This window comes from Seriola dumerili, unplaced genomic scaffold (genome assembly GCF_002260705.1).
Source record: "Seriola dumerili isolate Sdu_G_001 unplaced genomic scaffold, Sdu_1.0 BDQW01000167.1, whole genome shotgun sequence".
In the NCBI taxonomy this organism is placed as follows: Eukaryota; Metazoa; Chordata; class Actinopteri; order Carangiformes; family Carangidae; genus Seriola; species Seriola dumerili.
In genome coordinates, this window is record NW_019174422.1 from 662,452 (window position 1) to 766,345 (window position 103,894).

At 39.3% G+C, this 103,894-nt stretch overlaps 7 protein-coding genes across 9 annotated transcripts; 3 read left to right on the plus strand and 4 right to left on the minus strand.

Moving 5' to 3' along the window:
- Positions 1-6,049: 6,049 nt before the first annotated feature.
- On the minus strand, positions 6,050-7,161 carry s100p (S100 calcium binding protein P). The gene is made up of 2 exons (XM_022752302.1): positions 6,899-7,161; positions 6,050-6,299 (listed from the first exon to the last, which is right to left on the minus strand). The coding sequence occupies exons 1-2, from the start codon at positions 7,034-7,036 to the stop codon at positions 6,159-6,161; spliced, it is 279 nt and encodes a 92-aa protein (XP_022608023.1). The 5' UTR covers positions 7,037-7,161; the 3' UTR covers positions 6,050-6,158.
- Positions 7,162-7,791: 630 nt separating this feature from the next.
- On the minus strand, positions 7,792-14,235 carry LOC111226878. The gene is made up of 5 exons (XM_022752175.1): positions 14,133-14,235; positions 13,300-13,647; positions 12,871-12,981; positions 10,801-10,901; positions 7,792-10,114 (listed from the first exon to the last, which is right to left on the minus strand). The coding sequence occupies exons 1-5, from the start codon at positions 14,188-14,190 to the stop codon at positions 10,049-10,051; spliced, it is 684 nt and encodes a 227-aa protein (XP_022607896.1). The 5' UTR covers positions 14,191-14,235; the 3' UTR covers positions 7,792-10,048.
- A 15,671-nt stretch (positions 14,236-29,906) lies between these two features.
- slc29a2 (solute carrier family 29 member 2) lies at positions 29,907-44,857 on the plus strand. The gene is made up of 13 exons (XM_022752203.1): positions 29,907-30,144; positions 33,824-33,880; positions 34,110-34,191; positions 37,034-37,179; positions 37,292-37,431; positions 37,529-37,663; positions 37,885-37,982; positions 38,829-38,898; positions 39,389-39,564; positions 39,660-39,762; positions 39,939-40,024; positions 42,069-42,268; positions 44,466-44,857. The coding sequence occupies exons 2-13, from the start codon at positions 33,849-33,851 to the stop codon at positions 44,575-44,577; spliced, it is 1,380 nt and encodes a 459-aa protein (XP_022607924.1). The 5' UTR covers positions 29,907-30,144; positions 33,824-33,848; the 3' UTR covers positions 44,578-44,857.
- Positions 44,858-49,898: 5,041 nt separating this feature from the next.
- On the minus strand, positions 49,899-78,996 carry LOC111226896 (serine/threonine-protein phosphatase PP1-beta catalytic subunit). Its single transcript, XM_022752204.1, has 9 exons — positions 78,892-78,996; positions 76,112-76,318; positions 58,298-58,429; positions 57,957-58,187; positions 55,765-55,869; positions 54,799-54,870; positions 52,204-52,355; positions 51,008-51,142; positions 49,899-50,485 (listed from the first exon to the last, which is right to left on the minus strand). Exons 2-9 carry the CDS (start codon positions 76,161-76,163, stop codon positions 50,381-50,383), a joined length of 984 nt encoding a protein of 327 aa, XP_022607925.1. The 5' UTR covers positions 76,164-76,318; positions 78,892-78,996; the 3' UTR covers positions 49,899-50,380.
- A 16-nt stretch (positions 78,997-79,012) lies between these two features.
- rela (RELA proto-oncogene, NF-kB subunit) lies at positions 79,013-90,696 on the plus strand. 2 transcript variants are annotated; one of them, XM_022752201.1, is made up of 11 exons: positions 79,013-79,097; positions 80,864-80,899; positions 81,192-81,337; positions 82,313-82,458; positions 84,134-84,225; positions 85,451-85,585; positions 86,590-86,694; positions 88,876-89,091; positions 89,192-89,272; positions 89,377-89,460; positions 89,803-90,696. In XM_022752201.1, exons 1-11 carry the CDS (start codon positions 79,091-79,093, stop codon positions 90,651-90,653), a joined length of 1,899 nt encoding a protein of 632 aa, XP_022607922.1. In that variant the 5' UTR covers positions 79,013-79,090; the 3' UTR covers positions 90,654-90,696. The 2 variants fall into 2 exon arrangements, with proteins under 2 accessions (XP_022607922.1, XP_022607923.1); XM_022752202.1 differs by having other exon boundaries at positions 89,806-90,696.
- Positions 90,697-91,783: 1,087 nt separating this feature from the next.
- On the minus strand, positions 91,784-94,429 carry cunh11orf68 (chromosome unknown C11orf68 homolog). 2 transcript variants are annotated; one of them, XM_022752206.1, is made up of 3 exons: positions 94,411-94,429; positions 93,497-93,569; positions 91,784-93,026 (listed from the first exon to the last, which is right to left on the minus strand). In XM_022752206.1, the coding sequence occupies exon 3, from the start codon at positions 92,983-92,985 to the stop codon at positions 92,242-92,244; it is 744 nt and encodes a 247-aa protein (XP_022607927.1). In that variant the 5' UTR covers positions 92,986-93,026; positions 93,497-93,569; positions 94,411-94,429; the 3' UTR covers positions 91,784-92,241. The 2 variants fall into 2 exon arrangements, with proteins under 2 accessions (XP_022607927.1, XP_022607926.1); XM_022752205.1 differs by lacking the exon at positions 94,411-94,429 and adding an exon at positions 93,822-93,932.
- Positions 94,036-101,439, plus strand: drap1 (DR1 associated protein 1). Its single transcript, XM_022752207.1, has 7 exons — positions 94,036-94,211; positions 94,841-94,913; positions 95,563-95,656; positions 96,159-96,284; positions 98,184-98,274; positions 98,372-98,460; positions 99,924-101,439. Exons 1-7 carry the CDS (start codon positions 94,170-94,172, stop codon positions 100,108-100,110), a joined length of 702 nt encoding a protein of 233 aa, XP_022607928.1. The 5' UTR covers positions 94,036-94,169; the 3' UTR covers positions 100,111-101,439.
- The last annotated feature ends 2,455 nt before the right edge of the window (positions 101,440-103,894 follow it).

The window sequence follows — 103,894 nt, forward strand, 5'->3', positions numbered from 1 at the left end:
CATTTATTCTCAGAGGGTGGGGTTGGTACCAACATGCATTGCCATGTGTCTTCACTGATAATGCATGATAAGACACATTATGACAGCCAGCAGACACACGGAGCAACATTAGCATTCATTTGGAGTTGTTTTTCTAACCACCTGATAATGTTTATCTGACTGAATCTCTGGCTCTAGCTGCTATATGTTGCACTATATTAACTAGTCGCTAACTTTGTCTGCTATTTGGTGCTGAACATGTTGTATACTATGAGGTTTTTCAGAGCTTTCTTAGCTTCCTGATTTTACTTGTACAGCTGAGGGGAACTGCAGAGTTGGTGATGATGCTCTTCGCGTTCGTCACTTTGAGTGCTCCCTGTCACATTACACACAGTTATTTGATTCAGTGTTAACATAATAACTAATGATTAGACAGAGCAGCTGTCCAATCGAAACAAAATTCACATTAGAATCAGTGTGAATAGAAAAATACTGCTAGGTAACACATTTCTAACAAACAATAATCTATTAACCTAAGACTTGTTTGGATTTGTCAGTACAGTAATGACAATTAAGTCCTACATGACTTATCCAAATTTTTGCAAAACCTTGTTTGACTGAGTCGGCGTTAGCATGAAAGAAGACGCAGTTATTGAAATATGGCTGACTTCAATGGAATTTTGGATCAGCATATACACAATGAAGTGTTGTAACAAGTAGATACAGAATATGAAATTGTTTTCCCCACAAGCGACAGGTCAGGCTTTCCCTCTACAGACACCCCTCCTAAGTATGTTCCCCTCCGGAGGATGGTGTTCTCCAGAGAGGGAGGTGGGTAGAGAGGCCATTCACCAGGGGCGGCCAGGGCGTCATCAGAAACAATGAGAACAGAGAGGTCACCCCACTTCCTTTCAGGCAGTCATACCAGGACGGTGAGGAATGCTGGCATCTTCGTTTGGAGTATATCTAGATATAGATTGGGGCAGCCTTTGACTCTAGCACTCTAGTACTGCATCATTTCCCTCAATGACGTGTTGCTAACTGGCCTGGATTTGAATAACACCGTAATTGAGATCCTTCTCCACTTCCGGAAAGAGAAGGTAACAGCCCTTCATCCGCTGTGGCGCTCTACGGCTCGATATCTGTACCCACCGACCATAAAGCAATCCGGCAAACACAGGAGAATCAAACCTTCCTCTCCACAAGCTTGCTTTGAACAGCCAAACCATGTTGAAGAACTTTCCCCCCCTGAGGACTCTGCAGATTCCCATACATGCTTGGAAAGATAGGGGTGAGTGAACTGGTCCTTTAATATAGAAATATCGATTAAAGCAGCTTTAACAGCTATTTTGTGCATTTAGTATTTCCCTTTTTGGTTTTCCTGTCGCTCACAAGCTGAAGTCGTATTTTACGGCATCGCACGTTGAAAGTTGACATAATCAGTTATCAAACAACCCAGGAGTCAGACAGTCATGTGTCAAGTAGCCTTTCAGTAGTCCCAGACGTACTGCGGTCCCTCGGTGAAACCCAGTGACGCCGCATGACGGCTACAAGGACGGGAAAACACACTCGGTTAAAGTTTAGAGACAAAGAGCAGCAGTGTGTTTAGCTTGTTTCGACTGCTGAAAGTCAGGCCACGAGATGAGCTAGACACCCTGGCAGCTCATATGACCTGAGATGTGTGGCTTTAAAACAGAATGAGGTATTCATAACTGCTCTACCTCCTCACATGTATGGAGCTGAGCTGAGCTGAGCAGTGTGTGTGTGTGTGTGTGTGTGTGTGTGTGTGTGTGTGTGTGTGAGAGAGTGTTGGGGTAAACCTCTGTCCACAAATATCCTGCATCGACACACGCTTTTCAGATTGTAGCCTGTGGGGAGACCTTTGTTCCAAAATTAGACAGAAATAATATGAAAGCGTTTTTTAAAAATAAATTATATGAATATGAATACACTCAGCTACTCAGTGTCTGCCTTTCTGATCACACCTCTGTCCTATCGGGTCTATTTATTAAGTGACTGAAAACATTGGATGCTTGATTTTTCTATCTGAATAAATATCTGGGAAAAAAAAAACTTTTTCTGAATATCTAAAACTTTAAATTACCTTCGTGAAATTTTAGAGATGGTTAGACTGATGGCTTTAGATGGTATTTAGTAGCGGGTACATTTAGTACAGAGTTACTAATGAACATCTTTTTTGGCCTTGTTTTAATGAAGGTGAACATTAGTTCAATCAGGAAGACTATCTTTAAGCCTTTTCCATTCACTATTCTCTCTCTCACCCACTTCTTGTAATCAGCTGACTCCAGGTGTTTTCGGTAACCAATCAGATCCCACCACGATCTCAACCGGCCAATCGCGTTGTCCCTGTCAAACTCTCTCACATCTCTCACCTTTCCTCTCTTGTTTTGCACATGGTAATAAAAGTTTATTCGTTAACTCAGAATTAAGTCTCTCCTGATTGAACTTACACGTACGTACAACCTATTAATAAGACTAATGTCTGGGCTGCCAGATTGTTAAGCATGTACACTAGGTTAATGACAGAAAGTCAGAGAGAAAGGCTAACGGCCTCTCACTTTCTCACAAGTCATTATTAGAAATGTTAATAAATTGTTCATGGATTTTGGTGTAGGTGCTCTGCACTGAGGTTTTTCATTAATAGCTTATAAATGATTTATAAAACATCATTAAACAAATTATAAAAAGTTAATAAGGACATTTGCTATTACTAACAAAGGCTTTATAAAGGCTTGAGCATGTTTACTCATTCTTGATCTGTGGTAACTACTCTAAACCCATGATCCATTTACTTTCCTGGGGCTTTCGACCATATCCCATGACCTGCTTCAGAGAGAATAAGTCTTGCTTATTGACATGGTAGAAAGTGCTAATAAAACTATAAGAGCATATGATGAGACAAATAAAAAATAGAGCAGAACACACATACACACACACACACACACACACACACACACCCCCCCACCACCTTTACCTCTCGACTGCAGCCACATCCTCCTCCACTTGGGACACCTCCCCATAATCCCCCATAAGCCTTTATAATGCCCCGGACAGAGAGACAGGGAGAGAGAGAGAGAGAGAGAGTGAGAGAGGAAGTGGAGAGTGGAGAGTGGAGAGTGGAGAGTCTCAGCTTAATGGCCTCGCAAGCCGATTACAGGCCAGCCACGTTTCACCAATGGCACAGTAAGGCCTCAGGATCAACTCACACTGTCAAATCAGCTGCAGGCACATAGAGAAGGGAGGTCATGCATACAGCAGCAGCAATTATTTGCAATAGGGATGGTGATGAGTCTCTGCTGTGCATTGTTTAAGTGCCGGTCAGAAATACAGTACCAGTACAATACCTTTTTAATACTGCTTTTTGAAAAGGAGAGTTTATCTGCCACTAGAGGGCAGCATCGGCGTTCAGGTATTACACAACTGCCCTGACTGGAGAAAGTGTGTTACTTGGCCGGTGCATCATGATAGAGTGATGACCTGACCTAAAGACAGAAAGTATCACAGAAGTGGATTAAGACGCAGCATGACGCCTCTGATCGGAGGATTAACAAACTAGCTGGTCCAAAAGTTTTGCCCTCCATGTGTCTTTGAATCTCTAAATCAGTGTGTTGGCGTTGTGATGTCTGGCACCTCAGAGTCATACAGTGTAAACTCAATGCGTGTCAGATATCAACTCCACTCAGGCTCAGTTTACAATCCCCTCATTTCCTTTTTATAAAGATCTTGTCGTTAGAAATGTCACTGCAAGGGAAGAAATGACAAAACAGCCAGATATGAACAATTAATGTTTAAATTGAACGTATATTGGAAAATACGGAGCCTCTACATGAATACAATATTCACTGGCTAACCAGGGAGAAGTAGACAGTGTCAATGATGTGATTTCAACATTTGTGAGGGACGGCCTGGATCATATGTCAAAATGTAAGATGATGTCCCTTGCCCAATAAGGTGGTAAGGTGGTCAGTATATAGGCAAGATGGCCATACTTATTTAGACAGGAATGACAGCAATGTAATGTGAAGTTTGCCCTTATTTGTTATTAGTATTGTAGGTGTGAGTAGCAGCAGTACTATCTGTTACTGTCATTTAGATAATTTTATTTACCTATGATCACTGAAAAACAGACTATATACACTATATACATATATATATATAAACACACTGTTGCTCATAAAGTTGGAATAAAATATTTCTTTCCTTTTTCCATGAAATGATTGTGACAATGTGATTTATTTCATTTCACCTGGGTAATTGGGAAACATAATGTAATCATTACACCTGGTCAAAAGTGATTACTGATGCATTTAAATAGGAATAAACAGAGGATTGTGTCTGAAAACAAAATTATTCCAACTTTATGGGCGACAGTATATATATATATTAGTATATATATATATGTATATATGTATAAGTATATATATATATATATATTATATATATATATATACTATATATATAATATTACCCTATTTATATATATAATAGGTAATACAATAAATACAATTATGCAAAATTGGATATTAAATATATATATAGATATATATCTATATCTTATATCTATATTATATATATATATATATAATAGGTAAATAAAATTATCAAAATGACAGTAACAGATAGTATAACTCAGCACATGGCTGCTACTCACATCTACATATATATATATACACTATATACTGTATATAGTGGAGGAGAATGTGGCTGTGGACTCAAGAGGTCATCAAGAGGTAAGTATATATATATATAAATGTAAAAATGTATATATATATTTTTTTCAAATGTATTTTTTTTTTGTCTTGAGTTTTCTTAGTTTCATTATTTTAATTGATATTATTGTTACCTCTTCTATTGGTCTGTGTGACATGAGTTACAAGAAATGTCCCATGCCCCTGCATGTGACCACTAAGGTGTTTGCAAGATGCTGTTTGTGAAGCGACAACATACCTAGTCTGTGGTTATTGTGTGTACCTCTAGCTCACATGCATGTCCCCTTGTCCTAGTTAGACAGGAAGCTTTGTTTGAGTGTGACTCTCTGACCACCTGCTGCAACACTTTCAAAATAATTTCCTACTATATACAATCTCCCATCATCATTCATTTTGTGCTTCATCCACCATACAAATACCTGAATTTATGTTATTTTGCTGCCATAGTAGGATCCAAAAGTAAACTGCTGTGTATTTTGTTTCATATTTGTACCTTTTGTACCTTAATTCTTTAAGTTGGATGTTTTACTTTTAGAATTGCCTTGCTGCTGTTAATGTTCATGCCTTGCATATGTATATGTATATCCGTCATTTTGTCACTGGTGGGAAAAACCTATGAGAAATTTTCCAGATGTTTTAAGGAACCACATTTTAGGGAACAAAAACCATTTAATCTTGCTGTACGTTTTTCAGTGATCATGCAATGGATTTTGAAAGAATTTCATCATCCAGGGTGTTTCAAAATGTCATCCAAAGTGGAGCAATTGTACGTTTTTGGACTCTGTGGTAGCATCAGCCGCCAGTTCAATTCTGGCATGGCCCCTTGACCCGGTGGAGGTGGTGGGAGAAAGGATAATGAAGGTGAAGCTATCATCCCAGATAAAGAGCATGTCCCGCCTCATGCAGGACACTCTGACATCACAGGGCAACTCCAACACTGACGGGCTGCTGCACCCGCTGTGTGTGAAGGAGAGATACTGCAGGTCCTTATTTCCCTCAGCTAACTTATGTAATATGTATATAATAATGTGACTTAAACGGTTATGTCTGTTTACTCATTTATTTTGCTTATTTTGTATTTATTTTACTTTTGATATTTATTTTACATATTTTTGTATTTAATTTACTTATTTTGTATTTATCAGATTTTGTTAATTACCTCTGTTTACTTATATTTTTATTTTACTGATACTTGTGTTCCTGCACTTTCCCCTCTGCCACTAACTCTGCAAATCTCCCCGCTGTGGGATTAACAAAGCATTGTCTTGTCTTGTCTTGTCGTATTAATATAGAAAGTTTCTGTCTATAGTCAAATAACACTCGACAACCATGTACAGGTAGATAATTGACTTTATTCAGCTGCTAAAAAAAATAAAATAATAACTACAGTACAGATTTTCTGATGCAGTTGCCGCCATTTGGCCCCACCCAAGGGTGCGGTGGACTTGCTCACTTCTTGGGACATCGGTTGTGGCAGGCGCAGGTCAGAGCAGCTACCATCACCACAAATTCGCTGAAGTCGATATCGGAGTCTCCATTAAAATCCAGACTATTCAGCAGCTTGTCCACCTCAGCTTGGTTCTTCGCTCCCTGTACAGAGCAACAAAACACCATCAGTGTTGCCAGATGACACTAGATCAAAATGTTTTTTTTTAACATGTCCCTCCTCTCTCCTCATCAAACTCTTTTCACAGCCAAATTTTAGTATCACGAGTGTTCTATTTATAAAGTACGAGATAGATCTTAGGTCAGAGAAATGGCATTAAGTTGAAACGTATTGCTGCGGCAGAATGTAACAATGAGATTTACTCTTCAAAAAGTGTCTGCGTTAACAATAAATCCAAAGATACAAAGCTGTAGAAGCCATCATCTTTAAGTGACATGGCTTGTTCAAAAATTTCTAGGCCAGGAAGGAAATAAAAGTTGGCGTAAAAACCTGAAAATAAAAACATCTTTTACCATTAGTTCAAACAGGAAGATTGGTACTATGATGTGTCAAAGTATATTTTAAACATGATTCTTTATTCTTTGGTGTTTATTCACTTTCCTACTTTCCTGAGACCACAAGTCAATGCATATTTTCAATAAATATTTGAACTGTGAGCGTATGTGCCTGAGCTTCATTAGGTAGGTCTCAGTGCTGTCACTACCCTGAACCACAGATATCCTCCCCCACAGGTGTACGGTACCTTGAGCAGTCCAGGAAGCTCCTTCTCCAGCAAAGTCTTGGCCTCAGCTTTGGTGAGGGTGTCTGGTTTTCCCTGATCAGCAGCGTAAGTATCGAAGGTCTTCATCATGATGGCCATGGCTGTCTCTAGCTGGGTCATGGTTGCTTCTTGAGAGGTGGTTCGTAAAAGTACAGAGGACAGTCGAAGGACAACGCTGGTTAACAGAGCAGTCGATGTGTCAGGGGTGGGAGAGGAGAGAGGCGACTCTTTCTTATACCTTTTGAAAAATGGGTTTGGTGCCAGTGCACAAAAGGTTAGATAATACTGGTTTAAGTGTTTGATGAAGGTGGTGGCTTCAACTTTACCTCAGTCCTACTCCGCCCAATGTGCACATTACCTCACCAACCATACAGAGATTTAGTCATTTATTTATTGATTTAAAGGGAGGGATTTCCATTAAACAGACAACAAAGGCGCTTTTCTCTGTGATATGGTTCATTTGAGGCAAAGTAAATCATAATTATTCTATTATACAAGGTATAAAGTGTGTGTTGGTTGTCACTTTGGGAATCATCACTTGATAATTTTGAAACACCACTGTCATTGCATCCACTGTGGTCGAGTGGTTGTCTGTGCTGCTGCGTAGGGGTGGACATGAACCACGAGAGGAAACTTGAAATTGAAAAGCTTGAGTTGTGTAAAAGTACATGAGTGTGTTTGTCTGCTTTCTGTTCTCTCTGGTATCCTGGTTTCCTAGAAACAGTGCTCTTACAGTAAACTGTACATATGAAATACTGTGTATCGTCTACAAGCTTTTATCTGGTCACACAACCAATATCTCAGCTGCAGCACTAGTCTGGCTGCGACAGAGTACGTCAAACACAATGAGAAAGACACATTATATGAAGCCCAATATTTGGTATACAGTTTATTACTGCAGGATGCATTTAAGAAGCTGGCCTCAATGACATATCAGTTTGAATGAAATATTACAGGCACATTATAGCATTATTTACAGTATCATTTATATCCCACTGAGGTGGCGAATTAGTATGTACAGAGTGCATCTTTGCAAACAAAACAAAAATGGCGAAAGTGTGAGAAAGCTTCAGTCACAGCAAATGGTGGTTAACACCTTTTGCAAGTCATATGGGAAGGCATGCAGGTACGCGGAAGTATAAAGTAACGTGTGTAAAGGAGCGTCTCTTTGTAACCTCCCCCATTCTTTATCAAAATGAAACTGACTGACTCACTGGGACGAGTGTCTCTGTATTGAGAAAGGTCTTGGCAATCAATAGGCATCAATCAGACCAGTATTTATCAACTTATTAATCATTGCTTTCACATTATGACTTTGTCATAAACACAAATAAATAAAGCTGAATAAGTGTGACACCAAAATCATCTGTGTTGTAGGTTATAGTACCATCCAGTGTACATTAGGGCTGAACAATCAATTGAAATATTCTCAAAAATCGCAATGCCGCCAAGTGCAGTATTCAAATCACAGAAGGTGTAACTTTTTGATAAAGGTAAAATGTGTCACAATAGACCATAAATACAGCATTGTGGTGCTATAGAAATGCCCCAGCCTACAAATCACATTATCAAGATGTAAGGGAATATATGCTTGTTTGGTACAGCCCCCAGCAAAAATCACATTATCATCAATTTTATATTTTTGTTTCGGAGAAACTGACATGCAAAAATTAACATTCCCCACTATAATTGGGAATATTTGTTTTTGCATATTACATGCTAGCAATTTAGCATACAATACATTAAAGAACTGTAGGTAAGACAATTAGTATCACTGAAAACAAACTAAAGTCACACTTAAAGTTGGCAGAAGAAAGATATCATGTTGAAAGTCTTTAATAGCTCCATTTGTGAACTCAGCACTCTGTATGTTACTCCATGATTTGGTCACATTATGCAAACCTTAAGGTCAACTGACTCCCTGTAATAATAAAATGTTTGCGTGGGTTCAAAACTAACATTTAAAGCCAATGTTTGCATAGACTACACCAGCCACTGCCTACCCTACTAGCTACTGAAGAGAACAGAAAGCAAAGTCAGTGGAAATGTTCAACTTAAGCACTGGTTTTCCACAGACTAATATTTTTATCTTTCTGAGCAGCTGGAGGAACAAAATAAATAAATTAAAAAAACAGAAACTTACCCCTTACAGTTTATGATATGAAGTGCTCAGTCACCAGTTGGGCTAATTTCAAATCTATCCAGTATAACCTACATGTCTGATCGTTGGTAACTAACTATCTTAGAGCAGCTACAGCTTCACATTTTCAGTGCTTAAGGATGCTAGTTGAGTACAGTTACTTCACAAACAGCATGCTAATGCATTAGCATCTTGAGCGCACACAGCTATTTAGTTTAGACAGAGATCAAAAGCTTAACCTCAGACTGTACATATTCTTTGAGTTTGAGTACAAAAAAAAATGAATGAGCTCTCTTTGTTTTTATGTATAGGCCTACAATGAGCATGTGTGCATTTTCTAAGCATGTTTTGATGGCTAGCAACTTCTGGCTAACACTGAGTGTAATTCTGTCTTCAGTAATGCTACAGTCCTCTACCAACATGGTCTCTGGACATTTTAGAAAAGGAAACACACAACCTCAAATGTAGATCACATGTTTATGACTGCAGATGTTCTGTATCAGTTTCTTGTGCCTTTGTGTGATGAATATAAACAGAACAAGGCCGGGGAGAAACCATTTCGACCGTCACAGGCACCGTTTCCACTTCCTGTCAATGACCTATTACAGAGCAACCCCATAACACCACAGTTTCCACTCAGTGTCCTTATCATGATCTGAAGTCATTGTGAAACCGACATGTTCGCTATAGAATCAATACCACTCACTAATGTGGACCACTGACTAGCTTATAGTATGATCAAGTCAAAACAGAAGCAACTACTTTTCTCCTTTTAGTCTGCTACAAGTAAGCCAGATATTGAGATGAACTGAGACCATGAAGATGAATAAGACTTAGTTCATAGAAAAATATTAAATATTTTTACTGATATAAAATCTTTCACATAATTCCAATCTGGGAAAGTGGTTTCAGACTTTTGGACCCCGCTGTACATGCAGAAAAGTTAAGGGCACAAAATACCAGAGGATGAAGAAAGTCCACTGAGCAGATCCTCATCCACTTTCTTTGGTCTGCACGCGTTCAAAGTAATCGAAGGATTCATACACAGGTACCTGACACTGAAAGAGACAGAAAAATAAAAAAACTCACATACTGCATCAGTAGAGTATAGCAGTATATAAACATTTGTCAGATAAGCTTGAGGGTTTGTGGTGCTCAAAGGTCAAGACCTTTGCTAAGGTGCATAACATAAAACTGAGCAGGCGTGATCAACAGGCACAGTTAGTCAGAGACAGGATATCAGTCAATCCAGTATAACAGTCCCGATTAAATCCTATCACAGTGTATTAAGCCTGTTATTTGTGGGATTGTTGTACGGCTTTGCATTATACTGCTCCTACAAAAAAAATGTTACTCTAAATAGTCAGTTAGTTTTTTATTCAGTCACTATAATACAATAAGTATAAACAATATATATATATATATATATGTTAAATAATTTAATTTCATTATATATCTAAATAAATCTAAAATAAATCTAATTTGGTTTTGGTGCAGCCTCAGAGAGTAGATCTATAGGAGCAAAGTTCACACCATTCACCACATGTCATCCGCATTTTCTCACATCTCAGCTGAAACACATATGGACATTTTTAATAGGTCTGCTAAACGCCATTTAAAGAATAAGACAAATAATATATAAATGAATTTGAATGGGTTAAAGAAGCACAATGCTATCACTAAAACGTGGAACAAACACCCTGTTTTGCCTCCCCCTCCTCTCCCTCGTCACCATTAGACTCACCCACTGAGAAGAGCCTCTGGAGGAGCTGGTGCTGTCTTTGTCCATCTCTGCCACCTCAGAGTCAACGTGGGGAACCTCATAGATCACCCTGGCTGCTTGTGCTGAACCCATGGGCCACACACACACACACACACACACACACACACACACACACACACACACACACACACACACACAGAAATGATTAGCAGGACTCTTCCATAAGATATTATGAAAATATACAGAAGTGGTACGTTTAAGCTTTGTTTTAAATTGGATGGACATTGCAGTCACTACTGCATTGGACTGTACCAGGAAACCAAGGGTGGCAGTGGTTTCCTGGTACAGTCCAATGCACCCTTTCTAAGTCGCACCAAGTAGCCTTATATCATATACATCCTGTAGTGCTAACCCTGTTGCACCAACCAATTCCTCATTATTCTCAGTGGCCCGTGGTGTACCACAGGCTTCAATTCTTGGTCCCATACATTTCACACTGAGCCCAAGTCATATCCAGTGTTAAAAACTATACCTACATAAAGATGCCCTAGAATTGTGCTTGCGGAAATTAGGTGTATTGACATACTACACATAAAAATGTCTTTTTTTTAAACCTGAGCTGGTTATGTGTTGCGCATGTAAACATCTAACATGCTAGCAGTAGGACTCCAATAGATACTAGGACACTGTGGCACATGCACAGCTTTTTCAGGGTTGTTTCATCTTTTCCATCAGATGCGCATGAGACAGACAACTGAAAAACATGGCTGCGTATACATGCCATTAAAATTACTACAGCACACTGATATTTATGATTTCATCCAGTATACAGTGTCGTCTCAATGTTCTCTTCTTTTATAGCTTTCTTTTATAGCTGTTTGTTTTTGCTACTTGTAATTTCTGTTTTTCACTAAGAGTTGAAGCAACCAACCTTCGAGTCACCTTTCTCTAAGCTCTAAAGTAAATCAAGGACTCTCTGTGCAAATCTGTGTCTCAATCTAAATTTATAGAATTTCTCATCTGCAATATCCATCTACTACTACCAACCTTGTTTTTATTTTAGAAGTACTCTCATTGGTGTCTTTATTAGGTACACTGCAAAAGACAATCCAATACAACGGCTCAGCAATAATAATATTCTACCTTTATCAAGATCTAATAATCAATTTTGATTGATTGAATTTTGATTTATCGGGTCCAGCTGCCATCAGCTGTGATGTGAACATGTTAAGTTTCTGCCCCTTTCCCTGCTGTGACATCCTTCAAAGCACACAAACACTGTAGACAGACCTGTCACCTGCCCAGCACAGTGCTATTAAACCAGAATGGCCACGAGTAGACCTTCCACTGAGAGTGAGCTCTGAAATAAGTTTGAAAAACACACAATCACCGCTCAAAGCGTCTACATAGTGTCCTCCCAGTCCAAACAGAAAGGCAAACTCATCTGCAAAGTTGCCTTTTTAAATAGCATGTTTACATTTAAAACCCCACTTATATGTGCTAATTTTGGTGCAAAAAGTGGATTATTGATGTTAGAGTTTGAATTATGTTTACACTGTTTACACCAAAAATAGCATGTATAAGTGGGTTTTTGAAAAGCGGTTAAACCCGCTAAAAAGCCAATTAATTCAGTTCACACTGCCATATCTGTAATTTACTGAATTGTGATATTTTTAGGTTTTATTTTCCCAGCTTTTGAGATGTCTATCTTTGGCATTTCTGGTATCCCAGTAAATCGGAAAATGAAGGAAATTTTGTTTGAGAAGTTCATTGAAAAAATACATTAAATTAATTACATAAATTACATTTCTAAATCAAGAGCAGCATCTCTTAAGAAACAATGTACCAGTTATTTTCAATAATTCACAGACTTTACAACTACTTTCTACTGAAGAAATCATTCCTATGAAAACTTTTGATGTTGGGTGGAGACAGATGACTCAGGGAAATTGTGCGTAAACTACCTGCATGGCTAGATACCACTATAGGTTAGAAATTTGTAAAATTGGATGGACCCGTTATTTAATCTTACAGGACATTACATCAATTGAGCTTCTGATGAGTAACAAGACTGAATTTTTTTATTTGTACCTTGTCTCCTTCGCAGAGAACAGAAATAGATGAGAGTGATGAGGAGCAATGGAACCACTACAGCCACAGCAATTATGATGGAGAATGGTATGGATTTATGTGGGTCTTGGCCTGGGTGTTGTGAGAAAAAAACACAGACATTACAATAATAATTACGGGACTGTAAGTGAAGTTTTTTTGTTTGTCTTTTTTTATAAAATATTATTGGCATGTGATATCACAAAAGTTGCAAGATGAGGAAACACATTTTTTTTTTTAATCTTGCAATAGTAGATTATATTAATAAACAAGCAAGATTTGACTGATCTAAGATTTACAAAGTGATATAAAGTCTCTCTTCAGTTTTGAATACATGTCATTATTCACTTTATCCACTGGCAAACCAGGATATTAGTCAAACCTTTAAAGCCTTGGTGTTTTGTCACCTACCATCATCTGTGTCATCTCCTCTGTTCTCTCTGGTCTTAACTGTGATGACTGTGCCCTTTCCTTCACCCTGAACATAAACTGGTATCTCCACACTCAGTTTGCAGGTGTATTTCCCTGAATACTTTGTTGTGATGTTAGAAAAGGTCAAAGTTGAACAGGAATTTGATTCTTCAGACTGTGGTGTTGAGTTGTATTGGTCAGTCTTAATAATTGTTTGATTTCTCCCCCAGTTAAATGTCATTCTTTCAAACGTCCCTTTCCAGCAGCAGGTGATGTTTACAGTCTCTCCCTCCAGGACAGAAACATCAGGAGTCTGGGTCACAACTAACACGCCTGTAGATGAAGCAGCTAAAGAGACAGAGAAACAAATGATTTTGAGGTCCATATTGAGACTGCGTACACTGCATCATTAGCTAAACACATCAGGTTTTTGGCATTTTACAACAAAATCAGAGGATACGTGCTACATAGACATAAAATGCTTCATAGTGATTTAACAAAAAAATAGAATAATAAAGAAATAATGGTCATTTTTTTTTAAACTTCTGTTTCTTTTACAGTGAAACTAATGCTCTGAAATGTAAAATAATAAAATATTCCAAATGCTAATGTTAGCATGTACTTAAATCATTATGAACAAGATACTGTATATCCACGCACTCTACAAACATTCATGTGTTATCTGTGTGAACAACGTACACCTACAACGATAATCTCTGACACTACCAATAATTTCAATAATTAGGAGTTTTGGTCACAGTTTTGACATATATAGCACAAATTCTAACCAGACACAGATGTGATATTTAAGGTTAAGTTGAGTTTCTACTTACTCCAAGATGAGATGGCACAGAGTGAGGCCAGCAGCAGGCTGCTCAGTATGAGCTTCATCTTCTCACACTGCTTCACCTCTGACTACTGACACTCATCACTTCACAACTGCTCTTAGTCCCTCCTACAACATACTCACACACACACACACACACACACACACACACACACACACCCATACACACAAAAGAAACACACTGGGCATCATCTTTTATCCACGGTTTGAGAGAAGTGTGAGAAACCACAACATGAGTTCCTTTTTCCTTTAGATGAAGCAGCAGGCAGCTATAGATTCTCTGCAAGAAACTGTAGCTGAGATTGTTTCGCTCTTTTCTGTTCTCATGAGTTTGAATGCGGAAGTGCCCTTTTACTTTACTATGACAGAGAAATACTGAAGTGGGTTACCAACAAGATAAGCATGGGTATTTTGACACATGCCGTACACTGTCTCTGTGTCGCAATAAAGTCCATTTCTCAATACTCTCTGACATCTCCAAAATGAAAATGCAACATAGGAGGGAAGTCACAGGGTGGTATTTCACAAATCTGAATAGCAGATGTTCTAAGATCACACTTTTGGATGTGTTCATTAGAAATGAACAATAAAAAGGAGAAACTGATACTCTGTTTGTATCTGACATGCGGATATTTAAATACACCACATGAGCCTTTGGTTCTACATAGAGTACCGTGCATCAAAGATAAGACAGTTACATGATCCATCTCAGTCAGTTGGAGTACATAGTAACTGACTTTTAATTGAGATGTTGCGTCTTGAAAGTTACCAGCATTTGGAGACAGGTTGTGGGTAGGACTTAGAGGAAGATTATTAGTATTGTGGTCGAGTGGCTGGAGCACCTGAGGCAACATTTTGCTTCAGGTTACAATGATAGACGTCTGATAGAATCCTAACATTTTATTCCAGTGGATGCCTAAGGAGGCATTGACAGCTCAACGCACTGCAACTTCAGAAAACGAATGCAAATAAAACAAGCATAATCAGAAAACACTGTCATCCATTTTTACAACACATGTGCTGCACATACTCACAACACAAGCAACAACAGAAACGCGCTGCAAATAACTCACAATACAAGCAAATACAGAAATGTGCTGTGAGTAGCACAGATGGCAACAGAAATGTTTCCAGGGGATTCCAAAAAGTAATTAACCTGGCTGTGACACACTTGTTCAATGCTTTTAAGTTGAAAAGTCACAAAGCATTGAACAAGTGCAACCCAGGCGGCATCCATTCTTTGTTTTTTTGTTTGACCAGTTTATGCCAACAGAACAAGCTGTAAACACAACAATGACAGGTTATCACTTAATTCTAAAGACACAACATAAAAAAAAAGATTTAAAAATCCAGACTTATTTATTGGGAGTTGTTTTCTTGCCACCTGATTAATTTAAGTCCAATATTCACTCTACTCTCAGCTATGTTTTGGTGTCTTGGTGTCCACCAACCCCCCAAAAAAAAAAATCTAAGTACTGTATTTAAAATAAACAGAGCAACAGTCAGTGTGTTGATAATGTCGAAATAACTGACGTTATTTATAGAGGATTTTTCAAAACACAGTAACAGGAAAGGGTTACAGTTGTCAGAAAAAACGTGAGTTTCCAAGATCTTCATAATTGAAGATGGGGGTTTTCTCCCCAGTCTTCATCTCTTTCTTCTTCTTTCCGAACTTTCTCTCCTCTTTGGACTGCAGCGGATGTATTTTCAGGAGCAGCTGAAACATGAATAAACTGACTGATGAGCTCCATCCATGGTAATGTAGTACGTACGCTGTTAATGCATGATTTAACAAGACTAAAGGCCAAGTCATGGTTTCCACGTCCCCATGTCTGCAAGGGTCCTGACGTAAATTTCATCACCTGCCCAAGTCAGCGGGGGTCCACATGGACACTGTGTGGATGTCAAAAATTTGAGTCGCATTATGAGCATATCAACTGGCCATACACCAGCTCTTTTCCTGCACTGTGTTGTACACTGTACAGCTTAGTTCCCTTCCTTGGCCCTATTCGTATTAAAGGATCTGTAAATGATGGTCCCTGCCCTTAGATGTTGCAATAGACCACCAGCATCTCAGACCAAAACAAATGCTACGTCGGCCACACCTCCTGGCCTCTATTTGCCCAACCCCCTTGACGTTCATCCCCTTTAACGTTATCAGTCAGAAAGGTGTTATGAAGCCCAGTGTAAATGGCCACTAAACACACAACAAGAAGTACAACTGAATGAAGTTGTGTACCCTGCGTATACAACAGGTCCATGGTCGGACAGGGAAATAAATTCAGCCCTGGACTTATCCGCTTGGACCGGCCACATTAGTGACACTAACAGAGTCAATAAAGACACTGATGGAGCAGGTAAAAACTTGAAAAACTTATTGGATGCTTTGCAGGTATGTCAAATTTTATTAATAGAAGCAATCTGACAGCAAGTGGAAAACCACGACTTGACCTTAAGAGTTTAACATTTGGTAATTAGCACAAACACAAAGTGCAGGCGATCCTGATGGGAATGTCATGAGTTGGATAGATGTTTGGTCATAATTAAAATATCAGACAAGTTAAAATTTTCACTTGATGATGGCATTAGATGAAAACTTATGGGATAAACAAAGTTATTACAATTTATCTTCATCTAGTTTATGTTTATCAAAAACCTTATGGTGGTACTAGCGGAAAAGTCAGGATATCACTGAAGTCATTAGAATTCATCTTCTTGAGGTCATGAATGTTTGTTCAAAATTTCATGGCAATATTTCCAATAGTAGTTGAGTTATTTCAGTCTGAACCAAAGAGATCCCACAGAGCTATGCCATTAGCACAGCTGACAACCTTTTATATAATGGAGTTTGAGTGAGTAAGTGAATATTGTATTGTACCTGCTTTGTGTTGTTGAGGCTTAGTCCGTCTGTTGTTGAAATAGAAGAAGGTCACAAGAAGAACAAGGAAGGGCAGACACCTCAGACAGTAGATTAACACAGATCCTGAAATTGATTGACAGGGACAGCTGCTCAGTTACACCTTCTTTGCCATCACCTGTCACATGAACTTCTGCTTTAAAATGAGAAAAATCTTGTATGTGTTATCATTATTGTGTCCACATTCTATACACATTGTCATCACATTTTTCTGAGCTCGCTGAGCTTTCCTTTCACACTTCAGTAGATGCTCAACCATTTTAGGGTAAGAGAGAAGAAGGAAAAGGGGGGGGGGGTTTACCCAGAATTAAAAAGTTTGTTTATTTTATATCAAATATGTTGCAATCCATAAACAATATTTAATTATATAAATAATTAATTTTGTTTCTTTCTGTGGCTATGTCAATCTATGAACCAGTACAGCCCCTCGGTCCTCTGGCATAAGTCTTTTAGTTGTTCCAAAGTATGAAAAAAAAAGAAAAAAAACTTTTAGTGAATCAGCTTTTTTATTTATTTATTTTTGTCATTTCCAATTTTATCAGGTTTTTATTTCATTATATTTCATTTTTAAATCTGTTTTTTGATTTTATTAGAACAATATCTGTTACAATACTTTGTGTGTTTGATGTTTAAATCACTCAACACCATCTGTATTGTCATTTGTAATCTCCGTCTGTGATGACTGTACCATCGACTTCAGCCAAAGCATAGACACAGGTTGCAGGTGTATCTGTCTGAATCCTCGTTTGTGATAGTTGAAACGGTCAAGTTTGAATAAGATATATGACCCTGGGTCTTAAAGCTGATAAAGTCATTTTGAATTTATGTTAGATTTTTCAACCTGTGAAATATCACACTTTCAAACACCCCTGTCCAGCAGCAGATGTTTACTTTATATCCCCCTCCGTCACCGAGACACCGGGAGACTGGGTCACAACAAATGAAAATGTACACATATTTACCTGATGTACCTGATGGAGCACCTGTAAAAAGACAGAGATAAATTATGTGTGTGATGGCTCTGGACCATATGACAGCAGTTTGTGTTTTGGCTTGTCTCTGTCTCTTTTAATCTTATATTAGTGGCTTTTACAGTATATTTAAAACAAGCAAGATTTGACTGATCTAAACTTTACAAAGTGACATAAAGCCTATATTTTCTAAACAGACCAGGTTCCAGTTTTGAATACATGTCATTATTCACTTTATCCACTGACAAACAAGGATATTAGTCAAACCTTTAAAGCCTTGGTGTTTTGTCACCTACCATCATCTGTGTCATCTCCTCTGTTCTCTCTGGTCTTAACTGTGATGACTGTGCCCTTTCCTTCACCCTGAACATAAACTGGTATCTCCACACTCAGTTTGCAGGTGTATTTCCCTGAATACTTTGTTGTGATGTTAGAAAAGGTCAAAGTTGAACAGGAATTTGATTCTTCAGACTGTGGTGTTGAGTTGTATTGGTCAGTCTTAATAATTGTTTGATTTCTCCCCCAGTTAAATGTCATTCTTTCAAACGTCCCTTTCCAGCAGCAGGTGATGTTTACAGTCTCTCCCTCCAGGACAGAAACATCAGGAGTCTGGGTCACAACTAACACGCCTGTAGATGAAGCAGCTAAAGAGACAGAGAAACAAATGATTTTGAGGTCCATATTGAGACTGCGTACACTGCATCATTAGCTAAACACATCAGGTTTTTGGCATTTTACAACAAAATCAGAGGATACGTGCTACATAGACATAAAATGCTTCATAGTGATCTATGAAAGAAACAGAGTAATACAGAAATATTGGTCCGTTTTTTGTTATGTTTCTTTTTCAATTAAACAAATGCTCTGAAATGCACTGTGCAAAAATCATACTGATCAGTTCAAAACATTCAAACTGTTGAAAACTACTGATCCAGATCCAGATATTCTAAATGCTAATGTTAGCATGCACTTGAATTATGATGAACAAGATACTGTACATCCAAGCTCTCTACGAACGTTCATGTGTTCCCTTTTTGAACAAAGGAGACCTAAAACATTACAACATCCTGACACAACCAATAATTGGTAATATAATAATTAGCACAAACTCTAACCAGACACAGATGTGATATTTAAGGTTAAGTTGAGTAGTTTCTACTTACTCCAAGATGAGATGGCACAGAGTGAGGCCAGCAGCAGGCTGCTCAGTACGAGCTTCATCTTCTCACACTGCTTCACCTCTGACTACTGACACTCATCACTTCACAGCTTCACAGTCCTTCCCACAACGTACGCGCGCGCGCGCACACACACACACACACACACACACACACACACACACACACACACACACACACACACACACCATCTTTTATCCACTTTATATTAAAGAATATTCATCAGTTGAATAGTTGAATGAATGGTGAATGATGGCAGGGTTTTCTTCTTTCTTCTTTCTGTGTTTCAACTATGAGGTGGCATATCTGACCTGACTGGTGAGCTGACACGTGTCCATGCTGGAAATTAGCCGGCTTACATTGCCATACACTGTTCGTCTCTGTCAATACTTTCTGTCTTATACACGTCCATGTAAATGAAAATCTTTTTTTATCGTTTTATCTGCTAAACACTTCACTAGGTTCACTGGCTAGTTGCTGACTTAACAACTTTGATGTTAGACTGGTGCGTATTGTATGTTTACCGCAGCTTTTTTTTTGTTTGCTTCCTGCTGCTGCTGGAAACGAGACTGATGAGAGCGAAGCAGCTGAATTATACGATAAATGTGCCATAAAAATATGGAAGCCTTGTTTTCTGGGAAAGAGAATAAATGAAGTTGTTTTATTGTTATGTCTAAAAGCAGATCATTTTTGTAGAAACTCTGAATCTTACAGGTACACTCCACCTGCATCAGGTTGCATTCTTCTCTTATGTCTACTAAACATGGCGGCGCGCTTTGCTTTGGACTGTGACGAGAGAGAACAACAGGAAGACCCCAACCACAAAATAATCTCCTGATGTCTTCAAACCCATAACTGAAATAGCCTTTTAGCAGCCCTGAGCACTTCTGTGTGGCATGCAGTGTCTGCACGGATATACATATATGTTATTGTATATGTTAAACAAAAACATTTCGGAGAAGTTTTTGCAGAAGTGCACAAAACCGCAAATTCCGTTCTTTCTCTTCGGATGTCAGTTAACATCCTGGCAGGCAAATTTTAAATGAGCTTTAACAAAAGAGATTCAAAAGCAACATGATATCACTGATGACATCCAGTGGCGAACCTAGACTAGGCCAGATGTCCCCTAAACGCCTCACATGCAGACTCTCGGTAGACACTACATTTTACAGATGTCTCCTAAACGCCTCACATACAGACTATTGGCACCACAATTAACAGATTTTCCCTAAACAACTCACACGCAGACTATCGGTAGACACTACAACATACTGAATGCCTCACATGCAGGCAATTGGTAGATGATAGCTACTAATTTGGTGCCAATATGTGGAGTCATCAACAGTGGGCCTCTGATGACACAGTTTATTGAAGGGTTAGGGTCTCAATGCTCATGAAAAAAACTGCACTTGTCATCAGTTTCCCAAACTGATTAGTAAGACGTCAGACGAAAAACAGCATTTATCAGTGTATTTCATGGTTTACTTCATCTGATTTCTCCTGCTGCTGCCCTTTCATCTTTCCTCTTCTTGTTGGGTTTCCTCTCCTCTTTGAGCAAAAGTGGGTTGATTTGCAGGGACAGCTGAAAGATGAATGCACTGATCAGTGAGTCACAATATACTTCAGCAGAAATGCCACTAAAGCAATGGTCAAGACGTTGTAGCATCATAGTGGCGAGAAGGGAAAGTTATATTGTACCTGGTGTTTGTTGATTAGCTTTAATCCCTAAACTGTGGAGACAGAATAAGGTTATGACAAGGGCAAGGATGGGCAGGCACCTCAGGACTCTAACACTTCTTCACGGGGAGTATCTGAAATTCCCCCACAGAGACAGCTGCTCAGTTACACATAAACTATCATTTCAAGTGATGATTTATCAAAACACCTGACCTGAACTACAACCTTGAAATGAAAACAAGATTACAAGTCTATAGCAGGCACAGTAGCAAGCTGTAATGATCACTAGTGCGCTGATCCCTGGTATTCTGTTCTGACAAACCCTGTATGTAGACAAAGCCCTTAGTGAACGCCAGGCCAGTGGTGTTCTGTCACCTACCGTCAGCTATGGGGTGATCTGTGTTGTCATCTACGTTCTCCGAGGCCGTAACTGTGATGACTGTACCACTTCCTCCACTGACACCTTGCAGCTGTATCTCCCTCAATCCTCTCGTGATTCTTGAAAAGGTCAAGGTTGAACATTTACATTTGCTCACTTTGCTAAGATCCTTGACAAGTGGTCTTTGAGCTAATACTCACAAACTTCATTTCTCTTTGATTTTTTTTTTTTTTTATCCAGTTAACTGTCGTTCTTCCAAACTCCTCCATGACAACAACGTCAGGAGTCTGGGTCACAACAAATATACCTAATGAAACACCTGTAAAAAGACAGAGAGATCAATGATTTTGTAATTCATCTCAAGTGTGGCAGTCCTGGGCCGTATGACAGTAGTTTGTGTGTTGGCCTGTCTCTGCTTCCCTCTACCAGGTTCCTCCTGATTGCCAATACTCAGCAAAGTGAGTTGATATGTGTTATATGGACACATATTTAAAATTAATCGGAGCGTCTTCATCAGATTTTTGGGAAAACTCATTGAAGTAGGACAATGTCAACATAATAAAGGAAAATTAGTTTGTTACAGGCTGACCTCAGAAGAGTTGTTTTTAGAAATTTAAAGCTGCTTGACCTGCTGTCACCATGACCCGACCTCAGATTAGCAGAAGAAAATGGATGGATGGATGAAGCTGCATTAATCATTTAAGGGCAAACATGGCGGGGATAAACAACAAACAGGTACGCACATTAGCTATATCTTTGTTCAGGTCCTGATCTTGCAGTAGAATGAACCTTCAAACAACTAGTCTGACTTCCTTTGTCAATTGTCTTTTTCTCACCATCATGACATCAATACACAGTAGTACTTCCTGCAGTGATATCCTATGTGTGTCAGAGGGTGTTGTAACACAGTCTGTTCTAACACGGCCATTGTACAGACAGATGGTTTGTTAGTAATCAACAGAAGCTGAGGCACCCGTAGGAACTGTTTGCACTAATTTCCAAGGCTTCATTTACCCATTGCTGCAGAAAAGCTGTAAAATCGCCCAATTTCTTAATCCCTGAAAAAGGTCTGTTTTATATAAAATATACATTATTCAGTTTTTGGCAACCTAAACTAAAAATGTTTTATTTTTGGCACTTATTTTTGTTCCATTTAAGGTTATTCACTGGACTTGAACTGCTCAAAATATAAGAGTTAAGAGATAAAAGTTCAAAAACTTCAGATACCGTCACTTTTTGCTCATTTTCATTGTGTTGTAAATTTAATTTTAAGTGGATACAAAACATTGCTCATCAATCTACACTCAATAATCTATCCTGACAAAGTGAAAACATGGTTTTTGCTAAATTTCTTAAAAATCAAAAAACAGAAATCACTCATTTACAAAAGCATTCAGACTCTTTGTTGTAGCACTTGTTGCATCCTGTTCGCTGGTTTGTCTTGAGCAGCTTCTAGAACTTCACTTGAGTCGCGTGACAAACTGATTTAACCGACACTGAACAGCATTTCAAGTAGAGAAAGATTCTGTGGTCTTATGAAACAAAAACTGAACACCAGGCACTGTTTATCACCTGCCTAATACCATCCCCATATGGTGAAGCATGGTGGTGGCAGCACCATGGTATGAGGCAGCTTTCTCAGCAGTAGAGGAGAAAGGGACTGGTCGGAATTGAGGGAAGAATGAATACAGAGTAATACAGAGAGGAAAACTTGTTCCAGAGTAGATGGGACCTGAAACTGGGATGGCGGTTAACCTTTCGACCCAACAACAGAATGGAATGAACTGCCCAAGTCCAAACATGCAAAGCTTGTAAAGACTTTCCCAATAGTTTTCTCAATGAGTGATTTCAGTTTGTGATTTTTTAAAAAAAAAACAGTGCAACATTTGAAGTGCATCACAAGCCAACCTGTACTTTGATTTCTTCAAAACCCAAACTTCAAAAACTTCAACCTCACTTTGAGAGACTGTCCTCCTGTGAAAAACGAGCCCACAGATTGTGCAGTAGGTTATTATGACTCATAGTTACATTTTTTTGCTAGGCGATATCTAGTGGCCGAAGCCGTTGCAACAGGAGCAAAGGGAAAAATACAGAATCTGACACAGGAGAGTGGTGTTTGATTCCCATGTGAAACCAGTAGTTTATATTGTTTCTACATACACACACACACACACACACACACACACACACACACACACACATATATGTATATATATATATATATATATATATATAGACACGAGCTCCTTCCTTTCACAGATCAATATCATCTTCATTTTGAGGTCTTTCTTTTGAAGAGAAATGTTTTAAACCGCAACTTCTCTTCCTTCACCTTCACACCAGTTGAAGGCAGCTACAGGTTCTATTAAAAGAACCTTCTCTGTGAAGCTGTAAGAAATTTTCTACGTCTTGCTTGAGCTGGCAGTATTCCCTTTTATTACTGAAATATGTCCAAAATGAAAGATAAATGCCATGTAAATTGACATACAGTTGCAAAAGCAGTCTGTCTATCAAAAATGTTTTTAAACATATTTCACACAGATATCTTAGAACAGGATACACCAGTGTTAGTTTTGACTCTAAATCCAACCTTCAACTACACGCTGACACTCAATTTCTATGAACTGTCTTCACTGTCACACTTTAATACCACACATTAAACCATTCTGCACACCCACACCCACGTGTTGGTCATACCTGTCACAATTTATTTTTGCCACTCTCTGCCACCATGTCCTCAGACTTTCCTTCCAGTCTCAGTGGCCTGACTTCTCGAGCCCACCTGCTCACCTACTCACCTGTCTTTCATTCACTGATCCCCCAGTCCTGAGTCACCCGGCAACCTCACCTGTTTCCCATTCCCCTGGTTTTGTCTGATTTGTTCCAGTTACCTGTTCCTGTACCAATCATCAGTGTTGTTCGATCTATGTTTAAGGCACTCCACCTCAGCACATATGTTCAATTACTCTGGCTGCTTAGACAAGAAAATTGCCTGGAGCTATGCTGGGAATTAAGTGAGTCTACACTAGATACGATGTACTGCTATGACTTACAGTAGTTTAGGTTGTCCAACACTAACAGGAACTTAGGGAAGATATCATCAAGTGCAGTTTGTAAACCCTCAAACCCACACACAGTCCTGAAGAAGAGGCCTCATCAGGCAGCATTAGTGTGGGTGGACTTTGGGTGTGTAAGTATTTAACCAATGGATCAAATGACCAAGTGTAATGTGAAAAGTTGTGACTCATAGTGACACACCACATGAAATTGTCACCAGCTCTGAAGCTCAACAGAGTATTTCAGCATCTTTCATTTCAGACAGGTTGCACCAAGTACAACATCCACTGTTCAAACATGAGCATTATAACCTGCACCGACTCTACTGGCTGCCATCTAGAGAAGTACAGCAACACAGAGCTAGTCCACCACAGCAAAACAGGCAGGCACCACCTTGTAGTGCACTTTGGTATTACAGGAGAATCAGAACACAGACCTACACCTGGTGGATTATTCAGCAGCTACAGAGGCAGACATTTCCCTCTGAAGTTGGAAGTTAGCTGCCCTCAAGTGGCCAAAAAAAAAAAAAAAATCAGTTAATTAAGTTTACTGCTCACGGTGACGAGCCATGCAGATAGTCTTGGTTTTACGTGCCCATTCTGAGCTACAGTATGTCTCTTTGCCATGAGACGTATCTCATGGCATCTTGTTCCCAGAGACATTTTTTATTACCAATTGCAATCAGGGACAATCTCTGGGTTACATGCATTAGGTAGGTTATTTCCATCCAGCATGTAACAGATGTGTATAGACAAGGCAATGAATCATGAGTGTATATTGATGCCCTTGCTCAGGAGCAGGACATTAGTACACTGAACCATCTTGGGGCGTGAACTGGCAACCTTTGAACAGTATGGGAGCCTTCTTTTTTTGGCACAGAGGACAATGGAAGTTTATTTTCCTGTTATATCTGCAATGGTACACTCTGCCTGCATCAGGTTGCATTTTTCTGTAAGGTCTGCTTAGAGGAAGTGGCTTCATGAACTGCTTTTGACTGTCAGTGCATTGACAGAGAAAAACAGGAAGACAACAACCACAAATTCTCTGACGAAGGTCTTCTTGTTTGTGGCATGCAGTGTCCACACATGTGAACAAATATTCTTCAGACTAACTTTGTTGTGTTCACACTGGTTGCTCCCTTTGACCTCACTCTGTTGTCACTCTGGGTTTTAAAGTTACTCTGAAGTCAAAGTTAAAAACTGTTGAAACTTTGATGTACTCGTTGTCTTGTACCTTTAGCATGGTCTGTATTTATTGTAACCTTTGTGCGGTTGCGTTGACACTTACAATATAGTAATGTCTCACATATCATTATTATTGTTTCTTGCCTTTTCTTGCATTCCTGTCATTTGAAAACCATTCATGCTTCAAATTATGCGTACAATCTTTTGTAGCTTCCTGCATTTGTATACAATTAGCATAAAACTGCATATTCAACCAGCTAGGAGGCCTCTTCCTTATTTTCTCTTTAAAGGTCCCATACTATATGAAGTGAGATTTCAATGTCTTTTTTGATTATAAAGCAGGTCTAGGTTTTATATTATTACTGTGAAAGTATCAAAGCGCTCAGTCCACAGAGAAATGCACACAGCCTGTATTCAGAAACTGAGCCTTAAAACTAGCTGTCAGGACTTCTGGAACTTTGTGATGTCACAACAAAGCAGTCATCGCTCTCAGCCACGACCCAGGCCCTGCCCACCTGGACCCACAATCTGACCTTGCAGGATTTGGTTTCTCTGAGTGTTTACCTGAAATCTGCTATATTTTTATTTGATCACTCAAAACAGTCAGCCAATCAGATTGGCTCACCGACCTGTTGTTACTAGAGCTCCAGAGAGAAGCCTGAGAGAGGAGATGTAAAAGTACACTGAGATGGTTTTTGGTTTTTATAACCACAAATATATCTTGTGGATCAACACTTGAAATACAACACTGGAGAAGCGTAAAATGAGACCTTTAATACTAACAAGATGATTGCTATGTAAACCAAGTGTTGAATGACTCCATTCATGTTTCAACTGCTCAGGACTGAACACTGATGAACTGTATTAAGCTCATTATGATTACATTTACAGTTATTCACTCATGAGTTACATAATGCATTAAAATCCATGGCAGCCCATTCAGTCCCAAAGTAATCACAACTAGACATCTGTAAACAATGTAAACTATAACTAGTTCAATCTCTTCTTGTGAATATATTTTTCATTATATTTTTATAATGTTTGCTACTTTAATCATTTAATGCTCTTGTTTCTTATTTTTTCTATTTTCCAGCACAAACAGCATGTGATTATGTCACATGCATTATTTGACAGTGCTAAAGATATGTTTATGTAGCGACAGGAAGAATTAGATATGACCTTTTCACTGGAAAAAATAATAAGTGTTGAGATTAGGCACTGGAAAGGATTGTTCGGCCTTTTTATTTCTTAAATGAGTGAGTCAGGGCACAGGGTAAATGTTCACACCTTCCTCTGCTTTCCTCTGTGTTCTGGCAAAGTCAGATTACATCTGCTTTAAGTTTTCTTACATGTTGGTTCTCTGGTGTAAAAAAGTACATTTTCCATTGGCTTGTTTCATTCTAAATAGACAGTTGTTATTTTCCAGAATGTGTGGTGTCTTCATTAGGATTACTATTTCTCAAAGTTACTTTTTTTTAAAGAACGCAACAGTGCCATCCATAGCCGTGTAATAGAGACGTCATCTTTCACCGTAACTCTACAAACATGGTGTCCAGGAGAGTGCCAGAAGCATGTGTTCAAATTTTCATCCGTGCACACACATATGACCATGTACACTGCATTGTGATATTTTAGTACCATATTGTTATGCTCCTATTATTTATATGGTTGGAATGAAAAAACAATTTTCTGTCATTTTTGTCATTTGTCATTAGTCATTTTACTGAAGAAAGTGAGAAATCAGAGTAGGGATTTGTGGCACAACTCAGAGCACAAAAGCCGTTATTTGGGTCATTCAAGAGCTGAAATTTGTTGCTTTTACAGCAAAGTTCTTATTACTACAAGTGTTGCTGGAACTCTGTCCTTTTCAGAAAAGGTTGAAAATCCAGCTTTTGCTGCCACCTAGTGACTGAAGTTTTCACCTCACCCTTTCAAAAATTTTAAAATGCAGGTACGCAGTGGTTCCATTTGTAGAAAATACCATGAAATATAAAAATATTTACGACTGAAATGCATTTGCACTTGCACAACCCCTGTATATAATTATTCTTACATCAACTAATTACACAAGTCAAATCCTTGGTAATCAACAGCCACAAATATCACCATAACTAACAATACCATAATTATAGTAGTGCTGTCTGTTTCACCACAGTCATGACAGCATGTATAATATCCACATTCATGTCATCATACAGTCTTAATATTACGACTGTATGTATGTATGTATGTATGTATGTATGTATGTATATGTATTGTATGTACATTGCTTACAGTATTATCACTTGATTTTCATGATCTGGAACATGGCTGACAATAACACAGAAATGTGATGCCACTGGGTTAATCACCCAGCTTCATAAATTACGCTCCTAAATGCATCAAATCCATAGATACACATTATCGAATGTGCACAATGCACGCTGTGTGATACTGAGTTCAGTTCCCAGATGTTACCAGCAGAGGGCACAGGACACCCACTAGTTTATTTGTAGCATCAGGAAACAGTGGCTTTTCAGTGAAACTGAAAGACCCACACTGTGACCCATCTCTGTTCAGTTTCTTACATAACTTCTCATGGTGAAATCTGCAGTCACATCAGGCTGTTTGATAGGTTCATGCAGCTCTTCAAGACATTTAAAAGGTTTTGTGATTCCTTTTTTTTGTGTGAATGCACCACCATGATCAATAATGTGAAAACTTTTTTTTTTAAAAACAGATAATAAAAAATATACTAAACTATATAGAGGTGATAAGCCTTCAGTAGACGCTTGAGAGTCAAGGTTAACCCGTCAGAGGAAATGCAAAAGGTTACACTGCCCCACCTTACTTCCTAGAAGTAGCTGCACTAGAAGTTGCTTCTAGTTTTTGCCAATAAGCCCGCCCTCCACATGAAGAACTTTAAAGGAATATAACAAGTATTTTACCATTTTTAGACTACATGAATAGTGTAATAAATGTCCTCTGACATGATGGTCGCCACACCCATCGCTAAGTCTTTGTGTTGTGGCTTTCTTTTGTTGAGGTCGAGGTTACCAGGCAACTCAGTTGAAGGCCACTTATAATGTGTGTCAACTGGTCTGAGCTGATTTCATTGAAAATCTATTAGTTAATATGCTGCACTTGAAGGCCTTCAGATGGGTCTTGTTTATCTTGAGGTATTGAAGAGGTTTGCTGTGTCAGACTTCAGCACAGAAAAGTCCCAGAAGAGGGGAATCGGAGGTTAATGAGGCTAATTTTCACTCAGATGCCTCCTAAAGTTAATCCGGCCATATTTGAAATGTAGCTGATAAGCTATTTAATTTACAAAATACTGTTTTTACAAATCAAGTCACAAATTACTGAAACCTTCCTGTTTATACGTTGTCAAATATTATATATTTTTCCATAAGCAACTGGTAAACAGGTTGTGAAATTATATACATATGATCATACAATAAAGCACATTTTATAAACTGTATAAAATGGTGTGAACAACTTGACCCATTAGAGCTTGTCCTTCCAATCAACCAATCAGACTGTTACCATTTATAGACCTCACTGGTGACAAATGCCCACAATAAACATTTAAGTACAGGGATACCAAATTTATCACGACACTGGAAGTGCTTGCTTTGTAGCTTTGCACCTATGATGACTCTGCAGCCCTACATAGGAAACTACAGTAAACTGTATTAAATGATTGTCATTCCAAAATGAGCTTTGCTTTCTCAGTATCTGTTTGGTCTCTTATATTGTATCATTACCAGTACAATCCTACATATTTAATTTGATCAGATTTATTCATGCAGAAATACACCACACACACAAAAAAAAAATTATGCCAAAAGTATGAGTTGGGATAATGCGGTGTATCTCTTCAGCCTACTCCTCTTCTAAAACAAAATGAATAAATAAAATAAAATGAACAAGATTATATCACTCTTCTGATCAAGCCTAGCTTATAATTTGACATAATCCAAAATCAGATTTGCAGGATAATTCTTGCTTGTATTTCAGAAACATAAGGATCAAATTTGTTTTAGCTTATTCTTGTGAATTTCATACATGTAATATTCATCTTAGCCTCTAGCCAGTCCTATATTCTTGGTCACTCAAACCAAGTTGTAACTTTATGAATCAAAATGTTGACTATATTTGAACCATTTTTTCCAGACAATTTTAATTCAAGACATTTAAAACATGAAAAAAAAGCTAAAACATTACTTTGATCAGCAGTACATCAATTTCTCAGAAAGGACACATGCAATAGGCCTTAAACTGAGGGAGGAGCTATTTAAAAAAAAAATGAAAAAAGAAAAATGACTGAATGCATTTGACACCCATTGCATCACTATTTCCTGTAATTTCTAAAGCCTCTGTCTGAAAACACATGTATCAAGAAGAGAACACATTTTTCTAACACAGACGATGTGCGTGTGGGTGTATTTTTGGCCCTAATGACACACCATACCCTAATCAGCAGGCAGATTATCCGTAGCTAGCCATTTGTACTCTCCCGCCACGTGTGAACGACGAATACATGTAGCTAGTAGTCTGTCTACACCGTTTTGGACCATTTTTTAACATCTCAAGTGTTTGGTTTTACGGTGGGAACATTATGAAAACACAGTGACGACCAACATTTTCTGCAAGGTGAGTCTCTGTCACATTCCTGCATCACGTTAGCTAGCGCTGATGGTCACAGATGGTGATGTTTCAAACGGTTAGCGTTGTGTTTTACAATGAAATGTTGTTTTCGTCGTCCTTTTAAAAAAAAAAAACCAGAAAGAACAGGGGTGTTTTCTTCACCGTCGACAGGCTGATGAAACAAGAATGTGACTCAGGTTTCCTCCTGTCTCAAATAACGTTTGACTGCTAAACTGGACACAGTGTAAACTACTGTTCTCTAAAGACTTAATTATTAATTATACCTTAATACTTGTAATAATAATAATAATAATACTTATACTTAATCGTAATGATATTTAAATCTATACCATAGTAAATGCGTCATTATGATCGAGTGTCGTCTGCTATTATTTGCTTATCCGCTCCTTCTTCACTGTAAGAGCCAGATTGAATGATTGAATTGGTGCTTAGTAAAGACCACATTTTACAGAATCCCCTTTTATATATGACGGGGCCATTCATATTTTTGTTAAGTTATATATTTCAGTAATGACGTTGAACCGCAACTGTCGAATTAAATAACTTTATTCAACTCTGTGTCTATTCTACTCTATGTCTATTTACCTGCTATTGATGTAGCCACATGTCCCACATGGTTGTTGTGATTCAGTCTGGATTACTGTAGGAAGTGATAATCTCCTGTGACTCAGAGAATCAGGAGCATCCCAGTATATGACTGGTGTCTTTTTCAATGAGACTGAGTTAAGTGCTATGACTCAAAACGGCAGCAGCAGGGAGTGGACCAACAAACCCAGCAGTTCCCAAATTGAAGTCAAAAAGTTTTAATGGGTTTACTTCCACTCTGCAACCACTTCTGCTCATTGTTTTTAATTGCATCTCAATATGTGAGGTACAGTCTGATGTATTACATCAGCAAATTTCTGTCAGTGAAAGAAATAACTGTGTGTGTGTGTGTGTGTGTGTGTGTGTGTTATTTAATTACTACAAGTGTGCTTCTGGGAAAATATATGGCAAGATGTCTGAGGATGAAGACACAAATAGTGAAAAGAGACACAAACAAATACTGTTGATGTTTCTGGGATCAGAGCAAGTCATGTGTAGTCCTGTGTTTTAGCAGCTGTTTATCCTCCACACTTTATCATCTCCCATCTAAATGGCTCTCTTGGATCCCTAAAGCTAAACAGCCAGTGTCTGCACATTGTTGTTTTTCTCACACCTACTGAATATGCTGACAAAACCCTCATTTGATGAATCCTCACAGTTATGTTTCTGTGTATAAAGAACAGTGAACTGGAATGGCATCTGGAGAGCGAGTTGTTATGTTGGTAACACCCCACCTCCGGTAGACCATAAACATTTTTCTCATGTTTGTCTCAGTGATGTCGCATACAGCAATTAGGCCGCTCCTCTTGTCTGCACGTTTAGTGGCTGGAAGAGGGGGGGGGGGAAACGTAGGAAATAAAGAAGAATCAAGTCCTGTCCGGCCCCCCCCCACTACCAAATGTGGTTTACCTGTTTTGTCCCTTCACTCGATATTTGAGCTTCGCTGGGTTCACTAGAGGATCAGCTGAAGGGGGAACGTTTCTTTGTGCTTTGCACTCAGTTTAACATATGAATGTACAAGCAGGATTTGTGACATCACAACCAGTTTAGGAACCAGTTGTGGTCCAGTGTGTATGATGTGGAAACTTGAAGCCTCCAGGTCAGATACGCTGAGAATGGACTTCACTGAAGTAGAAAATATCTTGTATCCAGCAGTTAAACATGCATGTTCGGATCAAATTTGTTGATCTTCTCTGTGGAAAATTATTCCTATTATTGTCTCAAAACTTTCTTTCTTTCTTTTCCTTCAGGTTTTTTAGATTTATCCTTCCATCTTGTTGGGTATTTTATCATTGTGCCAACAGAACTCACTCTGCCCTAATAAAATGGGTCCACACTGTGTTCACAAGGCAACAATCATTGCCTCCTATTACAGAGACTCTTTAATGGGAGACGTGATAAAGAATTGAACTTGAGCTACTAGCATGATGGATGAGGAGTCGGTACTTTGGCAGCGGTTCAGCTATGCACAGTATTTCTCAAAGCAAACTTATAACATCTGCAAACCACTACATAATATAACAAATCTGTTCAACCACTTTAAGAAGCAGCATCAGTATTTCGGCTGTAATATCCAGACTTGAGTCATAGGCTGGTTTAAGTCTGGATTTTCTCAACAGTACATTTCAAAACTGAGAATAAAGATGATAATTCAGAGGATGGATCATGATTGTGTGTTAAAAAGATTGTGATATGTTTTTTTTTTTTTTTTTTTTTTTTTACCTTGTTCACAATTTGTTTCTATCAGACACCTAAGCTTGTAACTATGTCTTACAGAGAACAAAATATTACCTCTTTACACGTCAACAAATTGTTTTCGTCTGATGTCTGCAATCTTTTGAATCACGTGTTCCTATGACTGGGCTGTTTGACAGCCAACCAACATGTGTCTACCGATTATGAAATAACTCTGTGGCAGAAGATGTGTACACAGCTGATAATTTATTAATCTGGGCGGTTGGCCATAAAGGACCAGATTGATTTGAAGAACTGCTCACCTGTAAGTACAATTACAAAAGAGAGTGAAATGTGGTTGAACAGTGTTTTGTATGATTTGAGTCATGAACATACCTCAGTATCTTATATCAGGCTTTTAGTGAGATTAGACAAGCTGACATTCCTGTTCACACAAGTGACCTGTAAAGAACTTTTGCTTCTGTTAGGTGTGTTTTCAGGCCTGACCTTAAACAACCTGAGGATGTGTTTGCTGTGCTGACTTCAGTGTGTCCTTTGTTAAAAACACACAGGAAAACAGAACGCCAGCCAGTTGTTTGACTTGGCTTCTATTTGAGATCAGTGAGGATATATGCAAACTCTTTCTGTCCACAACACAGACTGTATAGGGGACAGTGTGATATTAATTCTTTGGGTTTATCTCATGCTGTCTGCCTCTCGTTTGATTCAGAAGAACAAAGCTACACTATGGGAGCTGAAGCAGCGCGCAGTCTGTTTATAACTGAATGTGTCTAGTCTGCTCCTCTAACAAGTCAAAACAAGCTGAGCAGCCGTACTGAACCGTACTCTGCCAGCGTTAATGCTGTCAATACCTTTTCAGTAATGTTGTTGACTTTGCCGGCTGGGTTTTATTTCTAGAGAATACACTGCCGTGTTTGTGTGTACAGCGGGAGTGGACTCTCAGATTCTTGACTTATGCACACATTAAAAAGGGACAGAGTTTGTTCCTGGCCTCGGGGTGCTGGTTCCACCGCCAACACGTCAGCGGAAAATCATTGAAGCTGCACTTAGTGTGATCCTTTAATTAGACATATATTCCCAGAAGCGTTTATGCATTAAACTGCAAGTTGTTCGATAATTAAGTTCATCCTAATAGTCACAGGTTCACTCAACATACCAAAAGTCAAAGTGAAAAGCCTTAATTATCCTGCATCCAGACACACCACTGTTCTCAACAGCTTCTGTGGAGGCGGTTTTGTAGGGACAGCCCCTCACAGCCTCCTGCCAGAATGTAAAAGGATTCCTCCATCTCTAAGAAGCGAAACTTTGGCAGAAACCAAACGACACGCTCAGTAATCTTTGTGGAGGCGTGTCTGACCGTTCCTCTCTCCTGTTGCCCTTGCAGCTTCACCAGAACCTCCTACATCAGGATGAAGGGACGAGCGGACGCTCCTCAAGACCAGTGAGTTCAAATTAGATTAAAAACGAGAACCTCTCACGGAGTTTTTGCTCTCAGTTTCTGTGTGGTTTGAAAAAATTTTTTTGCTGATTTTAACTTAAAGGCTTTTTCATTTCCCTAAAAATACTGATACTTGCTGGCTGTGCTTTAAAAATGATACTGTGGTAAGGCACTTGTCATTTGGTTGCTGTAAATCCTTCTTCAAATAACATGCTTTACTTCCCATCCACAGGGGCTACCTGGTTGGAATTTGTTTCTTCATTCTGGGCCTGGGAACGCTGCTACCATGGAACTTCTTCATGACTGCGTCATTGGTAAATACGTAGCAATTATTAATCCTAGTTCTGACACATTAAAACATCTGATGTATAGAGTCATAATCCACATAAAAGCCTTTCTCTAAAGCAGTGGTTCTCAAACATTTTCACACCGTCACCCCTAAACTGACACAAATTAGACCATGGACCCCCATCTGATAAGATCTTTGCTTTTAGATTGTCAAGGACCCCTGGGGGTCCCTGCACCCCATTTTCAAATTAAAATATGTAACTTTTCCACATTAATCCAAATCCAAATGTTTCAATCAATTTTCAAACCAGAGAAATCTGTGATTTTAAACATGGTAACAGTACGTGTCATTGGTCGCCTCTCAATGACATCATATCCTCTACGATCATGTGTCAGTGTGTTTTTCTGACAGAAGCTCAACATTGACTTTTATCTAGTTTTAAGCCACATACACTTTTGACACCTTGGTGGTTTTCACTCTATATTTGAACCAGATGAAGGATTTTAGTCGTCGGACGTCTGGATCTGAAGTTATCAGAGAAACAAGCTGAGGAAATGTTAGACAGCTCAGCTCCCAGCTGCTGGAGACGTCCTGTCCTGTGTCACTGAAGAGCGTCGCTGAATCTCTGAATTTAATCCTCTGGTGTGTTTGTTATGGAGAGGAGGACACCTCTGTGGATCATTCAGCTGCTGGTAAAAACCTGCTGAACGTCTGCTTCATAAGTTATCAGAGAAACAATCAGAACAAAGGTTAGCATCAATCTCAGCTCCAGCTCTTCCCTGAGTCTCTGTCCTCCGTACAGCGTCGCTCAAACACTGACTTTACATGTCAAACTGCTTCATTCAGTGTTTTTAATGGTTCTGGGTCTGTTTGATTTCCTGAACCACTGACTCTGAAGGAATCCAAACCGGGAGGAGCATACAGTAAACTCCCATGATCCCATGGTCCTTTCATGGCGTCACCCAACGCTGTCTTTTGTTAGTGTTTTGATTGAGAGACACCTAGAGGCAGAAGTTACAGACTGTGTGTTTAAGAACCACTGCTTTAAGTGAAGGCGAGGGAATTGTTGATCTGGGGCTTTACTACTTAAACCTCTTAAAGAATCACATGAAGGATGGTTGACAGTGGTCTTAAAGCTGTTTTTATATATTTCAAGAAAATGTCTGGAAAAAACAACAGTATGTAACGTAAGTGTACATGACGGATCAGATTAGTCAAAATGGTGTTATGTAGCCCAGTGACTAGTTGAGGTCTTTCATGTTGTGCAGTCTGGGTGTATGATGTTGTCATGACCTGCAGCGACCCATAAATCCACACAGTCTATCATATGACTGAAGGTAACCATGTGTGGGTGACTGCACATGTGCTCATGTGTCGGAGTGAAGCCTCTTTTCGCGTAGATGTTACCTGCATCTGTGGCGTCTCGCCAGCACTTTGGTTCCTGCTGAAAGCTTTGACACTCGACAGTCAGGGATATTTTCAGCTTGCTCACTGATAGGACGTGGAGCTGTGCGAGCGTGACCAGCGTCTCAACAAATGACAGCAGTGTTATTATTGTCATCTGTCACCGTCACTAGACTTATCTGGGTCTGTGCTCTTTACTCCTTTTGTTCTTGAGTGCACTGACCCCCCTTTAGTAGTTTACCATCTGCCTTTGTCTCCTTTGTTACATTACAAGGCTGTAGTATTGGATACTTCATTGTCATTATAACTTGTATAAAGATACAATGCCAGAGGATTGTTTCGAAGTCGGGCTGTCTTAAAACTGCGTTAATTATTTTTTTGTGTTTTGGCTACTTAGGGCCAGTGAAACAAACTGTGAATAAACTGTGATATTATTAACCTTATAAAGCTGATACGGGAGGAAGGAAATAGTTGCTTATTTACACATGAAATAGAAACAAGCAACGTTAGCATTCATCTTTGGTCGCTGAATATTCCACTGTTTCCATGAGCTAGTTGCTAACTTTGTTTGCTGTTCGGTGTGTTGATCTGAACACCTGAGATCTGCTGAAACTGTCAGCTCATTTAAATCGGGGCTTCAAATGTCACTATTTGCTGCAGCTTACCAATAAATTACATGTATCTTTTTAGTCCATGCATTTGCTTGTTGTTAATGTCTTTTATCACTATCTCATCTTTTTAAAAACGGTGGCCTAAATTTCCTACCTGATCTTATGTATTTGAATATTTTTATTTTTATTTATTCATATTAGTTTTTATTGTTTTTAAATGCTATTCTAATGTCATGTTAATGTTCTATTTTTAATTTCCACGCCTCTGTAAAGCACTTTGAATTGCCTTGCGTCTGAATGGTGCTCTATAAATAAATGTGCTTTGAGCAGATAATGCACTGGGAGTGCATCAGAAGTGCTTGGTTGAAAAAGGCTGAGGCTGGAAACTGTGTTGATAAAAAAAACAAAAAAAAACAGTGACAGCAAATCATGACAGTAAATTTGTGGGATGTAAAACCAAAACAATGAGCTAAAAGATGCTAAAATGCCCCGGTGAGCTGAGGGGACCTGCACTTTTCACATTATTTGACCCATTCTTAGTGTAAGAGAAGTGATAGGTGCAGCATTAAAATGAAGGATTGGTGTATAGTATATCCTTTTGAGTTCAAGTAAATATATTTATATGGAGATAAATTCTCTAAATAAGCTGAGCAGTATCCACTGAGTAAAAAACTGGCTGTCTAAATTGTAACGGTAACAAAAGTTGCCCTCACAACTGTAGAATTGACATTGATTGATTATATGCTTGCATGTAAAAATATACTGTCTGTATGTATGTATCTTTATGTGAAATGGAAGGATGATTTGACAGTGATAATCTAACTTCTGTGCTGTTCCCTCTGGGTGTTGTAGTATTTCCAAGGTCGCCTAAATACGACAGAATCGAGCAACGGCACAGTGGTGGTCCACAAAGAGTACTACTTCAACAACTGGATGACCCTGCTGTCCCAGCTGCCCCTGCTGCTGTTCACGCTGCTCAACTCCTTCCTCTATCAGAGGTCAGTGAAGGCGTGTTTTTCCAGGCACAGAGGGAGGTTGGTTTTCCTCCGGTGTATTTTTCTTCATTCTTGGTTAAATCACTAATGTGGGTGTTGACTCCTCTTGTTTCAGGATATCAGAGGCGATGCGTATCGCAGGTAGCCTCGTTTTTATCCTGCTGCTCTTCTTCCTCACGGCTGTGCTGGTCAAAGTGCCCATGAAGGAAGATCGCTTCTTCTCTGTTACCATGGCTACAATCTGGTTCATCAACTGTAAGTCGGTGCGAGTCTGTGTGAGCGAAAAGCCTGACAGAAAGAGACGCTGAGAGTAGCGCACAAGAGATTTAAATGTGACACTTGCTCTCCCCAGCGTTTGGTGCCGTGCTGCAGGGCAGTCTGTTCGGCCTGGTGGGTCTGCTGCCTCAGAAGTACAGCACCGTCTTCATGAGCGGCCAGGGCCTCGCCGGGACCTTTGCTGCCATCGCCATGCTGCTAGCCATAGCCAGTGAGCCACCCGCATACACACAAAAACGCCACTGGGTGCCTAATCCCCGGTTGCCTAGTAACGGAGGACATAGAAAATGGATGTGGAGCTGGTCAAATTAGCATGACGCCACCCACCACACAACACACTCTGTTCTGTTTCAGAGGACTCGGCTCATGTTGGGTGCTTTTTCTCTCTCCCAGAACTCTTCACTAACGTGCGTTTTTGTGTTTGTCACTCAGGTGATGCAGAGTCTGAGTCAGCAGCGTTGGGTTACTTCATCACACCATGTGTGGGGACGGTCATCACACTCTGTAGCTACCTGATTCTGCCTCGCCTGGTCAGTCAGCATCCAGATCTGCATGCCTACATTACCCACAATCCATTTAACTTAATTATAGTTAATTATAGTACAGCACACAGTAAAATAAATTTAAGTCAAAGATGGATTGCTGTTAAACATTGTCTTACCTGGTCTGACTGTAATCAGGCAGAGAACTGAGGTGGATTTTTAATGAAATGTGAATGAACTTAACTCGTCCAAGTTGGTCAGCAAAAAAAAGTTGCACATACTTTTCTGGAATCCCTCTAAACTCATGCTGTCTTTCTAGAAATGGCTCTGAACAGTCACAACATGAAAACAGAATATACGGGACACAGACAGTGTGACAACTGTTACATCAACATTTAAAGGGAGTGAATGTGAACGCAATAGGTGTGAGATTATTGATGACTGAAGTCCGTGATTTTCCCCATCACGTCGTGCCCATAGTAGATAAAGATATAAAATAAATATTATGGTTTGTATTAATTTGACATAAACTGCAGTTATAGCATGAAACAAGGAGCATTGACCATCATAGATAGATATAAAATACATTTTGCTTTAAAATACTCATTAATTATTCAAGCAGTCTGAACGATGACTGTGGTCTCACTGTGAAAGAAGCATCTTCATGATGAAACAGACACCACCTGTTATATTTTATTGTAATAGAGGCAAGCAGTCCATCTAAAAAAAAAAACATTAAATCATGTTTTATCTTTCTCTAAACGATCTCTGTTTTGTAAATGATACAGAGCAGATCACAACATTAAAGCATAATCCATGTTTTTAGTTTAGTTTATTCATTTTTAGTTTTTCAGCTCTAAGGCCTAATTTGTGTTGTGTGATGTTACCATGCAGGAGTTTGCGCAGTACTATCTGAACAAAAGCAGCACCTATGAGGCCGGCACCAAAGACGAGCTGCTGAGCGGTGAGTTTGGCTTCAACACACAACCTCCCACTTAACGTCATTCTGTCTCCGAGGGACGCTGTCATTTCACCACGTGACCACATTTTGTGTGAGTGCGAGCTTTTTAAGATTAGTTGAATTATCATCATCAAACGTTGGTCCGTCAGTGAGCGAACATCTGTTTGCCTTTCCACCGAGTTGACGAGTCCGTCCTTCACAGCCTGCTTGAATCAAATCAATTCAGTGGAACATTATCTCGTTAAGTCAGTTGACCCTCTGTTTATCCAATTAGAGCCCCGGCAGTGCCCAGACAAAGACTGAGCCTGTTAGACTCACACAGGCCCACGCGGTTTTCCATGAATAATAAAAAGCCACCAGAGCTGCACCTACTCACAGAAGTCACTCAGCCAGATGCCATATTTGAAATATTCCTCCAAGCACGTGTTTGAACAATAAAGTGTTTTACGCGTAAATGGAAGAGTGGATGAAGTGTGTGTATATTCAATTGCAGAGAGCAGCACAGTGGAGAACGGGAAGCTAAACGGCCATGCTAACGGCTCAGTGACCAGCAGTCCAGCTGAGGCCGAGGTGGACCCCAGGCCGGACGGGACCGCGCAGGCCTTCCTGTCACTGGAGCAGGTGGACAGGGAACAAGCCAAAGCCTCGGTCATAGAGGTCTTCAAAAAGGTAAATCCACTTGTTTGATACTCACAGTTTCTCAGTAAATCAAATGGTTCTGCGATGTCTTAAAAGTTTTTATTTTTTTTCCTTTTCTTTTTCAGATCTGGGTGATGGCGTTCTGTGTGACGTTTGTGTTCACAGTCACTCTGTCTGTCTTTCCTGCCGTCACCGCAGATGTCAAAACATCATTCCCAGGAAAATGGGGTAAGACTGTGCCTTAGTTTAACTCACTGATTAAGGTGAGCCCATTAGTCCAGCCCCTGGGTCTAACAACGTCTCTGGTGGAAACCCCGTTTGTAATCTGTCTGTTCTCTGATATGCTGTAGACTGATGGTCAAATCCTCCTGTCTCCTAATTCTCTCTTTTCATTCTTTCATCAGATCGCTTCTTTCTCTCAGTGTGCTGCTTCTTGATGTTCAACATCAACGACTGGCTCGGTCGCACCATCACCACCTTCATACGTTGGGTGAGTATCTGATAATAGATCAGAGATCGGAGAGGATAGAAATGTTGTTTGTCTGCCATTTCTCCCTCTGCTTACTCTGTTTTTAGAGTTTGTTGATTTAATATATGTAAAAAAAAAGAAAAAAAAAAGAAAAAAAAGTTAGAGGAGCAAGCATGTGACTTGAAGGTCGCCAGTTCGATCCCTGGACTGGCAGGATTGAATCTGGGTGGGAAAAGTGAAAGAATAGCACTTACTCAACCTTCATCAACAGCACTGTGGTGCCCTTGAGCAAGTCTCTTAATCCCAACTGTATTGATCGGCATTGATGTAATCTTGGATGCTCTTTTTATGGCCACATTATTGAGCTTTACTGCCTCGACGTTAGTGCCACAACTTCTCTATATTAATAAGGATTATATTGCATTACATATTTTAATATAGGACATTTTCAGTAAAACAAATGAGACACTGTTTAAGGTTAAAGTAACCAGACGGAAATGTTTGTTTTATGGCTAACCAGGCACTTTGTCACACCGTTGCAAAATTCACTTAATAAGGCTGAAAGTCTACAGCCAAGCTAGAGGCTCTGAGCATGTACTTAGTCTTAGTTAGTAAACAGGTATGATGTTTGCCATGTTCACCATCTTATTTAGAGATGATTTAATTTTCTGCTACTTCATACTGCTACTTCATTCACAACAGCTGAGAAGGAAATATTTTACTTTTCTACTCCTGTGCATTTACATGACTTCTACAGTTACTTCACATACTTAACAGACAACATCGTATAAAATGATGCATTGTTATACATTAAATTACCCAACTATATATAAAACACTTAATATTATCTCCATCTCGACCAGCTACAACATTAACATGGACTTTACATGTTAATACATCAATAATGATAATCAGATAATATCAAATCTAATAAGAAAACACCCTGAACAGATCACACACACACACACACACGCACGCACGCAGTTCAAGAAACTGACTGTCATTTAAGTGCTGTTTGTTGTGTGTTGGTTCCAGCTGTGATCAAACAGAGCGGAGCAGATTGAGTGATTTGACTGTGGAGAAGATCGCGCTAGCAGCATATAATGCTATTGACATACTGACCGACCCTGTTGTATTCAGGTCTAATGTGTTTACACAACCCATCCAAGTGAGAGCAGTCATTAGAAACGGTTACAGCAAGTCATGGAGGAAACATGACTGTGTCCCTGTGTCCTTGACTGGAAATGACCTCATACATCCCCCAGTGGAACAATGATAATAACATATTAAACAGCGGCCTGTGGGCTAATGGGATTGGGCTCTCGCTTTTGTTGCTGTTTCAGACACTGTTATCACATTTTAGCTGTTTTTATCACGCCAGATGGTTCTGTCTCTAACACACCACTGCTTTCTCAGCTCCCACGCCTACACATCAAAATCCCTCCTGTGGCCCACATCCACACTATCAGGCATTCCTGTTTGATTGCACTGCAACACAGAACTAAATTGCAACATCATCTCCTATTGTACATGTAGGAATGTTTGTTATTGTGCTGACAGTTTGTTCTACAGACGGTTTAAGTTTGAGATGTCCATCCGCTCCCTTTTTAAGTTCTTTCTACCTAATGTCGTTTTTATGCCTCCACGCTGGCAACCGTCGGAGCCGGAGGCATGTTGTTTCCGGTTGTACGTCCACCCATTCTCGTGGGCTGGATGTCTCAGTAGCGCGATGATGGAACTTCTTCAAATTTGACACAAATATTCACTTGGACTGGCTGGTCAAAGGTCATGGTCACGTGATCTCACATTCTTGTGAATGCACTATATCAGGAACACAATGTGATATCATTTTGTATCCAAATGGTCAAAGGTCAACTTCACTGTGACATCATAATGTTCTGCAAAAACATTTGTGGCCATTATTCAACACTGTAACTCAGAAAGGAAAGACTGAGACCATGTTTCCTGATACTTAGCTGGTTGGTGGAGGAAACAGCCACGAGGTGGTGATTCTTCTTTATGCTCTTCATTCATTATGAACTCATCTTTCCTGTCTCCTCTGCAGCCTTGTAAAGAGTCTCGTCTGTTCCCGGCGCTGGTCGTCTCCAGGGTGGTGTTCATTCCTCTGCTGATGCTCTGTAATGTCCAGACCCGCTCCTACCTTCCCGTCTACTTTGCTCACGATGGTGCTTTCACTGCCATCATGGCTCTCTTTTCTGTGTCCAGCGGCTACTTCGTCTGCCTCTCCATGTCCTACGCACCACAGTAAGTACAAACAACTTTGACATTAAATTTGGCACCACCTTAACTTTTACTGCAGTTCTGCAGCTTGGATTACACCTGATACACTTTCATAGACAGTTGTTTTTATAGTTGTTTATGTGTGTTGTTATTTTGGAGCATGGACTGTTTCAGCTCACTGTGTTCTGCTCCAACAGAGGTGTTAAAGTGGGCTGCTAAAAACCTTCTTTTAAATGATAAAATGGTTGTAGTTTATCTTCTTTAACTTTATCTGAAATTGAGTTAAATAATAAACATATATAATCTAATACACAACTATAAAACTGCTGACTAGGAGAATGAAATCCACAGGAAAATCAAATGAATTGAAGAAGGAGCTGTGTTTTGGTTAGAGACAAATTGACAGGGTTCTGTGAGTCAAACATCACTGGCACCATATATGGGAGATAAAAAATCTTACCGAGCAGCACCTCCTCCACCTCATACCAGTTCAGGTCAATGAGTTCTTCCAATTGTAAACAAACATGGCAACTGAAGTTTCTCTTAGTATGGACCAAGATCCATTCTGTATTACACAATAGAAACATTTGTGGACTTTTATTTTCTAAAAAGTATTCAAATGAAAGTAATAAAATGACAGCCTGCAACAATACTTAAAAAAGTGTTTGGGTTATATCCATAACCTTAAGTGCTCTTTCATAGCATTTGTTTGATGTCTCACTGTGGGAGATACTGACTCCCAGGTTTGCAAGACGACCGTCTCCAGTGGCGCTACACAGGGGCGGAGCCACATTCTGAGAAGAGTCTGCACCACAGATGGAATGTGCTGGAGTTGGTGCCGTGACATCCAACCTATCAAATCTGGCAGCTATGTGGGCCGAGGCCCAGCTGCACACACTTCTTGAATAGCCCTTAATTAAAGCAATCAAGCAAAGCTTTATTCATATAGCACATTTCATTCCAGGTGGAAGCACAATGAGCTGCACGGAGCAAGAGCTACCACAGAAGCTGCAACCACAAAGACGATGTGGATAGAAAGAAAGATAATATATTAGACATCAATGAACACAAATTAAAGCAAATGTATAAATGATACATATGAATTAAAAATAATAATAATAATTAAGATCAATGACCGATCAAGACATGGAAATTGGAAACATGGAAACTATTAAAAATTAGGGATAAAATAGTAGTAAAATAAAATAATAATCCAGACCCAGATAGGCCACCCAGCTCTGGATACCTCTCGCACAGACGTCCCAATGGAATGGCCACTACTGAGGAGGCCATCAGACCCAACAGCCTCCGGCATTGTTTGAGGGTAACGGCATTGCCTCTGTGAAACGGTGCTAGATTCGCCCGCATAGCTCCCACCTTTTCTGGGGATATGGCTCAAAATATCACTACTTTCCCAATAAGTGTAGGGGTGAAAAGTAGTGCTACTTTTCTGAAGGTATTCCTACCTGTGAGGTATTGCTAACGCTGCCTGTTACAAGGTATTGCTACCCTGCTAGCTGTGCCCTCGAATCGGTGGACAGTTTAGCTTAGCGCCCAACAGCAACGTTGTCAAAAGGGCTCCTGTGAGAAGCCAATGAGGGCTGGCGCTATGCTATTTGTGGCTCTGTAGAGGTCACGCAGGAGTTGCTCTCCATAGTGAGCCATGAAACCGAAGTACCTAAACTACACTGTATGGCTCATGATTACCATGGTATGCAGATCCAACCTTTGAGTCTTGGAGGCTCCTTGAACGCACCAGCACAGTGTTTTAAAATCACCTCTGGATCACCATGACAATATAGCATAACCAACTTGGCACCACTTTGCAATAAGACTACCCTTATGAATGATTTATGAACAGTTTATAACTAGTTATAAGCTGTTATAACATTAGATAAAAAGGTTAAGTGACCTGTTGCTTGCCAAATAGTGAGCCCACATCAATGTATGAAATGTATGTGTTATAACTTGTTTATAATGGTTTATTTATGATTTATAAGTGTTAACAACCAAATTAATAACCTAATTATAAGCTATTAAGTGGATGAATGTACACTGATGAATCAGCAAGTTTATGCAAGTCTTAGCAGGTTTATTTTTTATCTGTAGTGAGGTGAAACGACTGGCTGCCTATAAAGGTTTCTGGAAAATGATCAACATAATATAAAGAATGTGATTTGTCTGACCGCTGACCTTCTGTTCCCACCTGCTCTCTCATCAGGTTAGTGGAGCCCAAGGATGCGGAAACTGCAGGAGCCCTGATGACCTTCTTCTTGGCCCTGGGTCTGTCCATAGGAGCAGCCCTGTCCTTCCCTCTGAGAGCTCTGGTCTAGACACACACACACACACACACACACACACTCACACACACATACATACACACACACACTCACACAGAAAGACTGTATACACACCTGGAGGCAGAACTATGATAAATGGTTTCTCATCAGTCTGCCCTTCGTGGTGGGCGTTCTCTTCTTTGTCCTCATTCATCTGTCAGGTGCTGCTTGCTGCATGTGTTGCCGCATGTTTTACAGCTTGACAGTCTTGACGACCGAGGACCCTGAGTGACTGGTTAAAAAAACAAAACAAAAAAAAAAAAAAAACAGCTGATGAAGTGATATTCCTAAATGAAATAACTTCCTACTGAAGTAGGAATAAGGGAAATACTGTTTACTTTGATTAACTTCTGGTAATGTTACCTGCTGCAAGCCTGAAGAGGAAGGTTAGAAAACATTTGATTTCCTCGGTGTATAGTTATCATCATAGGTTTGACAATAAAAAGAGATTTTGTTGGTCTTTGTGTTTCTACATTTTTAGGTTTACATTCTTTACAGTTGGGTCCAAAAGTATTTGGACAGGGAATCAATTTTTGTAACTCTGCACTGTAATGGATTTAAAATGAAGCCATCAAGATGTGATTTAGACTTTCAGCTTTAATTCATTAACTGTTTAGGAATTACAGACATTTTTATACATAGTTATACAAACTTAGTTTTCAGAGGCTCAAAAGTCATCGGACTATTTACTTACAATCAATTTCATGGCCTGTGTGGCCCGTTCCGTTGTTATTTCAAGACAAATTAAGCAGATAAAAGGCCTGCAGTTGATTCCAAGTCATGAATTTGCATTTGGTATCTGTCCAAAGAGGTGCTGATACCAGTGAAGGAAGCTGAAAAAGCAAAGCTATCGGAAAAACAAGGAAATAAAGGAAAACATATATGAGCTCAGCCACAGCAAAAGGCCTGGAAGAGCACAGAAGATGAATGCAGAGGTTTTACCACAAGGTGCAAACCACTGGTAACACTGAGACGGGCCAGATTAGACTTTGCCAGAAAACAAACAAACAAAAAAAAAAGCCTGCCCAGTTCTGGAACAAGATTCTTTGGACAGATGAAAGCAAGACGAATGTGGACCAGAACGATGGGAAGAGGGGGGAGAAGCATCCGAAGTATACCATCCACATCATCTGTCAAACATGGTGGAGGCCATGTTGTGTTATGGCATGTGCATGTACGGCTGCCAGTCGAACTGGGTCACGGGTTTTTTTTTATTGATGATGTGACTGCTGCTGGAAGAAGCAGGATGAATTCTGTGTAGTGTATAAGGATTTAAACTCTGCCCAGATTCAGCCAAATGCTGCAAGACTGATACTTCACAGTACAGATGGGTACATGCTGTGAAAGCAACTCAAGAGCTTCTCAAGGCAAAGAGTCACCTGACCTCAACCCAACTGAGCATGCTTTCCACTTACTGAAGACGAAGGCAGAAGGACTGTCAAACACACAGCAGCCGAAGATGAAGCAAAAGATTGAAAAATAATCCTTATATTCATACTCACGTTAGGTTGTCCAATTACTTTTGAGGCTCTGAAAATGGAGGGATTATGTGTAAAAAGTGAAATATTTTTTTATTAACTTGAACCCCTTGAATTGAAATTGAAAGTCTTCAATCACGTCTTGATGGTTTCATTTCAAACTGCATTGAGGTGGTGCACAGAAGCAAAATGATGAACCTGACTGATTTTATTTGGTTTTCTTGTATGTAGTTTTAGGGAGTATGTAGATAAAGGGAAACATTAGAGAGTGTCATTATATTCATCTCCACATGCTGCAGTCAAGAAGACGGATGTATCATATGTGTACATGTTGCCTCAAATAATTTTAGTGACTCTACTTTTTGTTAGAATAACCAGGTATTTTTGATGTCAGGGTCTTGCTGGGATTCTTCTATATTTTTCTAGTGAACAAAAAATATGTTTTAATGCACTGTGCCAGTGGAGGGTTGATGACCTGCCTCATGTGCATGGATGGGTAGCAGAATGGGTGATAAAAAAAAAAAAATGACCTGAAAGAGATGCAAAACAACCACAAAGAACTGCAAAAAGACAGAACAAGCATGTTGCTTTATGCTCAGTACCTCTATGTTGGACGGACTTTAATGTGTCTGTCCCCAGGGGCCCATTCACTCAAAATCCCAAATCCTTTTTCCATTTCCAGTTTTTCCTTATCTCCCAGTCTCCTCTGAAACCTGCTGGATCAGTCGTCTCTCTTCAGCATTTAGCCTACTGCTGCCATCTACTGGTAAAAAGACTCAAGTCCTTCAGAGGCCCAGTTTTATGGCCTAAAAACCATAAGATATTACTGACTAACAGGAAGTAGAAATACAGTTTATAGCACTTGGTAATACTTAGTTTTATCCTTAGACATGCCAGGGTTCAGGCTGACATGATATATTAGTGAAATAACATTCCTCTGTTGACATGAGCCCAGGCTGACATGGAGGATAAAGCTTTGATACGGGAAGTAGGTTTACTTGAAATAAGTTTTTGAATCTTGATGGTGACACCAGGCAGCTGCTGTTTTCTTATTACATGTACAAGTGAAGTGATGCTGTTATTACTCTAAGCCATTAAAACAATCTAATCAGATGTAAATATTAGTTTTTGAATATTGTATAGATATGTATATTGGCCACTTAACTATGTCCAATGGTGTTGGATTTATTTAGACATTGCTACCAATGTGCCATGCTCCAGTAACAAAGAAACTGAAAGTTTTGTTGGGATTTTTTTTCTTATTGTAGTTTCCAAACATGTATAAAAGTTAACTTATTGCCCAAAACTGACGTTGCATCACATTTTATGTCAACTGAAAATTTACCTTTTGTTTTTCTTAAGTGCTCAAAGCTCAGTCTTTATTTTTCTGCTGATTATCTAATTGTGTGTGTGTGTGTGTGTGTTTTTGTATTGTATAAGCATCATGCACATGTAAATGGGGAACATTTGTCTTGTGACAGCTGCTGCTTCATAATGAACTAAGGGCTGAGTCCTAATGGACAGAGCAATATTAATTGGATTTATTATTATTATTATTAATATAATAATATAATAATAATAATAATAATAATAATAAAGAGTGACTTGATTTATACAATCTTCACATCCATTGGAAAAATGGACAAATACAGCAGGTAGTTGTCATGGCAATAGATCATGTCAACGCAGCATCAGACTTTTGAACTCAGTTCATGTTGCAGTGATTTTACATTGGGACCCTAATGTATTATTCCATGTCATACTTCAAGGTAACTAAACAGAAGCCAGTTAAATTCTTCTTAACTACTTGTGTAAAGAATGTAAATGGGATATGGTAGTTCTCAAGCAGTGTACAGTCTGTAATTGCAGTTATTCTAACAGTTGCAGCCTTAACAAAAAAACCTGCTTTCAAAGGTTCATGTTGTGTTTGCATCGCATTGGATTGACAGTTAACACAAGCTGCTGTTCGCCTCCTTGTAAGTACTCTGTGCTTGTTGCTAATTGCAGATGTGTCAACATAGAGCAGCAGGAAATCCTCGCACATTAACAGTCAAGAAACTCAGTGTCAACAAAACAGAATAGTTTTTTTGTGAGTGTATTCAGAGCAACAATATTCATACTTAATGTGATCAATTACATGCAGTTCATCTGTGCTCCATACAAACACACAGAGGATCTTGAACTATCAGTCCGTGCTTCATGAGTTACAGTAAAGGGAATTCATGCCTATGCATGTTCATGTCTCTGTAAGGATCTGACTATTAATAAATTGATGGTTTCAACCCGCTGTGTGTGTGTGTGGTTGTTTTTTAATGGTCATTTATATTAAAACATGAGCTGTATTTTGAGTTAGCTTGATTTGCTACTTGTTGTGATTCTTTGGTTGAATTCTGGCTTGTAATATAAAACTTTTGTCTTGGCAACAAATCCTTCGGTTAGCTGAGTCATCAGGACCAAGACCTTTTAGGGTTATTGAGCAACATCTATGGTCTGTTAGTGTAACTATCATTAAATTTTCAGTATAAAGTCACAAGTCCTGTTGGACACAATGAGGGGAAAATCTTTGCACTGTTTGCTGAGTCTGACACTTTCTTGAAAATATGACAGTTATATCTGCTTTGAGATTTTGTCAGGTAGAATATGTTTAATGTCCGTTAAGCTTTAAAATAACTCTTCAACTGTAGGGAAAAAAAGAGTGCAATGTCTTGCTATAGGGACATCCCAACCAATCAAGAGTATAATTGTTAATCATGATCTCTAATTTCTGTGATGTCTTAATTCCAAAATAAGAGCTCACTGTTATTGAAGATAACTTCAACTAAGATTAAATCCATCATCTATCTGTATTCAAAGAAATGGCAGGATTATGTGAAATAAGATCATGTTAACCTGGATTATTTAAACCCTGTTTGAAGAAACTAAATTTGACTTCATTGTTGATTATCTGACATTAACTTCAAGTTCATCTGGAGCTGTTGTCAGAGTAACAGATCCTGAGGGCCAAACTTGAAATAGTGCAGCTTAGTTGAAAGTGTGATGGATCATGACCACGTCAAGATGTTTTTAACATCATACATAAATATGTTGAGATACAAAGATTCATTTTCATGGAGGTATCAATTAAAAAATGTGGATTATGATTTTTGATGGTGTAAATTAAATTCATAGAGGCCCACAGACATGACAATAGATCTGGGGACCCTTTGAGGGGTCCCAAACCCAAAGCTGGTCACCATTGTTAATAAGCTATAGGATAAGATTAGTACACTTCAAAATAAGAGCTGTTCCAAATTTATTTCTTGATGCTGAAAGGTATGAAATGTTGCTTTATAAATATACATGAAATGGTTTTCGTTCAATTTGAGTCATAGAATACTTGAGTGTGTTGTTATCCATGATGTCTTAATAATTTCTTAAACTTTCCACTGCTTGCTCATTGTGTGAACTGTTGGGTTTCCCTCTATCAGACTGAAAGGTCATGACCTTTCCCTGTAAAGTCGCTTTAGATAATGTATTCTGTGATTTGGCACTATACAAATAAAATTTAACTGAATTGATCCTAGATCAAAATCAAACCTAACCGTTCCAAAAACCATGATATCTTAATGAGGATTAAAGGGATAATTACAGCTGGCTAACAGCACGTTAGCCTGGATTAGTTAAACCCAGGTTTATACAGTATATACTGTAGCTCACACTGAGGGCCAAGGGGTTAGTAAGTCGAGCTCAGGCATCATGTACTTCTTTTTCACCCCTGTTGTAGTGTTTAATTGCAGGTTTCGTAAATGAGCTCTCTGGAGAAGTGATTAACTGTAAGAACCACACAGAACATCCAGATGGATTTATTCCCTGTATTATTTATTGAAAACCCAGCAGTCATCATTAATACCTGTTGTGTCTGTACAGGCAGGGAAGTAAGGAAATGTGGTAAACTAAACTAGCTGTCATTCTGTTTTCAAAAATAAAAGGCAAAAGGACAAAAAGACACAAAAAAGAAACACTCCAATATGCTACAGAATGATACCCTCATGTTTTTCATTTTTCTTTTAACGCTTGTTTTTCAAAATGTTACACAGATGCAGAGAAAAAAAAAAAAAGCATTGAGGAAAAAGAAGAGTGTGTGACAGCAGTTCAGAGGGAGATAAAGAAATAAAAATTTTAATGAAAGACAGGTTTGGGTGGGTGTGTCTTTTAAAACAGTTGTGTTCATCTGTTTTCTCCTCTGCCAAGTGTTGCTTTTACTTATGTTGTGAAAAGCCAACGGGAGACAATTGTTGCCATCATCTTTCTCTCGTTCTGTCTCTTCCTCCCTCCGTCCTTCATCGTTTCTTTGGAGGTTGGGCTGTGCGGGGAGGAGTGACGGGCCGACCAGAGTTCATTCCTCCATACTGGTACTTGGCTTTCTTCTCAGATGGCTTCAGGATCTAAGAACAGACATGGAAGCATTTGTTTTTAAATTACAGAACAACAAAATTATCTGTGTATGTAATACAATGTCTCACAGCCTCTATCTTGACTATTTCCATTTTTCCTTATACTTCAATTCCTAACGGAGAGATGTCTGTTTTACTTCTTTTATAATTTATTATATTATTATGTATGTTACTGTATTATTTTATCCTCTCAGTCTGACTTCTTTGTGATTTCGATGGGGATAGGATTTACATGCACCATTATGTCCCTGCTCAGACCTGGTGTTAACATCCGTCTCAGGTGATTCAATCACAAGTGAACAGCTCTAAATTCAGGTGTGAACGCACCCAAGATGCAATGAGGACGCATCTAGACCACAATCGGAGGCGGTCTGGACCACATGTTATTTCAAGGCTTACAGAAACTTTGTTTGTTTTTATCTTTCCAGGTGGGACTTCTACTGCTTTACTGTGAGGAGTTCATGGTCCTTTGTGTGTTTCGTACAGGTGCTGGGTGTCAGCACTTTCTCGTACCTGGAAGGAGCACATCAGGGTTTCATCCACGCTCATCATGCCGCCTGCATTGTCGAACTCTCCACAGTAGTTTGGAGCCGAGAACAGAGTCACCAGCTGCCGCTTGGCAAAGAACTCGTAACCATCTTCTACCACCTGGGGGCGTCAGACACACAGGGACGTTACTCAGTGCAGAACTGCTACACAGTATTTACATATACAGAGCATTCAGAAAGTCTTCAGACCCCTTCAGTGTTTTCACAGTCTGTTATGTTGCAGCCACATGCTGAAATCAAAATAATTCATTTCCCCCCTCATGAGTCTAATCTTAATACCCCGTAATGACATAGTGAAAACTGAATTTACAAATTTATTAAAAAGGAAAAACTGAAATATCACACTGACATAAATATTCAGACTCTTTACTATGACATTTGAATATTAGCTCAGGTTCCTCCGTTTCTCTTGATCGTCTCTGAGACGTTTCTACACCTTGATCGGAGTTCACCTGTGGTAACTTCAGCTGATTGGACATGATGTGGAAAGACTCACACCCGTCTATATCAGGTCTCACAGCTGACAGTGCAGATCAGAGCAGAAACCATGGGGAGGAAGGAGCTGCTGCAGAGCCACACAATACCACGTGATACTCAGAAGTGGTTTTCCTTCCGGAAGTTTCTCCATCTCCTCACAGGATCTCTGGAGCTCAGCCAGAGGGACCATCAGGTTCTTGGTCAGCTCTTGTACCAACTACAGGTGGACTCCAGTCAAGGTGTAGAAACATCTCAACGACGATCAAGAGAAATGGAGGAACCTGAGCTAATATTCAAATGTCAGAGTAAAGGGTCTGAAGACTTTTGTCAATGTTATATTTTAATTTTTCCTTTTAATAAATTTGCAAAAATGTCCAAATTTCTGTTTTCACTTTGTCATCATGGAGTATTAAGTGTAGACTCATGAGGGGAAAAAGGATTTATTTTGATTCTGGCATACAGCAGCAACAAAACAACATGTACATCATCATCTGATGGAGGTTTTTCAGCAGTGACGTACTTCATACAAATAAGTCAACTTTACACACATTGTGAAAACACAACTAGACAGATGTTTCTAGGAAGCCTGATACATCAGTGCAGCTGTTGTTATGGTGAAGGGAGGTAGTTTTCTGTGTATTTAAATGGCTGAGTAATGAGAGGGTGTGTGTTTGTGTGTAGTACCTGGTGGGCTCTGCAGATGAGGTCCAGGTCGTGGCGGTTCAGGAACTTGCTGACCACATCAGCTCCAAAGGTGAAGGAGACGCCACGGTCGTTCTCTCCCCAGCCCTGGACGTCCTTATCTGGGTCAGACCACAGCAGATCACACAGGAGGCCTGGAGGGGGGAAAAAACAGTATTTTTACTTCATCTTTACTTCATCTAGTTACCCAGTTAATGCTGTTCAGAGAGGAGTTAACTAACATACACACACACAAGTTTGTTTCTATATACTCATGGGGACAACTCACTGACATAATGTATTCCCTTGCCCCTTAACTTAACCATCACAACTAAATGCCTAACCCCTAACCTGGCCCTAAAACCAAGTCTTAACCCTCAAAAAAGCAGTCTGGACCCGTGATGGTGAGTCTCCACGGGTTAAGTGTGTATTCAGCTTTTTAGTCCCCACTGGGATATAAAAACAAGCACACACTCACTCACTCACTCACTCACACACACACACACGGGAGTCTCCCTGAAGGACCATAAGAGGATCTGAGAGACAGTGGCTGCCAGGGTCTGAACACTTGCTGCCTTATAAGGACAAAAACAACCAGGTTTAATGAGGAGGGCAAACACTCAATGACTGAGAGGAGCTTCACCTCCACTGGTTTTACTGGGACTTACAGACAACTATGTATTTCTTTTGGTGGTGGTGGGGGGGCAATTAAAAAAAAAAAAAAAGTTGTATCATTATATTATTTTATGATTAATACCAATTAAATGAACGGACCTCAAAGTGCAAATATTTATGAGGAGACACTTCCTGTGTCTTGGAGCTGGACGTGGTGTTAGGACCATAGAACATAAATCACCACAGACATATTCTTCATTAGCTGAGTTCACAAGGACTGGAACCAGGACCTGTACTTATCAGGCATCTCAGAATCACTGCAAGGAAACTGAAAGGAAAACTAGGTCCGGGTAGGATGAATTAATCTGAACATGTTTCTGGAGGACCTGTATGTTTGATTTATTACTGCAGAAACTTTTGGTTGTTACAAGCCAAAATCATCATTGGTTGCAAAGCTGTATTTTCCCTGTCGCTGTGAGGTTGTTGACTTTATAATGAAAAGCATAAGTGTGTCTTATGCATCCTACACAAGGTCAGTCAAAAATGATTAGACTTTTTGCCAAAATGCATCTTTTAATAAAGTCACAGTCATCAATAAACATCTCTTCTTCCACAGAGTGTGTGTGCATATCGATGCGTAAACACAATCTCCTCTCTCTCCTGAATATCAGCAGAGACACGAGTCATTTCAAGCTGAGAAAGCTGATGAAGTGTTTTTACTCCTAGGGCCGATTTCCTGCTCTGACAAGCTCAAATAAATATATGGCCAGATTTGTATTTTTACCCCTATGTAATGAAAATCAACAACCTGGCAGGACACGGTGCTACAACTGTGGATGTACTTTCTATTAAAATGGGAATGTCTGCCCTTTATATGTCAATTCAGAGTCATAGCTCATATTTATTTGTTTTAATCTCTGTCCCACATTATACACAGTGCACATTTAGAGGCTACAATAGAGGCTCTTGGAGAGGTTGGCTCTCTCTTCATCTACACCATGAATAAACTCCTCGAGTTCTAGTAGAGCACTCAGCTCAGAGCAGCTCTTCAGAGGAGAGTTTCACCTGAAAAATATTGCTGAAATAGATGCAAAATGACATTTAAAAAAACAAAAAACAAAAAACAAACCAAAAGTGAGTCTGTGCACAAGGTTCACAGCCATGCTGAAACTCTCAGCTGCTGTGTGTTTGTTTTATGTGCTCCTTGGGTAACTATCGATGCAGCGGAGCATGATACGGACGATTTCTGCAGCTGGCAGATCCAGAGAAAAACAGAAGGTCGGGGCTTTAAATATACAACAAACAATCCATCAAAAAACTGTCCGGATCAGGCCTGATCTGGATCCTATGTGTGAGATCAAGACAATCCTCTGGTTCACTTGTACATCAGTAATATCATCTGGAGCTGAAACAATTAGTTGATCAATTGATTAATTCACCAACAGAAACTTAAAATCGATTAGTTGTTTTATCATTTATAAAGCAAAAATGGGAAATATTCTTGTGATGATTTGATGCTTTTCTTTGGCACATGTGATGGTAAACTCAATGTCTTTGGATGTTCGACTTTTACTTGGACAAAACAATTGATCTGAGGACGTCATCTTTATCAGAAGGTGATGGCATTTTTTCCCCGTTATTTGTGGTCATTTTCAGCTCATTTGAACTATTTAGTAAAAATGTTGAGTAATTTAATCTATAAGAATGCACCACATTTCATAAGTTGATCATAAAGTGAGTTTCTATGTAAAATCTGAGTCTGAAAACTGACTGGTAAATGTATGGGCTTAGGGGTATAACAACCTTAAATGCAAGTGAACTACAAGTACAGGATCTCAGAATTGTATGATACCAAAGTAAATGTGCTAAATTACTTTTCACCGACTTAAGTGCAGCTGTGATGAAAACTCATTGTTCCTTACAGACGTACAACGAAATGAAAAACACCTGGCCTGCTGTGTGCATGTGTGTGTGCTGACCTACCTGTGTCAGGCACATCTGTGGGTCTCATGATGCGTCTGATCTGCTCCATAGACTGTAGGTCAGGAGAGAGACCTGTGGGCAACACAACAACACGGTTACACAAACACCAGTGCAGGTATTAACCCATATCCATCTATAAACTATCTCTGACCCATTTACTCCACATCAGATTAGCAAACAAAAACACTGATGGGAACTTTATGTTTCATACTCCAGCTCACATGTAGTGTAAACAATGACAGCAGAGCACGGCATGAAGTTTTGACGGACGGATGGATAGTGATGGATCAGGGCAAACGAAGAGTGAAAGCGCAAACATCAAGGACTTCAGTTCGAGAAACGTTAACACGAACACAGATGTGAATTTCTGAATTATATCCACCCAGACACATAATAATCTTTATTTACAGAGCACTTTTCTAAACCCACGTTACAAAGTGCTTCTCATAGAGTAGCTAATTACACAAACAAACAAGTCATACGAAACACAAGTGAAGTACAAATCATGAAAATAAAAATAAAAAATCGTGTCACCAGCTAAAGGGCAATCCAAAAAACAAACCAAAAAAAAAAACAAAAAAATCCATTAAAATCCATTAGGATCAAGTAAAATTAAGAAAATCACGAAAAAAGCTCCTTGATAAAAGTAGAATCAAGATTTGGAGCCAGTGGAAGAGGCTAAAACCGGAATAATATGGTCACTTCTCTTGGATTTTCTTAAAAATCTGACAGCTGAGTTCTGTACAGTCTATTAATAGATCTTTATTGCATTGCTTTTGCAATGGTGGAGGCATGAGGAGATGACAACATGTAAAATGGCCTCTGTTTCTTCGAAAGATGGAATAGATTGTATTTTGGAAATATGGTTTGTTGTTAGTGTGGATCCAGATCCAGTAGCATCAGTATGTGGTCATGTTTTAGCTTTTGTATAATGTGTAATGATCAGTAGCGTTTCAACATGAATACCTCCGTGACAGCAGAAGATCTTCTCGTCCACTATGGCAGCGATGGGCAGGCAGTTGAAGCAGTCGGTGAACGTCTTCCACAGCTTGATGTTGAATCTGCGTTTACCTGTAAAATCAACAAGACAGTGAGTCAGGAGGCCTCAAGGCAAAGAACCATACAAGGCGTTCAAAGTGTTTTTACAAGTTCAGTCCTGAGATACAGGGATCTAAGACAGATCTGGATTAAAGCGTGCAGTCCTCTTTCACCATGTTCAAAGTTACCAAGTGACCAAACCACTGGTTTCAGTGAATTCACCATTTACCTGATTAATTATATACCCGTTACTACTTTTAAATGACCACCTTTTAAGATGGCATATCATAAAAAGGTGCGCCTTACCAGAAAGGACCTTGTGTAAATTATTACATAGCAAAACAAAATGTTTGATTTTTATATTTTGAAGTTTATAATTTGCCTGGAAAGTTGTGTGTCAAGCACAGAGATTTTACAGTACTTGTGTCTTAGTATATCAATTTTTTTTTGCAAATTTATAAAACTCAACCACATTCATCAGACAACTGGAGTTACCAGTTAGTTTTTAGATGATGATTTTACATTAAAAACATGATGAGCTTATAAACTGAAACTCATTGTTAAGGATCAAACCGGCGGTTTCCAACCTTTCTGACTTGTGACCCTGTACAAAAAAAGATAAACTGTGTGCAGTTGGGGCCCCTAAGAGCCATTTCCCATCTAAACGTCTCTTTCATTCAAAGTTTGTGGCATTAAGAGGTCAAATTATCCAATGTTTCTCAAAAAAAAGCTCAAAATGATTGAAGGGAAAGGAAAAGTTAAACAGAATAACAACTGTTTTTACTTCTTCAATTCAGGTTTATCTTGTGACTCTTCGGAGGGGCCCGGCGCCGCCCGACCCCTAAGTTGATAACCACAAGATGTAACTACCAAACTAAAACTACCTCCACTATAACCAGTTAAAACAATAAAGTGTTGCTGAAACATTAATGCATTAATAATCTAATAATGTTAATATGATGATGTATCAGTTAAAGGGGCCACTTCTCTGCAGAGAAAGTACTTTCAACTTTTTCAAACTTTTATTCCAGTGAGATTTTGAATGCTGAATATATTTGATGAATAATAACAGTAGATTTACATTGTGTTGTTGGTGGTGGTGGAGTGTTTCCACCACTGGCTGCAATATCTTTGAAATTTAGGCTACGTCCACACGACTGTGTCCAGACTAGAGTTTTAGCTCTGTATCAGAAACGATCCATACCATCACACCTAATAATGCATACATCCATTCACGTACACTGGGCATGTGCGTGCCGGTGTGAACAGGAAGGAGGTTGTCTACTCTGCAGTTGGTTAGTTGCAAAAAATACTATGAATGAGGAACAGCGGGGATGGCTGTAGCATTACAATACAGAATTGAACTGCACAGCAGCTGCTAGGAAAGACAACAAGGTCAGTAAAGCTTGCATTTTAGGTTATCCATGTTTCATGCACCACTGGTAGTCGAGGCTGATAAGAACCAATCAGGGAATGACCGCGAGTGTCAACATCATCATTTGCAGAAGTCTCCGTTTTAAGGGCTCCAAAACTCAGAGAATAGTGCAGACAACAGGTGAAAACATAACAAGAGTGATGCATTTTAAAATTAAATCTAGCAGTGTGGATGAAGCCTTGAAGAGAGCTTGATTCAAGGTGAGACTAACTTTTTACATTTTCTTTTTTAGCTTTAAGGGAAGCTATGACATGCAACACTTTGTTCAGACTTTTAGACCCCACTGTATGTAGGCGGAACAGCACAATTTTCTCCATTCATTGTCTTGCTTTACTCTCTGGTCATTTGCTTATTATCCAAAAACAAAACTACTTTGTTACTGTTTTGCATTAGGGTCCTTATTTCAAGGTTAAAGGTGACTTGTTATTATCTGAAATTGAAACTACAATGCTAATTTTGATATTTATTGTCATATAATTTAAGCCTCACAATGACAATCACTTTTAACAGATAAAAAGTAACACTTCATCCTATTTGTTTTCCATTTTACCCTCTACAAAAAGAGTGTACTTATCTACATAAATGTCTAGAGGAACTAGCTGTACCACCACAGTGAAACCTGAGGGGAACTGAAAATGAAAACACACTCTACTTCTGTGTCACGATATGAGAACTGAGCACTCACACTCGTCATAGAAGCCATAGATGCGGTTGATGGAGGCACACTCGTGGTTGCCCCTGAGCAGGAAGAAGTTCTCGGGGTATTTGATCTTGTACGCCAACAGCAGACAGATGGTCTCCAGAGACTGCTTCCCTCTGTCCACGTAGTCGCCCAGGAACAGGTAGTTGGCCTCTGGGGGGAAGCCGCCATACTCAAAGAGCCTCAGCAAGTCTGTGTATTGTCCGTGGATGTCACCTGGGGCGGAAGATAGAGAGGAGGGCAGAGATGGATGAGCAGGACATAATAACAAGACAGACTACATAGTACAACTTAAGAGGAACAAGGTGAGATGGGAGGCTACTGACCACAGATTTTGAGTGGAGCCTCCAGCTCCAGGAGGATTGGCTGACTGAGGAAGATCTCCCGGGACTTGATGCAGAGGCCGCGCACCTCAGCCTCCGTCATCTGGACAATCTTCCCTGGACGACATCCTCGCACTGGTGGAGGGAAAGGAGAGGTGGAATAAGTTTAAAGAACAGTGTGTTTTTTGGAAGTCCAGGGGTGTCGCTAACAAAGCTACCCACTCCAGTTGGAGCGTTCTCATCTCTATCATTTTCCCAGATTTTTTTCTCGAGGCTATGGCTCCTTTGGTCGTCACATCCCCGTACACATCACCTCCCACAGGGTGAGCTTTTAAATTAACTTCAAACTAAATATGGAGGGGTCAGTAAACAGAGGATGGAAATAGCCTGTGTGAGCATTGTTGATGTTGCTGGGAGTGTTTTTGGAGACGCTTCCTGTTATGTAAGAGAGGAAAAGAGAAGGGGGGTGGGGTCCCACTGTCAACACTTGACTAGAAGGTCTTGGACTCCATGTCAATGACTATTAAATATGTAAGTCTGGTAATGAAGTCAGCAGGTCAATTACAGATGCTTAATAAAACTTAATGAACGAGGTCACTTGCAAAACGTATCCTTAAAAGGGTCAATGGTGGCAAGTGGCATAGCTTAAAGGTGACTATTACACTGTTCAAATTACCGTGTGACACTTTATGTGTAAATTTTAATACGCACACAGCAAAGGTGCAAACAAATGTGAGCTTCGATCCTGCATCATGGTGGTTTATAAAGTTAGTCGCAGGTTCAATCCATAAATGTGGCCATACGACAGAAGTATACACGATAATATTACCCTAATCTTTTCAGATGGCTTTTTCAAATGTAATATTTAATCTATCTGAGATTTTGACTGTTAGCTAAGATTTTACAATTTCTGCACCAATACCACAATGATTCTTTCATTAAGGTTTGTTTTTCTACATAACTCTTTACACTTGTTCACAAAATAAGCAAAACCTGAGCACACCAGTGTTTGGATGCCGCACAACAACTTTACCCAAAATGAATCAATTAACAAAAAAACAACAGACAAAGAAAATGAAAACACAACTGTGACTAGACATTCAATGTCAACAAGGGACAAAATGCATTCAGCATCCAAAAAGTATTAAATTACTTTTCAAATCAGCAATACTACGGCAAAACCCAGTATATGTCTGGGCTGCATGTGGTCAGTGCGATTGAGGATGTAGTCGAGAACTGTTGTGCAACCGCTGTAAACAACTGACATCATCGTGTCATATTTGCATTCAGCTTAGTATCAGCTGGTTTCAGCTCTTTATCTGTTCTCATCTCTCCTCCTCTCTGTGCTCACATATACAGCATTTTAATACAGCTGAACTCACAGTAAAGCTGTTCTCAGTTACATGGTTTTCTGCTGCTGTTGAAGACAAGGGAACAAGCTTGGAATAATGACTGAAGCACAGAACGTTAAGACTACATGTTAACCTCTTCTCAAGCTGCTAATCTGTGGCTATAATCTTGATTTTATAACCACGTCATCTGACAACATTAAATACATAAAGACAACGGCTGAGCTGTGATTTCAGCTGTATTTACTGTAAAATGTTCACTCACTGAGAAAGTTAGAAGAGACAGAACATCTTTATTATTTTGTTTCTCACACAGAGCACAGCCTCCACCTCTCTGCCACGCTGGCTCACAGGTCTAAGTAGCTAAGAGTTGTCCAAAAAGGTGCTATCTTGTCACTAAGTGCTGTTTGTTTCAATTCAGTAACAGCCAATGGGGAAACTCAGGCAGCTGACCAGTGGTGTCACTTGATCATGCAACTCTATCACTCAGTCAGTCAAGGACATTGGCATTTATAGAGCTGCCCCCACTGTTGCCAAAAAACATTACCTGGATTCAGTGTCCTATATGTGGGAGGTTTGCCTCCTTTATTTGTTATATAACATTATACTGTATATGTGTGTATTGGGATGTTGATGGGGCGAAACAAGACATTTTAAGACATCACTTTGAGCTAAATGAAATTCTAACAGCATGTTTCCCTATTTTCTGACACTAATGAGTATACAATTAATTATGCGAGAAAATGATATGCAGATTAACTGATAATGAGAATAATCGTTAACTATATAAAGAAGCCAGAAACAACCTCACACACCATCCTGATAATATACTGAAGAACAGCTGCGCAACGTGTTTTATTTTGATAGAACAGTTTTCCATGAGCTGGCCACACTGTATACAGTTCTCTGTCAGCATTGCTATGTGAAAGTAACTGAGAGCAATGATGTTATATCTTAGTATACATTAGCAGATACAGGATGACTTATATGTGCGCTAAAAGTAACCCAGCACATCATCGCAAGCTCCATTTGAGTAGAAAGCATGTGTCAGACTGTCTAACTTTCAAAATAAAAGGCTCTGTGTTATTTATGAATAATATTCCTGCAGATAAATGGCCTCTGGAAATCTCTACATTTCCTAACATTGCTTTGAAAGCTCACACACAAGTATGGCTACTGTAAAGCTGACACATAAAAACCAGCATCGACGACAACCACATGTAGCTACCTTTGCAATTTCAACTTTCCCTGCAGTATCTCCATGTTTTGCCACTGCCCTACATATTCTCCCTGTGCTCAGAAGAATGGCAGCATCACAGACACCTCCTCTTTTCCCCCTGCCTGGTAAACCACAGAAGTGGGCCAGAGCTGACTAAGAGCTGCTGCTGTCAGATGACACCACAGCAACATGATGGAAATCCAAGCAGGCGTCAAACGCCACTTAATAGGTAAATCAAACAGACGTGGTCAGAGGAGCCCAACAGCTCGGTAGGCAGAGGAGTTTGTTTTTAAAAGGAGAAGAAAAAAAAGCATGTAAAAGTCTTTCTCCTCTACAATGAGAGGAGGTATGCATGTCAGATTCCTGCAGGTGACTCCCGCTCTGAAGGTATTTTACATACACAGTTTTAAAGGACAACAGTGTGTGCAGCACATAGAGGATGCATCAGTGTGTGTGAGTGTGTGTGCACGCGCGCAACGTGACCCTGCTATTTCTGCCTGAAGACCTTAGGCAATAAACACTCCACCACAGCCAAACACAACCTCCGACCGCACACGCCCCACCTGAGGCGTAAGACCGAGGCTATATTTAGACTGTTCCAAAAGGTAGAATTTCACAGGTGAACATAAACACACCACGAGCCAAATCATGTGGAGAATTTGTGACATTTTAATGCTGCAAAACTGACGGGGGCATGACGCCCTTAAAAATCCTCCCATAACATGTTGTATTATTGGTATTTATGCACAACATATCCTTCAGTGAGCACAATACACAAGCAAGGAGCGCCGCTGTGATGCCAGCTGAGTGATGACGCGTTTGCAGATCTGTGCTAGCTCAGCTGACAGGGAGGGAGGCCTGATACACACAGCACCACTAGTGTCACTTGCCTGGGAGGATCCCCTTTTATCATATGGTTAAGGCAGAGCCGGGAGAAAACACACACACACACACACACACACACACACAGACACACACACACACACACACACACACACAGACACACACACACACACACACACACACACAGACACACACACACACACACACACACACACAGACACACACACACACACACACACACACACAGACACACACACACACACACACACACACACAGACACACACACACACACACACACACACACAGACACACACACACACACACACACACACACAGACACACACACACACACACACACACACACAGACACACACACACACACACACACACACACAGACACACACACACACACACACACACACACAGACACACACACACACACACACACACACACAGACACACACACACACACACACACACACACAGACACACACACACACACACACACACACACAGACACACACACACACACACACACACACACAGACACACACACACACACACACACACACACAGACACACACACACACACACACACACACACAGACACACACACACACACACACACACACACAGACACACACACACACACACACACACACACAGACACACACACACACACACACACACACACAGACACACACACACACACACACACACACACAGACACACACACACACACACACACACACACAGACACACACACACACACACACACACACACAGACACACACACACACACACACACACACACAGACACACACACACACACACACACACACACAGACACACACACACACACACACACACACACAGACACACACACACACACACACACACACACACGCACACACACAGTGATCCAATGACCTTGACTCGCATCATTACGCACTTGTGTGTGGAGGTATCCCAGCATCCTTTACTGTCACCCCTGCACTGCAGCTTCCCCAGTGAGGAGAAAGAGAGGGAGCGAGAGATACTGAGAAATAATGAGAGAGAGGGAGAGCGCAGGAGGTGGTACCCACATCTGATCACCATGGCAACCCAGCAAGACCAATTTCCATCCTGCAAGGTGTTGGTGAGCGGAGCTGCTGCTGTATCTCGAGGGGGGAAAGGAGCTGATTTGCAGATGTATCTCTGCCAACCCACGCACTGCATACTAACATGTAGCGCAACTGACAGCAGTGAAGGAAACCCGATGAGACCCACACACTGTATCTGTACCACCACACTGGCACAATCCCACTTAAAAATTAAACTTCCCAACATCAATACTTCTAAATCATACAACCTGATTTTGTTAAAACGCCCTAAAAGCTTCCAAATCCCCCAAAACAAACAGCTAAGAAGTTTGAAGATTTGGAGGTGCCTTTTAAAAAGACAAACAAAAAAAAAGACAGACAGAAACTATTGTATATAATACATTTAAACTGTAAATGTTACTATTAAGTATCAGTTTCAGTAGATAATGATACATACTGATCATTTTGTCTTTCATCACACTGACTCAAATAGAAATGGCCTGTCCAGCCTGCTGCTCCACACACTCAGCAGTGACAGCAACAGGTAGCAATTTGCCTGCCAGCTAAATGTTTCAGCTGTGACGACGATTACAACAAAACAGCTGTGTAGCATCGTCTGTGGCTCTGAAGGAGCTTTGTCACATCTGAGAAAGTACTCCTGTGGGGGGGGGGGGGGGGGGGTATTATATGAAACTGAGTATCTTCTTCTATCACTATTTTCTGAGATTTTATTTACCAAAGAATTATCTGACTAACAGACACCTGTAACCAATCATTAGTTGCAGACTGACATTTCTAAGACAAGGAGTACTAACAATCAAATAAGTGTAAACTCAAGCTAAATGACACAAAGGCAGACAGTCCACACAGATGCAGTGTTTATCAGTGAGTGTCACTACTTTCTCAGTGGTAGCAGTGAGAATAAACCCTGAGTCTGTGGCTAAAACAGCTGTCGAACTTCACTTCATGACTGCCTAGTCTGAACCGGCTTTTTCCAGCTTGTTCTTACACATGATCACAGCAAATCTCCTCGATCTTCCAGTTTATCCCTCCTAATTTGGTCAGGTACATACGTCGGTTTCCCTGGGCTTTTAGGTTTGGGTTTGGTCACACACTGACCATTCTCCACTCTTGGGGTGCTGCAGCACCCTCTCACCCCTCTTCTCACGCCCCTTTCCCTAATGCTTCCCCTCCTCCTTTCCCCTTCATTTATTTATCTATAAGTTGTATTCTTGGCTGTGGCTGAACTCCAAGTCACCATCCTCCTCCGCCTTGCCAGTGAACTGTTTTGATGTCAGATGCCGACGCCTCACACCCCTCCCAGAGTCCTCTTTGCATTCCAGACAGCACAGACTCTTCAGACAGTCACAGCTCTGGCTGTACTGGGCCTCAGTGCAGCCTGGGATACACTCTGGTCAGGGCTTCTGCAAAGTCCATCAAATCCAACAGTTTAAAATATTTTCTATTTTTTAAAAAAGCATTCTGGATGGAACCAGGTCTTTAGGACTATGACTAAAATTATACTTCACTAGAAAAGCATGCACATGGAAACCACAGCATTTTCACAGATCTAAAATTGTACTGTTGAATTTAGGTTTTTTTTTTCTCATTTATTTCTGCAGTTTATGCATCTTACAATAAGTGAACAACTGTAGCCTATAATTAAAGTGCCACAAAAAGAAAATTAAGGCTTTAACTAATGATTCTATTTGTTATCCATTAATCAAGTGATCGATTAATCATCTGGTCTATTAAATGTATGAAGGTAATGAAAATTGTTCAGTCCACAGTGATGAGTTCAGGTGTGTTGTTTTGTCCAACCAACTGTCCATAATTCAAAAACATTTCTTTTGCAATGACATAAAACAAAGAAAAGCATAAAATGATCACACGGAGAAGCTTCAGTGGATCCATGGATTTTCTGTCAGTCAATCATTTCAACTAAAGATAATGACTTTTTTAAGAAGCTAATTTCAGGAATATCTGAGTATCTTTGGGCATGGAACTGATGGTCCGACAAAACAAGTATTATAATTACAATTTTCACTATTTGCTGATAACAATCCAGAGAATAATCAGCAGATCAGTCAATACTGAAGATTTTTGTTAAGCTCCTTCCCCTAAATTTGCGGATTGAACTTGCTGAAACCATTGATTATTATAATCAATTAATCTGCTGATTATTTCCTCTACTAAACATTTGACCTACATAACATCAGAAAACAGAGCAATGTCATCAGGAGTCTTGATTTGTTCGACTTAAAGTGTGAAAACCAAAGATGTTTAATTAAATCTAATGTTAAGAGAAGAAAAAGCAGAAAATGTTCAGACATGAGAAGCGTAAGCAACAGCATGTTTGTAGTTTTTTAACTTTAAATTATAACTGAAAAAGTTAATCAATGATCAAAACGATTATCAGCTTATCAAAAACATATGTTATGTTATGATTGTGCAGAGTTTTGTTAAACCATCCTCTGAGAGAACCTATAATTACCCTCTTAATGCACTACGCCCCAACGCTGCTCACTAACCTTTGTTGATCTTTGTAGGTAAAAATGAGCCACTGTTCCCTGACGTCCAGCTGCCAAGCACTTGGCAACTTAATTCACTAAATATTTGGGAGGATGACTTGGTTACTGCCCAACCCACCATTATGCTCAACGTTGAACAACACCGGAGCTGTGTTACGACATTCAGCACAGCATGACACACGGTGTGAGCACACAGTCAAACTATGACTGAGTTAGGTCAGTCTGAAGACAAACCCAGCATGTAGTAGAGACAGGCCTGTGTGAACTTTCTCCAGAGTCAGAGGTTCAAGAGTTTACTTTTTATTCTCTATGGATTCTTTTATCAGTGTTTCCCAAAACTGCCAGTACAAAAGTAGGGAAATAGAAACATGTATAAAGACATCTAAAAGGCAAAAGGGGATAGTTTTCTACAAGTTGTTTTCAGTCATCAGTTCTTCTGCTCCATTGGTTACAAACTCCTTACTAAGGGTCAAGGAGGTCAACTATTTTTCCATTCATTTAAAAGAGCAGAGTTCACTTGAACAGAGCGGGTTAGAGAGAGAGAGAGAGAGAGAGAGAGAGAGAGAGAGAGAGAGAGAGAGAGAAAGATAAGTGAATTACAGACAGATCGCCTCTTCACGGCATTGCCATATATGGGCGCTACTGTATGGAGGAAGGAGGAAGTCAGACGGGACAAAGGGGGGGGTGCTTGAAGCCTCTGGTGTTGTATGTGATGGAGAAACAAGACTAGTCAGGCAGCGCAGGCCACGTCTCCATCACTGAGTGAAGGTCCACAACAATGTAAGGGCTGTCACATCAACAAGAAAACACACACTGATGTCAGTGCAATGTCAGGAGCTTAAAAATAGGTCTGCCCCCTGTAAGTCAATTCTTCAACCGTTGAGCTGTTAGCACGCTTTTCAGTCCGTTCTTTGCGTTAGTTGCAATGAAACAGCTTTACGATGAAGTCTACGTTCATTTCTGTTGAGATCCTGCCTGCTCAGTATATTCTAGTGCTTTAGTTATTGCTGCTTTATTACTTTTCTTGGCTGGATTCTTTGGGGTATTTGCTCTAGAACATGTTTCATCTTGTCTTAATCTTACAGATTTGTTTGTTTAAAAATGTGCAAGGTCTCTATGCTGCAACATAGAGACACAATCAAAACAAAAGGATGGGTAGTGTTTTTAAATTTCCGATACAAGTACCAAAAATTATACTTTTTCAACACCTTAAAGAAATGTAAACATGCTTTTCTACAAATCCCTTTTTTGGGCTGCCCAGTAACATAGTGGTTTAGACACATGGTTTGAGCAACATATAACTGCAACATCCCCAGTTCAATTGTGGCTGGGGAATTGACTGTTGTTAATTGTCAAATAAAAAAGGTAAAAATGCCAAATAATAATTAAAAAACTAACAAATTTTAGTTTTAAAGAACAAAAAAACAAGATTAAAAATCTGATCTGATATTCACTGTCAGGTTCAGAAGCTGAAAACACAACACTGATATAATGTCTACCGCCTGATATCGCCTATGTCGAAAACATATTAGCAAACAACTACTCATGTATACATCCAGTAGACAAAGAGCAACATTAGCATTCACAAAGATACTCAATAACAAAAGATGACGTATTAGAAGCAGCACCAATGGTGTGAAGTGGTGTACACTTCCTGTCTCCTAACTGGCCGTGGTCGTGATTGCTTGTTCATGTCAAAACATAACAACAATACCTGCCAGCTTATACAGTATCTGATCAACCGAGTACAAGATCATATCAGTCTAATAATATTGTCTTTTTTCTCCTCCAAAAATAAATAATAACAACAGTAATAGTATTATTATGCAAAGAAACAAGTTTTAATTCATCTGACGTATCAGTCTTCTGTTCATGTGGTTGGAATGTGGTGTTGGCAGCACTAGAGCAGTGATACCAGACCAGAACCAACAGCGAGATCTGTGTTGCTAGATTTCATTTCATAGTTTATTGCTGAGACAGCGACAGGTGACACAAGAGGCGGGGAGGTGGAGAAACCATGTGACACGGTTACAGGAAATGATTGTAAGTGCACAGTCTCCTTTCTCAACTGGCTCTGGCATTCATTTCAAGTCATTTTAAGTCCAATAATCACTCTACTTTTAGCTCCATTTTGGTCACCACCAAACCTAAGAAAAATATCTGGCTCTATAGCTACTATATACTCCACTATGTTCACCAGCTAGTGACTAATTTTGTCTCTCTGCTGCACACAGTGGATTTAAGGCTTTTGTGTTGAAACACAGCTGCCCACTGACGTTGGGAACAAAGTTGATGAGAGTGGTACAAGTGAAACAAAACATTCAAGTTGCAAGCATTAAAATCAAAACAATGGACTGAAATATGCTAAAATGTTGGTATTGAGTGAGGAGAAATTTATCTGTGGGTTTGTCACTATGCACAACACCTTTCACAATACATGTAGTTGTTTTCCCCATTGTTGATACAAAAATATTGATTAGTGCAGATTTAATATTTTCAATAATATTGACTTGAAATGGCAAGATTAGCAAAAACATGATTTTTTCATTTTCTATAGCTGCCAAGAAAAGATTTTCCAAGGATCTAATTGGTCAAGCAGACCCATGAATTTTTGAGCAGGTATGACTGTGCATGTTTCACTCGCTGCTGCACCTCGCAGCACCAATAAAGATGCCCCATCAGACCTTTTTTAGCTCGCCACATCCATTCTCCATTCTTCCCGGCTGGGCACGAGGCCAGCAGCTCCCCTTCACTACTCCATCTAACCCTCTCCCACACAGGGGCAATGGAAAACAGTGACCCCTCAGTGAACGAGAAACAAAGTAACTCTGGCGAGGAGAGCGGGAGCAAATCTTAAGGGAGAAATCCTGACTGCGATGGCATTTCTGTGCAGGCTTTGCATTTTCCGAGGACATTTTGTTCGCCTTTAAGTGCCACGGGTGAATGGATGTCTTTGTGAGGCAAAAGAAAGGATGAAATTGAGAGGAGAGACTGGGGGAAAAATAAACAGGAGGCACTGCTCTAGACAGAGAAAGTGGGAGAGACGGAGAGTGGGAGGAAAACGAGAGAAATGTAGGGAGAAGCTGAAGCTTGCATGGAGGAGACAGAAGAAGAGGGAGTAAATAGAAGGACTGGGGAAGGGGAGGGGTTATCGGAAAGCCTAGCTGGACAGCTGAAAAGCCGGGGTGAGCTCTGTGCCACGTTTGGTGCCAGGGGGTGAACGTTCCCCACTGCACAGGCTCCACCATTGTTGTTTCCATAACAGAGTGCCACGCCAGCAGCCTGAGCACCACGCACTACAGCAGCAGTCCTCCATGTCCGACGAAAACAAGCAGGGTGACTCCAACGTACAATGCATTATGAAAGAGCAGAGGACAGGCCTAATGGTACATTATCAACTGCTATATATTATATACGCATATATACAGTATATTACTTGTAGTGGGACAGAAAGTGGCCAGAAAAAGAGAAACACTGATAAATCATAGTCTTCTGGATGGGTCCTTTTTAGGCTGGAGACCTGCCACCACCTCTCACACACACACAACACCTATTAAATGGTAAAAAAAATAAACTCTGGGATACAAAAATGCGTACACTCTAAATTTAGGAGAGACTATGATAGAAGAAGAAATAATATTACTCTTACAAATGCAACAATAGTTCACTGCTACAGCCTTATTTGGTCTGGCATGACCTGTAACTAATGGTCGCTAATGTTAGGTAATGGTAAGACAATTGAAGTAGACATTACTATATATTAAGGACATAACACCTTCACTTGTGCTGCTTTTATGCTATGCTATTCTTTAGCATCTGTCAATATACTTTAATTGACACTCAGAGTAGCCACTGTAAAAAGTTACATAAAGTCACTTTAAGACTTTGTTGAATTTAGTTGATTTAATAAAATCACTAAAAAGTACTTAGAACACATTAGAGGTAAGTTTAACAAAGCATATAATCTTTAAGAATATATACAGCATGGTTATTGGTATGTATGTTTGTCCTGAACCATAACAGGATGTTTAGTACATGACTTTTTTCAGTTAGCATATGCAGAACGTAAATTCTCAAGTGCCAGAGTTTCACCCTGACAGATGTGGAGGAGAGATAGGTGTTGTCTGTTAGCTAGACCATGCTAGTTGTGTTCGCCCATGGAACTATAGGTTATGTTGAATGCAAATAATAAAAATCAGACCTAGAGGAGCCAAAGCTGAAGTCCCTCAGGAATTATACACTCCCACTCCCAATGGATGGACTGCTACAGACTGGAAGGCTACAGGCAGCTACGTAACTGTGTAAAACTTTGAAAGTAGTTTAGGATGTTGTACTGCTGGTGATTATCATTTTAGGCTAATCATAAATATACTGCTCTTATTTTAATGGGCATTTCTTCCCCATTTAGTAATTATTTGTGAATATGCAGGTTGTACCGTTTTGTAAAAATGATGGAGTATTACTGATATATTGACATTTTTTCCTTTTGACCATATGCCAACGTTGCAATAGCTATATTATTAATTAATACCAATGTGCTGCCGTTTAATCTTTACAATTTTAAAAATCAATGACAAGTGTTATCTGTTTAATTTCCCTTGCTGTACTGAGAGCACACAACATTGAGGTATATATATATACCTATGCACTGAATTTGTGTCTGAAGTAACTTGAAATAATACATTTATTTGCAGTATTTTGGTGCTTGACTTTAATCAAGCAATTTCCTGATGATCTTTGCCTGATGAGGCTCTAGCATGGAAAGAAATTGAAACTGATACATTGATTTTTGCAAGTTAGAAAGTATGCAGGTTTTATTGTTTGCTACTTCTGATACATGCATCCTGCTCCTACACACCTGCCTCACTAATTAGGCGTGCAAAGTGTTCTTCTGTACCGACATTCCCCTAAGATAAAGTCTCTACACTTGACTATAACCACACCTTTCTTACATAATAGAAAATAAATAGTTTGCCTGCATTGAACGCAGATTATCCAAACCCTGTTCAGCTCAATAGTCAGTGACAAAACAAAACCTGGACAGCTCCTAAACAGAGATTTTATGTTCCCATACTGGGTTACAACTTGGCTGGCGTCTTTGCCCATAAACCAAAATGATAAAATGACTCCAAAAAGCAACTTTTCCATCCTGCCTTTCCCCTCTCACTGGCTGATGTATGGGGCTGTGTTGTTGATTCTGCCACATAAAGCCTACGGGCCACCTGTGCTGGCAGGCCAGACAGAGGGCTTGTTGTCGCTAAAGCCTGGCCCAGTGTGGGCTTAGCATGGGAACGCTGGGAAAGCTGGGGCCTGTAATAGCTACTTTGCTGAATCACATTACATAGACACGATACAGCACTAGTAAAAACTAATGAAGAGGAGGAGGAGGGGCCAACAAAGAAATAAACAAACCGAAAAACACAAGGCTGGTTAACAAACTGTATGCAAACACAGCAGTAAATGTGCAGTCTTGCTGAGGAATGCTGCTGCTGTCCACTGTGTTGAGACAACTGAAGGATTTCTATGAACACTGTGAAAAATGCAACGTCAGCTCAAACAAGCTGTAACCAACTGTAGTGACTCTGCTGTGAAGTCTGAAACATGCTACTGAGAGTTGTACTGAAACAGCAGATGATGATTAATTTCCCAGTGTCATACAGTACTGTGAAATGTGGCTGTGATAGGACATCACACCCCAGTGATACAACACCAAACTGCATATTAAGTACTTGTTTTTAACAACTACACACTTTGCATTAGGATTAACCACCAATGCCTGTAAATGCAACCGCCTGTGTGACTAACACAGGAATAACATCTGGATCCGAAATTATGCATCTTATTACACATTAACTGTCCCAGCTATTAGTTTATCCAAAATGGCAAACTGTGTTGGAGTCCACTGTGGCAGAGCTTCACAGCCAGATGTGAACCAGTGACAGGACTGAACATGGCCAACAACAAGAAGAGTGAGTGAGGCTTAATGCAAACACTGACTCCTAAATGTTAACATCCAGACATACAAATGCAACTTTATTCATGCAGACAAATGGCTTTGGTGATTATATCTATGAACCCTTGTGTTGCTTTGCTGATAACTGTGACTCACAAGATTGGTCACAAGACAGCAAATGACAAGCCATTGTATTCACTGTGACAAATGAAACCAGAGAACCTGCACGCCGAGGCCACTGAGGAGGCTTCAGTGATTGTAAACCATGTTGTCACTCGATCAGGTTTAGCCTGTCGGCTAGACAACGCCTCTCAACCCCTCCACCAGACAACTGCTGAAGGACACATGCACTGCGTGTGTGTGCGTGTGTATCTTTGGATGTCCACCGACTGAGGTGGTTACATTTGAAAATGCGGCTCTTCCTCTACATTTCATTTACCCAAACCCAAACGTTTTCCACAAACAGGTTTCTGATGAAACCAACACTTGTTTTGTGCTGTGGACACCAAAAAAGCAAAAAAATAAATAAAAGCAAACATACACAAAGATGATGCTGCACAGACACAATCAGCTGATGCCACTTGTTCATTTTTGCCAACAGAGTTGATAAGAACACAGGAATTGTCATTTACTTTTATTTGGATTTTTGCTACAATCCGGCATGTTTACATTTTGTATTTTATACTGATGTTTATTAACATGCATTGTCCCTATTAAATAAATAAATAAATAAATAATGTTGTTCCAAAAGTGGTCTTGGTTCATAATCAACACTATTATACTGTTCTCAGAATGGATCCTGAATTGTTTTTCAAATACGTTGTGCATAAAAGGGACCTGGTGATTGAATTTTATTTAAAGTTCAAGACAGTCCACTGTTAAAAAGACAGCTTCTTTTAAAAGTTCAATGCGTGGTGTTTCCTAAGTCAATGAGTAATCATGTTAAATAATCGCGATTATGATTTTTGCCATAATCAGGCTGCCCTAATTTAGGCATTTTAAATCTTCCGGTTTTCTGTTATGTGAGTTTATTTGATAAACTTTTTCTTTGTCCATGTAGAAAAGTAAAAACATACCAAAATACTACTTGTGGCAGCTTAAGTGTAACACCAACATCAATGTACCCAAACAAGACAGTGGAAAAAGAACACCTGAGCTGAAAGTCTACTGTATTACAGTATTCCCCTTTTTAAAGTGTACCCCTGTGTGTATGTGTCACTAAAAGGGTAGGTTAATTTCTACCAGGGACAGCTGTGCCTGCTGACATTTAATAGTTGAGAGAGCCCTCCATATATGCGCCAGTGTCTGTGACTGAGTATAAAGGTTCCTGGCTGGAACCAGAGTTCACTTAAAAAAAAAATTAAGATCAACAGTTGAGAGGGTGAAGGAAATCCTTCCCTACCTGAGGGAAAATATCCCTTTATTCTTGCAAAGAAGAAGAAATGAATGCCCAGTGTGGGAAATTAAAAACTGAATGAAAACAACTCTGATCTTCTTGAGTTGAATGATAGGAGAAACACGCTGACAGGTTATTTAGTAAACTTCTAAATAAAAGAGGGCTGTAGATGTGATCTGGTTAAGTAAACTAAGATGAGGAATATCGAGGCTTCATCAGTAAGGAAAAGCCAGTGAGAGGTCTTTGTGTTGTGGAAAGGTCAAGTCTTAAAATAAAATGCACCCCTTACGAAAACAAACTGATACACCATTGACAGTTTGTGTTTGTGCACATTTGTATTTCTGCCTATGTATGGCCCAAATATGTCTGCTTGTGTTAGACTAATGTCACTCTGCCTTTGTTGCTCTTATACAAATACAGAAAATATTAACCAGTCAGCCCTGGTCACCTCATATGATACAGAATCTGATTCTTATATCATTTCAATTCATGTTAAGTTTATATTCATGTATAAGCTTCACATTTGATCAAAATATATCCAAAATCACAATATGGCCAAGTGCAATATCCAAATCTCAGGAGCTGTAATTTAAAAGGTAAAATGTTTCACAAATTGTTGTGCATTGTCAGTACTATAAGTGTTGTGGTGCTACAGAGCCCCCCTGGCCTACGCATCATATTCACCAGAAATAAAGGAACATTTTTTTTTGTTTGTTTGGTACAAGACCAAGAAAAATCATATTTATTTTGATATTTTTTTCAGTAAAAATGAAATGCAAAAACAATCATTCCAACTTAAATCGCAATATCTGCCAAAATAATCTTAATATTCTTTTTTTTTCCATATCGTACAGCCCTGACATAAACAAAACTTTTTGATAAGAATCACTTAAATTTGCTTATGAAGGACCTGACAGTACAGGACAGTTAAAAATTAACTTTTTGGTCGATTTACATCCCTGGCTCTGCTGCTATGGAGCTGTTACTGAAACTAGTATTGAAAAAATATAAAACTTTTAATTTTCAGAACATCAACTTTTTGTATTAGTTGGACAAAAACAAATGTTAATTTATGAGTTGAAACTCCATCAAACTAATGAATACCTTGAGATACAGTTGGGAGCTGCAGAAAAAGTTAGTAAGTGAACTTAATGTAAAGACGACTTTCAGGTCCTTTCATGCCAAACTATCAATATCAGCCTTCAGAAAACCATAAGCATTGGGTCTGCTTCTCAGTTGGTATTTTCACACCATTTACCAAAAGTAGTCAGACGGATACAAACTAGCTGTAGCGGCTGAGAGGAGTTGGATGGTTGGACATATTCACAGCTCACATCTGGAAACCTTTAGGGCCTGATCTCTCCAATTTCCTTCACTGAGGTTTCCTAGACGCTGCATCAAAAAAAAAAAAAGCTGAATATGAAGTCAGCCTGTTTAGTCCTGCCCAGCTGACAATACACTACAGTTGACACTCACATAAAGAGCAAATAATTATCATTATGTAATCAGTCCTAATCAATCCAGATGATTAAGTTATACTGACATACTGATCCACAGCGTGCTCATTCATTACGCTGACAGATTGTGTGTGTGATTTTCAACACAGTGAACCTGTGAGAGAATCGATCACAAATGTTTGTTCACAACTGCCTTGGCTGTCGACATGTTTACTGAAAAAAACAGAGGGACACCGTCTCTGTGTTCTCAAGAAAATGTGTGACAAAAACATCAGCTCACCTGTATCAGGATCCCTTATTTTGCACTGACTAAGAAAGTCATCCACTGCTACCCAACACATAACAATGGTGGGGGCGCAACAACAACGCTTTCTTCGAAAGTACAGAGGTAACCTTTGTGCAATATTATCGACCTCAAAGTAGACACTTTGGAGTTAGAAAAAAGCCAACCTTATTTTATCAAAGCGTGCACATATTAAGATACAGGGGTTATGATTCAATATATTGCAATCTTATAAGGAAGGCAATGTATTGCATTTTTTAATATCTAATTGTAGGGAAACTGTCATACTATAAAATAAAAAACACACCACCATATATCTTTCAGTTTATGCCACTCATACAGTGAGTCACACCGTACAGAATCAACAAATATGCATGTGCCTCGCAATGTTGCGTTTTGTGGAGTTTATATATCTCTGCATTTTCTGCTGCTTTATTCTGCTTCATTTATAAAGCATATTAATCTATAAGAAGCTGTTTGATCTTAATATTACTACATAAAGTCTGTGGAAATATGCTGTGGTGGTTGCTTTTGGTGCTGTTCTCACCTGAATGGTATATTTGAAATACCAATGCATATACGCCTGTTCGCCTAAAGATGCGCTTTAATTCAAAAGTTTTTTATCATATAATCATCATAATCACCATACAACATTTTTACCCCTCCTTTCCCCCCTTTCAAAAATCATATTCTTAAGTAATACTATGACTCATGATGATTTAACTTAATGCATGAATTACTCCAGCATGTATCATGAATTACAGTCATGACTTCATATAATGAGTTCACATACATTTACTCAGCCTCTATTATTAAAAAAATAAGGTGGGGGGTGTAGCTGCGGGGCCCATGGTACTTTTATGCTGTCTTGCTTAGTATATAAACACAATAAGTCTATGTTTTGCCTTCACTTTCCAGCTGAGAAATCCTTACACCAGATCACATTTGGAAAACTGACATTTACTCTTTTTATTGGATAAAAATATTTGGGCGATATACTGTAACAACGATTATACAGCTCTTCACAGAGCTGACAATTCTAATGAAATTTTCGGCACACTTGATTTACCAAGCTGCATATTGTTTGAAGGGAAATGCCAACTTTTGTGACTGATTTGCCCCACAAGCTCCCGCCTGTCCTAGTGTATTTTGTTGTGAAAAGCTAGTGGATATAGAGAGCAGTAGAGTCGAGGTTTTTGAATGGTAAAAGAAACTTAGCTAGTGTTTTGTTAGCTGTATGCTAAAGTGATGACACCGTCAATGATGTAATACAAGCAATGCAACATTTAATCAAGAATAAATTGCTACAGTTTTAGGGTTGGTCTGACGTTCACTCCTGTACTGTCGGGGGAACAACAATCAACAGTCCTCCAGCTACAACTTTCTTACCACTGAACCTTGAACCCACACTTTTACAACCAAAATTGAATTTATGAAAACACTCAAGCGTCACAGACATGAATTAATCATAACTTTATCTAAAAAAAGACACAGGAAAGAGGCGGCGGCAGACTAAATGTGTGCCTGTGATTCGTATTACAGTCAGACGGGACTAGTCCTGTACACTCCAACCCGGGCTACGCTAGCAAGTAAAGCGGCTGTTTTTCTTGTCAACTTGCCTCAACACGAAACATAAATAATGCTTCAAAGCTAAAGCCGTAAAAAAACAGGACAATACAGACGTAATGCGGTTGTTAACTCACCCTCTAAAAGCCTGGAAATCAGCGAGTCGACGTCCAACTCCCCCTCCGCCATTTCTGTACCGAACAGCTCTACCCGCCGCAGTCTGGAGCAGGCAGGGAAGGCACCGCCTCACCGCACAGAAACGCGCCGACAACCTCCTCCCACTCACAGGCCTCCCATGTAGGACTCCTATGCTGCCTTCACGTGCCTCTCGGACACTCTAACTTCTATCACAAAGATGGGAAGAAAAGACAGCTTTTAGATTTTTCAAGTCATAGTTTTACGTTGAATAGTTTTACAAAAACATCTTGACTCAAGTCCACTTATTAAATCTTTTTCCCCAGAGCTTTCAATCAAATTGAAGTCTTTCTTAGCTGATTGATTTTGCTCAATGTAAAACAGTGCTGCTTCCAAAGTCAAGAATTAACTCAAGTTAATATCCTAAATAAATGACATATATAAAACTATAAATACATTTGATGATTGACAGCATATTAGATTTCTGAACATATTTTTTTCTACCTTGCATGCAGCTACTGCCATTGGTTTCCAAAATCACTCACACTTACATACAATATTATAGTTATTTCTCTCAAGTGCATTTACTTGTAAAATTCAAAACAGCTGTGGTCTTGGTAATGGTCCATCTAACTGAAGGCATCAAAGAATGTTAAGTGTATGAATACATTAAATAAAATGCATGACATATTGATATGTTAATGTTTTTATTAGAGTAAAACAACAAAGATACAATGCAAAAACTGCAAAACTTCAACAAAAGACAACAATAAGATACAGCTTGACATTGCAATGAGTAACCCCACCCTCATGGAAAATCCTAGAATGCACTAAGCATTTGAAAGTTTAAAACAGACATATACCTGTATTAGTATAGACCGTGAGAAGCCTCCTGAGCGCCCAAGTGGCACCCATACAAACAGGGGGCAACATGGAAACTCAGTCTGAAGAAATGGAATTCCCACCTTCTTAATTTTATGCAACATTTTCTTGTTTTCTTAAGTCGTATGTGTAATTTCCGACGACATTTGAAAGCATCAGTATAGCCATGGCCTTTGCAACAAGTTGCTGTGCTTGATAATAATAATAATAATAATAATAATAATAATAATAATAATAATAATAATAATAATATACGGGTAGAGATTTTTTTATTTCATTAACTCAGCTGACAATTTTTGCAAAAATGTGATATTTCAGCTTCTTTGATTTCTGGCCCCCTGCATGAGAATGAGAATCTGTGCAGACATGAATGTTTTCATAACACAGTTTTGTCAACATAAGTGAATATGAAATGAAGAAAACGGTGGGAAAGTTAACACAAGAGAAGCGTGATTAAGGGCTAGTCACTAAATATGAAAGGACAAATGCTCAGACAGCAGATCCTGATTTATTCACCGGCAGCGCTCTCTCCTGGCCAGAATATGTATATATATACATTTCTCAAATAAACTGTTTTTTATGATTATTTCGTGATTAAATAATAGAAGAATTACATTGTCCTCAGTCGAACAAATGAAATAATGAACGAATAATGCTGTAACTGTCTTGCCAGTGTTAAAGCCTGTAACTGTGGTTTTTACACCAGCTGATTGGAAACTTGTAGTATGGGTCAATAATAAAAATTGTCATAAAAACATTAAAAAAAAGGATTATTACAAGTAGATGTTTTTCATTAACGAGTCTGTTTACAGCAGAAAAACCCTGAGAATAAACTACTGGCAGAGACTGAGATGGATCCGGTCTAAAACTCTCTTCCAGGTTATGACTAAAGCCAGAAGTTATGTTATTGCCTCTCCCACTCACAACTTACTTTTCTGTTCCTTTCAAGTCCGTCATCTGGGTATTTCCGCACTGTTTTGAGTGGGTGGTGGCAAGTTGCAATGCAGAGGAAAAGCGGGTTCACCTTGTCAAGCTAGCCGAGGATAACACCGGAAACAGACGACTTCTCTTCAAAATAATAGCATAATTTTTAATGACCATATTACCTAAAATATGTGACAAATTGGCCTTTATTATTACTTAAATAAAATATTATCATTATTATTAATAAAGAAAAAGTCACAAAGAAACGAGATCCCAAATATTCACATGGAGTGAAGTTTATACACAAATCATGAAATGCACTGTCGAAGTACTAATTTGTTTTCAAAGAAGACTCAGTGTTTCATCATGTATTGTTTTTAAATGGTACAATTACATTTTTACTTTTAAATATTTGTAGAATTAAGATTTTTTGGTTATAGAAATATTTTTGCCATTTCCTGAACAGTTTCATTACCATTATTCTGCATATTTTAGTGGAAAACGTGTGGTACAGTACTCAAATATAAGCTTTACCACCAAAATTCATTGTAGCTGAGTAGAATTTTAAACTAGTAAATGAAGTGCACTAGCTTTATTTAGAGGCTTTGTTTTGTTATTCATCTTTAAATCACATTTTTTGGTTTAAAGATGTAATAATATTTTGACAATGACAGTATTGTAAAACACTTAAGATATCCTAATTCAAAAACTGAAATTCGATTTTTTACTATTTCTATTTAAAACTGCCTTGTTTACTTGTTCAAATGAATAAGCAACTTAAATGAATGGAAAACAGGGAAAAATTAAAAATAATAAATAGCCCACTGTGGGAAAGACATTTTCATGAAGACAATGAAGTTACATTTTCATGAAGCCTACTACAGAGTGAAGTCCCCAAAAAATAATGTTGCATCATAATGCTCGTCAATAGGTGTTGTATTTTTTGCGCTGTTCTTACCGGAAACATGTGTCATACCTGCGTTTAGCTTTACTGAGTAGTCTTGGACACAGTTGTAGGTGGAGCGAAGGAGGCGACAGAACAGCCCTGTAAAGAAGTTTTTAGAGTCTCCTCTGTCGTGTTTGCACCGTCTTTTAGTTGGAAAAAACAACAACAACCAAACAACAGATAAGCTGGGTCGTGGCGGGAGAAGCCTAAGTCTGAATCAGACACAGCCATGGACGGTAAGTGGAGCTGGTTTTTATTTGTTCGAGCTGTTTACCCAACTCAGACTCTGGAGGTGAAACTGTACAGGGAGTTGTTTTGCGCACAAGGGAAAGCCCCGCTACCGCTGAGTTTTGCTAACAGGAGGAGTCTGCTGTTCCCGGACAGTAAGCTAATGTACAAATAGCGCGTTCACTAGCTTAATTTATCTGATGTCAGATTTAATATGTTTACTCCTCTTTCGCTGACTTACTTATCTGGCACGGGTGAACCAAACCGTGTAGAGCTGCCAAGAGGCCTGATGTGTTTGTCCACCTCATGCAACAAGAAATGCCAAACTTCGTTTAAAAAATTGGCATTTTAACGGTTATCTGTCTATTCTGGGACATATACGAGTTACATATCACATTTTAAAAAGTTGTCACTCATTGTGAAAAAAATATCTTCAATTCCGCTAAGATGTTAGACACCAGCTTGCATTCGTTTCAATTAAAAATCTCCCCTGTTACGATCGGCCCACGCTGCTAGCAACCGCCCACCTCAATTTTAGTGGATGGAAATTATGGAAATTACGCACCATATTTTTGCACAAAGTGTGATGAGATACGGGTTGTTGTTGTGGCAAATATATGCCGAAGTGAAGAGTGTCATTGTACGATTAAAATCTGCCCATGTGTATATTTTACATCACAGTTTCCTTTGCTTTTAAGAGAATACATAAATAAATACCAAGTTTTTATATTGTTTTTTTGCCTGATTAGGATGAAAACCTAACAAGAGATTGACTTTGTTGATAAACACGATTTATCTATATCTAGAACATGGATAGGATCATTAAAACAAAATCTATTACAACAAGTCAACAATGCATGTGACAGGCATGACAAGCTTGTTAAAGCATTAACGCCTTTCAGGGCAATTAGAGTGAAAGTGACTCAAAGTGTCCCAGATGCTTCAGCTGTGATATTAACACATTCAGTTATTTTTATGGGCACCTTCACTTTCACAACATCCAGTCTCAATGAATAAACTGGGATATATTTCAAATAAATAGTCAAAAGTGCAATTATTACACACTATTTATTATTTGTCCAAGTCTAAGATCCATAATAATTCAGTTTAATCTTACATTATATAACTTATAACAGTGATTCTTTTCATTTGTCACTGTTTGGACAAAACGTTTTTTTCCCCACATTGTATTGCTTTGGTCTTAGACTGAGAATCAGGCTTGTTACAACTTGGAAAGCATCCCACTCACGCTTTGAAATTGAACAAGTCCTACTAGGTGATGGGTGGAGCTCTAATCACCTGATCATGTGTCACACTTCACTCGTTTCTATGAATCTCAACAATTCATTAACCTTCAGGGAACCTGAAACTAGAGTGCTGGTGCTGCCTTGCTCTTCAATCACAATGGGGGCTTCTCATAACATGACGGGTATTGTGACACTGATATTACATCCTGCCGGTCTTTGTTTGCTTTACTCGGCACGTCTTCTTCTTTATCTTATGGCAGGCAGTTTATGATGAGTAATTATATTTAACTGGGAAGTCCTCGCATCTCAGCGTCCCTTGACCTCTTTGGACGTAGCACTGTTGAGATGTTTTCCACCCAGACCACACCACAAATGACAAACTCTCACTAAACCACAAATACGTTGTGAGGCTGTTTTTGGTTTTTGTCATGTATGCTGCCACTGTGCCCTGTCTGTCATTACTATACATGGTGATCTGCTATTTCTTTTAAGGGGGTTAAATTTGCTTTTCTTGTTGCCCACCACAGGTGTGTATGGATGGGGCATGACCCCACTCAACCCAGGTAAGAAGCTATTTCCCGCAAATGATCAATGTCATGCATGAATCAGTTCTCATATTGACTACAGAGTTTTCATGAGTAAACATTTCGACACTCTCTGTACTGGTGATCAATGTAAGAGCTATTTCTGTGTTTACTAACTGATAGAGGTGAAGCAGTGCAGACGGGCAGTTGCACAATCTGACCACCGTGCTTTTGTATTTCCAAAAGTGACATTTAAGCAAGATTCTTCTTCTTCTTCTTCTTCTTCTTCTTCTTCTTCTTCTTCTTCTTCTTCCTCCTGCCGGTGCATCAGTCCAAACAGCGAACCCCTTCATAGAGATCATTGAGCAGCCAAAGCAGAGGGGGATGAGATTTAGGTATAAGTGTGAAGGACGCTCAGCCGGCAGCATTCCTGGAGAGAAAAGCAATGACACCACTAAGACTCACCCAGCCATCAAGGTGAGTCGGACACAACTTTTTGCTGCATGTCTTCTAGCTGTGAAACTTTTAATGTAGATTAGGTGATGTAAAACTGCATCTTTACTTTACCGTACTACTCTGACATAGTTGTCCGCATACCTAGTGTGGACCTAGAGGCACTGGTGGGGGCAGGTCAGGGCTGAATGAACTCTTGCAGCAAAAGGAACATCTTTGTTAGGAATGTCAAGAGTTTGCACAACATAACTGAACATAGCAAAACTTGAGGAGGTTATCATGTTGTTCATGTTGACATCACAGCAGAAATAAACACGGTAGCAATAGACACAATGAGTAACATCATTAGATGTAAGATTGTTCCAGCCACAAACCAAAAAACTTAGACTGAGATAGAAATACTTAGCATAAATAGGACGGTTGTGAAAAAAGGTACAAAAACCAATGTGCGTACTTTAGATAGATTTATCCAAAATAGATCAAGGCATGTGCTAAAGCATGATAAAATATGCAGTTGCTATAGGGTATAGTGCATTCGGAAAGTATTCAGACCCTTTACGTTTTCCCACTTCAATCTACACTCAAGACACCATAGTTACAAATTGAAAACAAATTAATTTTAGAAATTGTTGCAAATTTATTATAAAGGAAAAATTGAAATTTCACATTGACATAAATATTTAGACACTTTGCTATGACATTTGAAATTTAGCTCGGGTTCCTCCCATTTCTCTTTATCATCTTTGAGAGGTTTCTGCACCTTGGTTGGAGTCCACCTGTGGTCAATTCAATCAGAAGCACACACACCTCTATGTAAGGTGAATGCATAACAGAGCAAAAACCATGAGAAGTGTGGCCGCCATGAGAAGTGTGGCCGCCATCATTCTTATATAGAAGAAGTGTGGAACAACCAGGATGCCAGACGATTGCAAGCAAGTATCCATCCATCTAAAAAATATCTTTTCAAATCATTAAAGTATGACACATTTCCTCCATCAGGTGCACAATTACAGCGGCCCCTTGCGTGTTCGTATTTCACTGGTAACAAAGAACGCACCGCACAAGCCTCACCCCCATGAACTTGTTGGGAAGGACTGCAAACATGGCTACTACGAGGCCGACCTGCAGGAGAGAAGAATACACAGGTAAGCGTTGTTCTTTTCACACACTTTAGAGAAATGTGGGGAATTTGTTGCAACTTCATGCCTGTGTTTCAAAATTACACTGAACTGCCTCGGGAGAAACTGTATTTGGTATTTGTTTGACACTGACCTAGAAAAGACCTTCATTATTTGTGGGAGATGACGTGTTCACTGTTGCCGGCTTCATCTTGGGTTTGGAGTTGAGTAAAACATTAACAGCATAAACTGCCCAATGACAGGCTGAGTTTGCCTCTGCAGACTTTGATTTCTTTCAGCTGCACTTTAAAACAGTAGGAAATAGTAGTAGGGAAGTAAAAATGGTGGCAGGCAGCAGCGACTGATAAGACCAGATCCCTTTAATTGCTTAATATTTAAACTTAATGTAACATAATTGCACCAGTCCGTTTGGCTAAAGAGAATTTTGTTTATCTATCTTCATCACAAGTGTGATGAAATTCAAACAAACTGCATGTGCTGCAGTTCACTGCCAGTGTTGTGATACAGGGTGAGTAAGTGTACAAGTTTATATTGAGTCACTTAAAAATATTGATATTGTGATAAAAGCAGAGGTAGAGTAGAGTGATACAGCAGTTAATCTGCAGTTGTAGGCTGACAGGAGTCTGAACCAGAAAGATTTCTATTAGACATCATAATGTAGATGGATAATTTGAGTTTTGCTAAATAAATGCTTATACTCATATCAGCCTAACAGTTATCTAATATACTGTGATATTTACAATATTGTAATATTGTAACATTGTAGAAGAAGAAGTGAACATAACAATTTGACGAGTGCTCCAAAGCTTGATTGAAATTCTTTGAAAATAAGATAATCTGCCATGGCTGCCAGAATGTGTAGTTTATAATGATATTTAAAAGACTGTTGCAATACATGGCAGTGTGGAAACAGATCTCTGATCATTGTAGATGGAAGGATCTAAGCCTTTTTTTTTTTTTTTTTGAGTAATCAGTGGACACTCTTTTGAAACTGTCAGGAATTCAGCCAGTATGAAGGGAGGTGTTCACTTTTATTATCAGACTAGGAACAGCTACAATACATACCTACCAAAAGAATTTAGGAAACATGAGATAATACAACATCCACTTGTGACTACGCAATTCGAGGATCCAGGCAAGAAATGAAAAAAGGAGTGAAAGCAGTGGAACTAATAGATGAATTATGATCAAATAAAATGTCAGTTAAAAAAGATAAAATCTTTATAAAAAAGAGTTTAAGTAATTCACTCTAAGTGAGTTTAAAAGGTGACTACCGGTGTGCCAAGGCAGAGGTTAACCCCAGAGAAAAACATCTTAAATGTATCACACTTTTACATTGTTAACAAGCTTATTATAGTAACTGATGTCTAAAAAATATTAATTTATTGGAAGTGCACTTGAAGTCCAGTATTTTTCCACTTCCACCCTACTCCCCTCAGCTGTCCTCTGAGCTTAGGATGTGGTCAGTGATCCATAATGATGATGCATTATTATTTTTAAATGTGGCTTTTATGAGAGCAGAAATGTCCAAAGCAGATTAAAACTTGGGTTAATGGACCATGGTATGTGTAAACTGTAAATTGTATAGCCACAGTTATGTGTTGTTCCAGTAAAAAGAATCATAAATGCAAAAGAACTCATAGTATTAAATACTACAGCAGTTCTTTTCTTCCTCTTTCAGTTTTCAGAACCTGGGCATACAGTGTGTGAAGAAGAAGGATGTGAATGAGGCTATCACTTGCAGGCTGCAGACAAATAACAACCCCTTCAACAGTAAGTAGTCATGGTTAAAGATGAGTGTAAAACACAAAGAGCTTTCTGTGTCGTTGCCCTTCTTCTGTTAAATCTGTCATTGTGTAAAAAGTTATTGTCCCCAAATGTCCCACTCAAATGTAAGTCTTTTATTTTGCTGGAGTTTTCTCAACTAGAACAGATATTTCCAGCACAAACGCGCTTTGTTAAATGTAATGCCATTTAAAATTCCAAAACCAAAAGACTTTAATGTGTCAATCTGAAATTAATGTCATCATTTCATCTGCTTGAAAAAACTAAAAATGCCCATTCTCCCGAAAAATTACTTCAAATGCTGATAACTTTGCAATAACATTTTTTGTTAGCGTAAATCATCTTGCGAGGCTAACGAACTAGCTTGAAAATGGCTGCTCTTATGCAAAACAATGGTAAAATACTGTACCTGGATAGGTTTTTAGCTAACTTTGTGGCTAACATTAAGCTAGCTACTGTATATTTTATGGGGAGTGTGATATCTATATCTTTATCTTCCTGTTTATACAACACATTTGTATTTCAACCTGTAGCTAGTATAATGTTTATCTTTGCTGGGTTAAGAAATAGCTAACTGGGTAGGTAGCATTAGCTGTGATAGCCACTAGTCATGTGTGGGTTAGGGTTTTTTTTGCTACCCACACTCGCACTGACCAACCCACAAACATATGTATTAATCATCCACCTGCACACGACCAGCAAACCTCCAACTTTTAACTATCTCTCTTTCTCTCACATAGTGTGCAAAATTTATAAAGCACTTTAGCTTTAGCTTTCATTTACCGTTATTCCTATTAATAAGAATAGGAAGAATAAGAATAAGAAAACAGATGAGAAGTAGCTGCTGCTGCCCGCTGTGCGTCCTCAAGCACCACAGAGGCGTGAAGAGAGACACTGTTTATTTCAGTAAATAGTATTAACAGTAATACACTTTATTTCTGATGGAGAGAGAAATTTTACTAATCCACTCTCCTGTGTGGAATAAGTAAACTACATGTTCGTATTCGTGACCGCTGTGGTTGTATAACTAGTTTAAAAAAGGTTTATTGGGAGTTACAATAACAACATCAAGAGGAAGTTTAATCTGCTCCTTTCACCCTGCTTTGATACTAAAATACAGATAGCCTACATATGACAGGATGCAGTGCTCTGCCAGACTGCTGTGTTGCCTGTTTGTCCACCCCACCCTAACTCTGCTTTTTCTTGGCTGCAGTTCCTGAGGCGAAGGTGTGGGAGGAAGAGTTTGACCTGAATTCAGTGCGGCTTTGCTTCCAGGCCTCCATCACTCTGCCTACAGGGGAGCTGTTTCCTCTGGAGCCGGTGGTATCACAGCCCATTTATGACAACAGTGAGCGGAAAACACATATACATACACATATCTTAATATACTGTATGTTAAAGTTGAATTGATGGCAACTTTTTAACATTAATATTAATATCAATAGTGTGCTCGTCAATATCTTCTGACAGACTTTTTTTAAAAACTCAAAACCTTTCAAAATACAGATACAGTTAGAGAATCTTTTTTAAAATCGATTTCTTGGGGATAAATCATTGTCTAAATATTATTTTTACAACACTTACATTTATTGAAATGTCATGACGACATGAAACATCAACAAAACATTTTGAAATTTTCTGTACATTCTCGTTCAGATTTATTGATTTATTGTGCATGTGTCACCAAGACATCTCCATATGTTTTGCACAAACAAAAATTGTTTTTAGTTATTTTTGTTTTTCAATCTCCACGATTGTTGCTCTTTCTAGATTATTCAGATTTGTTGCACCAAAAGTTAGCAGTCTCCACAGTGCTAATGCTAATATGTACAGTTGCTATAAATCGTCAATATAAATAATTGTCTCAAAGATGTAAATGTAACAAAGTAAATTTACTCAAATACTGTACTTAAGTACAAATTTGAGGTACTTGTACATATTTATTGTAGTGGAGTACTTTCCCAGTGTAGGGGGTGTGTGCTTCAGAATAAGATCTGAGCACTTCTTTGACCACTGTGTCTCCATATGAGTTTGCCCACACTTTTGAAATGTGACATTCACTATTTGAATTAAAGTAAGCTGAGTTTTTCATAATGAGCAGTAGTTTTGAGTAAAGTAAGTAGATGGTTTTAGAAATTAGCTTTTTGCTTCCCTGTAGAGGAATCAAGATTAAATAAAAAAATATATATATATATACAATCTGTAAAGGCGGGTATTTAATTGTGTTTGTCTGTCAAAAGATTTCGAGTTCACTATTTTACAGAGCAAAGAACAGAATTTTGCATGATTGACCTGTGTCTGGTATTAATCGCTAGCTCTGGTTTATTTGTTCACGCTTGTTCCGTGTGGCAGGGGCCCCAAACACAGCTGAGCTGAAGATCTGCCGAGTCAACCGCAACTCTGGAAGCTGCAAGGGAGGGGATGAAATCTTTCTGCTGTGTGACAAAGTGCAAAAAGGTACACTATGCCTGTACTGTACAATGGTCTTTCATTTTATTCTGCCACTGTGTCCCGGTATGAACAACAGCCCCGTGCAGCACAGGAAGTTTGTTCATAACTCTGAACCTTTACTTTCATATTTAACAATCCATAAATAGATCTCAGAACTGACTGAGGTGTTTGTAAAGCTTGCAATCAGTCAGAGCAGTGAAGGTGTAAACCCATCACACCCACCCAGATACAAAAGTGAGATATTATACTGACAATAGACTGGCTCTTTTTGAGTAAGTGAGCGTGAAATGCAGGTTCATTGTTACACAGAGTTTCTATGTTCTTTCCTTGTAGATGATAGAAAAGATAACCTCATAAATTACACAGTCATAGTCCAATTTCCTTCTTTAGAAGTGCAGTTGAATAGAAGGAAATATGAGTAACACAGCTAATGACTTAGGGCATTGATTTAATAAAAAGGATTGTTAGCCAACATACACAAAAACTGATTACACCAATCTCTTATTAACAGAAGGATTGTTCGCCTACTTTCCCTTGACACCGCAGAGAAGTAAATCTCATATTAAAATGCAACATTACAGACACTGTTAACAAGTCATACTGAGGCTTGTAGGTTAGCAAATGCTTGTTTTTAGTCATTAAGTTACACCTAATACAGTATTTATTTTTACTATGCAGCGATTACCTTATTCACCAGTCACTACTCCTCACCCCTCAAATTGATGTTGAAGCACTAATCAATATTTATATGTGAATAATGTATCAAGAATTAAAATTATAAACCAAGCCTGCAGCAGTAGTGAGAGCTTTAGCCTATTCTAGCTCATTGTTTTGGTTTTCCTGCCTGCAACCTCATTTCCTGCCACAGTAGTGAGTGCTTTCAGTCAAAAAGCTCCTGAAAATGGACCACTGTGGTCTACCTGCTCAGCACCCAATGGCAGACAGACAATATTAGCAGATAACAAGTGAAAGCAGTAGAGTATTTAGAGCTCAAACGCAAGAGCCAGATATGTTTCACAAGAGGCCAAAACACAACTAAAGAGACAGTGAATATTAGACTTAAATTCATGAAGGTGGCCAGAGACATGACTCCAAATTAATGCTAATGTTGCTAATGAAGCTTTATAAGGTCTATTTTGCATTTTCAGCTCGATCCTGTAGGCCTCCCACCAAAACAAAAAAAGCAGCACAGCTTTAAGTATGCATCCTAAAAAAACTCTGCTTTTGCATACAACCTGTGTGCACTGGTATTTTGGGCCACCACTATTGTTGCACATGTGAGGTTTTCTTGCCTGTCACTGCACTTGCACTGCAAATCAGCCATGTTATCACTGAGTAACCTTTATCACAAAATCCAAAAGCTTTCTTCCTCAAATTGTAGATCCAGTTCTCATTTTTCTTTTTTTTTTTCTTAAATAAATCACCAGTGTGTTTAGTGACTGCTTAACTGTCTCTGCTTCTGGTGTTCATGTACAGAATATGAAAACACCTTCATGATTTTCCTTGAAAAAATGTAAAGTTTTTGAAGTATACCATAGGATTCACATCAGCGTGGTGCTGTGCTGCTGATATAGAACCCAACTCTTTAAACTTTCACTTTCCCTGCTCCTTGTGAAAATTTTATCGCTTCATCTTTTTTGGTTTCTTTGCATTATCTTTTACCTAATTAATTACCTAATTAACACAAACAAAAACATTTGATCATTATCAGTCTTTTCCCTGCGTTGTTTGCAGCAGTTTGATCATGGCAGGCGCGCATGCAATAAACCATGTTCTTCGTATTTTAGAAATTGGAGCTGTGGGACACTTAGCCTGAGATGCACATTGCATCAGTGTGAAAACAGCCTGTGAAGCCTGCATAGACTAGATCATGAAACTCTTTGTCCTCATCTTTCCAGGAGAACGTCATGTAGCCGTTCTCACAACAAGTGGAGCCATTACATTGTCATTTAAACATTAAGCCTCTTCCTACATGAAGTTTAACAGCTGAAGCTAATTACACGGTTTGTAAGCTCTCGTCAGACTTTGTGTAGCATAGCAGCAAAGGTGATGCAACACTTCAGGGACTTGGAGCTCTTGTGCTCTGTCAATGGTAAACCTCAGAGCTGAAATGACTCAGTGTCTGATTTTGATTCCTCTTTGAAGTCAGTTTAGTATCTTATACTTCCATTTTCTGTTTCCCTACAGAGGACATTGAGGTGCGTTTCTTCCAGGACTCCTGGGAGGGAAAGGGCACTTTCTCACAGGCCGATGTCCACAGGCAGGTGGCCATTGTGTTCCGTACACCGCCCTACCGCGACACTAATCTCACTGAGCCCATTAGAGTCAAGATGCAGCTCCGCCGGCCATCTGACCGCGAGGTCAGTGAGCCAATGGACTTCCAGTACCTGCCCTCTGACCCAGGTAGGAGGCGATGTTCTCATGCTTCCAATTGATACTTGAATTTGTTTATTAACTATCCAAACTGGGTCTTATAACTGCATTTTAAAAATGTCCCCTGTAGATGAATACAGACTGAGTGAGAAGAGAAAACGTACAGGAGACATGTTCCAGAGCCTCAAGCTGGGACCCATGCTGTCTAGTGGTACGTTAATGAGATTTGTTTGTCTGCCATAATATAATGAGGTAAAAGGCAATAGTATTTTTTTCAGTTGCAATGTAATATAATCATATCTATTACAATTTCAGTGTCCATTCCACAAGATAGACGGCACATAAGCCCAGCAAGGAGAACAGTCACAGCCAAGCCTCCATCAATGAACCCACAAGCTGGTGAGTCTGTTTACATTGTTGATGTCACATATGGAGATCCTTTTCAATCCCTGCTCAGATGGGCTCAGACCTAAAAATTGATTAATTAAATTGTTAATTGACAGAAAATTAGTTGGCAACTATTGTGATATTCAGTTGTTTAAGTCATTTACCAGGCAGAAATGTCAAACATTGTCTGGTTTCAGCTTCTCCATTCTAAGGGTATATATATATATATATATATATATATGTATATTAATATTTGTGAGTTTTAGAGTGTTAGTCAGACAAAATATGTTATACTACAGAGATGAGATTTTGAGTAGTAGAACTCAACTTGCTTGTCTATCTGTGTGTATTCAGCAGCTGTGGTGCCCCCTGTTGCCAGTGCAGTGAAACCCCAGGCTTCATACTCATATCAGCCAAGCCAGCTCTTCTCCATCCAGCCCAAGGTAGAGGCCTCTCCCTCCAGCTCAGCTGAGACTAAAAACCAAACATGGAAAATCATGGAGAGCCTGAACCTGGGCCCCCAGCCCAAAGCCACTCCAGTGGCCAACTTCACAATAAGTCAGGCGCCATCTTCCTCCTCTTCCTCCTCTACAACCACCTCCACTGCCAACCAGGACTTCTCCACTGTCAACCTGTCAGACCTTCATGAATTCTTCCCCAACATTTCCTCAGCCATGGCCCAGGAGCCCACACCTTCTCATGGGACCACTGTCTCCTCTCAGGCCAGCAGCTCCTTCACCCTCCAGGCCCCTCAGTTCCGGGTTGATGATGATGATATCCCAGAATTCCCTATCTTTCCTGAAGCCCAGGCCCCAGGTACCCTGGACAGCCTAAACATGGATGACTTTGAGGACCTTCTGAACCCCCGCCTCATCAGCGAGGCTGGAAATGGCGCCTCAATGTTGGCCCAAGCTTCATGTCAACAAGCCGCCCCTCCCAGCTCCTCCGCTGCTGCCCAGAACACAGTATCCCAGAACACTTCTGACCCTGCCAGCCAACCAGGTAGCACCTGGATGAATTACCCCAACAGCATTGTCAACTTGCTCCAGAACGAGGGCATGATTATCATGGCATCCAACAACAACAACCACCAGGCCCCTGTGCTGGATGAGTTTGATGAGTTGATGTCTGCTGACGAGGATCGTCTTATTTCCATTTTTAACAGCGAAAGCCAAGCTGGGTTTGTGTCAGGACACCAGACTTAAAGTTTGTCCATGTGATTTTTTTTTTTTTTTTTTTTTTTTTTTTTTTACAGACACATTGACATAGACCATGTGTGCTGCCCACTTTGCCATCAGAACTAAAAATCCTTTTTTATTACCAAGGACAGAAAGGAAACAAGGTGGACATGAAGGGCTGGAGGAGACTGAATGTAGCAGAACTGTTCACTGTGGACTTGCTTTTTGAAATACCAGCAAAGACATTTTATGGTATTCAATTAATGGGTTTGCCAGGCTTCATATACAGTTTGTCTGACAAATGATAAAACACAGGACAGAACATAATCAGATTTCTTTCTTTGTTTAGCATCAATCATTTACTGTTTCAGCCAGTGTCAACACAATGGTGGAAGATGGATTCACCACAAATGTTTGTTTGAAAAAGACAATCAGATCAGATAAGATCACTTGCTGATGGCATCTGTTAAGATGTTTCCCTGTAACATGTTAAGCATGTTTTTACTGTCCTTGTAACAATTCTGGTAGAGCTGATCAGTGTTAATGTGATAATCACTGTCTCTAATTAAAATGCTGTTTAGTCTGCTTTTTTATTTTAAACAAAGCAGCTGGTATATAGAATTTAATCCAACCTAGAGGCAAGTCAATGCAAATAATACCTATTGTCATTTAATTAAATATCCCCATGTAGTACTTTGTAACTGAATAGAATGTTTTCTGACTGTTGGCAGTAACTATAACCACTGTCTGTACACAGGTGCCTCTCAGCAAAATACTATGGTAGTAATGTTTTAAGAGCCAAATGAAGGTCTATATGTAAATAATTATCAAACAAGCAACATTAATAAGTACATGCTTATAGCACAGAAGAGTACAAAAGTTCATGCATCACACTCACAGAGCTGTATCAGGTCTTCCTCTGGTCTCTAACCAGTTTTTCCAGTTATTTTATCCATATGGCTACCATTTAACTCAACAGTTTTAGACCTGTAGGTCAACTTGCTAATTTGCTTTATTGAGATGGCATTATGTGGTTTTATACTAGGATGATGTAAGCAGATTGTACTATAAGCAATTTTTCTCTGTCATGAATGATGAATTCTGTCAAAATCTAAAAAACACTTTTCTTGGCAATAAAAAAAGAAACTGCATAAAAATAAAGGTCTTCAAAAGTAGATTTTATTTGGCAACTCTGTAAGCAAAAGGTAAAGTCAAAAAATGACAAATGTATCAAAATCAAACAGAAATGCTTCATTGGATGCAAATTTTCCCCTGACGATGTGCATACAAATCAAGGATTTCTTTAGCCACCCTATCGATCGGGTAAGTGTGTTACAAACAGAACCTCAACAATACAAATATTCTCACTTATGAATACAATATATTCAATACAAAAAAGGTGACTATTTTCAGGTGACTTAGAAAATATTACAGCGAGAGAAGACAACTGAAATGAGATTTTGTGCTTTTTTGCCAAAAGGAAAAATATGAGATCAAAATCCAACCACTGACTCTCAAAACAATTTCAATCAGAAAGTCATACTGCACAACCCAACTCATGGGATCACTAAGTGCCTCTTCATTCACTCATCCTACAAAACTATCCTCTTGCTCTTTATGTTACTTCAAGATTGGTGACTTTGTTTACAATGTGGGAACGCCTCGGTACACACTCCAGGTCAAATTTGCTCTCATATATGGTCGGACAAAGCTTCCAGCGGTTGTTTCGGTAGATTCCCAGGTATGTGTACACATCCGGCTTATAGGAGAGAGGGCACTTGACCCCTGTGGCACGGATGACAGAGTCCAGCCTTACAACCTCGCTCTCATCAGTGAAGTTCTGGTTATAGGCACAAATGACCTGCTTACCGTCTGCCTTGGGGTCATAGGGACTGACTTTAACTAGGGAGACTTTGCCATCCAGGGCTGCTCTGGCCACACATTCCCATGCATGGTCCAACTTAAAACCAGAATCCAAGTGCATCAGCCACTTGCCCGTGAGCACCCCGTGGTTCAGGGCCAGCTCCTTCACTGTCTGGAAGCTGACAGGCCGGCCACTGGCCAGAAGCTTCTCCCAGCTCTCCTGAAGACCCATAACATCAGCACCACTGGGGCAGTGGGTCGGGCCCAGCACAGCAATCCACCCCACAGGGCTGACACCACCATCCTCATCACCAAATCTGTGCACTTGTGAGGGCCTGTTGCTCTCCAGCCAGCCGTCAAACTCAGATCTGGGAGTTCGTCTCGAGTCAAACACTATCCAAGGGTCCATGTCTGCAGCCATGGCCTCAGCGGCATAGGTCTCTGCAGCAAAGGGGGTCTCCACCTCGCCGTCGACAGGGGCCTCTTCCTCCTCCATAATACTGCCAGTGTGAGGCTATTAAAGTGCTGGATCTTGTCCTGTTGAAACGAAGGTGTTGTAAATTAAAATTGAAAAATGAAAAGTGCAGCCTCTCTGTTCATTTATGGTACCCCCAAACAATTGGACAGATGGGTTGCCTGCGGATGTTTACTAATGCTGCTAGCTAGCCTGCTACATTAGCAACACTTGTTCAACAGCTAACGTTTATACACATCCGATTCTCTTACAAAATATAAGATGTTATTCTTTGCGTTTGTGCATCATCTACAGTGGACATGTGACTAAACACTGAAAAAGTAGTTCTGTTTGCTTGGTTCCAGTCTTATTGTAGCTAACCAGCTGCTTAGCCATTTTACCAATCGTCCATGTTCGTCTTCTTGAATTTGGACCAAGATTATTTACAGCTGACTTTTGAACACAACTAATGTATTAACACGCATATTTGCTTGTGGACGATAGAAATGATCGAACTTTCATCGGAAACAATAGATATTAAGGCTTAACATACCTGCAGATGTTCAAATTTGTTGTCCACTGTTGTTCTTCCGTACAAGCACAGCCCCGATGGTATATGGTCCGCTCTGTATCAAAGGGCGATATGACAATCTCCATTCAAATGACTGGCAGATTAACTAATACCGTCTATCCACTAAATCACATACCACGGAAACGGCTCGGGCTTTATATACATTCATCACACAAAGAAAGCAGTACAACTGTGTTGTTAAAAAATACAATACACTCCTGGTATAACAGTAGTTTTATTTAACAATTTAAGCGGATAATGTACTGAATTCAACAACGCAGTAATACAACGACAAATGACAATATACCAGGTTTCTCTGGGTGCGTACAAAAATGTCCACAAATGTGCAGGTTGTTAGTTTTTCTGTTGTGTATCTGTCAAATATATCTTACGCTACACTAATGGCTCAGAATTAACATCATTTGAACTACATTATATTCCTAGTGTGCTCCAAAATGAGGGCGCTGGGACCCTGCGGAACTAAACTGACCTGCCAGGCAACAGGGAACGACTGACGACGACGTGCTAACGAGTTAGCCGGCTAGCTACCGCTATCTGGTGTGTGCGCGGTGGAGGTGAATTACATATGATATAGAGTAATAATCCAGCATATACTGTATTTTATTTTTAGGCTAGCCATCCACGTAATTTAATTATGCCCAGCAAAAAGAAGAAATACAACGCCAGATTCCCTCCGGTAAGTTTATGACGGTCTGGACCGGTGTTAAGATTAGCTAACGTTAGCAAACTGTACGATACAAAGCTAACTTGTCTAGCTATCTTGAGTGAGATTCGGCCTGTTTTGTTGCTTATAGAGCTAACAAGCAAATCATCAAACAGAAGTAGTTCACCACTAAATCTTAATTGCATTGGTGAGAAGTAACATTGCATTATACCAGTGTTACCACTTTCATTGAATAGGCCAACTTTCCTTGCATCCCAGTGTTTGCTACAGTATATTTAAGGTATGCGACGTATGTTAGCTACCTACCCTACTAAATAACGTTGTTTTTAGCATGGCAAGCTAAGTGAAACTGGACGTTGTTTGTAGCTGCACAACGAGCAAACTTTGTAGATTATCATAGGGAATACGCTATGATAAGTCTCATTATCCTGACGGGAATGAACGGGTTTAAACATGCATGCTGTGCTAGTCCCCTTACGATGTAGTTTGCTAACATTGTTGTGAACGGGCCTTTAGTTTTGATAAACAGAAAGTTGTATCCAAGTCTGTTTAGAATAAAAATCGTGAAACGGTGTCACCGTATTTACACGTACTGACTCAGTGTGCGCAAACACTTAAAGTTAAACCTTTTGTCATTACAGGCGAGGATTAAGAAGATTATGCAGACAGACGAAGAAATAGGCAAAGTGGCTGCAGCAGTACCCGTTATTATTTGTATCCTTCCTGCCAAATATCTTCACAGCTCCTTGGTCTGGATCATCTGCATGAGAGGTTTGAATGCAGAGGGGTGTTAGATTTGTATAAATTACACTCTTCATTCAGTCATGGGTGTTTAAACTAATGGTCTGACTTGGAGTTAAAATAATGATTTGATAAATCAGTTGATCAACAGAAATTTGAGAGAGAAAATATGAAGATTTATTGTTTTGTCTGTATTTTAACATGAAGCAACATGAAGACATCTCTTAGGGAGCATATGATGGGCATTTATTTAATTACATTTTATAGATTAATGGATAATCTTAAAAATAAATGATAGGTTAACTGATGAAAAAAATTTTTACCCCTTGTCTGACTCAGTATTTAGTATAAATAGTGGAGTGGCACTCTGTCACGTAGTATTTCAAATAATAGGCATTGGCAGTAGGAAGTTATTTTTGTCGTATCAATACTATCATTGTAATGATTGTGTCACAATCTGCTCGCTAAACCCAAGCAAGCTGTTCATGTTTTTCATTTTCAGATTTGAAAGTTTTCAGGCTCCGTGCAGTAACAACGTAAGTTAGACCATGCAAGTGAATCTGTTCATTGTAATGAAGGACATAGACCTGCTATATCATACTTTCCTTAACTGAGACATCAGCGAGAGCCTTGGAGCTGTTTTTGGAATCGTTGCTTACAAAGGCCTGTCAAGTCACCCAGTCCAGGAATGCAAAGACGATGACAACGTCACATTTGTAAGTTTCTGTGTTTGTGTGTGTCTTGATAAAGAACCTGGTTCATATTGCACTGTGTTGGAGTTCGACTTCTTTGGATGTCCTCTGTTCAATTCAATCTGACTGACATACCACAGATGTGAATTCAGACAGCTGGATAATAACAGCACATCACATTAAAATTGTATTTTGTGTAATAATGTAGCTGAAAAGGTGTTATGTCTTCATTTCCTTTGGGATTTAAATAAAGACATACCCATGCTACTGTTACATAGTGCTGCTGAGTGGATTTGCAACACACTGCCAAATTAAATCCCTTGTATCTTAAAGTATTTCTAGCAATGACTAAGATGTATCTGCCAAGAGAATCTTACTGTGTGACTTGAAATTAATATATAATTCCATTTTATCTCTTTTTCTATTTGATATGAAGTGGACATTTTGCTCGGCTCTGAGTGTGTCTTAAGTCTGTAGAGGAGGCAATAGCCTGATTTAAAAAGTGTGTGTGTATGTATGTTCACAGAAAACAGTGTATTGAACTGGAGCAACAGTTTGATTTCTTAAAAGACCTGGTGGCAACTGTGCCGGACATGCAGGGAGAGGGGGAAGAGAACCACACAGAGGGGGGAGGAGAAAAAGTCCCTCGCAGGTATCACTCACACTCAAACACACACCGACATGTTAGTAGCCATGACTACCAAGGAATAAACAGTCAAACACAACAAAGTTGACACCATTAAGCTCTGGTCTGCGTTTCCCATACACATGATGTGTGCCATGCTTAGTCACTGCATCATGCAGCTAAGTTTGTCTCATTAATCTGGTTTATGACTTGATTATCTTTACATGGACACAAGGCCAGTTACCCAACACCTACTACTGTAAATTGAAATGGACTAAAAATAATGTGTTAGTCATTTTTGCAATGTTACCATATTACTTATTTCATTTTGTTTTGTTATTATATCATTAACAGAAACCAAAAAGAAAAAGGCACATTCACATATCGGCTTCACAGAGGGGAGAACTAATTATTGAGGATTGTAGAGAAGAGAAAGCCGTATTGACTGTCAAATCAAACAGTGGCTCTGCAGCTAAATTGCTGCGGAGTCTGGCACAGAGTTACACATAAATGAGTAAAAAGTCTTCTTTTCACTGAACAGTGTGGCTGATTCGATTCTGATACAATTTAAAGTGGTTGTAAGCTGCTTGGCTTTGGGGATGAGGCATGTGGCGTCACAGCATCTTTGAATATAAATGACTCCAACAAATTTCCACCAGCAGTATTGGTCACATTATTCTCGCCTTTGAAGTTATCTCTACTGATTTTAATGTTCGATTTGGGCACAACTGTCTTGCAGATTTATGCTGTAGAATGACTTTCTAATTTTTTTAAATGTTTTATAAGCTTTTAAAATGTGGTTAGTTATGTTTTTTTTTGTTTTTTTTTTGTTTAAAATAAAATATTTGAAATTGGTTTACAGTTGTAAGTGCAATATTAATTCATGAAGAGCAGAAAAATGAATTATTCTTCATGGAAACAAATTGTTTTTAAATGACAAAAAGAGTGTGATTAGTTGTTTGCCTTTGTGAGCCGTTTTCAGACCAGACACAGCAAACAGACCAGTCATTAAATCTGGTCGACACAGATCAAAGAATTTATGTAGAATCTTGTAGCACGACCAAGAGTCACATCTTTCAAAAATATTCTTTCCCCTTTTTATTACGTCCGTATGTGCGTAACTCTGTCCCATTCTCGTGAATATGATATCTCAGTAACGCCTTGAGTGAATTTCTTCAAATTTGGAACAAACGTTCTCTTAAATTCAAGGATGAACTATTTAAAAATTTGGTGGTCAAAGGTCAAGGTCACCATCACCTCACGTTCGTCCCATTCTTGTGAGTGTGATACATCTGGAATGCTAGGAGGGATGATTTGATTTGATTACATCCGGCATAAACATCCGCTTGGACTCAAGGATGAACTGATTCAAATTTGGTGGTCAAAGGTCAAGGCCAGTGTGACCTCAAGAATTCATACACTAATTATGACAAAATTTCACACAAATCTCTGATGATATTTTATATCCAAGAAGTCAAAGGTCAACTTCACTGTGACATCATAATGTTCTGCCAAAGAAATCTTTCTGGCCATTATTTAACAGCAACATCCATATTTGATTATTGGTCAGGTATATTAACACATACAAGGAATTTGACTCTTTTTTTTTTTTCTCAATGAACTTACACACTAATGCAACAGATGTACAGCAGAACAAGAACAACACATCTTAACAAAGTAGAGTCAAATTAATTTTATTTATACATTCCTATATCACAAATCAAAAAATACACTTAATACCTTTTATTAAATTCCTTCAAACTCTTCACTACATTGTTGGATGATTCTGGACAGACATTGATGTAAACCGCAACTTGATTGCATAGTGAAGGCATGCAACAGCGAGGCAGTAATTCTAGTTAAAAGCTGAGAGAATAATTACCTTCATATGTCATTGCATAACTTTTCTTTTGTTTTCTTCTCCAGGGGTCGAAAACCAGGATCTGGGCGCAAGAATGGAGGGGCAGGCTCCAAAGGGAAGGACAAGAAGTTGTCTGGCACAGAGTCGGAGCAAGAGGTGGGCGTTGATTTGCATGCAGAGGCCAATAACTATCTGCAGATTCAAAGATTTGTCATCAGATGGCTCACTTTGTGTTCCTCCCTGATGGAGACAGGATGACTCTGAAGACAGCGAGACAGAAGGGGACGAGGATGATGGCTCTCAGTCAAGCACAAATCTACAGGCTGCATCCAGATTCCACAGGTATGGACACAGAATAACCAGTTCACAACTGGCGACACCGTGTGGATCGAGGGTCTTTTGTCTGTCCTCTCAGGCTGCATAGTGAGAGAGGGATTTTGCAAGTTCATACTGTATTTGTCTGTGTCTGTGTCTGTGTCAGCAATTTATCTGAAAGATCACCAAATTTGATGATCGATGTGAACAGGGACACATTTGAGCCCCTTTCCAACACGAACAATTGTATGTAAATTTGATGATGAGTTTAAATCCATCACTGGTGCAGCATTTGAGAACAGAGCAAACATTCTTCCCACCTCGTAAGCATTTTTCAACTCACTGCCGCTTTCTCTTGTTCAGGAACCAGATATTGTGTATGCGTTATGCTCTCAATGAATGTCCTATCATATCAGAATAAAACCAGTGAGCAACGTTTACATAAGTCACCTGTTTAAAACGCCAAATAGCTATCACTTTAACAGCCTGTTGAAACCAGTAATATTATATATTAATGTGTGAAAAGGCTTTGGATTGGATCTACACCTCATATGGAGTGTGTTCCTGAACACCCCTGAATAAACCTTGAGGGATGGCATCACACTGTGTTGTCAGTACCTTTTGTCTGCAGCCATACTTGAATTTAGAGCTGATCACTTATGGGCTCAGTCAAGACCAAATCCATCTTAAAGTTAATTTTGTTTAACAGCAGCCACTGTGGCCTCCAGTGACAATTACAAGATAGCGGTGAAAGCTAAAACATAATGTAACAGTAGCGCGAGGAGAGAGGAGTCATCAAGTCAGTGAACACACTCAATATCATAAGGACCACTGCACACTAAAGTTAGCTAACATTAGCCACCATATGCTACTGCTCAGTACCAGACCAAGAAAGGTTGTGTCGACAAAGGTCCTGTGAGAGTACTGATTTGAGGCCCAGTGCTTTTTATTTATAAGAGGAAGAACATCTTATTTCTCCTCTGACTTTCACTTTAACAGCAAATCATGACAGATTTATATCAATTATTTGATTCTAAATGTGGCTATTGGAAGTTCACTGCTTCTATTATACATTTAAAAATTGTATGCCAACTATGACAGAGAAATGCAATTTTCCTATGAGCCCCCAAACTGTGGAACAGTCTGCCAATTGAGATCAGACAGGTTACATCATTAGTGTCTTTCAAAACGCTTCTTAAAACATTCCTTTATCGGAAAGCCTTTATGAATGTTTGATGTGTTGTGTTTTATTTTGCTGCGATTTATTTTCCCATGATACAGACAGTCTATATTCTCATCTAACTGCCTTCTGTTTTATGATGTGTTTGTTTTTCTCTTTTTCCCTTTTTCCCCTTTTTCTTTCTGTAAAGCACTTTGTTAAGGAAAGTGCTATATAAACAAATTTTATTATTATTTTTAATTTCACAGTAATTTATTAATGACCTGATCTTCTAACACCTGGTTTACACCTCTGTCTGTACCCCTCGCAGCTCAAACGCGGCCCCCCCGTACATGCACATGGGCAACATGGTCTCAATGGGCAGCATGGCTCCAGCACAGCCCCAAGGCGGCATGGCCTTCGCCCCCCACCCCTCCATGATGAGTGTCGCACCGCCTCCCCCAGCCCCCGCGCCGCACAAAAACGAGGATGACGACGATGAAGACTATGACTCTTAGCTCCGTCTGCCCGCCGCCTCCACCACTCGCTCTCTCACACACACACACACACACACACACACACACACACACACACACACACACACACACACACACACGCTCTTTCAACATTATTTTCAATTTCTTAAGTTGTAATTGCGGCGGCCGCTCTAAGCAGAGGAGGGAAAGACTCTTCATCGCAGCCCACTTACAGAAAAACCCTCAACAGCCGGCTGTAGAAGAGACCGCCGCAGGAGACAGAAAACTGGTTGTATATTATGTGTTTTAATTTTCTTTCTTTCTTTCTTTTTTTTCTTTTTTTTCTTTTTTTTTTTTAAAGGTTTTATTTTACTGTAGGAGGAGAATCCAACACGGATGTTTTTTAACAAGTCAGTCGTTCTATTTTGGCTATTAAAAATGGCAGTCGTCACCGTTTTTGCCATTAGCCCCTGCAGACAGGATAGGTGTGGTTTGTGTTGCCTTGTAGCTTTTTCTTTTGGCACTTTTCTTTCTTCCTCAATCCTCTGTCGTAGACATGATGAAGTGAACTTGTCAGTCATCATGCAAACCCTCAGGTTGGCTGAAAAATTCTGTAAGTGGTAGTTAAAGCCTTATTACAGCCTTTGGTGCTCATACAAAGGCAGTTAATTGAGATGAGTTCAGGGCAACAGCTTGTTAAGTATCTGAAAGGTGATCAGCACTTGTCTAAGGGAAAGGGAGGTCATTGTCTCACCCATGAAGTGTTATATTACTCTGTTATCTATTGGCTATGAATTACTGCTGTTAAGATGTGAGCCCTACTTCTGGGCTTTGCCACAACTTGCTAGTCAATTCAATTGTCAGCCTGTAACATAAACAAGGAAGCAGGTGTATTTTTACTATAGGTTAGCTAGCCACAGCTTTTTTTGAATTAGTTTCTATTTTTAATTCATGTTTTTTATCAAGAGAACTGTAAACTTCCATGACCACAACCATATCAGCAGGTTAAAGATTTACAGTGTTGTTATTTTTGATGCTGTCAGGCATTTAGACCTCCTTTATTATTTTATACGACCATTAAATTCCCCCGAATTGCCCATCAGAAGTATACTGTGACTGTTGAACTATGACTTTGTTTTTAAAGGTGTTTGTCCCCTCTAATTTCTCCTCTGGCCACCCCTCCAATTTTGAGTAACATCCTCCTTTATCTTAGATTGTTTTAGATGTATCCAATGAAAGCAGAGACGGGGCTCCCCATTTATATGTCAGTCTCAGTATGAAATGTTTCCAAATAGACAGCTGACACTGTATTGTAAACTTTTAACATTCTTTTTATTTTGTATGGGTGAAATAAAGTTCATATTTCAATTAAAAAAAAGCAACTCTTGTTTTGGTTAGTTGTGTTTTCCAGATCAGAGATGAAATGGCCTGAAATACTTTTCACATCAAGCCAATCTGCAATTGCGATTTTTTAGACACACTTCTTTATTTGCTGGCTGGAAGGAAGTAACCTGACCCCTGCAGCATCTTTAAGCAAGAAATATTTCAAAGAGCTTCTCTATTTCATTTTCGAATTTCACAGGCATGGAACACATCCTTTGCAGTCATGATTCAATACTGTGTCTTCTCAGCTCCTTTGAATTTCTTTACTTTCCCATGGATGTAACTTCCATTGATTTACTGGCCAATGACTCATGCAACCTGAAAGGCAAGAGCTGCTGTTTATCCTCAGCATTGCAGCCTCCTCCTGGCATTTGAATCAGATAAACACATGACAGTACAGGTTTGTGGAAAGGTTTTCACAGAGAGCTGATTGTTTGCATCGTAGACACACACTCTACTTTCAGAGCAGCTGCTACAGTCGTCCCTGAGTGTGTGTCCAGCTTCTTTCCTCTTCCTCCTGCCTTCTTTATTTTTTTTAAACAGTCCCCCCCACCCCGCCGCCCATCCAACCAAGCAACACAAGAGCTGGGGCCGCATAAACAACTGCATCCTTCCTGCACAAGCGTTGACTCAGCGGACTGTGAGAAGGGAGGGGTCTGATGTGTGTGAATGTGTGTGTATGTGGGGGAGAGGGTGGCGGAGTGGGTTGTAGGTGGTTGACTTTAGCACGTCGGTGTCCAAACAAACGGCAGCCATGGGGCAGGGAAGGAGAGCCATCAAAGGTCTGACAGAAGGAAGCACACTGTTTCCACACAGCAGCCAGCGGGGCCAAAGGTGGCCCTCTGATTCCCATCCCCTCTCATGAAGCTGCTGACTTTTTTAACTGCTCTGTACTTTTGGAAACATGCAAAAATGTGGCAAAAAAAGGAATTCCCTTGGCCTTTTTACAAAAATAAAAGCCTTTCATTGTGTGCCTACTTAAAAAACGTGTTTTAAAATGTACCTTGTGTTTTAGCCTTGATCAGAGGTCACACTAGGAACCAACTCATTAATATACACTTAAATCTGTACTTGAGGTTATTTTTGAAATACTTTTTGAGTTTTATGTGACTGAACACATTACAATAAGGCAAGGCAATCTTTATTTCATTTAATACACAAGAGAAAACTCAATGGAAAGCACACAGGAAAAAGAAAAGAAATGTTCCTTTACAAGTAAAACTAGCAGATTGAAATGCCTCTTTTGAATTGTTAAACTAGTATATTATACATACCTATACAACTATAAAGTACCATAAAATGGAAATACTTAAATACAAGTACCTCAAACTTGTAGTGCTGCTTAAGTGTAGTAGTACATTCTACCTCTGGATTCAACAGTCATTATTGAATGGCAAAAAGAAATAAAGTAAACACACTGAACACATTTCAAGTCCTCCACAGAGCTGTTCCAGCAACTAGGAGTGTAAAAACTAATACTTGTACTAAGTGGTATAACTTCTAAGCAACCCAGCCTGTTGATTGTGAGGATGAAAAACTTGAACTCAGTTCAGCCAGTTTGAATAACTAGATGAATACATGATGGAAAAATCCACTGACAGAAATTATTTGGATTTTTTTTCCCGGCGCATATATTTGCATCTAAAGTGGAAAGTGGATTTGCTGTGTGCCATCTCAGTGATATAGAAAATGAGTTTCATTTTGTTTTCTACTGTCCCTTTTACAGGAACTATTCAACATTGTGTTAGGAATAACAAAAATTGATTTTGCATCTTGGATTAGGATAATTTGGTAAATGTTTTTTGAGCATTTTTGCTTTCCCAGGTTCATTTAGCACCTGTTACAACCAATGTAAAGTGAGCTGTAATGAACAAACATGACTTCTAGTGTGAATTTCAAAACAAGAGCCACATTAAAACGTGTCTTGTGGTCAAGGGAAAATCTGCAATTAATTAGATAAGTATTTTCTTGTCATAATGTCACTACACAAAATAATCTCATAAAAATCACTGTTCTAGTCATTTCAACACTATGATAGCCTCCTACTCATAAATTTTACTCTTTTATTTTGAAGGTAAACGCTTCCCCCTACATTGATTCTTTTTTCGTAGGTATGTTTGTGCTAGCTTGACGCACCTCCAGTGGTCTGGCCCAGTAGCACTGTGAAGTTAGCAGGAAGATAGCGATGAAAATACAAGGAAATCATAAATTCAAAATAAAAGTGTGATAAATACATAGTACACGGATTGTACACGAAGTTGTACACATAGACTGTAAATAAAAAGGTTTTATACAATTAGATAATTACTAGTCCATAAACATCGCTTTAAATTAATTCCGTACTTTTGCAAGGATAGAAATAAATAAATAATTTCTGACATTATTTTTATTGCAATATAAAGCAAAATTAAGCAATGACCAATTCGAATAGGTCATGTAATTA

Excerpts from the sequence above, each read along its gene's own strand:
- s100p (XM_022752302.1), bottom strand. The coding sequence starts at position 7,036 with ATGACCCAGCTAGAGACAGCCATGGCCATCATGATGAAGACCTTCGAT. Across the intron at positions 6,300-6,898 it reads AGCTTCCTGGACTGCTCAAG|GGAGCGAAGAACCAAGCTGA; the intron begins GTACCGTACACC and ends TGCTCTGTACAG.
- LOC111226878 (XM_022752175.1), bottom strand. The coding sequence starts at position 14,190 with ATGAAGCTCATACTGAGCAGCCTGCTGCTGGCCTCACTCTGTGCCATC. Across the intron at positions 12,982-13,299 it reads AGGAGATGACACAGATGATG|GCCAAGACCCACATAAATCC; the intron begins GTAGGTGACAAA and ends CACAACACCCAG. Across the intron at positions 10,902-12,870 it reads TTCTCTGCGAAGGAGACAAG|CACAAGCAGCCAGGGTGATC; the intron begins GTACAAATAAAA and ends CCATGGGTTCAG.
- slc29a2 (XM_022752203.1), top strand. The coding sequence starts at position 33,849 with ATGAAGGGACGAGCGGACGCTCCTCAAGACCA. Across the intron at positions 37,432-37,528 it reads TACAATCTGGTTCATCAACT|CGTTTGGTGCCGTGCTGCAG; the intron begins GTAAGTCGGTGC and ends TGCTCTCCCCAG. Across the intron at positions 38,899-39,388 it reads CAAAGACGAGCTGCTGAGCG|AGAGCAGCACAGTGGAGAAC; the intron begins GTGAGTTTGGCT and ends ATTCAATTGCAG.
- LOC111226896 (XM_022752204.1), bottom strand. The coding sequence starts at position 76,163 with ATGGCGGAGGGGGAGTTGGACGTCGACTCGCTGATTTCCAGGCTTTTA. Across the intron at positions 58,188-58,297 it reads GGCTCCACTCAAAATCTGTG|GTGACATCCACGGACAATAC; the intron begins GTCAGTAGCCTC and ends CTTCCGCCCCAG. Across the intron at positions 55,870-57,956 it reads CTATGGCTTCTATGACGAGT|GTAAACGCAGATTCAACATC; the intron begins GTGAGTGCTCAG and ends TTGATTTTACAG.
- rela (XM_022752201.1), top strand. Across the intron at positions 84,226-85,450 it reads AAATAACAACCCCTTCAACA|TTCCTGAGGCGAAGGTGTGG; the intron begins GTAAGTAGTCAT and ends TCTTGGCTGCAG. Across the intron at positions 89,092-89,191 it reads GTACCTGCCCTCTGACCCAG|ATGAATACAGACTGAGTGAG; the intron begins GTAGGAGGCGAT and ends TGTCCCCTGTAG.
- cunh11orf68 (XM_022752206.1), bottom strand. The coding sequence starts at position 92,985 with ATGGAGGAGGAAGAGGCCCCTGTCGACGGCGAGGTGGAGACCCCCTTT.
- drap1 (XM_022752207.1), top strand. The coding sequence starts at position 94,170 with ATGCCCAGCAAAAAGAAGAAATACAACGCCAGATTCCCTCCG. Across the intron at positions 94,212-94,840 it reads ACAACGCCAGATTCCCTCCG|GCGAGGATTAAGAAGATTAT; the intron begins GTAAGTTTATGA and ends TTGTCATTACAG. Across the intron at positions 98,275-98,371 it reads GCACAGAGTCGGAGCAAGAG|GATGACTCTGAAGACAGCGA; the intron begins GTGGGCGTTGAT and ends TGATGGAGACAG.